Raw genomic sequence first — 144,179 nt, 5'->3', positions numbered from 1 at the left:
ATGTGCTGTGTTACATAGCAAAGTTAAACATTTATGATCATACGACAGGGCTCCAGACTAACCTTTTTTACTAGGAGCACTGGCACCCCTAACTCAGAATTTTTAGGGGAGCAAGCAGAACATTTAGGGGCAAACATTAAATAGACCTGCAACGCATCTATTAAAATGTTTCCCAATTTTAACTATATTAGGCCTATTGATATTGTATTGCCAGCATGTTTTGGACCACACTGACAACAGATGATACAGTTCACTGTGTTTTTGATTTTGCATCACCATGTGAAATTCTTCAGACATTCCTTTGGGGAAAGGAATTTTTTTTGCCCATTTTCACCACAACCACTTCTACATGCGAGCCCTCTGATTTTCCTACTCTATCTCTGCTGACTCCTGTAAGGAAAATAGCCTAGTTATTGGCCCAAAAGTAACTAGTAGGAGCTAGATGACAATATCAACTAATTTGCATTATAGCCTATGCTATTCTGAAAGAGGCAAAATTAATAGAAAATGCTGACCAGGTAGTTTACAAATTAACTAGGCCTATTTACATATTTACAAACTCACTTTACACACTTTTTTTGTTGCCATATAACTACAAGGTTAGCTTTTTTATAGATATGCAGTGGCCTATTGAATGTGGACATATAAAACAATTTTCGTGTTCACAAACGTCCCCTGACACACGGTGCTGTCTGCTGGAGGTGGCGGGGGCTGCTATCAGACTGCCCGTGTGACTGAGTGCTGTCAGCGGTGAGGAGAAGACAGCTCTGTTCCTACTCTGCTCTTGTGCGCGCGGTTTAAAAAAATAGCCAGATGTGTCTCTGGACTCTAACAGCCTTATCGCTATGGCGGAAAGTCGTCAAATATAGCGGAAAAAGTCGCCAGTTGGCAGCATGTTACAGTTTTTCCTCAGTTGCTTTCCTCAGATCAGAATGAAAATTCTCATAACTATTAGTTCAACCTCCGCAACATTTAGTCATCATAGTAGCAATTTCTCCTTCCTCTGAACAAATTGCAAATGCTTTTGGACATGTATCAGTTGCTTTCATACAATTCTCTGCTGTTTTATAACATTGTCATTTGCTTATGTCATGTCAGTCAAAATGAAATATACTTATGGATGCTGAATAGTCGTTCCCAATAAAACTAATAGTCTTCATTTCATTGCTTGAGTCATTACATACAAAATTGTTGAACTAATTATCAAATTCTGTCAAGCAAATTTTATACCTTTCTTTATAATTTTTTCCTGGAAATGTCTCCTAAATTGAACAATTGCTCTCAGGTGGACTTCAGTTTTCACTCACGAGGAGGTGTGTGAAGTATTAGTTGTAACCAATGACTTTCCTCGCTGCATTGCAAGGGATAATATCCGTTGTGATGTAGATGAAAATATGTGGCCAGACAGACAGGAACGTCTGGATGTGCCAGAATGATTTACCTATATATGTTCAGTTACAATATGTCCTGTTATATTGTTCACATTTGTGCACAGCTCTACCAAAAGGGTGTTTTTTATGTTTTCTTTGGCACAATGCTGTAGAATTGCAAAGAGCATATACAGTAAAAATGTGAAACATACGTATTCAGTGTCTTGTACTCACTGTACTCACTCACTCCCCTGAGGTGGTAGGATGGCCTAGAGGTAAGGTGGCCGACCAGTAACCATGAGGTCGCTGGTTCGATCCCCGGCACCGGAGGGTGTGATTCGTAAAACTAGCAGAGGCTGGTATTGTGTCTACGGTGCCCACCATCTCTACCATTGTGTCCTTGAGCAAGACACTTAACCCCAAAACTGCTCCAGGGGCGCTGTACTGCGGCTGACCCTGCGCCCTGACCCCCTCCGAAGTGTGGTAACTTGAGAGGGGATATGCGAAAAGACAAATTTCAATGTGCCTCGTGTACAACTGACAAATAAAGATAACTTAACTTAACTACAGCAATGTGTAACTTTACTGTAGTTTTCAAATGGCTGTACAGGTAGTGTATAGTGCTGTCTTGAGCAGTAAGTGAGTGGTAAAGGGGAGGAGCTTAACATTGTAAAGGGGAGGAGCCTACTATGGTAAAGGGGAGGAGCTTAACAGTGTAAATGGGAGGAGTCTAATGTGGTAAAGGGGAGGAGCTTAACATGGTAAAGGGGAGGAGCCTAATATGGTAAAGGGGAGGAGTCTAATGTGCTAAAGGGGAGGGGTCTAATATGGTAAAGAGGAGGAGCCCAATGGTGTAAAGGGGAGGAGCCTAACACTGTAAAGGGGAGGAGCCTAACACTGTAAAGGGGAGGAGCTTAACGCGGTAAGGGGAGGAGCTTAACATTGTAAAGGGGAGGAGCCTAATATGGTAAGGGGGAGGGGCTTAACGTTGTAAAGGGGAGGAGCCTAATGGTGTGAAGGGGAGGAGCCTAACACTGTAAAGGGGAGGAGCTTATTGTGGTAAGGGGAGGAGCTTTACATTGTAAAGGGGAGGAGCCTAATATGGTAAAGGGGAGGGGCTTAACGTTGTAAAGGGGAGGAGCCTAATATGATAAAGGGGAGGGGCTTAACGTTGTAAAGGGGAGGAGCTTATTGCGGTAAGGGGAGGAGCTTAATATGGTAAAGGGGAGGGGCTTAACGTTGTAAAGGGGAGGGGCTTAACGTTGTAAAGGGGAGGAGCCTAATATGGTGAAGGGGAGGAGTCTTATATTGTAAAGGGGAGGAGCCTAATGGTGTGAAGGGGAGGAGCCTAACATGGTAAATGGGAGGGGTCTAATGTGGTAAAGGGGAGGAGTCTAACATGGTAAAGGGGAGGGGTCTAATATGGTAAAGGGGAGGAGCTTAACGGTGTAAAGGGGGGGAGCCTAACATGGTAAAGGGGAGGAGCTTAATATGGTAAAGGGGAGAGGCTTAACGCGTTAAAGGGGAGGAGTCTAATGTGGTAACGGGGAGGAGTCTAATGTAGTAAAGGGGAGGGGCTTAATGTGGTAAAGGGGAGGAGCCTAATATGGTAAAGGGGAGGAGTCTAATATGGTAAAGGGGAGGATCCTAATATGGTAAGGGGAGGGGCCTAACACGGTAAAGGGGAGGAGCTTAACATTGTAAAGGGGAGGCGCCTAATGTGGTAAAGGGGAGGAGCTTAATGCAGTAAAGAGGATATATTGTAGTAGTTATGACAACAAGGCTAATTCCTCAACACTTGAAACACCGATCGATGAGACCACCTCCTCCATTTCTCGACAAACTACAATGTCTCATTCACCGGTAAGAACACACCTAATATTATAATGCTAACTGTTTAAAACAAACATGATAAGGCCTACTGTTGGTAGTGTTTCTCACAGCAGTCAGGCTAGCACATAAGATGGACTGGTAACAGAAATGTAAAGAAAAAGTTCGGCAGTATTGCCAATACAGCATGTTATTTATATCACAGTTTACCCACGTTCATGCATATTTTGTGTAGTACATTACACCTTTTTTTTTATCATTCATTGTTTTGCTTGTCAGAGCTCACAAAATGAGTTTTTTTTCTTTTGCAAAACTCTAAGGATTGCATATGAGCAGACTGTAGGCCCATATAAGACATAAACCTTACCAGCAACTTTGTGTACTGAGATGCCATGTACCATGAACACACAATAGCCTACCTATTAGAGGACAATACAAAACTTTATTCAATAAATAATAATCATGTATTACTTTACAGGCAAGAATTCAGCTCTGCTTGACATGCGACCCCAGCCTCATGTTGGACCTGCTAACATTGGCATCAGCAGATCCTCCTCCATCGGGCCCTCAGAAGACAGATACACCCACCTGGTGCGTCTGCCAGAGCTGCAGAGAAGTGCCAACAGATGTGGAGCGCAAGTGCTGTGGGCAACAACCTCACTCCTGTATCGCAATGATGCCCCACATCGAGGCATACATTTTGCAAGAGGGGCACCTAAACACGATGTGTTTTGGATGACCATCCAGACCCAGTGGAGATTAAAAAATGATTTCGCTATGCAGCATACTGCCAATTTGTTGTGTGGCAATAACCACCATGCTTCACCGTCTACAAAGTGTACTGTGGCTTGAATAGTTAGTCAGACGACCCCCAAACACTGAATTCAAGCCACGGTACACTTTGAAGACAGTCTGAAGACAGACTTTGGCACAGACATCATGTTATGGGGATGTTTCTCATACTATGGTGTCGGGTCTATTTATCGCATACCATGGATCATGGATCAGTTTGGTTACATTTAAATACTTGAAGAGGTCATGTTGCCTTATGCTGAAGAGGAAATGCCCTTGAAATGGGTGTTCCAACAAGTCAACGACCCCAAACACACCAGTAAGCGAACAAGATCTTGGTTCCAGACCAACAAGATTAACGTTATGGAGTGGCCAGCCCAATCCCTGGACCTTAATCCAATAGAAAACCTATGTGGTGACATCAAAAATGCTGTTTTTGAGGCAAAACCAAGAAATGCAGAGGAATTGTGGAATGTAGTCCAATCGTCCTGGGCTGAAACACCTATTCACAGGTGCCATAAGTTGGTCGGTTCCCTGCAACACAGATGCTCAGAAACAGAGGTTATACAACTAAATATTAGTTCAGTGATTCATAGGAAAGCTAAAGCTTCATGCATTTTTCAGTTGATACAGTAAATGTTTGAGTTGTAAAGAAAAATGCAGACACTGCTATTTTTTTGAACAGTCTAATATTCCTTTTTCTTCACTTTCTGTAAAGATGAAGAAACATTTGACTAAAGTTTCTTCATATTTGGATTTGGAATAGAATGTGCAATGTCCCCAATGCATTTGCGTGTTTGGAAATAAAAGCTATGATAAGGTACATAGATTTATATTTCTATGTATTCCCAGGAGGAACTGAAGATACTAAGTCATTTTGTTTTTATATTATGTTCGAATAAAACATGTCAAATGACTTTTAATTTGTTATTATTACGGATATCAAGACATAACATTTATCATCTCAGTAAATGTTGCACAAAATAATTACAACCAATGTTGTGTGACAATATTTTTTTAATTCAATATAAACATGGTCATAAACTTTGTCCAGGGGTCCAGTTTTCGCAGACAAGTCTGGTCTGGCTCTGCATGCGGCTGCATCAGCTGTGGCAACTTGTATTTGTGGCAGTGACTGTCCTTAGGAGAGAATATCAGAAGACAAACACAATGAACAACGGTATTAGTGGTTTAACACAGAGTTGCAGAGAAAATCCTTCATGACGTGGTTTATCCTTACACTTTGATTGCATAGAGAAGCGCTATAAAAATCCAATCCATTATTATTATTGTTGTTCTTCAGATAATAGGTTGACCAGCACTTCTGGATCTGTAATATTATACCTCATGATGGTTGGTGGAACCCGGACACAAATCTTTACACTTTGGCATTCCTTAGACCTGTCACACCGCGGTGAGGTTGTCTCGTCTTGGGTTCTTGGTCTCGTTACTTCCTGTTTTATTTTGAAGATCTAACTCTCCTCTCGTTTCAGGTCACTTGCCCTTCCTCATGTGTCACCAGTCTGATTGTCTCACCTGATCCCTAATCGTTTCCACCTGTTCCCCATTTCCCTCATGTGTATTTAGTCAGCGTCTTCCCTTTGTCCTGTGCTGAAGTGTTTCGTTTGTTCGTTCTCCTAAGCCCCTGTTGTGTGATTCTGACCTCAATAAAGTGGGTTTGATATCATTCTTCCCTTGCATCTGAGTCCTCTTTTGGTCCTGGCCTGACATTACACTTCAGCCAGTATGGACTCAGCAGGGATAGATCAACTCACTGCTGCCCTGCAAACCCAAGAAGCCCGAATCTCTCGTCAGGAGGAGTTCCAGACCGCCATGGCCTCCCAGATGGGGCTCCTGTCCTCTCAACTCCAGGGCCTGCACGATCATCTAGTGCAGACGAATACAGCACCCGAGCCTCCGGCAGTGGCCGCCACTCCACCAGTAAATCCCGTTCCTGCTATGACCATCATGGGAGCTACATGTAAGTTAGCTTCACCTACACGATTCTCTGGTGAACTGGGCTTATGTAAAGCTTTCCTCATAGACTGCTCCATACACTATGAGCTAAATCCCCACGCTTTTCCCACTGACCGATCAAAGATTGCCTTCATGATTTCCCACCTTGCCGGCAGAGCCAAAGCCTGGGCCTCAGCAGAGTGGGCCCAAGATTCTCCTGTTTGCAGATCACTCACCGGATTTGAGACGGCGCTGCGAAAGATCTTCGACCCAGTAACTACCAACCGGGAAAAGGCTCGGGAGCTGAGCGGACTGAAACAGGGTAACAACTCTGTGTGTGACTACGCCATCCAATTTCGCACATTGTCGGCCGAGATTGGCTGGAATGCAACGGCTCTATACGACGTGTTCTTAAAGGGATTGGCGGCTCCTATTCAGGATCTTCTGGTTCCTTTGGACCTTCCCCCGGACCTTGACTCGCTCATCGCCCTCGCGATCCGGACGGATAACCGAGCTCGTCAACTCAGACAGCAGCGCACCTTGAGACCATCGCGCATGCAGACACCTGGCTGGTCGACCACCCGGCAACCTCCACCAGAACAGTCTCCTTATCCTCGCCTAGAAGGAGAGGAAGGAGAGGAAGAGCCTATGCAGCTGGGGAGAGCCAGGCTATCACCGGAGGAGAGACAGAGGCGACTACAGGAGGGTCGCTGTTTTTACTGCGGTGAACCCGGGCATCTCGTCTCCACCTGCCCGGCTAAAAGGACCACGATGGTGAGTGAATTCAAGACTACAGACACCCCCTCACGTATTCTCACCACAGTGCAGGTAACACACCACGCCACCACTGAACTCAAGGCACTTATAGACTCAGGGGCTGATGAAAGCTTGATGGACTGGGAATTAGCTAGAAGACTGGATCTTAACATAGAACTTTTAGCTAGACCCATCAGGGCTAAAGCTCTTAATGGACATGAGTTGTTTACTATCACCCACATCACAACCCCCCTCAAGATGCGCATTAACGATCACCAAGAGAACATTCGTTTTTATGTATTCACTTCCCCATCTCAGACCCTCATATTAGGACAGCCATGGCTCTCACGTCACAATCCCCACATAGATTGGAGAACGGGAAAGATTGTGGGATGGGGAGGGGACTGTGCGCGTGACTGTATGAACATTTCAGTTCGGGGAGGGGGAATCGCAGACATTAATATGGTCTCTGTTAACCCCACCACAGATCCCAACTACCCGGATCTAAGCTCTGTGCCATCCTGCTACCACCACCTCAAAGAGGTTTTTAACAAAGCCAAAGCGCTATCACTTCCTCCTCACCGTTCCTATGACTGTGCCATAGAGTTAATTCCGGGCTCCACCATCCCCAAAGGGCGCTTGTACGCGGTCTCAGGACCCGAGAGGGAAGCTATGCGGGAGTACATCGAGACCTCCCTGAAAGCCGGGCTAATCCGCCACTCATCATCCCCAGCCGGAGCCGGGTTTTTCTTTGTCGGGAAAAAGGATGGTTCACTACGACCCTGCATTGACTACAGCCCACTCAACGACATAACAATTAAGAACCGTTACCCGCTTCCTCTCATGTCATCTGTCTTTGACCAGCTTCAACAGGCCAAAGTATTCACCAAGTTGGATCTTCGCAACGCCTATCACTTGGTGCGGATCAGAGAAGGAGATGAGTGGAAGACCGGTTTCAACACCCCCAGTGGCCACTATGAGTACCGAGTCATGCCATTTGGTCTCACAAACGCTCCTGCAGTATTCCAGGCCATGATAAATGACGTATTGAGAGACTTTCTTGACCACTTCGTGTATGTTTACTTAGACGACATACTTATCTACTCCCCGAACCTGACCAAACACCAAGACCACGTAACCCAGGTGCTAAAAAGACTATTAGACAATCAACTCTATGTCAAGGCTGAAAAGAGTGAATTCCATGCCGATACTGTCTCCTTCCTGGGCTTCATTGTAGCCCCTGGAAGAGTACAGATGGACCCGGCTAAAATTAGCGCTGTGCTCGATTGGCCCACACCTGATAGCCGCAAAAAGGTTCAGCAATTTCTGGGTTTTGCTAACTTTTACAGGCGGTTTATCAGAGGCTTCAGCGCAGTAGCTGCTCCTCTCCATGCTCTTACCTCCACGCAGGTGCGGTTCCACTGGTCTCCAGACGCGGATGCGGCGTTCCGGACCCTCAAGCAACGCTTTACCTCGGCTCCCATTCTCACCATGCCAGATCCTCAACGGCAGTTCGTGGTCGAGGCGGACGCCTCCAACGAAGGGGTCGGGGCAATTCTCTCACAGCGATCAGAGCAGGACGGTAAGATGCATCCTTGTGCTTTTCTGTCACGGCGGCTATCCAAGGCGGAGCGAAACTATGATGTTGGCAACAGGGAGCTGCTGGCGGTCAAACTCGCCTTGGAGGAGTGGAGACACTGGCTCGAGGGGGCTGACCATCCATTCATCGTATGGACTGATCATAAAAATTTGGAGTACATCAAGAAAGCCAAGAGACTCAACTCTCGCCAGGCCAGGTGGGCGCTATTTTTTAACAGATTCTCTTTTTCTCTTTCATACAGGCCGGGGTCCCGAAACGTCAAACCAGATGCACTGTCCCGTCTCTTCGACCCCGAGCCTGCGGACAAGGACCCAGAACCGATCCTCCCACGATCCTGTGTGGTTGGAGCGCTGACCTGGCAGATAGAAAATGAGGTTAAGCAGGCTAATGGTGAGGCTCCGTCACCTAGTGGGTGTCCAGAGAATCGTTTGTTTGTCCCGGTTGAATTGCGCCCACAGGTGATCCACTGGGCCCACACCTCGCTGCTTTCCTGTCATCCGGGTGTTCGTAGAACTATGTTCGCTATCGCCCGGAGGTTCTGGTGGCCCTCCATGGAGCCGGAGGTCCGGGAGTACGTAGGGGCATGTTCGGTCTGCGCTCGCAACAAGACATCCTCCGGGTCACGAATGGGCCTCCTGCAGCCTCTTCCCATTCCCTCCAGACCGTGGTCCGACATCTCGGTGGACTTCGTCACGGGGCTCCCGGTCTCACAAGGTAACACCACTGTCCTCACGGTGGTGGACAGATTTTCCAAAATGACTAGATTCATTGCTTTACCTAAACTGCCCTCTGCCAAAGAAACGGCGGAGATAATGATGAACAATGTTTTCAAGATTCACGGATTTCCCAAGGACATTGTTTCAGACCGGGGCCCCCAGTTCATCTCCCGGTTCTGGAGGGAGTTCTGTCGGCTCATCGGAGCGAAGACCAGCCTGACTTCGGGTTATCACCCGGAGGCCAACGGCCAGACCGAACGCCTAAACCAGCAACTGGAGACCGGCCTCCGGTGTCTGGTCTCTCAGAATCCCTCAACATGGAGCAAACACCTGGTCTGGGTCGAGTATGCCCATAATACACTGCCCACCTCGGCCACAGGTATTTCACCATTCAAGTGTGTGTTTGGTTATCAGCCCCCTGTGTTCGCAGACAACGAGCTGGAGGTGTCTGTACCCTCCGCCCATGCCATGGTTCGCCGCTGCCACCGCATCTGGGCAGCCGCCAAGCAAGTGTTAATTCGCCAAGGGGACCGGGTCAAGAAGACGGCGGACCGCAAGAGACGGCCCGCTCCTGCCTACCAGCCAGGACAGAGAGTGTGGCTCTCCGCCAAGGATCTGCACCTAAAAGTTCCATCCAGAAAGCTGGCGCCGCGGTTCGTGGGTCCGTTTCCTATTACCAAGCTCATCGGTCCTGCAGCAGTTCGCCTTCGCCTGCCCCGATCCCTCCGTGTCCACCCGACCTTCCATGTGAGCCGAGTCAAGCCCGCTAAGGAGAGCCCGATGGTTCCTGCCGCTGCCCCGCCGCCACCCCCAGAAGTAATAGACGGCGGTCCGGTGTACAAGGTTAAGCAGTTACTGGCAGTTCGCAACCGGGGCCGTGGTAAACAGTATCTGGTGGACTGGGTAGGATATGGTCCCGAGGAGAGACAGTGGGTCCCGTCTAGACACATCCTGGACGAGATCCTCATCACAGATTTTCACAGGGACCACCCTGACCAGCCTGGGCCGTCAGGAGTCGGCCCTAGAGGGAGGGGTACTGTCACACCGCGGTGAGGTTGTCTCGTCTTGGGTTCTTGGTCTCGTTACTTCCTGTTTTATTTTGAAGATCTAACTCTCCTCTCGTTTCAGGTCACTTGCCCTTCCTCATGTGTCACCAGTCTGATTGTCTCACCTGATCCCTAATCGTTTCCACCTGTTCCCCATTTCCCTCATGTGTATTTAGTCAGCGTCTTCCCTTTGTCCTGTGCTGAAGTGTTTCGTTTGTTCGTTCTCCTAAGCCCCTGTTGTGTGATTCTGACCTCAATAAAGTGGGTTTGATATCATTCTTCCCTTGCATCTGAGTCCTCTTTTGGTCCTGGCCTGACAAGACCAGAGCTAAATGGATTTTCATGTGCTGTGTTACATAGCAAAGTTAAACATTTATGATCATACGACAGGGCTCCAGACTAACCTTTTTTACTAGGAGCACTGGCACCCCTAACTCAGAATTTTTAGGGGAGCAAGCAGAACATTTAGGGGCAAACATTAAATAGACCTGCAACGCATCTATTAAAATGTTTCCCAATTTTAACTATATTAGGCCTATTGATATTGTATTGCCAGCATGTTTTGGACCACACTGACAACAGATGATACAGTTCACTGTGTTTTTGATTTTGCATCACCATGTGAAATTCTTCAGACATTCCTTTGGGGAAAGGAATTTTTTTTGCCCATTTTCACCACAACCACTTCTACATGCGAGCCCTCTGATTTTCCTACTCTATCTCTGCTGACTCCTGTAAGGAAAATAGCCTAGTTATTGGCCCAAAAGTAACTAGTAGGAGCTAGATGACAATATCAACTAATTTGCATTATAGCCTATGCTATTCTGAAAGAGGCAAAATTAATAGAAAATGCTGACCAGGTAGTTTACAAATTAACTAGGCCTATTTACATATTTACAAACTCACTTTACACACTTTTTTTGTTGCCATATAACTACAAGGTTAGCTTTTTTATAGATATGCAGTGGCCTATTGAATGTGGACATATAAAACAATTTTCGTGTTCACAAACGTCCCCTGACACACGGTGCTGTCTGCTGGAGGTGGCGGGGGCTGCTATCAGACTGCCCGTGTGACTGAGTGCTGTCAGCGGTGAGGAGAAGACAGCTCTGTTCCTACTCTGCTCTTGTGCGCGCGGTTTAAAAAAATAGCCAGATGTGTCTCTGGACTCTAACAGCCTTATCGCTATGGCGGAAAGTCGTCAAATATAGCGGAAAAAGTCGCCAGTTGGCAGCATGTTACAGTTTTTCCTCAGTTGCTTTCCTCAGATCAGAATGAAAATTCTCATAACTATTAGTTCAACCTCCGCAACATTTAGTCATCATAGTAGCAATTTCTCCTTCCTCTGAACAAATTGCAAATGCTTTTGGACATGTATCAGTTGCTTTCATACAATTCTCTGCTGTTTTATAACATTGTCATTTGCTTATGTCATGTCAGTCAAAATGAAATATATTATGGATGCTGAATAGTCGTTCCCAATAAAACTAATAGTCTTCATTTCATTGCTTGAGTCATTACATACAAAATTGTTGAACTAATTATCAAATTCTGTCAAGCAAATTTTATACCTTTCTTTATAATTTTTTCCTGGAAATGTCTCCTAAATTGAACAATTGCTCTCAGGTGGACTTCAGTTTTCACTCACGAGGAGGTGTGTGAAGTATTAGTTGTAACCAATGACTTTCCTCGCTGCATTGCAAGGGATAATATCCGTTGTGATGTAGATGAAAATATGTGGCCAGACAGACAGGAACGTCTGGATGTGCCAGAATGATTTACCTATATATGTTCAGTTACAATATGTCCTGTTATATTGTTCACATTTGTGCACAGCTCTACCAAAAGGGTGTTTTTTATGTTTTCTTTGGCACAATGCTGTAGAATTGCAAAGAGCATATACAGTAAAAATGTGAAACATACGTATTCAGTGTCTTGTACTCACTGTACTCACTCACTCCCCTGAGGTGGTAGGATGGCCTAGAGGTAAGGTGGCCGACCAGTAACCATGAGGTCGCTGGTTCGATCCCCGGCACCGGAGGGTGTGATTCGTAAAACTAGCAGAGGCTGGTATTGTGTCTACGGTGCCCACCATCTCTACCATTGTGTCCTTGAGCAAGACACTTAACCCCAAAACTGCTCCAGGGGCGCTGTACTGCGGCTGACCCTGCGCCCTGACCCCCTCCGAAGTGTGGTAACTTGAGAGGGGATATGCGAAAAGACAAATTTCAATGTGCCTCGTGTACAACTGACAAATAAAGATAACTTAACTTAACTACAGCAATGTGTAACTTTACTGTAGTTTTCAAATGGCTGTACAGGTAGTGTATAGTGCTGTCTTGAGCAGTAAGTGAGTGGTAAAGGGGAGGAGCTTAACATTGTAAAGGGGAGGAGCCTACTATGGTAAAGGGGAGGAGCTTAACAGTGTAAATGGGAGGAGTCTAATGTGGTAAAGGGGAGGAGCTTAACATGGTAAAGGGGAGGAGCCTAATATGGTAAAGGGGAGGAGTCTAATGTGGTAAAGGGGAGGAGCCTAACATGCTAAAGGGGAGGGGTCTAATATGGTAAAGAGGAGGAGCCCAATGGTGTAAAGGGGAGGAGCCTAACACTGTAAAGGGGAGGAGCTTAACGCGGTAAGGGGAGGAGCTTAACATTGTAAAGGGGAGGAGCCTAATATGGTAAGGGGGAGGGGCTTAACGTTGTAAAGGGGAGGAGCCTAATGGTGTGAAGGGGAGGAGCCTAACACTGTAAAGGGGAGGAGCTTATTGTGGTAAGGGGAGGAGCTTTACATTGTAAAGGGGAGGAGCCTAATATGGTAAAGGGGAGGGGCTTAACGTTGTAAAGGGGAGGAGCCTAATATGATAAAGGGGAGGGGCTTAACGTTGTAAAGGGGAGGAGCTTATTGCGGTAAGGGGAGGAGCTTAATATGGTAAAGGGGAGGGGCTTAACGTTGTAAAGGGGAGGGGCTTAACGTTGTAAAGGGGAGGAGCCTAATATGGTGAAGGGGAGGAGTCTTATATTGTAAAGGGGAGGAGCCTAATGGTGTGAAGGGGAGGAGCCTAACATGGTAAATGGGAGGAGTCTAATGTGGTAAAGGGGAGGAGTCTAACATGGTAAAGGGGAGGGGTCTAATATGGTAAAGGGGAGGAGCTTAACGGTGTAAAGGGGGGGAGCCTAACATGGTAAAGGGGAGGAGCTTAATATGGTAAAGGGGAGAGGCTTAACGCGTTAAAGGGGAGGAGTCTAATGTGGTAACGGGGAGGAGTCTAATGTAGTAAAGGGGAGGGGCTTAATGTGGTAAAGGGGAGGAGCCTAATATGGTAAAGGGGAGGAGTCTAATATGGTAAAGGGGAGGATCCTAATATGGTAAGGGGAGGGGCCTAACACGGTAAAGGGGAGGAGCTTAACATTGTAAAGGGGAGGCGCCTAATGTGGTAAAGGGGAGGAGCTTAATGCAGTAAAGAGGATATATTGTAGTAGTTATGACAACAAGGCTAATTCCTCAACACTTGAAACACCGATCGATGAGACCACCTCCTCCATTTCTCGACAAACTACAATGTCTCATTCACCGGTAAGAACACACCTAATATTATAATGCTAACTGTTTAAAACAAACATGATAAGGCCTACTGTTGGTAGTGTTTCTCACAGCAGTCAGGCTAGCACATAAGATGGACTGGTAACAGAAATGTAAAGAAAAAGTTCGGCAGTATTGCCAATACAGCATGTTATTTATATCACAGTTTACCCACGTTCATGCATATTTTGTGTAGTACATTACACCTTTTTTTTTATCATTCATTGTTTTGCTTGTCAGAGCTCACAAAATGAGTTTTTTTTCTTTTGCAAAACTCTAAGGATTGCATATGAGCAGACTGTAGGCCCATATAAGACATAAACCTTACCAGCAACTTTGTGTACTGAGATGCCATGTACCATGAACACACAATAGCCTACCTATTAGAGGACAATACAAAACTTTATTCAATAAATAATAATCATGTATTACTTTACAGGCAAGAATTCAGCTCTGCTTGACATGCGACCCCAGCCTCATGTTGGACCTGCTAACATTGGCATCAGCAGATCCTCCTCCATCGGGCCCTCAGAAGACAGATACACCCACCTGGTGCGTCTGCCAGAGCTGCAGAGAAGTGCCAACAGATGTGGAGCGCAAGTGCTGTGGGCAACAACCTCACTCCTGTATCGCAATGATGCCCCACATCGAGGCATACATTTTGCAAGAGGGGCACCTAAACACGATGTGTTTTGGATGACCATCCAGACCCAGTGGAGATTAAAAAATGATTTCGCTATGCAGCATACTGCCAATTTGTTGTGTGGCAATAACCACCATGCTTCACCGTCTACAAAGTGTACTGTGGCTTGAATAGTTAGTCAGACGACCCCCAAACACTGAATTCAAGCCACGGTACACTTTGAAGACAGTCTGAAGACAGACTTTGGCACAGACATCATGTTATGGGGATGTTTCTCATACTATGGTGTCGGGTCTATTTATCGCATACCATGGATCATGGATCAGTTTGGTTACATTTAAATACTTGAAGAGGTCATGTTGCCTTATGCTGAAGAGGAAATGCCCTTGAAATGGGTGTTCCAACAAGTCAACGACCCCAAACACACCAGTAAGCGAACAAGATCTTGGTTCCAGACCAACAAGATTAACGTTATGGAGTGGCCAGCCCAATCCCTGGACCTTAATCCAATAGAAAACCTATGTGGTGACATCAAAAATGCTGTTTTTGAGGCAAAACCAAGAAATGCAGAGGAATTGTGGAATGTAGTCCAATCGTCCTGGGCTGAAACACCTATTCACAGGTGCCATAAGTTGGTCGGTTCCCTGCAACACAGATGCTCAGAAACAGAGGTTATACAACTAAATATTAGTTCAGTGATTCATAGGAAAGCTAAAGCTTCATGCATTTTTCAGTTGATACAGTAAATGTTTGAGTTGTAAAGAAAAATGCAGACACTGCTATTTTTTTGAACAGTCTAATATTCCTTTTTCTTCACTTTCTGTAAAGATGAAGAAACATTTGACTAAAGTTTCTTCATATTTGGATTTGGAATAGAATGTGCAATGTCCCCAATGCATTTGCGTGTTTGGAAATAAAAGCTATGATAAGGTACATAGATTTATATTTCTATGTATTCCCAGGAGGAACTGAAGATACTAAGTCATTTTGTTTTTATATTATGTTCGAATAAAACATGTCAAATGACTTTTAATTTGTTATTATTACGGATATCAAGACATAACATTTATCATCTCAGTAAATGTTGCACAAAATAATTACAACCAATGTTGTGTGACAATATTTTTTTAATTCAATATAAACATGGTCATAAACTTTGTCCAGGGGTCCAGTTTTCGCAGACAAGTCTGGTCTGGCTCTGCATGCGGCTGCATCAGCTGTGGCAACTTGTATTTGTGGCAGTGACTGTCCTTAGGAGAGAATATCAGAAGACAAACACAATGAACAACGGTATTAGTGGTTTAACACAGAGTTGCAGAGAAAATCCTTCATGACGTGGTTTATCCTTACACTTTGATTGCATAGAGAAGCGCTATAAAAATCCAATCCATTATTATTATTGTTGTTCTTCAGATAATAGGTTGACCAGCACTTCTGGATCTGTAATATTATACCTCATGATGGTTGGTGGAACCCGGACACAAATCTTTACACTTTGGCATTCCTTAGACCAGAGCTAAATGGATTTTCATGTGCTGTGTTACATAGCAAAGTTAAACATTTATGATCATACGACAGGGCTCCAGACTAACCTTTTTTACTAGGAGCACTGGCACCCCTAACTCAGAATTTTTAGGGGAGCAAGCAGAACATTTAGGGGCAAACATTAAATAGACCTGCAACGCATCTATTAAAATGTTTCCCAATTTTAACTATATTAGGCCTATTGATATTGTATTGCCAGCATGTTTTGGACCACACTGACAACAGATGATACAGTTCACTGTGTTTTTGATTTTGCATCACCATGTGAAATTCTTCAGACATTCCTTTGGGGAAAGGAATTTTTTTTGCCCATTTTCACCACAACCACTTCTACATGCGAGCCCTCTGATTTTCCTACTCTATCTCTGCTGACTCCTGTAAGGAAAATAGCCTAGTTATTGGCCCAAAAGTAACTAGTAGGAGCTAGATGACAATATCAACTAATTTGCATTATAGCCTATGCTATTCTGAAAGAGGCAAAATTAATAGAAAATGCTGACCAGGTAGTTTACAAATTAACTAGGCCTATTTACATATTTACAAACTCACTTTACACACTTTTTTTGTTGCCATATAACTACAGGGTTAGCTTTTTTATAGATATGCAGTGGCCTATTGAATGTGGACATATAAAACAATTTTCGTGTTCACAAACGTCCCCTGACACACGGTGCTGTCTGCTGGAGGTGGCGGGGGCTGCTATCAGACTGCCCGTGTGACTGAGTGCTGTCAGCGGTGAGGAGAAGACAGCTCTGTTCCTACTCTGCTCTTGTGCGCGCGGTTTAAAAAAATAGCCAGATGTGTCTCTGGACTCTAACAGCCTTATCGCTATGGCGGAAAGTCGTCAAATATAGCGGAAAAAGTCGCCAGTTGGCAGCATGTTACAGTTTTTCCTCAGTTGCTTTCCTCAGATCAGAATGAAAATTCTCATAACTATTAGTTCAACCTCCGCAACATTTAGTCATCATAGTAGCAATTTCTCCTTCCTCTGAACAAATTGCAAATGCTTTTGGACATGTATCAGTTGCTTTCATACAATTCTCTGCTGTTTTATAACATTGTCATTTGCTTATGTCATGTCAGTCAAAATGAAATATACTTATGGATGCTGAATAGTCGTTCCCAATAAAACTAATAGTCTTCATTTCATTGCTTGAGTCATTACATACAAAATTGTTGAACTAATTATCAAATTCTGTCAAGCAAATTTTATACCTTTCTTTATAATTTTTTCCTGGAAATGTCTCCTAAATTGAACAATTGCTCTCAGGTGGACTTCAGTTTTCACTCACGAGGAGGTGTGTGAAGTATTAGTTGTAACCAATGACTTTCCTCGCTGCATTGCAAGGGATAATATCCGTTGTGATGTAGATGAAAATATGTGGCCAGACAGACAGGAACGTCTGGATGTGCCAGAATGATTTACCTATATATGTTCAGTTACAATATGTCCTGTTATATTGTTCACATTTGTGCACAGCTCTACCAAAAGGGTGTTTTTTATGTTTTCTTTGGCACAATGCTGTAGAATTGCAAAGAGCATATACAGTAAAAATGTGAAACATACGTATTCAGTGTCTTGTACTCACTGTACTCACTCACTCCCCTGAGGTGGTAGGATGGCCTAGAGGTAAGGTGGCCGACCAGTAACCATGAGGTCGCTGGTTCGATCCCCGGCACCGGAGGGTGTGATTCGTAAAACTAGCAGAGGCTGGTATTGTGTCTACGGTGCCCACCATCTCTACCATTGTGTCCTTGAGCAAGACACTTAACCCCAAAACTGCTCCAGGGGCGCTGTACTGCGGCTGACCCTGCGCCCTGACCCCCTCCGAAGTGTGGTAACTTGAGAGGGGATATGCGAAAAGACAAATTTCAATGTGCCTCGTGTACAACTGACAAATAAAGATAACTTAACTTAACTACAGCAATGTGTAACTTTACTGTAGTTTTCAAATGGCTGTACAGGTAGTGTATAGTGCTGTCTTGAGCAGTAAGTGAGTGGTAAAGGGGAGGAGCTTAACATTGTAAAGGGGAGGAGCCTACTATGGTAAAGGGGAGGAGCTTAACAGTGTAAATGGGAGGAGTCTAATGTGGTAAAGGGGAGGAGCTTAACATGGTAAAGGGGAGGAGCCTAATATGGTAAAGGGGAGGAGTCTAATGTGGTAAAGGGGAGGAGCCTAACATGCTAAAGGGGAGGGGTCTAATATGGTAAAGAGGAGGAGCCCAATGGTGTAAAGGGGAGGAGCCTAACACTGTAAAGGGGAGGAGCTTAACGCGGTAAGGGGAGGAGCTTAACATTGTAAAGGGGAGGAGCCTAATATGGTAAGGGGGAGGGGCTTAACGTTGTAAAGGGGGGGAGCCTAATGGTGTGAAGGGGAGGAGCCTAACACTGTAAAGGGGAGGAGCTTATTGTGGTAAGGGGAGGAGCTTTACATTGTAAAGGGGAGGAGCCTAATATGGTAAAGGGGAGGGGCTTAACGTTGTAAAGGGGAGGAGCCTAATATGATAAAGGGGAGGGGCTTAACGTTGTAAAGGGGAGGAGCTTATTGTGGTAAGGGGAGGAGCTTAATATGGTAAAGGGGAGGGGCTTAACGTTGTAAAGGGGAGGAGCCTAATATGGTGAAGGGGAGGAGTCTTATATTGTAAAGGGGAGGAGCCTAATGGTGTGAAGGGGAGGAGCCTAACATGGTAAATGGGAGGAGTCTAATGTGGTAAAGGGGAGGAGTCTAACATGGTAAAGGGGAGGGGTCTAATATGGTAAAGGGGAGGAGCTTAACGGTGTAAAGGGGGGGAGCCTAACATGGTAAAGGGGAGGAGCTTAATATGGTAAAGGGGAGAGGCTTAACACGTTAAAGGGGAGGAGTCTAATGTGGTAACGGGGAGGAGTCTAATGTAGTAAAGGGGAGGGGCTTAATGTGGTAAAGGGGAGGAGCCTAATATGGTAAAGGGGAGGAGTCTAATATGGTAAAGGGGAGGAGCCTAATATGGTAAGGGGAGGGGCCTAACACGGTAAAGGGGAGGAGCTTAACATTGTAAAGGGGAGGCGCCTAATGTGGTAAAGGGGAGGAGCTTAATGCAGTAAAGAGGATATATTGTAGTAGTTATGACAACAAGGCTAATTCCTCAACACTTGAAACACCGATCGATGAGACCACCTCCTCCATTTCTCGACAAACTACAATGTCTCATTCACCGGTAAGAACACACCTAATATTATAATGCTAACTGTTTAAAACAAACATGATAAGGCCTACTGTTGGTAGTGTTTCTCACAGCAGTCAGGCTAGCACATAAGATGGACTGGTAACAGAAATGTAAAGAAAAAGTTCGGCAGTATTGCCAATACAGCATGTTATTTATATCACAGTTTACCCACGTTCATGCATATTTTGTGTAGTACATTACACCTTTTTTTTTATCATTCATTGTTTTGCTTGTCAGAGCTCACAAAATGAGTTTTTTTTCTTTTGCAAAACTCTAAGGATTGCATATGAGCAGACTGTAGGCCCATATAAGACATAAACCTTACCAGCAACTTTGTGTACTGAGATGCCATGTACCATGAACACACAATAGCCTACCTATTAGAGGACAATACAAAACTTTATTCAATAAATAATAATCATGTATTACTTTACAGGCAAGAATTCAGCTCTGCTTGACATGCGACCCCAGCCTCATGTTGGACCTGCTAACATTGGCATCAGCAGATCCTCCTCCATCGGGCCCTCAGAAGACAGATACACCCACCTGGTGCGTCTGCCAGAGCTGCAGAGAAGTGCCAACAGATGTGGAGCGCAAGTGCTGTGGGCAACAACCTCACTCCTGTATCGCAATGATGCCCCACATCGAGGCATACATTTTGCAAGAGGGGCACCTAAACACGATGTGTTTTGGATGACCATCCAGACCCAGTGGAGATTAAAAAATGATTTCGCTATGCAGCATACTGCCAATTTGTTGTGTGGCAATAACCACCATGCTTCACCGTCTACAAAGTGTACTGTGGCTTGAATAGTTAGTCAGACGACCCCCAAACACTGAATTCAAGCCACGGTACACTTTGAAGACAGTCTGAAGACAGACTTTGGCACAGACATCATGTTATGGGGATGTTTCTCATACTATGGTGTCGGGTCTATTTATCGCATACCATGGATCATGGATCAGTTTGGTTACATTTAAATACTTGAAGAGGTCATGTTGCCTTATGCTGAAGAGGAAATGCCCTTGAAATGGGTGTTCCAACAAGTCAACGACCCCAAACACACCAGTAAGCGAACAAGATCTTGGTTCCAGACCAACAAGATTAACGTTATGGAGTGGCCAGCCCAATCCCTGGACCTTAATCCAATAGAAAACCTATGTGGTGACATCAAAAATGCTGTTTTTGAGGCAAAACCAAGAAATGCAGAGGAATTGTGGAATGTAGTCCAATCGTCCTGGGCTGAAACACCTATTCACAGGTGCCATAAGTTGGTCGGTTCCCTGCAACACAGATGCTCAGAAACAGAGGTTATACAACTAAATATTAGTTCAGTGATTCATAGGAAAGCTAAAGCTTCATGCATTTTTCAGTTGATACAGTAAATGTTTGAGTTGTAAAGAAAAATGCAGACACTGCTATTTTTTTGAACAGTCTAATATTCCTTTTTCTTCACTTTCTGTAAAGATGAAGAAACATTTGACTAAAGTTTCTTCATATTTGGATTTGGAATAGAATGTGCAATGTCCCCAATGCATTTGCGTGTTTGGAAATAAAAGCTATGATAAGGTACATAGATTTATATTTCTATGTATTCCCAGGAGGAACTGAAGATACTAAGTCATTTTGTTTTTATATTATGTTCGAATAAAACATGTCAAATGACTTTTAATTTGTTATTATTACGGATATCAAGACATAACATTTATCATCTCAGTAAATGTTGCACAAAATAATTACAACCAATGTTGTGTGACAATATTTTTTTAATTCAATATAAACATGGTCATAAACTTTGTCCAGGGGTCCAGTTTTCGCAGACAAGTCTGGTCTGGCTCTGCATGCGGCTGCATCAGCTGTGGCAACTTGTATTTGTGGCAGTGACTGTCCTTAGGAGAGAATATCAGAAGACAAACACAATGAACAACGGTATTAGTGGTTTAACACAGAGTTGCAGAGAAAATCCTTCATGACGTGGTTTATCCTTACACTTTGATTGCATAGAGAAGCGCTATAAAAATCCAATCCATTATTATTATTGTTGTTCTTCAGATAATAGGTTGACCAGCACTTCTGGATCTGTAATATTATACCTCATGATGGTTGGTGGAACCCGGACACAAATCTTTACACTTTGGCATTCCTTAGACCAGAGCTAAATGGATTTTCATGTGCTGTGTTACATAGCAAAGTTAAACATTTATGATCATACGACAGGGCTCCAGACTAACCTTTTTTACTAGGAGCACTGGCACCCCTAACTCAGAATTTTTAGGGGAGCAAGCAGAACATTTAGGGGCAAACATTAAATAGACCTGCAACGCATCTATTAAAATGTTTCCCAATTTTAACTATATTAGGCCTATTGATATTGTATTGCCAGCATGTTTTGGACCACACTGACAACAGATGATACAGTTCACTGTGTTTTTGATTTTGCATCACCATGTGAAATTCTTCAGACATTCCTTTGGGGAAAGGAATTTTTTTTGCCCATTTTCACCACAACCACTTCTACATGCGAGCCCTCTGATTTTCCTACTCTATCTCTGCTGACTCCTGTAAGGAAAATAGCCTAGTTATTGGCCCAAAAGTAACTAGTAGGAGCTAGATGACAATATCAACTAATTTGCATTATAGCCTATGCTATTCTGAAAGAGGCAAAATTAATAGAAAATGCTGACCAGGTAGTTTACAAATTAACTAGGCCTATTTACATATTTACAAACTCACTTTACACACTTTTTTTGTTGCCATATAACTACAGGGTTAGCTTTTTTATAGATATGCAGTGGCCTATTGAATGTGGACATATAAAACAATTTTCGTGTTCACAAACGTCCCCTGACACACGGTGCTGTCTGCTGGAGGTGGCGGGGGCTGCTATCAGACTGCCCGTGTGACTGAGTGCTGTCAGCGGTGAGGAGAAGACAGCTCTGTTCCTACTCTGCTCTTGTGCGCGCGGTTTAAAAAAATAGCCAGATGTGTCTCTGGACTCTAACAGCCTTATCGCTATGGCGGAAAGTCGTCAAATATAGCGGAAAAAGTCGCCAGTTGGCAGCATGTTACAGTTTTTCCTCAGTTGCTTTCCTCAGATCAGAATGAAAATTCTCATAACTATTAGTTCAACCTCCGCAACATTTAGTCATCATAGTAGCAATTTCTCCTTCCTCTGAACAAATTGCAAATGCTTTTGGACATGTATCAGTTGCTTTCATACAATTCTCTGCTGTTTTATAACATTGTCATTTGCTTATGTCATGTCAGTCAAAATGAAATATACTTATGGATGCTGAATAGTCGTTCCCAATAAAACTAATAGTCTTCATTTCATTGCTTGAGTCATTACATACAAAATTGTTGAACTAATTATCAAATTCTGTCAAGCAAATTTTATACCTTTCTTTATAATTTTTTCCTGGAAATGTCTCCTAAATTGAACAATTGCTCTCAGGTGGACTTCAGTTTTCACTCACGAGGAGGTGTGTGAAGTATTAGTTGTAACCAATGACTTTCCTCGCTGCATTGCAAGGGATAATATCCGTTGTGATGTAGATGAAAATATGTGGCCAGACAGACAGGAACGTCTGGATGTGCCAGAATGATTTACCTATATATGTTCAGTTACAATATGTCCTGTTATATTGTTCACATTTGTGCACAGCTCTACCAAAAGGGTGTTTTTTATGTTTTCTTTGGCACAATGCTGTAGAATTGCAAAGAGCATATACAGTAAAAATGTGAAACATACGTATTCAGTGTCTTGTACTCACTGTACTCACTCACTCCCCTGAGGTGGTAGGATGGCCTAGAGGTAAGGTGGCCGACCAGTAACCATGAGGTCGCTGGTTCGATCCCCGGCACCGGAGGGTGTGATTCGTAAAACTAGCAGAGGCTGGTATTGTGTCTACGGTGCCCACCATCTCTACCATTGTGTCCTTGAGCAAGACACTTAACCCCAAAACTGCTCCAGGGGCGCTGTACTGCGGCTGACCCTGCGCCCTGACCCCCTCCGAAGTGTGGTAACTTGAGAGGGGATATGCGAAAAGACAAATTTCAATGTGCCTCGTGTACAACTGACAAATAAAGATAACTTAACTTAACTACAGCAATGTGTAACTTTACTGTAGTTTTCAAATGGCTGTACAGGTAGTGTATAGTGCTGTCTTGAGCAGTAAGTGAGTGGTAAAGGGGAGGAGCTTAACATTGTAAAGGGGAGGAGCCTACTATGGTAAAGGGGAGGAGCTTAACAGTGTAAATGGGAGGAGTCTAATGTGGTAAAGGGGAGGAGCTTAACATGGTAAAGGGGAGGAGCCTAATATGGTAAAGGGGAGGAGTCTAATGTGGTAAAGGGGAGGAGCCTAACATGCTAAAGGGGAGGGGTCTAATATGGTAAAGAGGAGGAGCCCAATGGTGTAAAGGGGAGGAGCCTAACACTGTAAAGGGGAGGAGCTTAACGCGGTAAGGGGAGGAGCTTAACATTGTAAAGGGGAGGAGCCTAATATGGTAAGGGGGAGGGGCTTAACGTTGTAAAGGGGGGGAGCCTAATGGTGTGAAGGGGAGGAGCCTAACACTGTAAAGGGGAGGAGCTTATTGTGGTAAGGGGAGGAGCTTTACATTGTAAAGGGGAGGAGCCTAATATGGTAAAGGGGAGGGGCTTAACGTTGTAAAGGGGAGGAGCCTAATATGATAAAGGGGAGGGGCTTAACGTTGTAAAGGGGAGGAGCTTATTGTGGTAAGGGGAGGAGCTTAATATGGTAAAGGGGAGGGGCTTAACGTTGTAAAGGGGAGGGGCTTAACGTTGTAAAGGGGAGGAGCCTAATATGGTGAAGGGGAGGAGTCTTATATTGTAAAGGGGAGGAGCCTAATGGTGTGAAGGGGAGGAGCCTAACATGGTAAATGGGAGGAGTCTAATGTGGTAAAGGGGAGGAGTCTAACATGGTAAAGGGGAGGGGTCTAATATGGTAAAGGGGAGGAGCTTAACGGTGTAAAGGGGGGGAGCCTAACATGGTAAAGGGGAGGAGCTTAATATGGTAAAGGGGAGAGGCTTAACACGTTAAAGGGGAGGAGTCTAATGTGGTAACGGGGAGGAGTCTAATGTAGTAAAGGGGAGGGGCTTAATGTGGTAAAGGGGAGGAGCCTAATATGGTAAAGGGGAGGAGTCTACTATGGTAAAGGGGAGGAGCCTAATATGGTAAGGGGAGGGGCCTAACACGGTAAAGGGGAGGAGCTTAACATTGTAAAGGGGAGGCGCCTAATGTGGTAAAGGGGAGGAGCTTAATGCAGTAAAGAGGATATATTGTAGTAGTTATGACAACAAGGCTAATTCCTCAACACTTGAAACACCGATCGATGAGACCACCTCCTCCATTTCTCGACAAACTACAATGTCTCATTCACCGGTAAGAACACACCTAATATTATAATGCTAACTGTTTAAAACAAACATGATAAGGCCTACTGTTGGTAGTGTTTCTCACAGCAGTCAGGCTAGCACATAAGATGGACTGGTAACAGAAATGTAAAGAAAAAGTTCGGCAGTATTGCCAATACAGCATGTTATTTATATCACAGTTTACCCACGTTCATGCATATTTTGTGTAGTACATTACACCTTTTTTTTTATCATTCATTGTTTTGCTTGTCAGAGCTCACAAAATGAGTTTTTTTTCTTTTGCAAAACTCTAAGGATTGCATATGAGCAGACTGTAGGCCCATATAAGACATAAACCTTACCAGCAACTTTGTGTACTGAGATGCCATGTACCATGAACACACAATAGCCTACCTATTAGAGGACAATACAAAACTTTATTCAATAAATAATAATCATGTATTACTTTACAGGCAAGAATTCAGCTCTGCTTGACATGCGACCCCAGCCTCATGTTGGACCTGCTAACATTGGCATCAGCAGATCCTCCTCCATCGGGCCCTCAGAAGACAGATACACCCACCTGGTGCGTCTGCCAGAGCTGCAGAGAAGTGCCAACAGATGTGGAGCGCAAGTGCTGTGGGCAACAACCTCACTCCTGTATCGCAATGATGCCCCACATCGAGGCATACATTTTGCAAGAGGGGCACCTAAACACGATGTGTTTTGGATGACCATCCAGACCCAGTGGAGATTAAAAAATGATTTCGCTATGCAGCATACTGCCAATTTGTTGTGTGGCAATAACCACCATGCTTCACCGTCTACAAAGTGTACTGTGGCTTGAATAGTTAGTCAGACGACCCCCAAACACTGAATTCAAGCCACGGTACACTTTGAAGACAGTCTGAAGACAGACTTTGGCACAGACATCATGTTATGGGGATGTTTCTCATACTATGGTGTCGGGTCTATTTATCGCATACCATGGATCATGGATCAGTTTGGTTACATTTAAATACTTGAAGAGGTCATGTTGCCTTATGCTGAAGAGGAAATGCCCTTGAAATGGGTGTTCCAACAAGTCAACGACCCCAAACACACCAGTAAGCGAACAAGATCTTGGTTCCAGACCAACAAGATTAACGTTATGGAGTGGCCAGCCCAATCCCTGGACCTTAATCCAATAGAAAACCTATGTGGTGACATCAAAAATGCTGTTTTTGAGGCAAAACCAAGAAATGCAGAGGAATTGTGGAATGTAGTCCAATCGTCCTGGGCTGAAACACCTATTCACAGGTGCCATAAGTTGGTCGGTTCCCTGCAACACAGATGCTCAGAAACAGAGGTTATACAACTAAATATTAGTTCAGTGATTCATAGGAAAGCTAAAGCTTCATGCATTTTTCAGTTGATACAGTAAATGTTTGAGTTGTAAAGAAAAATGCAGACACTGCTATTTTTTTGAACAGTCTAATATTCCTTTTTCTTCACTTTCTGTAAAGATGAAGAAACATTTGACTAAAGTTTCTTCATATTTGGATTTGGAATAGAATGTGCAATGTCCCCAATGCATTTGCGTGTTTGGAAATAAAAGCTATGATAAGGTACATAGATTTATATTTCTATGTATTCCCAGGAGGAACTGAAGATACTAAGTCATTTTGTTTTTATATTATGTTCGAATAAAACATGTCAAATGACTTTTAATTTGTTATTATTACGGATATCAAGACATAACATTTATCATCTCAGTAAATGTTGCACAAAATAATTACAACCAATGTTGTGTGACAATATTTTTTTAATTCAATATAAACATGGTCATAAACTTTGTCCAGGGGTCCAGTTTTCGCAGACAAGTCTGGTCTGGCTCTGCATGCGGCTGCATCAGCTGTGGCAACTTGTATTTGTGGCAGTGACTGTCCTTAGGAGAGAATATCAGAAGACAAACACAATGAACAACGGTATTAGTGGTTTAACACAGAGTTGCAGAGAAAATCCTTCATGACGTGGTTTATCCTTACACTTTGATTGCATAGAGAAGCGCTATAAAAATCCAATCCATTATTATTATTGTTGTTCTTCAGATAATAGGTTGACCAGCACTTCTGGATCTGTAATATTATACCTCATGATGGTTGGTGGAACCCGGACACAAATCTTTACACTTTGGCATTCCTTAGACCAGAGCTAAATGGATTTTCATGTGCTGTGTTACATAGCAAAGTTAAACATTTATGATCATACGACAGGGCTCCAGACTAACCTTTTTTACTAGGAGCACTGGCACCCCTAACTCAGAATTTTTAGGGGAGCAAGCAGAACATTTAGGGGCAAACATTAAATAGACCTGCAACGCATCTATTAAAATGTTTCCCAATTTTAACTATATTAGGCCTATTGATATTGTATTGCCAGCATGTTTTGGACCACACTGACAACAGATGATACAGTTCACTGTGTTTTTGATTTTGCATCACCATGTGAAATTCTTCAGACATTCCTTTGGGGAAAGGAATTTTTTTTGCCCATTTTCACCACAACCACTTCTACATGCGAGCCCTCTGATTTTCCTACTCTATCTCTGCTGACTCCTGTAAGGAAAATAGCCTAGTTATTGGCCCAAAAGTAACTAGTAGGAGCTAGATGACAATATCAACTAATTTGCATTATAGCCTATGCTATTCTGAAAGAGGCAAAATTAATAGAAAATGCTGACCAGGTAGTTTACAAATTAACTAGGCCTATTTACATATTTACAAACTCACTTTACACACTTTTTTTGTTGCCATATAACTACAGGGTTAGCTTTTTTATAGATATGCAGTGGCCTATTGAATGTGGACATATAAAACAATTTTCGTGTTCACAAACGTCCCCTGACACACGGTGCTGTCTGCTGGAGGTGGCGGGGGCTGCTATCAGACTGCCCGTGTGACTGAGTGCTGTCAGCGGTGAGGAGAAGACAGCTCTGTTCCTACTCTGCTCTTGTGCGCGCGGTTTAAAAAAATAGCCAGATGTGTCTCTGGACTCTAACAGCCTTATCGCTATGGCGGAAAGTCGTCAAATATAGCGGAAAAAGTCGCCAGTTGGCAGCATGTTACAGTTTTTCCTCAGTTGCTTTCCTCAGATCAGAATGAAAATTCTCATAACTATTAGTTCAACCTCCGCAACATTTAGTCATCATAGTAGCAATTTCTCCTTCCTCTGAACAAATTGCAAATGCTTTTGGACATGTATCAGTTGCTTTCATACAATTCTCTGCTGTTTTATAACATTGTCATTTGCTTATGTCATGTCAGTCAAAATGAAATATACTTATGGATGCTGAATAGTCGTTCCCAATAAAACTAATAGTCTTCATTTCATTGCTTGAGTCATTACATACAAAATTGTTGAACTAATTATCAAATTCTGTCAAGCAAATTTTATACCTTTCTTTATAATTTTTTCCTGGAAATGTCTCCTAAATTGAACAATTGCTCTCAGGTGGACTTCAGTTTTCACTCACGAGGAGGTGTGTGAAGTATTAGTTGTAACCAATGACTTTCCTCGCTGCATTGCAAGGGATAATATCCGTTGTGATGTAGATGAAAATATGTGGCCAGACAGACAGGAACGTCTGGATGTGCCAGAATGATTTACCTATATATGTTCAGTTACAATATGTCCTGTTATATTGTTCACATTTGTGCACAGCTCTACCAAAAGGGTGTTTTTTATGTTTTCTTTGGCACAATGCTGTAGAATTGCAAAGAGCATATACAGTAAAAATGTGAAACATACGTATTCAGTGTCTTGTACTCACTGTACTCACTCACTCCCCTGAGGTGGTAGGATGGCCTAGAGGTAAGGTGGCCGACCAGTAACCATGAGGTCGCTGGTTCGATCCCCGGCACCGGAGGGTGTGATTCGTAAAACTAGCAGAGGCTGGTATTGTGTCTACGGTGCCCACCATCTCTACCATTGTGTCCTTGAGCAAGACACTTAACCCCAAAACTGCTCCAGGGGCGCTGTACTGCGGCTGACCCTGCGCCCTGACCCCCTCCGAAGTGTGGTAACTTGAGAGGGGATATGCGAAAAGACAAATTTCAATGTGCCTCGTGTACAACTGACAAATAAAGATAACTTAACTTAACTACAGCAATGTGTAACTTTACTGTAGTTTTCAAATGGCTGTACAGGTAGTGTATAGTGCTGTCTTGAGCAGTAAGTGAGTGGTAAAGGGGAGGAGCTTAACATTGTAAAGGGGAGGAGCCTACTATGGTAAAGGGGAGGAGCTTAACAGTGTAAATGGGAGGAGTCTAATGTGGTAAAGGGGAGGAGCTTAACATGGTAAAGGGGAGGAGCCTAATATGGTAAAGGGGAGGAGTCTAATGTGGTAAAGGGGAGGAGCCTAACATGCTAAAGGGGAGGGGTCTAATATGGTAAAGAGGAGGAGCCCAATGGTGTAAAGGGGAGGAGCCTAACACTGTAAAGGGGAGGAGCTTAACGCGGTAAGGGGAGGAGCTTAACATTGTAAAGGGGAGGAGCCTAATATGGTAAGGGGGAGGGGCTTAACGTTGTAAAGGGGGGGAGCCTAATGGTGTGAAGGGGAGGAGCCTAACACTGTAAAGGGGAGGAGCTTATTGTGGTAAGGGGAGGAGCTTTACATTGTAAAGGGGAGGAGCCTAATATGGTAAAGGGGAGGGGCTTAACGTTGTAAAGGGGAGGAGCCTAATATGATAAAGGGGAGGGGCTTAACGTTGTAAAGGGGAGGAGCTTATTGTGGTAAGGGGAGGAGCTTAATATGGTAAAGGGGAGGGGCTTAACGTTGTAAAGGGGAGGGGCTTAACGTTGTAAAGGGGAGGAGCCTAATATGGTGAAGGGGAGGAGTCTTATATTGTAAAGGGGAGGAGCCTAATGGTGTGAAGGGGAGGAGCCTAACATGGTAAATGGGAGGAGTCTAATGTGGTAAAGGGGAGGAGTCTAACATGGTAAAGGGGAGGGGTCTAATATGGTAAAGGGGAGGAGCTTAACGGTGTAAAGGGGGGGAGCCTAACATGGTAAAGGGGAGGAGCTTAATATGGTAAAGGGGAGAGGCTTAACACGTTAAAGGGGAGGAGTCTAATGTGGTAACGGGGAGGAGTCTAATGTAGTAAAGGGGAGGGGCTTAATGTGGTAAAGGGGAGGAGCCTAATATGGTAAAGGGGAGGAGTCTAATATGGTAAAGGGGAGGAGCCTAATATGGTAAGGGGAGGGGCCTAACACGGTAAAGGGGAGGAGCTTAACATTGTAAAGGGGAGGCGCCTAATGTGGTAAAGGGGAGGAGCTTAATGCAGTAAAGAGGATATATTGTAGTAGTTATGACAACAAGGCTAATTCCTCAACACTTGAAACACCGATCGATGAGACCACCTCCTCCATTTCTCGACAAACTACAATGTCTCATTCACCGGTAAGAACACACCTAATATTATAATGCTAACTGTTTAAAACAAACATGATAAGGCCTACTGTTGGTAGTGTTTCTCACAGCAGTCAGGCTAGCACATAAGATGGACTGGTAACAGAAATGTAAAGAAAAAGTTCGGCAGTATTGCCAATACAGCATGTTATTTATATCACAGTTTACCCACGTTCATGCATATTTTGTGTAGTACATTACACCTTTTTTTTTATCATTCATTGTTTTGCTTGTCAGAGCTCACAAAATGAGTTTTTTTTCTTTTGCAAAACTCTAAGGATTGCATATGAGCAGACTGTAGGCCCATATAAGACATAAACCTTACCAGCAACTTTGTGTACTGAGATGCCATGTACCATGAACACACAATAGCCTACCTATTAGAGGACAATACAAAACTTTATTCAATAAATAATAATCATGTATTACTTTACAGGCAAGAATTCAGCTCTGCTTGACATGCGACCCCAGCCTCATGTTGGACCTGCTAACATTGGCATCAGCAGATCCTCCTCCATCGGGCCCTCAGAAGACAGATACACCCACCTGGTGCGTCTGCCAGAGCTGCAGAGAAGTGCCAACAGATGTGGAGCGCAAGTGCTGTGGGCAACAACCTCACTCCTGTATCGCAATGATGCCCCACATCGAGGCATACATTTTGCAAGAGGGGCACCTAAACACGATGTGTTTTGGATGACCATCCAGACCCAGTGGAGATTAAAAAATGATTTCGCTATGCAGCATACTGCCAATTTGTTGTGTGGCAATAACCACCATGCTTCACCGTCTACAAAGTGTACTGTGGCTTGAATAGTTAGTCAGACGACCCCCAAACACTGAATTCAAGCCACGGTACACTTTGAAGACAGTCTGAAGACAGACTTTGGCACAGACATCATGTTATGGGGATGTTTCTCATACTATGGTGTCGGGTCTATTTATCGCATACCATGGATCATGGATCAGTTTGGTTACATTTAAATACTTGAAGAGGTCATGTTGCCTTATGCTGAAGAGGAAATGCCCTTGAAATGGGTGTTCCAACAAGTCAACGACCCCAAACACACCAGTAAGCGAACAAGATCTTGGTTCCAGACCAACAAGATTAACGTTATGGAGTGGCCAGCCCAATCCCTGGACCTTAATCCAATAGAAAACCTATGTGGTGACATCAAAAATGCTGTTTTTGAGGCAAAACCAAGAAATGCAGAGGAATTGTGGAATGTAGTCCAATCGTCCTGGGCTGAAACACCTATTCACAGGTGCCATAAGTTGGTCGGTTCCCTGCAACACAGATGCTCAGAAACAGAGGTTATACAACTAAATATTAGTTCAGTGATTCATAGGAAAGCTAAAGCTTCATGCATTTTTCAGTTGATACAGTAAATGTTTGAGTTGTAAAGAAAAATGCAGACACTGCTATTTTTTTGAACAGTCTAATATTCCTTTTTCTTCACTTTCTGTAAAGATGAAGAAACATTTGACTAAAGTTTCTTCATATTTGGATTTGGAATAGAATGTGCAATGTCCCCAATGCATTTGCGTGTTTGGAAATAAAAGCTATGATAAGGTACATAGATTTATATTTCTATGTATTCCCAGGAGGAACTGAAGATACTAAGTCATTTTGTTTTTATATTATGTTCGAATAAAACATGTCAAATGACTTTTAATTTGTTATTATTACGGATATCAAGACATAACATTTATCATCTCAGTAAATGTTGCACAAAATAATTACAACCAATGTTGTGTGACAATATTTTTTTAATTCAATATAAACATGGTCATAAACTTTGTCCAGGGGTCCAGTTTTCGCAGACAAGTCTGGTCTGGCTCTGCATGCGGCTGCATCAGCTGTGGCAACTTGTATTTGTGGCAGTGACTGTCCTTAGGAGAGAATATCAGAAGACAAACACAATGAACAACGGTATTAGTGGTTTAACACAGAGTTGCAGAGAAAATCCTTCATGACGTGGTTTATCCTTACACTTTGATTGCATAGAGAAGCGCTATAAAAATCCAATCCATTATTATTATTGTTGTTCTTCAGATAATAGGTTGACCAGCACTTCTGGATCTGTAATATTATACCTCATGATGGTTGGTGGAACCCGGACACAAATCTTTACACTTTGGCATTCCTTAGACCAGAGCTAAATGGATTTTCATGTGCTGTGTTACATAGCAAAGTTAAACATTTATGATCATACGACAGGGCTCCAGACTAACCTTTTTTACTAGGAGCACTGGCACCCCTAACTCAGAATTTTTAGGGGAGCAAGCAGAACATTTAGGGGCAAACATTAAATAGACCTGCAACGCATCTATTAAAATGTTTCCCAATTTTAACTATATTAGGCCTATTGATATTGTATTGCCAGCATGTTTTGGACCACACTGACAACAGATGATACAGTTCACTGTGTTTTTGATTTTGCATCACCATGTGAAATTCTTCAGACATTCCTTTGGGGAAAGGAATTTTTTTTGCCCATTTTCACCACAACCACTTCTACATGCGAGCCCTCTGATTTTCCTACTCTATCTCTGCTGACTCCTGTAAGGAAAATAGCCTAGTTATTGGCCCAAAAGTAACTAGTAGGAGCTAGATGACAATATCAACTAATTTGCATTATAGCCTATGCTATTCTGAAAGAGGCAAAATTAATAGAAAATGCTGACCAGGTAGTTTACAAATTAACTAGGCCTATTTACATATTTACAAACTCACTTTACACACTTTTTTTGTTGCCATATAACTACAGGGTTAGCTTTTTTATAGATATGCAGTGGCCTATTGAATGTGGACATATAAAACAATTTTCGTGTTCACAAACGTCCCCTGACACACGGTGCTGTCTGCTGGAGGTGGCGGGGGCTGCTATCAGACTGCCCGTGTGACTGAGTGCTGTCAGCGGTGAGGAGAAGACAGCTCTGTTCCTACTCTGCTCTTGTGCGCGCGGTTTAAAAAAATAGCCAGATGTGTCTCTGGACTCTAACAGCCTTATCGCTATGGCGGAAAGTCGTCAAATATAGCGGAAAAAGTCGCCAGTTGGCAGCATGTTACAGTTTTTCCTCAGTTGCTTTCCTCAGATCAGAATGAAAATTCTCATAACTATTAGTTCAACCTCCGCAACATTTAGTCATCATAGTAGCAATTTCTCCTTCCTCTGAACAAATTGCAAATGCTTTTGGACATGTATCAGTTGCTTTCATACAATTCTCTGCTGTTTTATAACATTGTCATTTGCTTATGTCATGTCAGTCAAAATGAAATATACTTATGGATGCTGAATAGTCGTTCCCAATAAAACTAATAGTCTTCATTTCATTGCTTGAGTCATTACATACAAAATTGTTGAACTAATTATCAAATTCTGTCAAGCAAATTTTATACCTTTCTTTATAATTTTTTCCTGGAAATGTCTCCTAAATTGAACAATTGCTCTCAGGTGGACTTCAGTTTTCACTCACGAGGAGGTGTGTGAAGTATTAGTTGTAACCAATGACTTTCCTCGCTGCATTGCAAGGGATAATATCCGTTGTGATGTAGATGAAAATATGTGGCCAGACAGACAGGAACGTCTGGATGTGCCAGAATGATTTACCTATATATGTTCAGTTACAATATGTCCTGTTATATTGTTCACATTTGTGCACAGCTCTACCAAAAGGGTGTTTTTTATGTTTTCTTTGGCACAATGCTGTAGAATTGCAAAGAGCATATACAGTAAAAATGTGAAACATACGTATTCAGTGTCTTGTACTCACTGTACTCACTCACTCCCCTGAGGTGGTAGGATGGCCTAGAGGTAAGGTGGCCGACCAGTAACCATGAGGTCGCTGGTTCGATCCCCGGCACCGGAGGGTGTGATTCGTAAAACTAGCAGAGGCTGGTATTGTGTCTACGGTGCCCACCATCTCTACCATTGTGTCCTTGAGCAAGACACTTAACCCCAAAACTGCTCCAGGGGCGCTGTACTGCGGCTGACCCTGCGCCCTGACCCCCTCCGAAGTGTGGTAACTTGAGAGGGGATATGCGAAAAGACAAATTTCAATGTGCCTCGTGTACAACTGACAAATAAAGATAACTTAACTTAACTTAACTACAGCAATGTGTAACTTTACTGTAGTTTTCAAATGGCTGTACAGGTAGTGTATAGTGCTGTCTTGAGCAGTAAGTGAGTGGTAAAGGGGAGGAGCTTAACATTGTAAAGGGGAGGAGCCTACTATGGTAAAGGGGAGGAGCTTAACAGTGTAAAGGGGAGGAGCCTAACGTGGTAAATGGGAGGAGTCTAATGTGGTAAAGGGGAGGAGCTTAACATTGTAAAGGGGAGGAGCCTAATATGGTAAAGGGGAGGAGTCTAATGTGGTAAAGGGGAGGAGCCTAACATGCTAAAGGGGAGGGGTCTAATATGGTAAAGAGGAGGAGCCCAATGGTGTAAAGGGGAGGAGCATAACACTGTAAAGGGGAGGAGCTTAACGCGGTAAGGGGAGGAGCTTAACATTGTAAAGGGGAGGAGCCTAATATGGTAAAGGGGAGGGGCTTAACGTTGTAAAGGGGAGGAGCCTAATGGTGTGAAGGGGAGGAGCCTAACACTGTAAAGGGGAGGAGCTTATTGTGGTAAGGGGAGGAGCTTTACATTGTAAAGGGGAGGAGCCTAATATGGTAAAGGGGAGGGGCTTAACGTTGTAAAGGGGAGGAGCCTAATATGATAAAGGGGAGGGGCTTAACGTTGTAAAGGGGAGGAGCTTATTGCGGTAAGGGGAGGAGCTTAATATGGTAAAGGGGAGGGGCTTAACGTTGTAAAGGGGAGGGGCTTAACGTTGTAAAGGGGAGGAGCCTAATATGGTGAAGGGGAGGAGTCTTATATTGTAAAGGGGAGGAGCCTAATGGTGTGAAGGGGAGGAGCCTAACATGGTAAATGGGAGGAGTCTAATGTGGTAAAGGGGAGGAGTCTAACATGGTAAAGGGGAGGGGTCTAATATGGTAAAGGGGAGGAGCTTAACGGTGTAAAGGGGGGGAGCCTAACATGGTAAAGGGGAGGAGCTTAATATGGTAAAGGGGAGAGGCTTAACACGTTAAAGGGGAGGAGTCTAATGTGGTAACGGGGAGGAGTCTAATGTAGTAAAGGGGAGGGGCTTAATGTGGTAAAGGGGAGGAGCCTAATATGGTAAAGGGGAGGAGTCTACTATGGTAAAGGGGAGGAGCCTAATATGGTAAGGGGAGGGGCCTAACACGGTAAAGGGGAGGAGCTTAACATTGTAAAGGGGAGGCGCCTAATGTGGTAAAGGGGAGGAGCTTAATGCAGTAAAGAGGATATATTGTAGTAGTTATGACAACAAGGCTAATTCCTCAACACTTGAAACACCGATCGATGAGACCACCTCCTCCATTTCTCGACAAACTACAATGTCTCATTCACCGGTAAGAACACACCTAATATTATAATGCTAACTGTTTAAAACAAACATGATAAGGCCTACTGTTGGTAGTGTTTCTCACAGCAGTCAGGCTAGCACATAAGATGGACTGGTAACAGAAATGTAAAGAAAAAGTTCGGCAGTATTGCCAATACAGCATGTTATTTATATCACAGTTTACCCACGTTCATGCATATTTTGTGTAGTACATTACACCTTTTTTTTTATCATTCATTGTTTTGCTTGTCAGAGCTCACAAAATGAGTTTTTTTTCTTTTGCAAAACTCTAAGGATTGCATATGAGCAGACTGTAGGCCCATATAAGACATAAACCTTACCAGCAACTTTGTGTACTGAGATGCCATGTACCATGAACACACAATAGCCTACCTATTAGAGGACAATACAAAACTTTATTCAATAAATAATAATCATGTATTACTTTACAGGCAAGAATTCAGCTCTGCTTGACATGCGACCCCAGCCTCATGTTGGACCTGCTAACATTGGCATCAGCAGATCCTCCTCCATCGGGCCCTCAGAAGACAGATACACCCACCTGGTGCGTCTGCCAGAGCTGCAGAGAAGTGCCAACAGATGTGGAGCGCAAGTGCTGTGGGCAACAACCTCACTCCTGTATCGCAATGATGCCCCACATCGAGGCATACATTTTGCAAGAGGGGCACCTAAACACGATGTGTTTTGGATGACCATCCAGACCCAGTGGAGATTAAAAAATGATTTCGCTATGCAGCATACTGCCAATTTGTTGTGTGGCAATAACCACCATGCTTCACCGTCTACAAAGTGTACTGTGGCTTGAATAGTTAGTCAGACGACCCCCAAACACTGAATTCAAGCCACGGTACACTTTGAAGACAGTCTGAAGACAGACTTTGGCACAGACATCATGTTATGGGGATGTTTCTCATACTATGGTGTCGGGTCTATTTATCGCATACCATGGATCATGGATCAGTTTGGTTACATTTAAATACTTGAAGAGGTCATGTTGCCTTATGCTGAAGAGGAAATGCCCTTGAAATGGGTGTTCCAACAAGTCAACGACCCCAAACACACCAGTAAGCGAACAAGATCTTGGTTCCAGACCAACAAGATTAACGTTATGGAGTGGCCAGCCCAATCCCTGGACCTTAATCCAATAGAAAACCTATGTGGTGACATCAAAAATGCTGTTTTTGAGGCAAAACCAAGAAATGCAGAGGAATTGTGGAATGTAGTCCAATCGTCCTGGGCTGAAACACCTATTCACAGGTGCCATAAGTTGGTCGGTTCCCTGCAACACAGATGCTCAGAAACAGAGGTTATACAACTAAATATTAGTTCAGTGATTCATAGGAAAGCTAAAGCTTCATGCATTTTTCAGTTGATACAGTAAATGTTTGAGTTGTAAAGAAAAATGCAGACACTGCTATTTTTTTGAACAGTCTAATATTCCTTTTTCTTCACTTTCTGTAAAGATGAAGAAACATTTGACTAAAGTTTCTTCATATTTGGATTTGGAATAGAATGTGCAATGTCCCCAATGCATTTGCGTGTTTGGAAATAAAAGCTATGATAAGGTACATAGATTTATATTTCTATGTATTCCCAGGAGGAACTGAAGATACTAAGTCATTTTGTTTTTATATTATGTTCGAATAAAACATGTCAAATGACTTTTAATTTGTTATTATTACGGATATCAAGACATAACATTTATCATCTCAGTAAATGTTGCACAAAATAATTACAACCAATGTTGTGTGACAATATTTTTTTAATTCAATATAAACATGGTCATAAACTTTGTCCAGGGGTCCAGTTTTCGCAGACAAGTCTGGTCTGGCTCTGCATGCGGCTGCATCAGCTGTGGCAACTTGTATTTGTGGCAGTGACTGTCCTTAGGAGAGAATATCAGAAGACAAACACAATGAACAACGGTATTAGTGGTTTAACACAGAGTTGCAGAGAAAATCCTTCATGACGTGGTTTATCCTTACACTTTGATTGCATAGAGAAGCGCTATAAAAATCCAATCCATTATTATTATTGTTGTTCTTCAGATAATAGGTTGACCAGCACTTCTGGATCTGTAATATTATACCTCATGATGGTTGGTGGAACCCGGACACAAATCTTTACACTTTGGCATTCCTTAGACCAGAGCTAAATGGATTTTCATGTGCTGTGTTACATAGCAAAGTTAAACATTTATGATCATACGACAGGGCTCCAGACTAACCTTTTTTACTAGGAGCACTGGCACCCCTAACTCAGAATTTTTAGGGGAGCAAGCAGAACATTTAGGGGCAAACATTAAATAGACCTGCAACGCATCTATTAAAATGTTTCCCAATTTTAACTATATTAGGCCTATTGATATTGTATTGCCAGCATGTTTTGGACCACACTGACAACAGATGATACAGTTCACTGTGTTTTTGATTTTGCATCACCATGTGAAATTCTTCAGACATTCCTTTGGGGAAAGGAATTTTTTTTGCCCATTTTCACCACAACCACTTCTACATGCGAGCCCTCTGATTTTCCTACTCTATCTCTGCTGACTCCTGTAAGGAAAATAGCCTAGTTATTGGCCCAAAAGTAACTAGTAGGAGCTAGATGACAATATCAACTAATTTGCATTATAGCCTATGCTATTCTGAAAGAGGCAAAATTAATAGAAAATGCTGACCAGGTAGTTTACAAATTAACTAGGCCTATTTACATATTTACAAACTCACTTTACACACTTTTTTTGTTGCCATATAACTACAAGGTTAGCTTTTTTATAGATATGCAGTGGCCTATTGAATGTGGACATATAAAACAATTTTCGTGTTCACAAACGTCCCCTGACACACGGTGCTGTCTGCTGGAGGTGGCGGGGGCTGCTATCAGACTGCCCGTGTGACTGAGTGCTGTCAGCGGTGAGGAGAAGACAGCTCTGTTCCTACTCTGCTCTTGTGCGCGCGGTTTAAAAAAATAGCCAGATGTGTCTCTGGACTCTAACAGCCTTATCGCTATGGCGGAAAGTCGTCAAATATAGCGGAAAAAGTCGCCAGTTGGCAGCATGTTACAGTTTTTCCTCAGTTGCTTTCCTCAGATCAGAATGAAAATTCTCATAACTATTAGTTCAACCTCCGCAACATTTAGTCATCATAGTAGCAATTTCTCCTTCCTCTGAACAAATTGCAAATGCTTTTGGACATGTATCAGTTGCTTTCATACAATTCTCTGCTGTTTTATAACATTGTCATTTGCTTATGTCATGTCAGTCAAAATGAAATATACTTATGGATGCTGAATAGTCGTTCCCAATAAAACTAATAGTCTTCATTTCATTGCTTGAGTCATTACATACAAAATTGTTGAACTAATTATCAAATTCTGTCAAGCAAATTTTATACCTTTCTTTATAATTTTTTCCTGGAAATGTCTCCTAAATTGAACAATTGCTCTCAGGTGGACTTCAGTTTTCACTCACGAGGAGGTGTGTGAAGTATTAGTTGTAACCAATGACTTTCCTCGCTGCATTGCAAGGGATAATATCCGTTGTGATGTAGATGAAAATATGTGGCCAGACAGACAGGAACGTCTGGATGTGCCAGAATGATTTACCTATATATGTTCAGTTACAATATGTCCTGTTATATTGTTCACATTTGTGCACAGCTCTACCAAAAGGGTGTTTTTTATGTTTTCTTTGGCACAATGCTGTAGAATTGCAAAGAGCATATACAGTAAAAATGTGAAACATACGTATTCAGTGTCTTGTACTCACTGTACTCACTCACTCCCCTGAGGTGGTAGGATGGCCTAGAGGTAAGGTGGCCGACCAGTAACCATGAGGTCGCTGGTTCGATCCCCGGCACCGGAGGGTGTGATTCGTAAAACTAGCAGAGGCTGGTATTGTGTCTACGGTGCCCACCATCTCTACCATTGTGTCCTTGAGCAAGACACTTAACCCCAAAACTGCTCCAGGGGCGCTGTACTGCGGCTGACCCTGCGCCCTGACCCCCTCCGAAGTGTGGTAACTTGAGAGGGGATATGCGAAAAGACAAATTTCAATGTGCCTCGTGTACAACTGACAAATAAAGATAACTTAACTTAACTTAACTACAGCAATGTGTAACTTTACTGTAGTTTTCAAATGGCTGTACAGGTAGTGTATAGTGCTGTCTTGAGCAGTAAGTGAGTGGTAAAGGGGAGGAGCTTAACATTGTAAAGGGGAGGAGCCTACTATGGTAAAGGGGAGGAGCTTAACAGTGTAAAGGGGGGGAGCCTAACGTGGTAAATGGGAGGAGTCTAATGTGGTAAAGGGGAGGAGCTTAACATTGTAAAGGGGAGGAGCCTAATATGGTAAAGGGGAGGAGTCTAATGTGGTAAAGGGGAGGAGCCTAACATGCTAAAGGGGAGGGGTCTAATATGGTAAAGAGGAGGAGCCCAATGGTGTAAAGAGGAGGAGCCTAACACTGTAAAGGGGAGGAGCTTAACGCGGTAAGGGGAGGAGCTTAACATTGTAAAGGGGAGGAGCCTAATATGGTAAAGGGGAGGGGCTTAACGTTGTAAAGGGGAGGAGCCTAATGGTGTGAAGGGGAGGAGCCTAACACTGTAAAGGGGAGGAGCTTATTGTGGTAAGGGGAGGAGCTTTACATTGTAAAGGGGAGGAGCCTAATATGGTAAAGGGGAGGGGCTTAACGTTGTAAAGGGGAGGAGCCTAATATGATAAAGGGGAGGGGCTTAACGTTGTAAAGGGGAGGAGCTTATTGTGGTAAGGGGAGGAGCTTAATATGGTAAAGGGGAGGGGCTTAACGTTGTAAAGGGGAGGGGCTTAACGTTGTAAAGGGGAGGAGCCTAATATGGTGAAGGGGAGGGGTCTTATATTGTAAAGGGGAGGAGCCTAATGGTGTGAAGGGGAGGAGCCTAACATGGTAAATGGGAGGAGTCTAATGTGGTAAAGGGGAGGAGTCTAACATGGTAAAGGGGAGGGGTCTAATATGGTAAAGGGGAGGAGCTTAACGGTGTAAAGGGGGGGAGCCTAACATGGTAAAGGGGAGGAGCTTAATATGGTAAAGGGGAGAGGCTTAACGCGTTAAAGGGGAGGAGTCTAATGTGGTAACGGGGAGGAGTCTAATGTAGTAAAGGGGAGGGGCTTAATGTGGTAAAGGGGAGGAGCCTAATATGGTAAAGGGGAGGAGTCTAATATGGTAAAGGGGAGGAGCCTAATATGGTAAGGGGAGGGGCCTAACACGGTAAAGGGGAGGAGCTTAACATTGTAAAGGGGAGGCGCCTAATGTGGTAAAGGTGAGGAGCTTAATGCAGTAAAGAGGATATATTGTAGTAGTTATGACAACAAGGCTAATTCCTCAACACTTGAAACACCGATCGATGAGACCACCTCCTCCATTTCTCGACAAACTACAATGTCTCATTCACCGGTAAGAACACACCTAATATTATAATGCTAACTGTTTAAAACAAACATGATAAGGCCTACTGTTGGTAGTGTTTCTCACAGCAGTCAGGCTAGCACATAAGATGGACTGGTAACAGAAATGTAAAGAAAAAGTTCGGCAGTATTGCCAATACAGCATGTTATTTATATCACAGTTTACCCACGTTCATGCATATTTTGTGTAGTACATTACACCTTTTTTTTTTATCATTCATTGTTTTGCTTGTCAGAGCTCACAAAATGAGTTTTTTTTCTTTTGCAAAACTCTAAGGATTGCATATGAGCAGACTGTAGGCCCATATAAGACATAAACCTTACCAGCAACTTTGTGTACTGAGATGCCATGTACCATGAACACACAATAGCCTACCTATTAGAGGACAATACAAAACTTTATTCAATAAATAATAATCATGTATTACTTTACAGGCAAGAATTCAGCTCTGCTTGACATGCGACCCCAGCCTCATGTTGGACCTGCTAACATTGGCATCAGCAGATCCTCCTCCATCGGGCCCTCAGAAGACAGATACACCCACCTGGTGCGTCTGCCAGAGCTGCAGAGAAGTGCCAACAGATGTGGAGCGCAAGTGCTGTGGGCAACAACCTCACTCCTGTATCGCAATGATGCCCCACATCGAGGCATACATTTTGCAAGAGGGGCACCTAAACACGATGTGTTTTGGATGACCATCCAGACCCAGTGGAGATTAAAAAATGATTTCGCTATGCAGCATACTGCCAATTTGTTGTGTGGCAATAACCACCATGCTTCACCGTCTACAAAGTGTACTGTGGCTTGAATAGTTAGTCAGACGACCCCCAAACACTGAATTCAAGCCACGGTACACTTTGAAGACAGTCTGAAGACAGACTTTGGCACAGACATCATGTTATGGGGATGTTTCTCATACTATGGTGTCGGGTCTATTTATCGCATACCATGGATCATGGATCAGTTTGGTTACATTTAAATACTTGAAGAGGTCATGTTGCCTTATGCTGAAGAGGAAATGCCCTTGAAATGGGTGTTCCAACAAGTCAACGACCCCAAACACACCAGTAAGCGAACAAGATCTTGGTTCCAGACCAACAAGATTAACGTTATGGAGTGGCCAGCCCAATCCCTGGACCTTAATCCAATAGAAAACCTATGTGGTGACATCAAAAATGCTGTTTTTGAGGCAAAACCAAGAAATGCAGAGGAATTGTGGAATGTAGTCCAATCGTCCTGGGCTGAAACACCTATTCACAGGTGCCATAAGTTGGTCGGTTCCCTGCAACACAGATGCTCAGAAACAGAGGTTATACAACTAAATATTAGTTCAGTGATTCATAGGAAAGCTAAAGCTTCATGCATTTTTCAGTTGATACAGTAAATGTTTGAGTTGTAAAGAAAAATGCAGACACTGCTATTTTTTTGAACAGTCTAATATTCCTTTTTCTTCACTTTCTGTAAAGATGAAGAAACATTTGACTAAAGTTTCTTCATATTTGGATTTGGAATAGAATGTGCAATGTCCCCAATGCATTTGCGTGTTTGGAAATAAAAGCTATGATAAGGTACATAGATTTATATTTCTATGTATTCCCAGGAGGAACTGAAGATACTAAGTCATTTTGTTTTTATATTATGTTCGAATAAAACATGTCAAATGACTTTTAATTTGTTATTATTACGGATATCAAGACATAACATTTATCATCTCAGTAAATGTTGCACAAAATAATTACAACCAATGTTGTGTGACAATATTTTTTTAATTCAATATAAACATGGTCATAAACTTTGTCCAGGGGTCCAGTTTTCGCAGACAAGTCTGGTCTGGCTCTGCATGCGGCTGCATCAGCTGTGGCAACTTGTATTTGTGGCAGTGACTGTCCTTAGGAGAGAATATCAGAAGACAAACACAATGAACAACGGTATTAGTGGTTTAACACAGAGTTGCAGAGAAAATCCTTCATGACGTGGTTTATCCTTACACTTTGATTGCATAGAGAAGCGCTATAAAAATCCAATCCATTATTATTATTGTTGTTCTTCAGATAATAGGTTGACCAGCACTTCTGGATCTGTAATATTATACCTCATGATGGTTGGTGGAACCCGGACACAAATCTTTACACTTTGGCATTCCTTAGACCAGAGCTAAATGGATTTTCATGTGCTGTGTTACATAGCAAAGTTAAACATTTATGATCATACGACAGGGCTCCAGACTAACCTTTTTTACTAGGAGCACTGGCACCCCTAACTCAGAATTTTTAGGGGAGCAAGCAGAACATTTAGGGGCAAACATTAAATAGACCTGCAACGCATCTATTAAAATGTTTCCCAATTTTAACTATATTAGGCCTATTGATATTGTATTGCCAGCATGTTTTGGACCACACTGACAACAGATGATACAGTTCACTGTGTTTTTGATTTTGCATCACCATGTGAAATTCTTCAGACATTCCTTTGGGGAAAGGAATTTTTTTTGCCCATTTTCACCACAACCACTTCTACATGCGAGCCCTCTGATTTTCCTACTCTATCTCTGCTGACTCCTGTAAGGAAAATAGCCTAGTTATTGGCCCAAAAGTAACTAGTAGGAGCTAGATGACAATATCAACTAATTTGCATTATAGCCTATGCTATTCTGAAAGAGGCAAAATTAATAGAAAATGCTGACCAGGTAGTTTACAAATTAACTAGGCCTATTTACATATTTACAAACTCACTTTACACACTTTTTTTGTTGCCATATAACTACAAGGTTAGCTTTTTTATAGATATGCAGTGGCCTATTGAATGTGGACATATAAAACAATTTTCGTGTTCACAAACGTCCCCTGACACACGGTGCTGTCTGCTGGAGGTGGCGGGGGCTGCTATCAGACTGCCCGTGTGACTGAGTGCTGTCAGCGGTGAGGAGAAGACAGCTCTGTTCCTACTCTGCTCTTGTGCGCGCGGTTTAAAAAAATAGCCAGATGTGTCTCTGGACTCTAACAGCCTTATCGCTATGGCGGAAAGTCGTCAAATATAGCGGAAAAAGTCGCCAGTTGGCAGCATGTTACAGTTTTTCCTCAGTTGCTTTCCTCAGATCAGAATGAAAATTCTCATAACTATTAGTTCAACCTCCGCAACATTTAGTCATCATAGTAGCAATTTCTCCTTCCTCTGAACAAATTGCAAATGCTTTTGGACATGTATCAGTTGCTTTCATACAATTCTCTGCTGTTTTATAACATTGTCATTTGCTTATGTCATGTCAGTCAAAATGAAATATACTTATGGATGCTGAATAGTCGTTCCCAATAAAACTAATAGTCTTCATTTCATTGCTTGAGTCATTACATACAAAATTGTTGAACTAATTATCAAATTCTGTCAAGCAAATTTTATACCTTTCTTTATAATTTTTTCCTGGAAATGTCTCCTAAATTGAACAATTGCTCTCAGGTGGACTTCAGTTTTCACTCACGAGGAGGTGTGTGAAGTATTAGTTGTAACCAATGACTTTCCTCGCTGCATTGCAAGGGATAATATCCGTTGTGATGTAGATGAAAATATGTGGCCAGACAGACAGGAACGTCTGGATGTGCCAGAATGATTTACCTATATATGTTCAGTTACAATATGTCCTGTTATATTGTTCACATTTGTGCACAGCTCTACCAAAAGGGTGTTTTTTATGTTTTCTTTGGCACAATGCTGTAGAATTGCAAAGAGCATATACAGTAAAAATGTGAAACATACGTATTCAGTGTCTTGTACTCACTGTACTCACTCACTCCCCTGAGGTGGTAGGATGGCCTAGAGGTAAGGTGGCCGACCAGTAACCATGAGGTCGCTGGTTCGATCCCCGGCACCGGAGGGTGTGATTCGTAAAACTAGCAGAGGCTGGTATTGTGTCTACGGTGCCCACCATCTCTACCATTGTGTCCTTGAGCAAGACACTTAACCCCAAAACTGCTCCAGGGGCGCTGTACTGCGGCTGACCCTGCGCCCTGACCCCCTCCGAAGTGTGGTAACTTGAGAGGGGATATGCGAAAAGACAAATTTCAATGTGCCTCGTGTACAACTGACAAATAAAGATAACTTAACTTAACTTAACTACAGCAATGTGTAACTTTACTGTAGTTTTCAAATGGCTGTACAGGTAGTGTATAGTGCTGTCTTGAGCAGTAAGTGAGTGGTAAAGGGGAGGAGCTTAACATTGTAAAGGGGAGGAGCCTACTATGGTAAAGGGGAGGAGCTTAACAGTGTAAAGGGGAGGAGCCTAACGTGGTAAATGGGAGGAGTCTAATGTGGTAAATGGGAGGAGCTTAACATTGTAAAGGGGAGGAGCCTAATATGGTAGAGGGGAGGAGTCTAATGTGGTAAAGGGGAGGAGCCTAACATGGTAAAGGGGAGGGGTCTAATATGGTAAAGAGGAGGAGCCCAATGGTGTAAAGGGGAGGAGCCTAACACTGTAAAGGGGAGGAGCTTAACGTGGTAAGGGGAGGAGCTTAACATTGTAAATGGGAGGAGCCTAATATGGTAAAGAGGAGGGGCTTAACGTTGTAAAGGGGAGGAGCCTAATATGGTAAATGGGAGGGGCTTAACATGGTAAGGGGAGGAGCTTAATATGGTAAAGGGGAGGGGCTTAACATGGTAAAGGGGGGTCTAATGTGGTAAAGGGGAGGAGTCTAATATTGTAAAGGGGAGGAGCCTAATGATGTGAAGGGGAGGAGCCTAACACTGTAAAGGGGAGGAGCTTATTGTGGTAAGGGGAGGAGCTTAATATGGTAAAGGGGAGGGGCTTAACACGGTAAAGGGGAGGGGCCTAACATGGTAAATGGGAGGAGTCTAATGTGGTAAAGGGGAGGAGTCTAACATGGTAAAGGGGAGGGGTCTAATATGGTAAAGGGGAGGAGCTTCACACTATAAAGGGGAGGAGCTTAACGGTGTAAAGGGGATGAGCCTAACATGGTAAAGGGGAGGAGTCTAATGTGGTAAAGGGGAGGAGCTTAATATGGTAAAGGGGAGGGGCTTAACACGGTAAAGGGGAGGAGTCTAATGTGGTAACGGGGAGGAGTCTAATGTAGTAAAGGGGAGGGGCTTAATGTGGTAAAGGGGAGGAGCCTAATATGGTAAAGGGGGGAGCCTAACATGGTAAAGGGGAGGAGATTAACATTGTAAAGGGGAGGCGCCTAATGTGGTAAAGGGGAGGAGCTTAATGCAGTAAAGAGGATATATTGTAGAGCACCATGAGCTGTACAAGTGTAAGAGGTGGCATTTGTGGCGCCCCCTATGGTTTAATCTCGATAAGCTTCCAGGGACATGCTACCACATACCCAGCAAGTTTGATGATGATAGGACCTATGGTTAAGGAGTTATGGCCAATTTGTTGATAGGCACCGCCCCTGCATAAACTTTTTGGTCAATGGCGGCCATGTTCTTCAAGTTGTCCTACTAATCTTTTACGGTATGTTTATTGTAGTCCCCCGGGGCTTCAAGAGAAATCTGTTGTTGATACAGTAAAATTTCAGAAAGTTGTGGATAACACCCTGTTTTTCAGTTTATGCTAATTAGTGGGAAATATTCCCTGAAGAATTTGTATGGTCCCAGAGGCTTTATTGTAGAGCACTCTAACATACACCTGTGTGAGAAATTTCAAGTCAATCGGAGTTACGGTGTGCGGGGCGTGGCCTCTCAAAGTTTTTTCAGTCGGGGCTTCATAACAGCGCCCCCTAGCGGAAATTAAAAAAACTGTATAATAGCACACCCCGTGGGGTGGGGACGCACGTTCTGTGAAATTTGTGCATGTCTGCGTGTAACGGTGTGGGAGGAGTAGCAGCTAGAAATTTGAGGGAGAAGTAAGAAGAATAAGTATGGTGGAGAGTAATAATTACGAGGGCCCGTACTTAAAAATTCACGTAACCCAAAGGGGAAACGCAACTGAAGCCTAACAGGGAAAGTTCAAATTCAGACATGTGCTCACCAGACAATCAACTCTGTTAGCCTAGCCTCAGCCAACTACCCACTATGAAAGGAACCTGCTCCCAAACCAACTACTAACCTGTCCTATGTGATATTCCTCCAAACTGTTCAACTACTCAATCCAACAATTTATTGACGAGCCCCCATGTCACCGCCCGGCTCAAGGGAATGACAAAAGAGGAGACCACACAAGAGAGATAGTTTAACCAAATTATAGTTTATTTAACCAAGTATAAATTAATCTAATAAATGGTGCGTGAATGTCAGTAGTCAGTAATGGGTGCAGTGTCTGTGTGAGTGAAAAGTGTATGGTGTGTGTAAAGCACTAATAACTAAACCTAACTAATCAGGAGGTGCCAGGAGCTGTCACAGTGTGCGTGCATGACATTATGAGCAAAGGGCTAGTAGTTTTCAAGTGACACTGTTTTCATTCACTCTGTTCCATGTGTAGTTTGTGCTGAAGTTCTAAATCCCTATAAAGAGGTCCATACACACAAGCATACACTGCTTCAAATAAATTAAAACATGGGTCATCTTCAATCACATCAAAGGTGCAGCCGTCAGAGACACATAACAAGTCGTTGAGTTGTTTACACAGCTTTGATTGGAGCCAAAGTTTATACAAAAGCATCCTGTAGAACTAGTTTTTTTTCCCTGGAAATATGGATGGAGCCTTTACACAAGAAGTGCATGAAGCTTTGGAAACAGTGATGGAGTCTGATTCTGCTAGTAGAGAGCAGTGGCGTCGTTAGCCCTGGGCAGAGCCGGCCCGAGGCATAAGTGAACTAAGCGGCCGCTTAGGGCCCCCGACTGCTTGGGGGGCCCCCTCCAAAAAAAGAAAAAATGTTTTTTTTTTAGTTTGTGTGTTTGATATTAACATCATATTGTGCAAATGTGAGTTATCATACAAAAAAAGGAATAAAATGTTTTGGTCTACATAATTAATAGCCTAAAAATGTAATCAGTTCATCTGGGAGGAAATCCGAAATTATCTGATCATGTCACGTTCACATCCATGCACAGTGTGTATTGAGTTTATTTAAAACAATTGGAAATGGGGCTGCCCTCAGTTGCCCATGCACTGTGTATAGTTTATAGCCTATTTCAGCCTTGTCTGTGGAAAAAAAGATACAGTAGCTGGACAACAGAGTTCTTCTGCTTAGCTCCTCACACTGCATTTAAATGCATTCACTATATTACAGAGAAATATGTCCCGTAAAAGAAAAAGAGCTCCAAGCCCAACCCAGAGGACCCTCCATAATATTTTATTTTATATTAATATATATATATTTTTTTTTAAATATTTTTTTGTGCATTTTTATGCTTTATTGATAGTGCAGAGAGACAGAGGTGAAATGGGGCAGAGAGGGGAGTGACATGCAGAGAACGACCGCGGGTGGGAATCGAACCCAGGTCTGCTGCTGGGCCCGGCCCGGGGACGCCTTACTATATTAATATTTTTATGGAAAATCCATGTGTCCTTCTTCAATAGCTTCTAATTCATCTGACCCAGTGTCTCCAAATTATTTGTTCACACAATTTCTCAGATTTAGCCTCTTAATTTTCCTCTCAAAGTGCACCAGATTCATAGCCTGGAAATCCAGACCCTGATATCTTGAACGATAGAGGGTCTGGCCACGATCAATAGTCATTTCCAACTCAAGGGGCGGCTCCTACTCGTGCATTTCAAATGCCACTGCACGCAGTTGGATAGCACTACAACCAATCAGAGCGATGCGATGCACAAGGTGACGGAAGCCCCGTTCGTTTAGCGAACAGCTGTTAAACTGTTAAATTAAACGTTTGCCGTTGTCGGTCGGCAAAACAGAACATTCCACTTACTTGCTAATGAAAGATATGAGTGCCGTCTTCCAAATCGTTAAGGGTCGAGGCCAAAGCAGTCTCAAACTCACACAACATATCCGCAGTCATCTTTGATGTTTACTATCGCGGCTTCGGCGTCGCATGCACGTCACTGTCGTCATCCGGTTACGTCCTCCCCAGAGTACCATATAAAGGGCTCTGGCGCGCCCATATTAGATAGAACCAATTGAAACCATAGCCAGATTTCTGGTTTTCTTGATAAAGCTTCAACGGAGCGTGTCCAGACCAACACGCGCAGCAAATTTAATTTGCCAGCGCCTAGTGGCAGGTCTGGGAATGCCAGGCTACCAGATTCATGCATTTCACTTTAAAAAGGTTAAAAAAATCTCCCGGGGGGGCATACCCCTGGACCCCCCTAGGAGGGTCTGAATCTCGCCTGTCAAATATTTTCGCACAGCCGCACAGTGGAGGCACTAGCGGAAAACACTGGGTGTGTGAATGATATTTAACAAATATCTATAGTTTCAGCAGCACTAACATTGGAGAGGGGCCCCCTAATCATATTTCGCTTAGGGCCCCCTGAAGGCTTGGGCCGGTGTTCTGACATTTTCTGCTCCCTCGTCAGATTTTGCTACCTATCAGAAAATGCTACCCTACGTCATGGTAGCGTATAGACAATTACCTCATCAAACGATGCATCCACTACAGAATCACGTTATTTTACACCACTACTCACCCTATGTAGGCCTACACATGAATATGGGGAGCATATTTTGATGCTGTTAGTGTTTAATAGCCTAGCCTATATCAAATTATGCTACCCTATCAGAAAATGCTACCTCACGTAATTGGTAGCGTATTTGATCTGTAGACCCATTAACTATCAAATAATGCTCCCACTACAAAATCACGTTACTTACAACACCACTACTCACCCCATGTAGCCTACAATGAAAGCTGTATATTTTTATGCTACTTTATAACGTTATTATAGATTTAGTAGGGTATAATGTGAGATCAATTGTCTCTATCAAATAATGCTCCCACTACAGAATCACGTTATTTTACACCACTACCCATGTACACCCCCCCCCCCCCCCCACCACCACCACCGACGAAAACTTTCTCCACTCCGAGTCTGGTAAAGTTAACACATAGAAAAGCCTATAATTTTATTTCTATATTCAGCAGCAAAGCCAGTGTCTACATGCTCACAGGTCAAAAGGCACAATTTAAACACATGTGTAGCATAATTACGCAGTTAAAAACATGTTTTGAAGAAAATACTCGGTAGCAAAAAAAGGTAGCAGAATCTGACGGCTGCTCACGCAGGATTGTTATTTTCGGAATGCGCATGCGCAGAACCACTAGGGAGCAAAATCTGACGGGTAGCAGAAAATGTCAAGTCACCGGCTCTGGCCCTGGGCAGCCCCGGACGTTTTATGAATAGCCCCGGATCATTTTTTTTTTTTTTTTTTTTTTTTTTTTTAATTATAGCCCCGTGATAACATTCGCCGATTATAAAAGCTAACGTTTGTCCAAAGCAGTCATGTATGTTTTAGATTACTTGGTCCAGTTTCTCCCCTGGCCCTGGCAATAGAACAATATCCACATTGCCTTGGAATAGCAACCATCTCTAAGTGAGGAAAGCTGTGAAAGTTGTATGCTAATTTTCGGTGAAATACCATACTGTCTGATGCTATAACAAGCCAGATAAGCTAGGACTGATGCTCTCTTTTTTAGCAACTGATAAAGACAAAAAAGCAGAGAGACATGACAACCACCGTTATGTTGTTTAGTTGTGAAAAGCTAGTCTACTATGTTACTGCTAGCCTACATTTTATGCAACATAAAAAGGAAAACAAACACAAAACAAAGACAAGCAGGAATTCATTGAGTGAGGGTGAGGAAAGGCTGTGTGTGTGTGTGTGTGTGTGTGTGTGTGTGTGTGTGTGTGTGTGTGTGTGTGTGTGTGTGTGTGTGTTTGTGAACAGGGCTTTTAGGTCCCGCTAGCTTCAATGCTAACTTACAATGCATTCTAAATGTAAAATGCTGCCGCGATTAGCATCGCCGAATTTAAGCTAAAATTAAACATTCAGAAATTAAACAAACATAGGCCTACTTGCTATGCCACAAAAGTAATTTAGATCCTTTAAACATAAATACTCAGGGACTGAGACTCTCAGGACAAGAAATATGAGAATTAACTGACATGCTGTGCTCTCTTGCTGGTTGCATCAAACTAAACTAAGGTAACACAGGAGGGTCAAAAAACACAAATCACACATGCAATGCCGGTTTTAACCACCAGGCGTTACAGCAAAAACTAATTTTGGTGCAGAACAGTAGTTTAAAATAATTTACTTGTGTTAAGAATCAAGGGAGCTGGTTCCTAATGTACCAAGGGCCTATAATTCCTTAAATTGAATTTGACTGTATTGCTTACCTGCTTCACATGTTTCTTGAAGGAGAGCTGTGAGTCCACAGCAGCCGCGGCGCTACTAATGGGCCCGGGTGGGCCCAGGCCCACCCATTTTAGGCTGGGCCCACCCATCCTAGCTGTTCATCCAATAAGCATCCCGAGGAAAGCTTTGAATGAAAGCTTCTCAGCCAATCAGCGGCTTCTACCCCACGTGTGGCGCCTGCCGCCAGGCTGAGTCCCGGACTCCCGCCTCAGAGCCGCCTCTGACCAATCATGAGTTAGCAACGGTAACTAAGAGGGAGACGCCGGACAAGCAGAGCGATTTGGCAAGCTTTACGATGCTTTATGACAAAATCTATGACAATGGCCAAGCAAAGCAGTTTATTTTCTTTCAAATTTACTAAGAAACACTCCGAGGAGCAAGAGGAGGAAACTCCTGCCTCTTCAAATGAGTTACCATCCAGTTCGGCAGCTCACCCCCTCACACCGGCAGCAAGGCAAGTAGCCTAACAGTCTAACTTAACGTTAATGCAATCTGATCTCACAGACATCAGTGGGATTTCTGATATCAGGTTGCATTAACGTTAGTGTCTGGCTGTCTGTATGTACATTTTCTGGAGGGAAAAATAATATTGGCAGTAAGTTAACTTATGATAGCGCTTTATGTGTTATAGGAGACAGGGTTCAGCAGCATAGAACAAACGCCGTTCCCCAGCAACCTCCGCTAGACCTGTCGTCAATAGATGAGCCCGCAAGCCAGCCCAAACTCCGTACCTTCCCAGCCACACACATATCAGGGAAAGCTAGGAGTTTTTCTGACAGGTGGTACTCCAAATTCCCGTGGCTGGAATACAGCATCTCAAGAGATGCTGTGTTTTGTAAGACTTGTCGTCATTTCCCTGAAGCAGCTTATGAAGACAGATTCATAAATGCGGGTTTCAAAGACTGGAAACATATATCTGAGGGTTGTGGCAAACATGAAGCCAGCAGGGCACATGCTGCAGCCCTGGGAAAGATGGATGGTTTTAAGCAAAGTCACCAGCCAGGACGGGGAAATATTATTAACCAGATGAGCAACGATGCCAGCGACAAATCCTTCATTGAAAGACACAGACAGCACATCATGATGGTAATAGATCTCGTCCTGTTCTGTGCAAAACAAGAAATCCCATTGCGTGGGCATCGGGAAAACGCAGACGCATTAAACAAGGGTAACTTTTTGGAATTACTTGAGCTGGTTTCCAAATATGACCCAGAAATAAAAAGGCGACTGGATGAATTACCCAGGAATGGTAAACTACTGCACCACTCAATACAAAATGAAATACTGGAAATCGCAGCATCACTCCTTCTAAAAAAAATAAAGGCAGATTTGCATGATGAGCCGGGCACATATTATGCGATTTTAGCAGATGAGTGCAAAGACTTGTCAAAAAGAGAGCTAGTGGCAGTATGTGTCAGATACCTGCACAACGGCACATTGAAGGAACGGGCTGTGGGATTTGTGGAAACGGACAACATGACTGCAGAGGCAATATCAGCTAAGATTTTGGAAGTGCTGGAGCCGTTGCAGCTGGACCCGGGCCTGTGCGTCGGATTTGGGTTTGATGGCGCATCAGTCATGTCGGGGAACAGAGGAGGGGTACATGTGATACTGAGGAAGACGTTTCCCCACGCTTTATATGTACATTGTAACTCACATCGACTTAACCTTGTCCTGTGCACAGCAGCTAAAGTGTCTCCTGGCATTTCAAAATTTTTTGATATTATAAACAGCTTGCACAACTTCATGACTGGGGCGCACAGACACGCCAAATTTCTGGACATTCAAAAAGAGATGCGACCAGGGCAAAAACCACTGGAGCTGGAGAGATGCTGTGATGTGCGGTGGAGCTCACGGTCAAATGCGGTCAGTAAGGTGTTGACGCTCCTGGGACCTATCTTGGAGACCCTCGCCACATTCTCCGAAAGTTCTGGCCAAACAAAACTTGAAGCTGAATCCCTACTCCACCAAATGCAAACGAAAAAGTTTTTGTTTCTGCTTGTCACATTCAACCAGTTATTTGAAGTCAGCGACTACGCCACTAAGGGCTTGCAATCTCCCACATTATCAGTCACAGATTGTATTGATCTGGTAGAAGGGCTCAAAGACAGCTACACACAATTTAGAAATGAAAATGATACATTTAATAAAGTGCTGGCACTGACAGATGAGCTCATGAATAAACATGATATTGTGCGCTGGGATGTCAGTGGAACTCGCAAGAGAAAGTTGCCGGCCAGGTTAGACAATACGCACGTGGATTCTACTCTGGGCAAATCATCACAGGTACAACAAAAGTCGGACCTACAGAAATTATGGAATGACATTCTGGACAAGCAGATAATGGAGCTGAACACACGTTTCACGCCAGACACATACGGCTTCATGACAGCCGCTGCTGCCTGCTTGCCACAGTCAGACACCTTTGGAGACAAAGCTCTCATCCGGCCCGCCTGTGCGCACTTTTCCATTCCGGTGGAGGACGCAGAGCACACTGTGTTTGTGCAGCAGCTTAAAAGAAAGGCCAACAAGACAAACGAGAAAAAAGAAACACTCATAGAGGTGCTGGACGCATGCCCCCGTGATATCTTCCCCAACATGAATAGTCTCCTGCGGGCCGTCCTCACATTGCCCATGACGACCTGCACTGTGGAAAGACTCTTTTCTGCTGTCAATAGAATAAAAACAGGCACCAGATCAACGATGTTGACAGACAGATTAAATGCGTTATCCCTGCTTTCATTTGAGAGGGAATTAACTGATTCACTGCAACACGAAGAAATTCTTGCTGTGTTCAGCACGAAACCCCGCCGTCTCCTATTGTAACAAGCCCACAAGCAAACTTGAATTGAGTTCATGTGTGATCAGCTATCGGACTGTTATCTTGTTGTTTCTATGGTTAGATGTTATTAATTTGATTACTCTGGAGAAATAAGCTACAGCAAAATTCATTTGGGACCGTTTCCCTGCTGTTTTTGAGTTTTTTCCATGTTATTTCATATGTGTTTCTGATCTGAAAAAGAATAGAATGAATTAAGGATAAATGGAGAGAGAAACAGACCCTCACCCTCCAAAGATATAATTCCGTTACAGTCTTTTTGTGCATTGAACGTTCAAGAGAGATATGAAGTTAGGCTTATTGCCAAGTCTTTGTCCGCTTCAGCACTGAGCTGAGGACAGCGACGGAAGAGCCACATAGGTATTAGTCGCTGTCCTCAGCGCCGCAGAAAAGTGCTGAAACGGAGATGACGATGATGACGCTGTTTTTTTTTTTTTTGTCTTATTTTAACTGGCCCATCCAGTTTTCTGAAGGCCCACCCATAATCAAAATCCTGGCGCCGCTACTGGTCCACAGTTATTCCTAAATATTTAAAATGTGAAGCAGTCTGGATCTTTACTCCATAAACAATAATATCAGGCTGATTTCCATTTGTTCTATTTTAAAAGTACATGCATGCTGTTTTACTGATGTTGAGTGTCAGGCAGGACTTTGAGAGTCAATCAGTTAATTGATTAATTGTTTTTCATAGGCATATACGAGATAACACAAATATGTAGACTGCATTTAATTTTCTATTCCAATGTACCTTTTGTCTCTTGGATGTTTATTAAAGACAAACTGTTCGATAAAGCTGCCAATATATATATATATATTTTTTTAAACACGGTTTATCACAATAAGGGGAGAATAGTTGGCACAGCCTGTACCCTGTATATTTACACACCCACACCCAATGGTCTGCATCCAATCAGCAGGCATTTGAGGACTGACATTTTTATTTTAACTGTTCTACTGCACCAGATTGATGGATTTAACTAACTGACGTGCACAATTTTCTCCGGGAGGGGCAACCCCCCCGGACCTCCCTTAGTCAATATTCGCCCCTGGGCTAAGCCTCCGATGTATCATGATCCTAACAACGCCCCTGGTAGAGAGCAATAGGAATCTGACACGTAGACACAGATACTGCAGAAGAGAAATACCTTCCTGTGTCCTCTGACTTCCAGAAGTGGAGAATTCAGTGGGCCCACCAACACCCATACGCAGCTATTTAGTCCTGCAGCCAATGGAATGGTACAGGGACCCACCTGTTACGCGTTAAAGGGGTAGTTTGGAATTTTGGACGTAGGGCCTGATTCCCAAGTTAGCCTAAGTGTTCTTTATCATTGGAGACAGTTTTCAACACATTTCATTCAGTCCTTCTAGTTGCAGAGTTTGCTCGTGCTAGGCTAGCGCACGGGATTGGGGTCCAATTTAGGGGTGTGCACGTGTACACGTGTACACGTGTAACCGTTTAGTAAATCATAACCGTTTAGGAAAAATCAATAAACGAAAACCGTTTTTTTTTTGTTTTTTTTTCTTCAAATTTCAAAGTTTTTAAATATGTTCTGGAGACACGCGTTTATTGATTTTACATCACTAATAAACTAATTGGGGAGGATAAAAGCTAGTCTGCCGAGAATCTGTCTGTCCCTCGGCGAGTGTGTGTGAGTGAGTGAGTGAGTGTGTGTATCGGCGCACACACACACACGGGGAGTCGCCGTGCTGGGACTCGACTCACAGCCATGGAAGAGTGATGAAAGATAACCTAAAGATTAAAGTTACCCGGTTGACGTGAACTACGCTCGTAAGTAGCCCGAACTTTATAACACCTGTTCAACATGCATTTAACGTGGACATGTAGAAAGCGATAGGCTATATTAATCAGGAAATGAATGAAGCGCGATTATGACGGCGAACGTGTGTGTGTGTGTGTGTGTGTGTGTGTGTACACCATGGACCTATTATAAGAGGTGTGTAAACGAGCGTAGTTCATGTCAATTGTGTGTTTACAGGCGAACGAACGCGTATGTGTGTGTGTGTGCGCGCGCGCGCCTACAAGACGGCGGGGGCACGAGGACAATGACGTTACGGTTAACCGTGTACACGAAAAAAAAATTGTCGTGTACACGGTTAGGCATTTTTGTAAACGTTCACACCCCTAGTCCAATTAGCCTGCTACTAAAACAGTCTTACCCACTCCACAGTACACCAGAGGACAATCAATTATAACGCTAGACTATCGATGTAAATGTCTGTGTTGATAGAATAATGTTAGAAATAAAACCAACCTCGCATCGCATGAATCATCACATTTTGAGGGACTACTTTTTCAGCAGCAGCGGAATTTTACTTTGCTCCGGCTAGTTGTGTAACCGAATCACTACAGCAGAAAGTAAACAGAGCAGCGTGGGACAGAAGCGGAAACGAAGGACTAGGCAACACGGTGGTTCAGTGTGCATTTAGGAATTGTACAAATAAATCCTACAGATGGGCACCACAAAGTTTCCACCAATTTCCAGTGGCTTGTTGCTGCTGGTTTGGACATAAAAACACCGGTGGAAACTGTTTGCAAACGGAGTATTTGTAGCGATAATTTCAGACCGGATGACTTCGAGAAACCCCCGCAATCTAAAGAGCAATAAATCACTGAAAACGAAAGCGGTGCCATCCGTCTTTTCAGATGCACCAACAGCCACTGATGAACAGGTAATAACTTTTGGTAGGCTACACTAGCTAATAAAGCTGGCCCCTTTCATAATGTTATTGTTAGCCTACTGACAGATTGATGACAACGTTAGTGGAGATTAGTGTTGGATACAACAAATTCCTCATAATCATCTTCAAAAGCAGACGCATCGCTAAGTCCTCCAAACGTGGCGCCGCTACCGAAGTCTACTACCAGGAATATAACGCTGCTGCTGAGACACAGCAAGCCCCTCAAAATGCAATATGCAAGGTTGGTTTTATTTCTAACATTATTCTATCAACTCTAGCCCCTTTTACACAGAGATTGCGGCATATTGACGGTACGAAAGAGCGGCAATTTGCCGGCTCTGCTTGGTTAGGTGTTATTTACACAGAACCAAGCAACGCCGGCATATTAGCGCATCAGTAGCCCCTTTTACACAGCGTTCCGGAATGAAAGAGGTGCTTGTAAGCAGCGTCAGGTGTGACGTAAACATTTAGCGTTGCGCCGGTCAGCTGCTTTACAACAACAACACTGGCCGGTGAATTGAGAGTCCAACATCTCATCTCTTAACCAAACTGACAACATCACCTGTGTGTGTGTGTGTGTGTGTGTGTGTGTGTGTGTGTGTGTGTGTGTGTGTGTGTGTGTGTGTGTGTGTGTGTGTGTATGTGGGTGGGTGTCTGTGTGACAATATAGTGTGGATATACGCTCAGACTTAGGATAATAATAGCAGTGGCGATCCGGTCGCAGCCTAGCTTAGCCTAGCCTAGCTTAGCCTAGCCTAGCTTTCCCATTCACTGTACAATGTGGTGGTTTTCAGTAGTCTATAATATCCAGAAGGTTGCTGACTGTGTATGTCTAAAGGTTAAGGTCCCGGGGAAGGAGTAGAGAACCTCCCTAGAAGGACGAGTATCTGTCTATTTGTAGATATGATACACTTGATACCCCCCACACATGAGAATATAAGACACTGTTCTGTAACTAATGAGTAGTGCCATTGCGGCCTCCAGCCCGCTGCTTCGATGCTCCATGAAATCCTCTGTAAATGTCCTGATGAATCTCCTGAAATAAACCTCTCTGAAACACAATGATGATTGTCCAGGCCTCACCCTTTGTCTTGGTCGCCATGGGGGATTCGGCCACCACATTTGGCGTCACGATGACGGATATAACAGGAACATAATGTATCTACCTGTACTTGGACGGAAATCATCTGATGAAAAGAGAAATGCAGAACGAAGTGGGAATCCCAGATGAACGCCCAAGTTGAAAGGTTCATGTCTGTTCCAGTATCTAAAAATAACTGAGAACTGCTACGGGAGATGATGTGTAAACGGCTGATAGTGCTCTGTGCCAAGTTCAAGGTCACGGCGTGAGCGTCCGGTCTGGGGGACTACACAGAGGCTCCGTTATGGCCAGGTATCCACGTAGTTCCACTGTTATAACAAAGAAACCGTGTGCAGTTTTATTGACTAAGACTTTGGGAAAAAGGCTGGACTGGATTCAAGCTTGTTACGTCGCTCTGTGCTTTATGTACGCTAAGAAAAAGTGAAAAAGACTTGTAGAAAAAATGCAACGTTTGGAGACCAACGTCTATGTCATCGAGTATTCTGACTGCTGGGGTTACTGCTCCCCGCGCAGTCACAAGTGCAAGGCTGTGATCAGGCTGATAGAGGAGAAGGCCATGCGCATACCAACCGCATACCAGCTTGGACTTTCCTGGGCCGCTGGCCACCAAAATTCCACGTCTGGCGGAGTCTGCCAATTATGAAATGGAGGACATCCTCTGTGCCAAAGTTGGTTGGACTACATCTCCCATGCAAGCTGATCACGTTTCGAAATATCTGAACTTGAGACTCTGAGGGATTCAGCTGTTATTAATGTGCTGTCGTCAAAAAGAAGACTCTCTTCTTACTGCCTCTATTTATCATCGTTCAGTGTTTGACTATTTGCCTTGTTGGTCCTATTCATTTGTAGTTTGCTGCAGTAATGTGTTACACCTATGCATTGTATTCTACATTACTCATAAAGAGTGTTTCTGTGTTTTGTTGGAGGTTTCTGTTAGGCCATTCAGATATGTTTGGTTACATCTTGTTTTTGGTTGATGAAGTGTCATCAAAATGGAGGAATGTGGTGGTTTTCAGTAGTCTATAATATCCAGAAGGTTGCTGACTGTGTATGTCTAAAGGTTAAGGTCCCGGGGAAGGAGTAGAGAACCTCCCTAGAAGGACGAGTATCTGTCTATTTGTAGATATGATACACTTGATACCCCCCACACATGAGAATATAAGACACTGTTCTGTAACTAATGAGTAGTGCCATTGCGGCCTCCAGCCCGCTGCTTCGATGCTCCATGAAATCCTCTGTAAATGTCCTGATGAATCTCCTGAAATAAACCTCTCTGAAACACAATGATGATTGTCCAGGCCTCACCCTTTGTCTTGGTCGCCATGGGGGATTCGGCCACCACAACAACTCCCCCCAGGCAGAAATAGACTCATACACTCTGCAAAATGAAGCGTGGGGGTTTGTATTGAGCAGCGGACCTTATGACCAGCTAGATTATACGCTGTTCCTTTTATTTGGTGATTTTTACTGGACATCAGGCCGCAGTGGTTAATGTTTAACACACGTCCTTCAACTGCTAACATGGTCGCATGTTTAGAACGTAGGCTATGGAACGTCAAACGCCCCCCTGTTCCGCAACAACAAGCTGGCCGCATTTATACAGAGAGGCGGAACTGATTGTGTTGGCAATCTTACTACCCCCCGAGGTAGTAAAATTCGCGGAACAATCTCTCGCACCTTTCTTCCCTCGTTCCGCAACGGTCGCATTTATACAGCAGGGCGGAGGGCCGAAATTCCGGCATATTCCCGGATTTCACTGGCTGTGTAAAAGGGGCTACAGACATTTACATCTATAGTCTGGTGTTATAATTGATTTGCCTCGGGTGTACTGTGAGTGGGTAAGACTGTTTTAGTAGCAGGCTAATTGGACCCCAATCCCGTGCGCTAGCCTAGCTTGGGAATCAGGCCCTATGTCCAAAATTCCAAACTACCCCTTTAAAGGAGGATTCAGACACAGGAAGGTATTCCTCTCGTGCAGTATCTGTGTCCTCCGTGTCAAATTCCTATCGCTTGCTATTGGAGCAATAGGAGCAATCCTCTCCTCTTATTGGTCCGTTTCCTCCGCGCTCCTCTCCTCTCATCTGTCTGCTCCACTCTTCTCTCCTCTGATTGGTCTGTTTCCTCTCCTGTCCTTTGATTGGTTCATCCCCCTCTCCTTCCTCTGATGGTCCCTTCCCTCTCCTCTACTCATCCTATAGGCTGTGTCTCATTTAAGGGGCCGCAGCCTGCAAGGCTGCATTTGAAGACCGATAGCGTCATAGCATCGCGCAAAGGCTTGTCCCATTTGGAAGGCTCCTTCATATGCGGCCGAGAAATGCAGCCTTCGTTTCACGGTTTTGAAGTGTCCAACAGATGCCGTCTCATTTAACAACGCTCGTTCGGCCTTCGGTTCGGCCTTCACGGGCTATGGCCTTCATAGACCGCGTAGACCGCGTCCTTAGAAGGATGCGGCCCCTCGATTGAGACACAGCTATAGTCAGAGCAACTGCACTGGGTAAGGAACTCATTCAGAAGGACTGAAAGCAGCAGCAGCCTTCCTACCAGACTGCAGGGAAACGTGGTGACTTTGTCCATTTAAGGTACTCTTGCCTTTTGGATCTACTTACATGTTTGAAGTAACCTTCTCAGCCCTGACCAAAACCAAGCAGAGGAACAGACTGAATGTGGAGAGCAGCCTGGTAACGGCTGTTGCCACACTGCCTCCAGAACTGTCAAAGCTTATGAAAGACAAACAAGCTCAAGTGTCTCATTAAAAGCGCCAGTGACTGAATAAAATACATTAAAACTGCTATTGGTAAGACTGAATATAATTATAACTGTAAATGTGTTTGTATAAGAGGGAGTTATGTGGTTTTCATTTAAACCATTTGTTGGACTATCCCTGCGTTCCGAATCGCATAGGCCTACTCTTTCTTTTTTCCATTCTACACATCCGACGATAAAAATAATCTAGTTAAGATGCAGTAGGCATACTATTGGGACATACTTTTACTCTTTTATTTCATCATATCATTGCGCCTTGATCTTGCCTCTTGCAATATGGGGATATCTAGTTATATATAGTTCGAAAAAAAACATCAGCTGGAGAGGACGCTGGCGCTGTCTGTTCGCCGCCTCTCCAAGCAATTTTTGGGCCAATTTTGGCAAATCTTATTTTAAAAAGTGATTTTTTTGTGGGCCTTTGATCTCTTCTTGGTTCCCTACGAACTGCATCAGCAACGAGGAGCAAGCTTGTGGACTGTCTTTGGTTGCTCCGGTTTTGTTGTGGAGGAGCCGTGTAGCTCACTTGCTATTTTGGCGTCCCTAGCAACGGCTAAAAACAAGTAGCCCATGTGACATTTTCCTGGTTACTGCTGGCGTTTTTATCGGTGATCCTGGTGAGGAATATGCCCCGGTCAACCTGCAAAGCTGTCCCTACTGTCTCGTGGATTTTTCTGCACTGCCTCCCGGCTCTTCTCCAGCTGCTTCGGGTCCGTACCTAGCTGCTAACAGGCTAACATCACTCTGGCTGGTTCGATGTTGAAATACTTCGCCTCACAGCTGCTGAAGTACAACAATCGCTCAATCCCACCCTGTATTTCCACCATAAAGCAGCTAGGACTATTGCGTAGACCTCGATATATCCACAGAGGCTCAGGGAGAAACTTTATTTATGGTCAGCCTGCCGGCTTCATTCCATCCGTCTGGTCCGCTGAGACCTTTCTTTATAGGTCCATGGCTGAGACGGCTGAGGGCAAAGGACACAACATCGCGAGATCCCCGCACTCCCGGCTGGATAGATTACATGGAGTGGATTATAACCTGCGCAGAGTGGATTTTAAGGCACTGCGACCTGTACAGAGAATAACCCCACAGTCACTGGTCAAATTTGAACTTTTCAACACTCAATCCATTAATAATAAATCCAGCTTGATTGAAGAACATATAAGGGAAAAAGGACTTGACTTCATGTGCCTAACAGAAACCTGGCACCAGCCAGAGGTTTACTCTGCCCTAAATGAAGCCTGTCCCCCAGGCTACTGCTACTTGGAGGCAGCCCGCAGAACTGGTCGCGGTGGTGGCCTAGCTGTCATCCACAAACAGGACCTGGAGTTGTCCCCCATGCCGCTGCCTACAACTTCCTCCTGTGAGTGTCTTGCATTCACATGTAAGCCCCCCCCCCATCCCATGACTGTTCTCCTCATATATAGGCCCCCAAAACCCAACTCTGCTTTCATCCCGGAAATGTCTGATCTCCTCACAACACTCTGTACTACCTCTGCCAATACCATCATTCTGGGTGATTTAAATATTCATGTTGACACCCCCTCATGCCAGCCCGCTGCTGATTTTCTTCAGCTGCTAGACTCCCTCAACCTACACAGGGCTGTACGCTTATTTTTTTAGGTGGTAGCACTGGTGCTAGCAAGCAAAAAAATTCAGTAGCACAAAAATAAATTTGGTAGCACACAAAGTATGATCGAAAACTTGCATAACCTTAACCCTTGCATTTCGCTCTAATTACCTTTGAGCCTGTCATCTTGGTCTCCTTTGAGATTCTCAATTAATATTATATCCTAGTGTGTGTAGTAATAATTATGGAAAAATTAATAGGGGTGCACTGATTGCAATTTAGAAAAAAGAATCTAACCTGCCAAATTGCAATTTTTTGCTGATTCAGAATTATTATTATAATGTCCTTCTGTTAATTAAAACCAAACTTTAAAACATTAAACATAGCCTATTAAATAAATAAGTATACATATTGGTACAATTTAGGATAAATTAAATAGGTTGTTATGAATGTGTTGGGAGTAGCTTTTCAGTGGCTTATTTTGTAAATAGACTAGGCTACTGTTGACTGCTCGCTGCAGCTGAATGAGTTGCCTTTCAAGCTAGAAAAAAGCGCTAACTTCCTGTTCTTACCGGCTTCAAAATAAAAGTCAACTCACGTTTGGCTAGAAACAGGCTTTTAATGTGAAGGCGCACAGGAAATGTTCTGTTTGTACACGCGCTAACTTAACTGCGGTAATGTGCCGTCTCCTTCCGGTAATTGCCGTTGGTGCACGAGCACAGATCCCGAGGACACATATCTTTCACCAGCCAAAGTGGAGGGTGGACTCAATAACTTACTTGCCCTAAGACTCATTCACCCGCAGTGTTAATGTAGAGCCCTGTAAGCAGTGTTTTGCAGCGCTCCTCTGTGTTTCAAAGACAGCCTCTCCTCATTAGCAACCTGTCGCATGAGTGCGAATGGATTTGTATTCATCATCGCACGTGATCAATTTCAGTAGCAAATGCGATCAAAACTGTCGCACTGTACAGCCCTGCTACAACAACATGTTGATGCCCCCACACACTCCAGAGGACACACACTTGACTTGGTCATCTCTAACTCCGCCCCCATCAGCAACCTACAGGTTTATGATCTCGGCGTCTCGGATCACAGAGTTGTGTCTATGGAGCTCCCTTTTCCTTCCCCCCACACCAAACCAAAGCGGCAGATCCACTTCAGGAATGTGAAAAATATCAACATGGACGCACTGGCCTTGGACCTTCAACATCTCTCCTCTGGCTCAACTGACTCCCTCTCTGTTGCTGACTCAGTGGACTTATACAACCAGTCCCTGAGCAGTCTCCTGGATCTCCACGCCCCCTAAACATCGAGGTCAGTCTCCTTCTCGCGCTCCGCACCCTGGTACACCAGTGAGCTACGTACAATGAAGGCGGCTGGGCGTGTTGTGGTGGATTTCAGTAGTCTATAATATCGAGAGTTCCTGACCGTGTATGTCTAAAGGTTAGGGTCACTGGGGGAGAATGAGAGCACCCCCTAGAAGGACTAGTATATGTCTACTTGCAGATATTAATACACCTGATACACCCCCCACACAGATATAAGACTGTGTGTGAGCATGTACTAACAGCTTTGGGGAGAGCCCCTTTTGCTCACTGCTGCTTCAAGGCTTCACCAAAACCTCTGTAATGTCCTGATGAAAACTCCTGAAATAAACCTCTTTGAAACACAATGATGATTGTCCAGTCTCGCCCTTGTCTTGGTCGCAATGGGGAACAATCGGCTACCACAGTGTCCTTGAGCGGCACCTCAAGGCCTCCGGTCTGACTGTCTACAAACAGGCATACAGGGAACACAGGAGGGCATATGCTGATGCCCTGAAGAATGCACGGCCCAGGTTCTATTCCACAATCATCAACAATAGCCCGGGTAACTCCAAACAACTCTTTTCAACAATCAATCACCTTCTTAAACCCCCTTCACCATCCCAATCTGAGGCCACTGAGGAGAGGTGCAACATGCACATCAACTTTTTTAAACAAAAAGTGAATAACATCCGCTCAAAACTCTCCACCAGTGCTGTCCTGCCCCTTCCAACTGCTGACCCACCGATTGACTCTGTCCAGACCCTTTGCTCCTTCTCCAGCATCACACAGGAAGAGGTGGAGGACGTTATCAGGAAAATGAAGCCATCCACCTGTGCACTAGACCCCTTCCCTACAGCTCTGCTGAAGGCCAACATCTCTGCCGTCTCTCCGCTCATCACCAACATTATAAACCACTCCCTCCTGGCCGGCCATATCCCATCTGCGTTAAAAACTGCTGTTATCAGACCAACATTGAAAAAACGTACCTCACTGACAGAATTCTTCTGCCCCTCTGCCAACATCCACACTGACCACCTGCCTGGAGGAGATAGAGGCGTGGATGAAGCTCAACTTCCTACAACTAAACGGCTCCAAAACAGAAGCCATCCTTTTTTGGCACGCCACATCAGCTCCGCTCCCCCACCATCACCAATATCACTTTCTCTGGCCAAAACATCCCCCTTTCCACATCTGTCACCAACCTTGGTGTTAAAATGGACCCTCAACTAAATTTTGACACCCACATCAAACACCTCTGTAAGACAGCATTCTACCACCTCAGGAACATCGCCAAACTCCGTCAAACACTCACCCTGGCAGATGCAGAGAAGCTCGTCCATGCCTTTGTCTCCTCCAGGTTGGACTACTGCAATGCACTCCTCATCGGGATCCCTGGCAAGAGCATCCAGAGGCTCCAGTACATTCAAAACAGTGCTGCCAGGATCCTGATGAGGGTGCGCAAGCACGACCACATCACCCCCATCCTGAAATCATTGCACTGGCTCCCTGTCTCACTCAGAATTGAGTACAAGGTCTCCCTCCTCACCCACCAGTGCCTTCACGGACATGCCCCCCTTTACCTTCAGGAACTCCTCACCCCCCCGACAACCTCACGTACACTCCGTTCAGGATCCACTCACACCCTCCAAACCCGACATACAAAGCTGTGCACCATGGGTGATCGGGCCTTTTCTGCTGCTGCCCCTAGACTATGGAACGCACTCCCTGACCACCTGAGGGCCCCACAGACTACAGCTCTTTTTAAAAGGAACCTCAAAACACATCTCTTTAAAGAGTGCAGAGAGACAGAGGTGAAATGGGGCAGAGAGGGGAGTGACATGCAGAGAACGACGAATCGAACCCGGGTCTGCTGCTGGGCCGGGCCCGGCCCGGGGGGGGGGTGGGCGCACTACCAACTGAGCTAAGGGCGCCCCCAGACATCCGGGTACTTTTAACCATCCTAAATCTGGCCACAAGAATCGGGACATCCTAAATTACAGATGCAAATTAGCTTAAAGCTATAATCTGGTATAGTGCATCAAATGGCAACATTTATGTTCTAACTGTACATTGTCCCTTTTAAATAAAGATTTAAAAAAAAAAAAAAAAATTTCTACATACTATATGTAAAAGCGTTCCGAAAGTATGCGCTTCGGAACGCAGGGTAGATGTTCCACCAGGGACGACAGGTGGAAAATAGCAGTTTGCTAAAACCTGGTAAAATGCATCTCTCCTTGCTCTGAACAAGGTTAATGTTTCTTTTGTACATTATCCCTGTTTAAATAAAGTTACATAACAGATACCAAGACAAAGGCTTTAAAATAAGGAGAAATTAAGGCGAATAATCACACATGAGCGACGTGGTGCTTTCAACATGGCATCCAGCTAAAAGGGTACAAAACATTTAGGGTACTATTGGCCTAGTGTTCTCCACAGGATGGGAAGCATTTAATCTTTAAAGATTTTAATAAAAAAACTAAGAATAAGTAAAATCGAAAACAACATTTGTTTTGCTGTTGTTGGATCTTACGAGTCAACCTTAAAATAGATTTAATGGAACAGAGTTTTTTACAGTATGATTTCATTTATCTCTAAAACATCTGTAAGAGGTTAAATATTTTTCAAAAAGTAAGATAGTTTTCGAACGTGTATAATGGCCTATGGTAGGCTTTATCGTGGGAAAAGTCTAATGGTTATGTACATTTCGACAATCTTTTTAGCACTTGAATGTAACATCATAGCCACACAACCTCGGCTGGGAAGCTAACAACCATTCCTACTTCGGCTGTCGTTGCCAACGATGCAATACCTCGTTTTATGGATGAGACCTACTCATAGGCACCTTGGTACCATCCTCGTCTTCTCTGATCATTTTGATAGGCTTGAGTAAAAAGCCCCCGAAGGACCCAAAGCATCCGGTAAAGACCGGCGGGGCTTTATGTTTACCAAAGAGAAGCTGGACGGGTGAGCTGAGCGCCGTATTAACTTTAGCTTTCTACAAGCTAACTATGGCTAGTTGTGTGATATTTAAAACATCATTGATGTACCTTATGCCCAGCGCTCTGTGTCACGGCTAAATGGGTTTGTGTAGATCGTCATAGGAGCGGTTGGTGAACTAGCGGGCGACATTCAATCGTAAAGGACGGACGCAGTTCACATTTGTCAGCTAGTAAGCTAACGACGATCAATCAATGAACAACGAGCTAGCCCCTGGTAACGCCAGGCTAATGTTGGTTGTTTTGTTTTACCGCTGGGACCATTTTGCAGCTGACTTTTGAAATGGTCAGTCAAACTCAGCAGGGGTTGTAGATCATCTTCCCGCAATTGTGACTATTGGAAGCCCTACAAATGAACAATAGTTGTAGGAAAGTTTTACTTGGTTCACTGTCGCAGCACGAGGCACCATATCGGCATTATTAAGCTAACGTCAGTGCATCAGCCATCCTGCCAAAAAAACCAACACGCCTCATCTGTGTATTTAGTAAGTAATCGTTGTTTATGCGCTACCGTACTATTATGCTAGATCAATATCCTGAATGGGCCTTCATACTATATGTGTAATATTTCAAAGCGTTTTTCTGCTCAATGCTTCACACTGAGTAAGGGAGAGAACAGGCACAATAGTATTACCTGCCAGACGTTGTTATTTTGACCAATGTATGTCCAATTCAGTTTAATGATACTTTCTCTTTGTAATATAACCAGATTGTATTAAAACTGTAGCCATTTGTGTGTATTGTTTCATTTAGGGAGCTGGAGCCATGGCTTTCTATTAAGCCTGCGATGAATTGAATTAAGCTGGACTCGCATAACCCAGCCGACCTGCCCCTGACTACAGTGGGGGCTCCCATCTCCCCATTGCCCTTTCCAGCGATGGCAGGCTTCAAACGAGGCTATGATGGAAAGATTGCTGGCCTGTATGACCTGGACAAGACACTGGGCCGGGGCCACTTTGCGGTAGTCAAGCTGGCACGGCATGTCTTCACTGGGGAGAAAGTGGCAGTGAAAGTCATCGACAAGACTAAGCTGGACAGCGTGGCCACAGGCCACCTGTTCCAGGAGGTGCGCTGTATGAAGCTGGTCCAGCACCCCAACATTGTGCGCCTTTATGAAGTGATAGATACACAGACAAAGCTTTACCTCATCTTGGAGTTAGGTGATGGAGGGGATATGTTTGACTACATCATGAAACATGAGGAGGGGCTGAATGAAGAGCTGGCTAAGAAATATTTTGCCCAAATTGTCCACGCTATTTCCTACTGCCATCGGCTGCATGTGGTGCACAGGGACCTAAAGCCAGAGAATGTGGTGTTCTTTGAGAAACAAGGGCTAGTCAAGCTCACTGACTTCGGATTCAGTAACAAGTTTCAGCCGGGGAAAAAGCTGACAACTAGTTGTGGATCTCTTGCCTACTCTGCACCGGAAATACTGCTGGGAGATGAGTATGATGCGCCAGCCGTAGGTATGCAAAACATGTATGCTGATGAATGATGCTGATGAATGATGCTAACTTAATGTCAATGAGTCACACTATTAGTTAGAAAACAGCAGTGTTACACTGCAGCACCGCCAGACAGGATGTGATCTAGATTTTGAGTTGGCACATTTATGAAATTATAAAAGTAAGTTTTTTTTCCCCCCACTGTTGCACAGTTATTATATTTAATTTGATCCATTGGTTCTTTTCTATTTGATGGACCAGACTTGTCACCAGTAGCCTACATGAAAAATATGAACTTTTTCTTTCTTTTATTGAAAACCAAACAATAAAACATGGAACATTTATAAAAAAAAAATAAGTATAAATATTTGTGCAATTTAGGGCTGAACTATCTGAGCAAGCCGCAAACGCAGACAGGCGATCTGCATCCAAAGCCTGTTTTGTCTCACATAGATGCAGGCTTTTATACAGTGTAGGGGAACGTTTACAAAAACGTCTAAAGGTGAGAACACACTATACGCATTACCCGCGTAAGCTTTACGCAGGTAACATGTTGCTTGATAATTTTGTGTCAAATGGTTCTACGCGCGTAACGTGCCTAGTCCCCCTCCCGATATTGTATTTCCCCTAATCAACCATGGCTGCAATCAGACCCGACACAACAGCGTGCATGTCCGCACAAAAACAACAACAACGCGGCCAACAACTGTGCCAAAAGACAAACTGAACAGCACAAATAGCCTAGCATTAAAACAGCATTGCATATTCACGGCAGCTACATCTACATAACAAACACAGTTACAGCAGCATCGGTGCACGGCGGCACAACATAAAGGCAAGTAGCCAACATTACCCTACCTGGCTGTGACAGGGGACCGTGGCTGGCGTAGATAAACACCGGTGCTTCGCTGTACTTGTTGTGAAAGTCCCCCGGACATAGCCGTCATGTTTGGGTTCATAATATGAGGTGCTAGCCGCCCGTACACAACTGGGTGAGTTAACTAATGCAATACGGCGCTAACTTGGTTTATCGGCTAAAGCACAGCCGCACATATTCACTGAATTAACCAGGAAGTCCATTCTCCTGGTTTACTCTCCCCACATACTCTATTCCCGAGCTGCTGTCGCCGCCTGCAATACATTTTCCTCCTCTGTGTTTCTCAGCCTCTGTGTACACTGTTCTCCGACCGTGCCAATGTATGTGACGTCGGGTCAAGCCCAACGCTGATTGGCTAACGCGGCTAATCATCACGTGTAGGAGCGTAAAAAGTAAAATTTTTTGAACTCCGCGCATAAAGTGTTGCTTTAGCGCGAGTAACGCATCTACGCGCGTAAACCAATGGTTCCCTATGGAAAAATTGCCGATTTTATACGTGTCTGTACGCGTGTAACGCGTGTAGTGTTCTCGCACCTTAAATGGTAACACTACTGCAAGATATAAATCTTATATCACAGTATAGGTAATTTTATATCATGGTAAAGGTATATCACAGTATAGTATTTTTCCTTTAAATTCAATGGATGAAAATAACCGTAGGCCTACTGTACTTTAATCACATTAGATTATTTTCATCTTTTACTTGGAGCTTAAATTTACATACAAAAGAGAAACTGATGCAAAATACCACACTAGTCTGGCTTCAAGGTTCAAGGTTTTTATTAAATGTCCCACAAGGCAAATTTGTTTACAGCATGAGTAGTGGTTAAAAACACATGACAAAACAAGACAACAATGGGCACAAAACACAACAGTATGTCCACAAGCCTGAGGAGACACAAAGTGCTTAAAAATAAAGTGCAAAGATTTAAAACACAAAACTACAACAACACAAAAATCAAATCAGCATCAGCATTTACCTGCTGCTGGCCGCATTGATTGCCCGAATGGATGCAGGGACAAAGATTCAAGATTTTTATTTAGTGTCCCAAAAGGGCAAATTTGTTCACAGCAGAAGAGGCGAAAACACAAAACAGTACAAACAGTGACGAATACAAACATCACAACCTATGCTTAGGCCTGGGCACGAAAGTGCAAAGTGCAAGAATCAAGGAAAAAGGAAGACCAACATAACAAAGTCGAAGTGCCCATGCAGACACAGGTCTTACTGTCATAACAAAAATAAATTAAAATCATAAAATAAAAACATAAAATCATAAAATAAATAAAACCAAATAAAATGTGTAAAAATATATATATATATATATATATATATATATATATATATAAAAATCGAAAACCCGTTCAATAGTACAGCATTTACCTGCTGTAGGCAGCATTTGTTGCTCAAATCGACGCAGGGGCAAAGGAGAACTTGTATCTATTGTTGGTGGTCATAGGGACACACAGGCGAAGGCCAGATGGCAGCACTCTGTATTCACAGTTAAGAGGGTGGGCACTATCTTTTCGTATAGACCTTGATTTTTTGAGCAACTGTTTGCAATAAAAAGGATCAAGGCCTACAAACTGGGTACCAGTAATTTTCGCTGCAGTTTTTACAATTCTCCCAAGAGAATTTTTGTCCTTGGTAGTGATGTTACCGTACCAGCATATTATGGAGAAGGAGATGACAGAGTGAATATAAGCACTGTAAAACAATTTCAACAGGCTTTTGTCAACATTGAATCGAGCTAGTTTTCTCAGACAATAAAGGCGTTGCTGGCCTTTCTTGCACAACATTTCAGTGTTTGCATTGAATTTCAAGTTATTGTCAATGATAGTGCCCAGATATTTATAACAGGACACAATTTCCACTGGCTGGCCACAGATGATAGTGTTCTCGGTGGGATGGGGGCCACGTCTGAAATCTATACAGAGCTCTTTTGTTTTAGAGATGTTGAGCTCAAGGAATGCATCGTTGCAGCAGGTCAGGAAGTCCTCTGTAACCTGGCCATGCACAGTCTCGTCATTGTTGAGAAGGCTGACTATGACCGAATCATCCGCGTATTTAATGATGAAACGGTTGTCGTGGTTACTGCGACAGTCATCAGTGTATAAAATAAATAAAAGAGCAGAGAGAACACAGCCCTGTGGCGAACCATTGGAGGTGGACAGAAGGCTAGACACTGATGTGTTCACCTTAACACATTGGGATCTATTAGTTAAAAAATCCAGTATCCAACCCACTAGACATGGATCTAGGCTGAAGGTGTTAATTAGCTTGTCAACGAGAACATGGGGCTGGATCGTGTTAAAAGCCGAGGAGAAATCGACAAAAAGTAGCCTGGCGTGCTTCTTACTGCCCTCAAGGTGTTTAAAAAGCAGATTTAAAAGAGTAGCAGTAGCATCCTGGACGCCTCTTCCCTCCCTGTAAGCAAATTGAAAAGGGTCTAGAAGGCAGTTGGTTTTAGCAATGAGCTCTGATTTGACAAGCTTCTCGAACTGCTTCATGACCAGGGAAGTAAGGGCTATGGGTCTGAAATCGCTAAGTGTTTTTGGATTATTACACTTAGCAACGGGTACAATAGTGGACTGTTTCCAGAGGGAAGGTACTATCTGTTGACTGAGAGAACTGTTAAAAATCTGATTAAAAATGGGACCCAGTTGGTCTGCGCAGGTGTTTAATAGGCGGCCACCAATGTGATCGGGGCCTGGGCCTTTACGGGGGTTGCATTTCTTAAAACAATAGATCACATCCTGCTCTTTAAAAAAAGGTTTAGAGGCGGGGGCAGACAGAAATCTGTTTTTGAACACAGAGTGTTCCTTACTAAAATCATGCTTTTCGAATCTGACAAAAAAATCGTTGAGGCTCTGAGCCAGGTGCAGGTCACAGGTGTAATTGACTAAGGAAACCTTTTTCCTTTTCTCTTTCAGCCCAGTGATTGTTTTCATGCCGTCCCAGGCAGAGCCCAGATTGTTAGCTTGAAGTTGACTCTCAATTTTTTCCTTATAGGTCTTTTTGCCAGCCCAGACCTCTCTTTTAATTTCTTTCTGCAGACGTCTCAGTTCTACTGTATTACCCTCTTTAAAGGCTATGTTCTTCTTATGAAGAAGAGGTCTAAGGGACTTAGATATCCACGGTTTAGAATTAGGATACACTTTGACTGTTTTCTCAGGGATAATGATATTCTCACAATACACAGACCAGCTAGTAACAACATCAGTCAGTTCATTGATATCGGCAGAGGACTCGGTGAACATGTCCCAATCTGTGGCTTCAAAAAGGCCACGAAGAGTCTCACATGCATTTTTATCATTCCAGTTCTTAATGCGGATGCTCTGCACTTTGCCCCTTTTAAGTGCAGTGCGGTAAACAGGAAAAAGATGTACACAGTTATGGTCTGAGGACCCCAGGGGTGGGAGGGGTACAGATTTGTATGCGTCTTTGACGTTACCATAGCACATGTGTAAGGTTTTATTATACGTGGTCGGACAAGTGACATATTGATGGAAGTCTCTGAGAGTCTTTTTCAGGGAGACATGGTTCATGTCACCGAGAATGAGGTTTGGTGCGTCAGGGGAGATTAGCTGAAGTTTCTGTACAACCTTTAGAATTTGCTCACAGGCCCTAGCATCATTAGCTTTAGGATGAATGTAAACAGCTGTAATAAATAACTCTGGGAACTCCCTCGGTAGATATGCTGGCCGCAGGGAGACAGAGAGCAGTTCGATATCAGGAGTACATAAACTTTCCCTGACAATGACAGATTTAACATTGCACCAACGCTCATTAACATACAAACATACCCCTCCGCCAGTTGACTTTCCCGTGGCTGAGGCATCCCGATCCAGACGAAAGGGTGTCCCAAAGCCATCGATCTCCAGATCGGTGGCCAAGTCACGTTCTGATAGCCAGGATTCCGTGAAGGCTAGAAGGCAAAAGAATTTAGTCAGTCAGTGCAAAATTAAAATGACAGCATCAACCAAATGTGTAGCATTTTTCAATTGATATTAGTCTATATCAAAATAATGAAAGACTTGAATTTTCCTGCAATATTTGCTCATCTTCGTTTAAAAAAACCTGTCAAATTAAACTAGTGTGCAAATGTCTGGTACTAATTTCACTCCAGCTTCAACACCAATTATATTTTCAAGTTTGACATGTGTTAAAGTTAACATGAAACCAGCCTTGCTGGTTGTCTCCACCAAAAACAGCACAGGGTTTAAGCCCTGAATAGATGCTAGAGATGTCAGTGTTAGCCAGCTAGCTCACGAGAGCTAACCCATGTAGTCAGCTGCTTAAAACAAGCCAACTCTGCGTCACGGCAACAGTGCCCCGTGTGATGCGGCGGTGAAACTGTAGTGTAACAGTAGGGACTCGGAGGGACAGCTGCCTCCCGCAACATGAACTTTTTTTTCTCTGCGGTATAAACGGTATGGCCAAATCTCTCCCGGTAGACACTTTTATTCCGTCCAGGTTATGACACCTTCATGCCGCCCAGCCCTAACTGCACATTTTTCATATGGGGGCGGGGGGAGACTATGTAATTTTTTTATTTCATTGTTTTGATGATGCACATCGCTAGGTGGAATGGGAGATTTGCATCATAGCAGGGTTTTTCCTAGCTCAGAATGGGCCTTTTGGAGGTCAGACTTCTTTGTGGTCGTGGGATTGTGCATTTCAGCCTGTCAATCACCACTGACTCTGTGATGAAATCACAATAAAGAACCTGTAGATATGAAGTCAAAATGTTAAAGACGGGCACCAAACAATTATATATGCAGGAAAAACCTTGCATGGATATGCAGCTGACAAATCTGCAGCAACTGTGTGATGATCATGTCAATACGGACCAACATCTAGCAAGGTGAAATTAATAAAGTGGCCGATGTGTGTGTGTTGATGTATATTTGTTTGTGTAACATACCATGATGTGAAAGGCAGGAGAGCAGTCCCTTACATGTGGTATAGGGGTGGAGCTGAAGGCAGGTCTGTATGTGACAGGCAGAGACCTAGGGCAGACTACAGCTGACTCATAGAGATCTCTTTCCACTCAACCCACCTGCTAATGACAGTACCATTCATTTTGATATAAAGTGGTCTGAAGAGTGTGTGATAGCTGGGGCGGCCCCCTTATAGTCGATCAGAAAGGTCATTGGTCGGACAATATTTCATTGGTCGCATAGTTGCAGGAAACTTTTTTGAAAATATGGCTTCACCATGTGGAAATTTAATTTGAAAGGCCATACACAGGAAGTGGCTGGCCACACTCCGTAACCGTCCAAATTAGTTTAGAGTTGCTACCTGCACTCTCAACGTTCTGTTCCAAAACCCACCCGCTGGTGATGGCACGCTTACTGTAGCCTACTTATGCAAGTCACGCAACCACAAACATCTAACCTGCAGGTCCGCGGGCATCCGCTATAATGCAGACCATAGGGGAAAGAAAAGAGACATAAAGACAGAACAGAGAGACCCTTTTTTATATAGTTTGGGATTTTAACTTTAATAGTGACATTATTAGGCTGACTTTATCTAACAACGCAGCGCACGAGGACAGCTAAACGGGAACAGAAAAATGGAATCTGTCTCACCTTTTCAGGGTTCGACATAACGTATAGCCCGATGGCCCGGGGCCAGTAAAATCATATGCAGGGCAAGTTGATTGGCCAGTCACTGTCCCGCCCGGGCCAGTGACTGGCCAATCACAGTTCAGTATCTTTTTGTAGACTACATCATGGTTCATTGAAATGCGCGTTCAGAGTCGTAATGAAAGCAGTGTTTATTTAAGACTCAATATAATAAACCTAATATAAAATATATTTTTTAATGAAAGGCCAGTGGACAACCGATGCGTGGGCGTTTTGACAGGCGGAGCAACAAGCGGTTGCACTCTCGCTCCGTTGGCAGAGCTGCCTACCGTCCGCCTGCGAGTCGACAAATCAATCGACTTACTCTGCCCCCTTTCTTTCTTCCCACAGCAGAGGTTGAGGTGCAGAAAATGATAACTGCGCTTTTCCTTTATCTGCCGCCATAATGTTACAGTATTTGCATCCAAGCCCCAATGGTAATACAAATGAGAGGCGTTATTTAAACGCTGTGAATGCGTCTCCGGTGATTGTGTCGGTTGTAGACAGAAACGAACGGAGGGACTCCGCTCACTGTACAGTTCCTATAGTCGCGCAGTTTGGCACTGTGTTTTCAGGCTCGAGACATTCAATCAGATCGCGGAAGTCTTTCCCATTGAAATCGCTAACGGGGAGAATATCCCCGGTTATTATTTTAGCCACAAACCACAGTTCATCTGCGCGGCGGCTCACTCGCTGGCGAGATCACACGTGAAACGCTGCTGTGATCAGACGAAGGCATTGTGTGTATCTAAGGTGATTTAACGTCATAGTCTTAGATGAGCGTTTAACATTATGCTGCATATTTTGCACTGCATTGTTTTTTATCAATAGTTTGAAAAAATGGTCCCACACCGGACTCTTATAGCCTATGTGAAGCTGACACTTCATGGAGAAGTGACACTCCTGCAGCGCGCTCACGACCAGACGTGAACTCACATACACGGTGAAATCTCCCATTAAAAAAACGGCATAACCCACTGATTTTCGGATTTCTATTCTATTTTTAAGGTCAACTTGAGCGCAAGTGGAAAACCGGTCATTCGGTCGACACATTCACATCCCTAATGCATATAGAGAAAGTAATAAAAACAGCCTACCACACCACAAAGAATAATCAGACCTTCATCTCTTATTTTTTTTTAATGTTTGAACATGACTTCTGCAGGTGAACTATTCATTAAACTGCCCAAATTCAAGAATAAAAACAACCATCAAACTACTGGACTTTAAAATACTGGCCGACTCTTTCAACATACTTTCAGTTGTAGGCTTCTAATTCAATATGTTTGCCTGGTTTTATATTATGTGTATGAGCAATATCAACATTTCATATAATTAACTAAAACAAAAATAACCAAATCTAAAGGGAATATCTATACTGTTACAGTATAGATATTCCCTTTAGATCTGGTTGTCTTTCTTTATTTTTCTAATACAGGTATTATAATTATTGACACTAAATTATGAAGAAAAAAAAAGTGTGTGCAGGGCCAGTGAAAATATACAAGGGGCCAGTAAAACTCGGATCCACTGGCCCGGCGGGCCAGTAGGAAAAAAAAGTTATGTTGAACCCTGCCTTTTAATATCATGACTTTAAAAGCACCAATTTACTTGGTTTTAACGAATTTCTTTAGTTTATAACATGAAAAAGTATAACATTTAATTTCCATGAAGTGAGGCGCCGTCAGAAATTTTCCTATTGACTAGTTATGGTTACATTTATATTGCAAATAAATTATTTGAATTAGAGATTATAGGTATGTTTGTGATACATTGCTAGGGTGTCACGATTCTCCAAATCCTCCATACGATAAGAATTTCAACTTTTTTGCCCAGATGGCTGTGCCATTTAAAAATCTATAATAGTCTAGGATCATTGGACTTATGCCATGAATACTCATTACATGTTTTTATTCTTACTTGAAAAGCTAGTTCATGGTGTCTTGAGTGATATAATCTCCATTAGGCAATGTTATTTGCATGTAGGTACTCTGAGCCAGGTGCAGGTCACAGGTGTAATTGACTAAGGAAACCTTTTTCCTTTTCTCTTTCAGCCCAGTGATTGTTTTCATGCCGTCCCAGGCAGAGCCCAGATTGTTAGCTTGCAAGGCCTTATCAAATTTAGTTATTTAAAAAATTAATGTAACAATAACCATTCAATTTGAAACAAAGGAAGAGAAATCAGAACTGTGTCTACCGGGAGAAATTTGACCATACTGTTTATACCGCAGAGGAAAAAAAGTTCATGTCGCGGGAGGCTGTCCCTCTGAGTTACTACAGTTACACGGCAGCTACTACAGTTTTATATATATATATATATATATTAGTGCTGTCAGTTTAACACGTAATTAACGGCGTTAACGCAAACCCATTTTAACGGCGATCATTTTTTTATCGCGCGATTAACGCTCGTCATGGCCCAGCAAACGTTGTGGTTTTTTCACAAGCTGTTGCATCAACTAGTAATGTTAGAACAACTGAAACACCACAAACTATAGCCTACATATGGCTCACAGTTAAGTTACTGTTCATTCAAACGGAACATGTCCTACAGCGTAATTTCACATTAACATCATTTAACTGGCAAAACGGCTAAACGTCCAGTCAATTCTGACTTTTATTTTGAAGCAGAAACCGGAACCGAGCACTTCCTAGCTCAGCTGCGCGACCTTTACTAGTAGCTTCTTCCGTGTGGTGTGAGTCTGGGACTTCGCGGAAAAAGAACAGAAAAGAAACCTCGTCATTTGCAGAAGTCTTACTTATAACCCTGCGCGCACACCAAAACCTCCATGAATGTTAGTGGCAGCCGGCAGTCATTCATTTTCACTTTAATTTTCGCTACGAAGGGCGACTCGAGTGGTTAATTTCTTGTTAATACATAACTTATCATTCAATCAAATAGTAGCAACTCAATGCATTTAGACATGTAGACCTAGACAGGACAACTTATCTAAGTTAAAACTGAGCAACAGAATGCGGAAGAAAGGGGTTTTAAGTGACTTTGAACATGGCAATGTTGAGGGTGCCAGACGGGCTAGTCTGAGTATTTCAGAAAACTGCTGATCTACTGGGATTTTCACTCTAAACCATCTCTAGGGTTTAAAGAGAATGGTCCGAAAAAGAAAAAATATCCAGTGAGCGGCATTTGTGTGGACGTAAAATACTTTGTTGATGTCAGAGGAGGATGGGCAGACTGGTTTGAGATGATATAAAGGCAACAGCAACTCAAATAACCACTCGTTACAACCAGGGTACAGTGTTTCCCCTAGAATTTTTTTTAGGCCCGGTGGTAAAAGCTGATAAAGAGTATGCGCGCGGCGTGCGTACCAAATTTCTAGTAGAAATTGACCAAAACTAACCGTATTATGGATGAGCCTCTTTTGACATGCCCTATACATTAGGGCATAGGGTTATGCCTTCACATTCGGTACGTTTGTACATTTTGTGTTTCCCTCAGGATTTTTGGAGACTGCTGGGGGAGAATGTACCTTCTAGTGGGGTCTTGGGGCATGCCCCTGCGGAAGAAAACCTTTACCATTTTAAACTTAAATGCATCAATCTGGTGCACTTTGAGAAGCTAAATCTGATTTGATTTTTTTTGCTCTGTAAACAGCTGTCATATGTCCTGCCTAAAACAATTTTCTGTAATAATTTGGAGACACAAACCATATAAACTATTGAAGAAAAACACATAGATATGAAAATAAAATACAATAAACACTAAGACCTAATATAGACAGGAATGTCCTGTCTAGTATTAATTTCTGGAATAATCTGCATCATGAAACATTTTCTTTAATTTATCAAATATTCATTTAAAATAAATGAATTAACCTAGGCTACACATCATGATTAGCCTATCAATCAAAATGTGTGCAAACTTAGCCAAATTTCATATTCCGACCATTATATTTCATGTAGCCTAGTTCTCAATTTAAAACATAAAAATAAAGTAGCATTGAAAATACCAAAAAATAAAGCTTGTAGGGCTACACTAGCCTGCTGTTTTCAAGATAACTTGCTGCGCTGTCTCAGCTGTTGATACAGATTGGTTGCCACGGCGACGTAGCGACTTTAACTTTCTAAGTTTTGCTCAGCACTTTTTCCTGTTTAACTCCCTGTTACTGAGTCCTAAATATCTCCAGTGTATGCCATGGACCTATAAAGGAATGTTCTTTCTCGTCAGTTTCCCTGTTTGACATGTGCGCTCCGAATGCACACGCGCATCGCGCAGGCCTGTATAATGGTAGGGGAAACACTGAGGGTATGCAGAATACCATCTCTAAACGCAAAACATGACCAACCTTAAAGCAGATGGGCTACAGCAGCAGAAGACCCCACTGGTTGCCCCTCCTGTCAGCTAAGAACAGGAAACTGAGGCTTCAATTCACACAGGATCACCAAAATTGGACAATAGAAGATTGGAAAAGTCGTGCCTGGTCTAATGAGTCTCAATTTCAGTTGTGAAGTTCAGATGGTAGGGTCCGAATTTGAACATGAAAGTATGGATTCATCCTGCCGTGGACCATCAACCATGCCCCGTCAAAGTCACTTTAATCCCCTTCTCTTTCCCATTCTGATGCTTGGTTTGAACTTCAGCATGTTGCCTTGACCATGTCTACATGCCTGAATGCATTGAGTTGCTGCCATGTGTATGGCTAAAATAGCTATTTGTTTTTACAAGCAATTGAACAGGTGTACCTAATGAAGTGGCCGGTGAGTGTGTATATAAATGTATATCAAACATTGTATGTTTTTTTGTGTTATTCCAGTTATGTTTTAATATTTTTTTATCATTTAATATTATCATCTGAAAAATCATTCAGTCTGCACTGTGAATTTGAAGTAATGTTCAGTTTTTGAATAAAGATGCAGCAATAACAAATGTTTATTTTTTTTATCCGATTAACCGATCAATCGAAAAAATAATCAACCGATTATTCGATTATTAAAATAATCGTTGGTTGCAGTCCTACTGTCCACTCATTTTCGAGAAAAGAAAAATCATAATCTACTTCATAGCCGAGTGTGTGATTTCTCCATTCTGATTAGATCGATACTTCATTCATCTCTGAAAGGAAATTGTGTAATATAAACGTTTTCCTATGGTTTGATCATGTGTGCTCTAATTACAGAAAACCACTTGTATTTGTCTGTTAGGACACATGGGTTATGATTGCTTTTCTGTTTGGTTCCCTCTACCTCAGATATCTGGAGTCTCGGTGTAATCCTGTTCATGTTAGTATGTGGCCAGCCACCCTTCCAGGAGGCAAATGACAGTGAGACCCTCACTATGATCATGGACTGTAAATACAGTGTACCAGCCCACGTATCCAGCGCCTGCAAAGAGTGAGTCATACATGCATTACTTTCACACAGCAATTGACATTCTAAAGACATAACATACTACAATATGGAACTTGGTGTTTTACTTTTTTTGAATATTCTACTAATTTCCTGTTGTCCGAAATTATTTTTTTTGTTAATACACAATGTCATATCAGCACAGTTTAACCAGAGACCTTATGTGAGGATTTCACCCAAAATACAAGGTGACGTGTGCACCCTGTGGTCTGGTGTTGTGCTGTATTCAGCATCGGTCTCCACCTGCAGACGCCATTGCCTGCTTGCCTAAATAACGGACGTTAGCGGAGGTAACATGGAGATGCATTCATGATCTTGTAGTGAGAAAATGAGATCATAAGGCTGTAATAATCAAGCAAAGAGTATTTAATCAAACAACAGAGGCTTCATGTTCTTGGATCCAGTAAGAACATGGAGGTCCATCCGATTCCAGGAAGCCCCACGGTGGCTTTCTGAGAAGAATGGCCCAGATCAGATGGCAAGTCACATCTTTTATCCAAGTCAGTTCAGCATCAACAAGAATGTTGTGTGTTTCAATTGGCAGTCAGGTGAGGGGGAGGGGGTTGGGCAGGGCTCTGCGACAGACTGTTTACTGCTGCAGGGGGGGTATCCAAGGGAGGGGGGGGGGGAGAGCTGGGGAGGCACAGTCTGAGTGCTCTCCAATAAACATTTGAGGAATCTAATCCTAGACATACAGGAGTAATACAAGATAAATACAATGTTTCCTATTGCATTAATAAGCATTCTAACATTTGAGTCCGGAGCTATATCATATGCAATATTTGCCATTACAATCTATTCAGTAAAAACTACTATTCGGCAAAGTTAAATTATTACGTGATGTGTTAAAATATAATCTTGTAAAATGTAGTTTTTGGCATGAAATATTAATACAGTTATTCAAGGGGATGAGATGTTTTTTTATATTAGCATAAAATAGCCTAAATAGAGGGAATTATGACCAGTTGATCTTCCTAACACAGTGCCCTCTGTGGGAAAAAAAGGTTGAAAAACATCAGTTTTGAACAATCCAAGAGTTTAAATATTAGAAGGCAATGCAGAATGTAAGAGCCTTACTGCATTATATTCCATTATCAAGTCAGGTCAACTTTATTTTTAATTTCTGCAGTATGTGCCAGCGCAATGGAAATGACATTTCTCCTCAACCTTCTGTATAGTCATGCTGTTGTGTGCTTCAAACCTGGCAAAGAAGCTGTTAAGGTCATTCAGCATAGAAGTGTCACCAGAAACGGGCTGCACCAGTGTTACTGATTGGGGGGCGCTAGTGGTGTAGTGGTTACAGAGGTTCAAATAAAGACTTTCTAATATTAAGATACAGAAATCTACATTTTATAGAGCAGCGATAACTGCCCCCTACGAACAGCGTATTTCATGGTAATGTCTTCGAGCTTTGAGAGAGGTGGCTGAACAAGTGATTGTTTTTTTCCTTATTTGTTAAAACTTAAGGGGGCACCCTTAGCTCAGTTGGTAGGGCGTCCCCCCCCATGGGCCTCGGCCAGCAGCGGACCCGGGTTCGATTCCAGCCCGCGGTCGTTCTCTGCATGTCACTCCCCTCTCTGCCCCATTTCAACTCTGTCTCTACACTATCAATAAAGCATAAAAAATGCCAAAAAAATATCTTCTAAAAAAATAAACTTAAAGTGCCTTGAAGGAATAGCATATTTTCCTTGTGATCCAGTAAATTACATTAGTCTTCCATCGTTGAAAATATCTATTATCCTAACGGCCTCCACACACATCCTGTGTCTACTTCTGGAGCGCTTTTCTCAGACACACATACAACGTCTCAACTGCTGCTGCTGCTGCAGCGCTGCTTTTAAAAGCCCTATCTTTCTACATAGAGTTTTCATAGATAATTCCCATTAAAAATGAAGTTCTTTAGTGTCATTTATGATGCATATGATTTATATTTAGTCTAATATTGAGTCTGGACAGTAATCCGTGCGCCCAATAGTTTTTTTGTTTTTTTTGTCACATTTTCGCTTGTTGGAAGTTTTATTTTGAAAGGGACACACCAGGAAATGGTGAAACTACAGCGTAAGCTGCCGGTATGATGTCAATATGACTCAGCAGAGTATTTCTCTATCAGTTAAAGCAGAGAGACCCGAGAGAGACGCGCAGCTCTCAGAAAAAAATAGGCGAGCCTCCTGAGGTAAAGGGGAGGGTCGCTGCAGACCCGTCTGCAGTGCGTCTGATGTTGGATGTGTGGCCGCTCTAGGTTGATTACACGGTCAGTGAGAAAAAGTCAGACGCAGACGCGCAGTAGACGTGCAGTAGAGGTAGGATGTGTGTGGAGGCCGTTATCAATCCCTTGTTCGCCCATACTTTAAACCCAGCGTATCCCCTCCCTGTAGGGCTGTCCCGAATACCATTTTACAGGCTTCGAATACTTGTTGGATTTTCCGCGCAAGTATTCGAATACTCGTTCAAAAAAAAAACACCATTAAAAACAACATGCACGTGGGGGATCCTTCTCCTCCGCATTTTCTATTTTTTTTTTTTGGTACGTAGCACCTTTTAGAAAATGGGCCGCGCGTAACGCAAATTGCGCAGCACGCGGCACATAATCACGTAGCCAACATCAAAGAACAGCGAGTGTGGCAGTTGTTGGCAGTATAGCCTACACGGTTGCAAAGTTACATTGATTCTAGCAGCGAGTGAAGCGGAAGAGCGAAGAAAGAAGGAAAGAGAGAGAGAGAGCGAGACAGACAGACAGACAGACAGACAGACAGCGAGAGAGTAAGTTGCTAAAATGTGTCGCTACATGACCACCAGTGTTAAAAACCCTCTGAGCCCTATCGTAATTTTATTTTATTTAATCTAGGCTATAAACCGCAACCTCCGTGCCGTTTTTCCTCTAGTAGACTACAGAGTGTGTGTGTGTGTGTGTGTGTCAGTGTGTGTGTGTGTCAGTGTGTGTGTGTGTATTTTCGGGAACTTTGAAAAATGAATCCATACTGTTAGATCCGATGTTGTTCTTTATTGCCATATAAAATCCGTTTTCATCGCGTATTTTAGTTAGGGATTTATGCTAATGGCCTGTAAGCATGTGGGCATTAGCATAAATGCAGGGAAAGGGAAAAAGCCTATGGACTTTTTAGAGCATGAATAGTTTCTATTATGTATAACTTATATTTATTTTATAATTTTCGCATCACTTATTGACTCCCAAGACAAAGAAGTGTTTTAAGCAATAACAAGCTCAATCAATTTGCCTTTTTATGTCATATCAATAAATAATTGTGAGATATTTTTAGCTTTTTTACTGTCTAATTGACAATTTCCTACATTCAAACGACATCACTGCAGCACACATATTCTGATAGTCCAGGTTGTGACCCAAATAAATGATAGCTTGACAGCTATGCATTATATTAGGGGTGTAACGGTACATGTATTTGTACCGTACCGCGACGGTACAGGCACGTATTTGGTGTTACAGAGGTGGACCGCGGTCCGTTCGTGGCGTACATAGCGTTATATGCAGGGTTCGTACAGATGCTTGAAAGTCTGGAAAATGCTTGATTTTCAATCGATTGTTTTCAAGGTTTGAAATGTGCTTGAAATCTGAACACTGTGCTGGAAAATGCTGGATTTTCTCTTTATTGACCAGTGTCGTAATTCATCAAATTCTTTCATTTTTTTATTCTGTAAATAAAAAAAAAAATCTGTCGCAATGTTTTCTTCGCCGCCGTCTTGTATGCACGAGTGCAGTTGCTCCCCGTGTTTTCTTTCCTGGGACACGCGCCACACCTGGCGATCGCTCCAGGAATTATCCAGAACCACGAGTCGCTGCTCATGGACCTATTGCTCCCGATACTTCCATATCAGATATCCGTTTCCATTTGGTTATGACGAGGCCCTAATAACCGACAGGCATAGGCTACTGTACGGTCTGCTTTAAGTACCTCCAGCTGTACACAATGGGGGAATCGGCACTTAGAGTTCCTGCCAAAGGTAAATCAGTTGAGAATTTTTTTTCGTTAAAACGTATCGGACTATGTCACTCTGGTTGACTGTTCAATCATGTTCTTCTTTGCAAGTTACACCAAATCCCGAGTTTGTATGTGTAATTGACTTGTTGATACAAATAAATAGCATGCTAAATTGATGCTCAACACCGTTAGCAATTAGCTGACCAGCTAGTTTTCAATAATGTATTGCTCCAAATTCATGTTGTTAGCTAGATAACGTAAGCTTGGGGGTTACTTCATTGTAACGTGATGTTACACTCATGCGAGGAAATTGAGACCTCCGCGAACGTTTGGAGACAGTTTAGAGACTCCCTCGCGACTGCAGTCTCCAACTTGTCGCAAACTGTCGCAGCCCAGTGAGATACGGGCTTAACAGACATGAGTGCCGTGACTTCCTCTTTCTGAACGCGCATTAACGTTATACTTTGATGTGCACTGTGCATTCGAAGCGTGAGGCGAGCCCCCTCCCTGCACCTTCTCTATGTGTGTTGATAGCGTGCCAAGTTTCCGCTGATAAGAATTGTGTCCCCGCCGGCCGGTGAGCGCGCAATCGCGCATGCATCAAACATATTAACGCTTCAATTTCACTCAAGTAAATTCAGAAGTTCTTTGGATCGTTTTGTACATTGTTTTTGGTACATTTGTTTGAAAATTAGGTTTGCAAAGTTATTAATGGCTCATCCGCCAATAAAAATGCTTTTATTCTTCTGTGTAATTAACTGTATCCTATGTATTGCACATTTATAGCACTTTTCATAACACAAATTAAGGTAGCATAGAGGAGGGAGCCTACTAAAATAAAATATCTGGGTTGGTCCCCAGATGTTTTTATTTTAGTAGGTTGGTTTGCATTGGTGTTGAACTGTTCCCTACTTGTTTTCTTCTTTGAATAAAGCCTAATGCTGCTAGTAAAATACCACCAGCCACTCAACCCTCAATAGTAGACATGATATAGCCTAGAATAATTACCTTTATTACAGTTTAACCAAATGTTTTAACAATAGGCTACAGGAGATATTTGAAAGCACTACACATGCATTGTAGGCTATTCAATTAAATTTGTGTCAGCGGAACCGTGAATGTTCTCCTTTTTTTCATTAAAATGAATGCGGAAAAGGCACACATTGCTTCATAAAAATTCACCAGAATGCAGGAAATTAAGTGTTTAATGCTCAAAGATTTTTGGGGGGGACCCCCAGACCTCCACTTCTAATGTGTCCACACCCAATGTTTACTTAAAACTTGTCCTACGACTTTGCAATTCATGAATTAGTTTATTTTAATAAGATTTTTGATGTTTTATCACATTTTCCAATTGTCTTTATTTCTGATTTATTATAAACAATATGTAAACTTGCAGGACACTAGCAAAAATAATTGGCTGGGAGAGAGGACACTGCAGCAGCACTGATATAGAGTGACAATATGCTCCATCTCATGTGATATTGCTCAAGTATAGTCATGTTGTTATTAACCTGATAGATGGTCATTTTTGGCATATGAACTAAACTGATAAAGGTCTCCTTAGGGCCATACTGCAATTTGGTGATTGTCCATACACATTATATTATGAACACTCCCATTTTACAGATAAGGCAATGTATGAAATCATAAGCATTTATTTATATACTGTATATATTTAAAGCTTCGGCTTCCTTAAAAAAGTTGACATTGTATCTTGAAAGTGCTGGAAAAGTGCTTGAATTTTACTCTTAAAAAGCTGTACGAACCCTGTATATGGCGAATGTACAGGCTTGTTTTGCTGTGTGGCACTTAAAACTTGTCGTCGGAGTTCCCCCCGGACCATTTAGCCTCCGGCTCGGCTCGCACGTGCGCAGTAGCAGCCAGCGATTGAGAGTCTCTTATCTCCATGGTGAGCATGAGGGTCAGGCAGTGTTGCTAACTTAGCAACTTTGTCACTATATTTAGCGACTTTTCAGACCCCTCTGGCGACTCTTTTTTCAAAATAAGCGACCAATCTAGCCGCTTCTTCTGGTGTTATTGGCGACTTTTGGAGACCCTGGCTGTCGCTAAAGCATGTATCGCTCTTAACTTCTAAACGAGCAGCAGGTGACTCCGCGGCCACTCCCCCCGTCCCAGAGCACTGACAGGCGGCCGAGTTCTCACGCAGCAGTCAGAGCAAGAGATAAACAGCTCTCCACTCTAGTGTTCCGTTTGCATCACTATTAGCAGTTATAGTAACCCTCGTTTACGGTCTATCAGTAGGCCTAGTGCAAATAAAGATGTTATACAGTGCTATCGAACAGAGAGCGAACTGCATGACGAAAGTCAACAGGAAACCGGAGCTTGCAGGCGCCCCCCTGTTATTCAAATCCCGTTTGAGAGATAATTTAAGATTCCAGGTGAATTATGAAAACAGTGATAGACGTTTGGAACAATGTCGGTTGTTTCACTGCGATCGCCTATGCGGCAACACATCGAACATGCATTTTAGAAGGCACCAAAATAAATAAATAATAAAAAAAAAAATACGGGCGATAGTGTATTACAGAACAGTTAGTGGCGTTCGGAGCGCAGAATCTAGGTCTACTATATAGCCTATAGGCTACTGACGAAAATCACACAACACATTGCATCTATTTATTAACAATATTTATGAATTTAGGCTATATTTTGCTGCTCCAACTCAAATTCAGCCCAGCCAGGCGATAGTTAAGTTTCAGTTTCGTTTTCATCTCCGTGGTATACAGCCGTTTGGACCAGCTGATCGGCTCCCGACAGCAGGAGTCAGTCTGCGTTCCAGTTGTACTGGGAAGTCGGATTTATGGTGCCAGTGATAACTGAACTAAATGATAAAATAAAGCGATCTTCTCCTTCCTATATCTGTCTATCTTTATCCCTCCACTGCACACTCAGTCACTACTATCCATGCTAAAAGGAAGCAGGATTATATAACCTCATTTAGCACATTATTTTTAAATATTTTATATTATATATTTATTTATTTTCTCCCCCATCTAATTTTGACGATTTTTAGAAAAATGTGTTGGTCTGTAAGCGCTAAGGGGGCATGTTTAAATAAAACCTGTGAACCTTAACTTTTAAATGTATTTTATTTCATGTTTCTATGTGCTACACATGCTTAGATATTAAGGTTTTGGTAGACTTGACAATTCATACAATTTTTTCAGAAAACCCTCAGGCATTAAGGACATGCATCCTAGATTGCCATAGTCATCAATGGGTTAAGAGAGCTGCATCAATATTTTCTTTTTTTAAAGTCAAAAAGACCCATTAATAGCCTACTGTATATTTTTTCATTGCAATTTTAGTTTATACTGAACCTACACTAGTATTTAATAAGTATTTTATTTATTGGAGAATTGCAGCAGTATTTTTATATTTGTAATGCATTTTATTTGTATGTTACATACTGTCAGCTAGTTACTGACAGCTAAAGCTGTTCATTCTCCCTTAACTATGAACCGTACCGTACTGTACCGTACCGTGACTTCAAAACCGAGGTACGTACCGAACCGTGACTTTAGTGTACCGTTACACCCCTACTATGCATTATAGGGGTGATGAATGCAATCTTAATAAGAGAATAAATCCAGGTAAACCTAAACATCTCAAAAATGTCTTAGGGCTCAAAGGTTAAAAGGCTGGTACAAGCTCTTAAGGGATGCACTGTGCACAATGTATATATACATAGTTAAATAATATATTACATTTGCAGATGAGTCTAAAAAGCTGGGTGAAAAAGAAAGGCAGACGGGGACAATGGAGGAGCTGAGGTTAGTAAAGCAAATTAGGGAAGCAAACTTTCAAGCTAATGAGAATTTTCTTTTGGATTTGAATGCATAATGCTAGGTGATATTATTTGAACATTACAAATACATGTATATAGGGTAATTTGAAGGAAACAAATAAGATTTCTAGCATTTCTTACTTGTTGTTTAAGTGCTCAAGTTTATTACAGAAAATACAGGTAGAACAAGTAAGAGAGGAAAGAGAAGTGACAGAGAAGCAAGGAGAACAAGAGAGAGAGGGTGCAGTGGTAGATCCTGAGAGGTGTTTTGTCCAAGATTGCAGGAGATTTAATTTTTGAACAATGTGTCTTATGTAAAAAACAGTGTGTAGTGTTTTGAAAGAAGTGTGTTGGAGAATTTCAAACACAGTGCAAAGCTGTGTGTTTGTAGGGTTGGTGCTTTTGTTTAGGGCATGGTTACAAAAGTCAGAGGTTGTAATGCTTCGGGCATAGCAACCACTTTTAGTGTTTAAGCAGTAGGCAAAAATCTGTAAATAAATTGTGCAAATCATTTTTGCCTTGTGGCATTTTTTGTTTAAATATTAATTTCTATACAAAAATGTCAAAATCTGTAAATGAAGACACAAAAGGCAAAGTTACAACACCAATAATCCTATCTACAGTAATACACAGGACTGTGTGAATAGGATTTAAGTGCATATTCTCCTCTCAAAGTGCACCAGATTCATGGATTCCAATGTACAGGGTACAAAAAAAATTCGGCCGGGGGGGCATGCCCCCGGACCCCCCTACAGGGTTTGGGGACCACAGCACCGCTGCTGAAAAAAATCCTGCGGGAAACACTGAAAAAAATATTGAGATATTGATTTTAGCCCATATCGCCCAGCCCTAACTGAGAAGATAGCATTATTTGAAAAAGAACACCACATTTTTAGGTGAGCAAAAGTATTGGAACAGATACACTTAAAATAAATTTAAGTAAATAAGACTTAACATTTTGTTGGAAATCCTTCGCTTGCAATAACTGCATCAAGCCTGTGACCCATTGACATCACAAAACTTTTGCATTCTTCTTTTGTGATGCTTTTCCAGGCTTATTAACAAATTGGCCATAACTCATTGACCATAAATCCTATCGTCATAAAACTTGCTGGTTATGTGCAGAATACATGTGGTAGCATGTCCCTCGAAGCTTGTCGAGATTAACCCATAGGGGGCGCCACAAATGCGAAAAGCATTATTCAAAAATGCAATGTTTGACAGGCCACGCCCCTTTCCCACTCACTCTGATTGACTTGGCATTTCTTACACATGTACAGCTCATAGTGCTCTACAATAAAGCCTCTTGGACCATAGGGGTCAGCCATGATTATTTTTCTTCCCAAATTTACATGACCTGAAATTCAGTCAAGTGACATTTACTTTGTGGATTTCCAACCTATCATCACCAAATTGTGTACACAGCATCAGGGGACCAACATACACATGTAAATAAAGTTTTAGCTAGATAGCTGAAAAAAAAATGGCGGCCCTTAACGAAAACGTCTTCGTGAGAGCGGCCATGATTGCGGCAAAGATTGCAACCTTCAATTGGCCACAACTTGGGGCTCGTATTTGGAAAGCACGCGGCGGCGATTAGTAGAAGCGTTCGAGCCCGGCCGACGGGTGGGGCGCCTGCGGGGCGGGCGGTCGGCACCGGATGGCCCGTACATTCAAAATCTCTGCGGGATTTTCTAGTATTGACATGTAAGTCAAAAAGTCAGATATATTTCTCTCTCTCTCTCTCTCTCTCTCTCTCTCTCTCTCTCTCTCTCTCTCTCTCTCATTGCCCCTCATTTACTAATAAGTGAGTGGAAATGTTCTTACTTGCCACAAAAAAACTTAAATAACGGAGTTGTTAAACGTTAAACGTTGTGTCGCATAAGATACAGTGGAACGATCATATTCTTTAAGCCTTGGTCTGAGGAAGTTCTAAATTTGTTCTCAGAATACAAAGAAATTCAGAGAACGAAAATATTGATAAATAACAGCCCAAATCTGTGCATAGGCCACTCACTATTTATAGGGGAAGGTGGGGTGATTTGTGCAACTTTTTACTCAAAGTGATTTTAAAGTGAGGCCTTGACAGTTATGTCTCCAACTCAAATATGTACATATATTTCAGGATGTTGTGCATCCCTGGCAATAAAAACTTTGGATCTGGAATAAACTGTTTAAGAAATATAGCTTTCGGAAAAAAAGTTGTCTTGTCGCACAAATCACCCCACGTAGTGGGGTGATTTGTGCGTCATTGTGTCACAATGACAAAGTCACCATCATCATCTTTCTGGCCATCTGAACTCTCATAAGTGGTGTCGTTAAGTGGAATTGAGATGTCACTCTCTTCTGAGCTACTGTAGACAATCACTTTCTTTTGGTGACCAGCGTATACAGCCATGCCACTGGCACAACTCTCAGAAATGTGCTTTGCACTAGTTGCTCCGTGCTTGTGGAACCAACTGCCACCTGACAAATGTGATTCCCCCTACATTTCTGCCTTTAAATCAAGGCTCAAAACCCATATGTACACCCTGGTGTTTCCTCCCCATTAACCTCTGCACTACTTACTTACCTCTGCACTACTATCTGTGTTTATGTGGATGTATGGGCTTTACGTCTTTTATTTTGGTTATTGTTATTTTACCTTCATTGTTTACCTACTGAATGCACTATGTACAGCACTTTGGACAGTGCAAACTGTCATAAATGTGCTTTTATAAATACATTTTACTTACTTACTTACTTATAACTCACCCAGGCCCTTGCGCACAAATCACCCCATCCCCAGAATTTTGGATAATAGGCATGATGCAGCAATTTAGGGTTGACATTGTGCTAACTATATAGACTCAAAGTGTAGCATACCAAAGCACTAAAACATGTGTCAAATGTTTTCAAACGTGTCTATAATTGTTCAGACACAATAATCAAAAAACCTTGATCATGGAAATTTTACTTTGAAAGGCAAAACACAGTTTTTTTTAGCTTAAATGTGCTTATATCTTATTCCTTGTGTCTCCCTTCTTTACAGGATGAGTCAAATGGATGGCTCTTCTTAAATATGTGGTCACATTTCCAATTTCTTCCACGGTTTTCTAGAAACAAGGGGTTTTGCAACTTCCAAAATGCACAAATCACCCCACCTTCCCCTATATGTAAATGAGGGCCAGTGTTTTACTTTTAACCGAACTAAGATCCCCCTTTAGGCTTAACTGGGGGAAATTGAACAATCTGAAACTGGAAAAAACATGTAGGCTACAGCTGTATTTCATGATTTTTTTTTTTATCTCTATCTCTCCCTCTTTTTTTACATTTGTTTTACTAAACTAAGATTTAGGAACAATCTGTATCAACGTATGTGCCAATCTCATAAACCCTAAATAATATCTTAGCCTTTCCACAAAGCCATATGTGATTTTAATGTTTCAAGTTTGCAGTTTCCGATTTTATTGTATGGGTCCTGAAGTAGGCCTAGGTGTCTACGCATTGATTGACAGCTGAAAAAGTACATGTCCTGATCAGTTTGATGGAAACGTTGTGATGTTTGAAAGAGTTTAAGCAGTAGGCCGCCTAGTGAATGTAAATACATCGGGGAAGGGCTGACGGTGACTCGGGTCGTAGCATATTCCATCGGTTCGTCTCTTCTCCGGTAGAACCCTCTATTCAAGGGATAGGGCGAACGCGCTGCGTTTATCAGTGGATAAAAAGAGAGAGGCCGCGGGTCACGGGACGCGCCCGGTCCTTCTCGTGTCCACCACAGAACATCTGTTAGTGTCATCCTGCCTGTTGTGTCATTGAGGCGGAACGCGCCGCGTCAATTAAGCGCATAATATTAAAAAAAAAAAATCCCCGAATAATAACGGGACTATTCGGAAATTAGCCGTATCCGTATCTAACTCATTATCCGTGCTTATCAGAATACATATTCGGATTCGGGCTCATCCCTATTAGACACATCACACACAAACATATACAGACACTCACACACACACACACACACACACACACACACGCACACACGCACACACGCATACAACGGACAAAGAGGAATTGTTAATTCAACTATTTCTTTGAAAAATACTCCTGCAAACAGTAAACAGCAACAGTAAACTACAATGACCCGGTGAGATTGACAGAGAAAAGAGGAAATGTTACACTTGTCTCACTGATGTTCTGTCTAACCCAAGCTCATTCGAGTGATACAGACTAATCCGTCAATCCGCTTCTGTTTCAAAAGCAACATACAAAATTACTAGCCAGAGCAGACACGCTTTCTACACCTGAGCGGGATGTTGTTTTGAATAGAGCATTTATGACCTGCCTAAAATCCATATAACTCCGTGGTAAACTTGTAATCCTTAACCCATTGATGACTGGCAATCTAGGATACATGTCCTTATCTCCTGAGGGTTTTCTGAAAAAATACTACAAATTGTCAACGTCTACCAAAACCTTAAAGGTCACATATTATGCTAAATGCACTTCTTAAATGTGTTTTAACATATCCATGGGTCCACGGTGTGCCTAGAGACTGCCAAAATATTTAAAAAAAACAATCTCTCCTTTTCTCACTCTCCCCCTTTCTGAAACCCCCACCCCTCCCCCCCAATATACTCCAGTCAGAATTCTCGCCGACTATAACGTCACAGTCGGCACAGCCACATCCCCATATTTTCTTTATATGTCCATGCTTCCCCCCCACATTAGTAACCAGAAACTTCCACCGTGCAGTAGTCTATAGCCCCTTTTACACAGAGATTGCGGCATATTGACGGAACAACATCACTCCAATATGCCGGTTTTGCTTGCTTCTGTGTTATTTACACAGAACCAAGCAACGCCGGCCTGCTGGCGCATCAGTAGCCCCTTTTACACAGCGTCCGGAATGAAAGAGGTGCTTGTAAACAGCGTCAGGTGTGACGTAAACATTTAGCGCCGCGCCGGTCAGCTACTTTACAACAACAACACTGGCCGGTGAATTGAGAGCAGAAGTGCTGGAGCTTGCAGTAAGAGGGCCGTATTTTACTGTCCCCACGATGTGCCGGTTGATCTCGCGACGCGCTGAGTCCAACATCTCTGGGACTGTTAACCAAACTGACAAAAATCACTCCGCTGCTCACTGCTTCACCTCTGTGTCTGTCTGTCTGTCTGTGTGTGTGTGTGTGTGTTTGTGTGACAGGTTTGCTGTGAGCGAGTCTCTTTGTAAGGGCAGCGATCTGCCAATCAGACACACATACACACAGTGTGTGAAGTCACGTTACTGTAGACAGAAATAAAGTGTGGATATACGCTCAGACTTAGGATAATAATAGCGGTGGCGATCCGGTCGCAGCCTAGCTTAGCCTAGCCTAGCTTAGCCTAGCTTTCCCATTGTACAACTTCCCCTGGGCAGAAATAGACTCATACACTCTGCAAAATGAAGCGTGGGGGTTTGGATTGAGCAGCGGACCTTATGATCAGCTAGATTATACGCCGTTCCTTTTATTTGGTGATTTTTACTGGACATCAGGCCGCCGTGGTTAATGTTAAACACACGTCCTTCAACTGCTAACATGGTCGCATGTTTAGAACGTAGGCTATGGAACGTCAAACGCCCCCCTGTTCCGCAACAACAAGCTGGAGCATTTAAACAGAGAGGCGGGACTGATTGTGTCGGGAATCTTACTACCCCCCGAGGTAGTAAAATTCCCAGAACAATCTCTCGCACCTTTCTTCCCTCCTTCCGCAACGGTCGCATTTATACAGCAGGGCGGAGGGCCGAAATTCCAGCATATTCCCGGCTTTCACTGGCTGTGTAAAAGGGGCTTATGATACCCCCCCCCCATTTCTTATTGGTCCACGGCACCAAGATCCTCTGGAAAAATTTCAGAGCGACAGCCATGTTGTTTTCCCCGCTAAGCGACAAGATGCCCGTAGTGCAGCAAACCATGCAGAGTGTTGCATAAACCAACACAGAAGCATTCTGCTCATAATACACAAATTTATCTTAATCACAGCAGTCTTAATAATGTCGCGTTCATAACGAGACAAATCTTAGGGAACTACTTGTGTAGTAATTCCATCGGTGAAACTAAAAGGAATTTCCTCAATGGTTGTTTGCCTGTTATTTACCTAGTGTAGCATGTAGCTTCGGGAGTAGCACCCAACGTTTGCTTCCATTACACTAACTTAGCTTTCCCATTGCAGTTTAATAATGCCTCGTTTTTAACACCACAAAGGGTGGGAAGTTATTCCTGTAGAAATCAAACTTTGAAGCTACTGTTTTCACTTGTTTTAAATCGTCTGAGTGTTATTTTTAGCCGTTAGCGCACATGTTGCTTTGGATGTAGCACCCAACGTTTGCTTCTATTACTCTAACTTAGCTTTCCCATTGGAGTTTAATAATGCCTCGTTTTTAACACCACAAAGGGTGGGAAGTTATTCTTGTAGAAATCAAACTTTGAAGCTACTGTTTTCACTGGTTTTAATCATGTCAGGTCATGTCAAACTGTTCAAAGTATGGCTTCACTTCGGGTAAACACTGTGTTCGCAGTCACGCAGTGTCTCTCTAGTATCACAAGAGCACAGCAGAGACGGTGGGAGGGCCCGGCAGAGAGGTGGGAGGGGCCAGCCAGATGGCAGGCTGCAGACACCAATATAGGTCATCTGGAGACCAGAGGAACATCAGGGTATAGAGCAGGGGTCCCCAAACTACGGCCCGCGGGCCAAATGCGGCCCCCTTTTTATTGGCCCGCGGCCGATTTTAAAAAGATAATGTAATATGGCCCTTTGAATTTTTTTATTTTTTTTTAAAAAAAAATCTGCATTTCTTAGTTAACCCACTAGTGCAGGGGTGTCAAACACTGATTGATTGGCCCGTGGCACATTTAAAAAAAATATAATGTAATATGGCGCTTTTAATTTTTAAATAATTTAAATGCACTCGTTATATTACAGAGAAATATGTCCCATAAAAGAAAATGAGCAACAAGCCCATCCCAGAGGACCCTGCATAATATTTTATTTTAAATTAATATTATTATGGAAAATCTATGCGTCCTTCTCCAATAGCTTCTAATTCATCTGACACAGTGTCTCCATTTTTTTTTCATACAAAATTCTTCAGATTTAGCCTCTTAATTTCCCTCTCAAAGTGCACCAGATTCATGCATTTCGCTTTAAAAACTTTAAAAAATCTCCCGGGGGGGCATACCCCCGGAACCCCCTAGGAGGGTCGGGACCTCGGCTGGATACTATTTTCACCCTGCTGGACATTGGACGCAAAGGCAGAAAACACTGGGTGTATCATTGGCATATAAACAAGAGGGGAAATGTGTCTGTTTAATGTGCAAGGAAAGTGTTGCCGTGAAGAAGGATTACAATTTACGAAGACACTATGAAACTAAACATCAGGGGCCGTATTCACAAAACATTTTAAGGCTAAGAGTAGGTCCTAACGTGCTGATTTAGGAGTAACTCTCAAAAATAAGGGGCGTTTCACTCCTAATTTTAGGACTCCTAACTTTTTAAGATAAGTGTAATTCACAAAGCATTTTAGCGCTAAAACTAGCTCCTAAATCTATGAAAAGCTAGGAGTCCTCGAGAGGACTCCTAAGTCACTAAGAGTAAATCACAGACACTCATTTGATGGCATTTTGGAGAGATTTAATGCTAGTGAGCTTTACAAAAGGTACCTTAATAGCTGTAAGGGTTTAATGATCTTAGTAAAGCTATGTTTAGAAAGTATAGACACATTTATATCTATTATATTTATATAAAAAATTATGTATTAAGTTCCTTTTCCTGCAGTTGCTTTGGGTTTACGATGCACTGAAAGTTACTGTTGGTGTCACGTTTGGGTTTAATTTGTTACTAGAGTAGGCCCATATGTGGCGCTTCCAACTCCTCCATTCCACAGGTCCGCTACTGTATAGTTGCGTGTCTCGCCTTTTTCCTTCCGCATGCACTTTACGATTTCGCCAGTTGTTGTTTCTAAATTGCGAATTTCCTGGTTTGTCGCTGTCTGACTATTGCGGCATAGTCCGCCGTTGAGGGAAATACAGTGAGAGTGCATGGCGTGCAGCTGTTCAATGAGGATATTTTTTCCGATTCAAATCATTGTAACATTTTAAATTAATAGACCTATGTGGCGCTATTGTAGGTTAATTGTGAACGAATGTGTGGGAAACCCTGCAGTATCTTGGTTTCATGTTAAATCAGTGTCACTTGTCATTAATTGTATATAAAAACTCTTCACTTTAATACAGCGACACAATATGGATATCTCCACAGTGTTTCTATCATAAACTCACTCTTAGCTCTCATTCCCTCTCAGCCAATCACTGTGGGCATAGAAGGTATGAACATGACATCATCCATAGCAACAGGGTCAACACCGCCCTCTATTCTCAGCTTAGGAGTTCCTCCCATTCCTTAGTAAAAGTTGATCTTATCAGCTTTGTGAATAGGTTTTAAGAAATTACTCCTTACTAAGAACTTTTAGTGCTCCTTAGGAGTACTCTTAGCGCTAAGATAAAATGTTTTGTGAATACGGCCCCAGAGCAGCTACATGTCCTGATAAATGTGTTATTTTTGCAAAGTGGCCCGGCCCTTCGTAGATTTTTCTGTATGTGGCCCTCAGTGAAAAAAGTTTGGGGACCCCTGGTATAGAGGCTTGCTACAATAAATGATCTGAATGGGTTTTTCAGCAAACATTTAAAAAAATAAGTATTAGGGACTACTTAGACCATATAAAATTGACAGCAAAGTGCATAATATGTGAGCTTTAATATCTAAGCCTGTGTAGCACATAGAAAGATGATATAAAATACATTTAAAAGGTAAGGTTCACAGGTTTTATTAAAACATGCTCCCATAGCACTTACATACCAACACATTTTTCTAGAAATCGTCAATTAGATTGGGGGGGAAAAAATAATAATTATATAAAATACTTAAAAATAATGTGCTAAATGAGGTTATAATCCTGCTTCCTTTAAGCATGGATAGTGGAGTGGAGAGAGAAGGATAGACCGATAGAGGGAGGAAGAGATGGAACGCAGACTGACTCCCTCTGTCAGGAGCCGATCAGCTGGTCCAAACGGCTGTATAACACTTATAGGCCTTTCACACCAAAATGAACCAAGAGTCAGTTCCAGGCTGGTGTTGGGGTCAGTTCAAAACTGGTTACAGCCTTATCCCAGTTATGAACCGGTTGGTTTCACATCGACCGGAGACAGCCATGGAGCCGGCAAGAGAGCAACGTCATGACGTCACTGTAAACGTGTGTGTACGTCACCCGACGCCGCTGCTCTTGTGGCTAACGCTAAAGCTACCGCTAGCTTTAAGCACAACAACAGCGGCGAATACGTCTTATTTTTACACTTGTTGGCTCTCGCTTTGCTTTCTTAAGCAAACAGGACCCATACAGCGTATTCTCGCCGGTCAATTTGATCGCTACGTTCGGTAATTATGTTATGTTTACGTCTCGTAGTAGCGGTGTTTTTAAATATGGCGGGCATGAGGTTTGAGTTGCTCTGGTTGGTCAGGATAATCCCTCCCCCAACCGTTCGCGCAAGCAGTTCTTATCAAACCCTGCTCAATCCTGGGGTATGAGTTCCCCCTGTTTTTACGGCCCGGAGCAGGCTCTCTGGCGGTGTGAAACCAAAACACTGGCTCTAACTCCGAACAAGCCCAGAACTAGCGCCGATTTTGCGGCGGTGTGAAAGGCCTATTAGATGAAAACGAAACTGAAACTGGCTGGGCTGAATTTGAGTTGGAGCAGCAAAATATAGCCTACAAGTAAAGTGTTGTGTGAATTTCGTCAGTAGCCTACAATAGAACTTGATTATGCGCTCAGAACGCCACTAACTGTAATACACTATCGCCGATCGGCTTCTTTTTTTATTCATTTATTTATTGATTGACGTGATTTTCGGCAAACCACACAACATTCTGGTGGTCCCGTGGTTTTTAAAAATCAAACAAACCCACTTCATGTGTATTTGAACAAATGACGGTGCATTCTATGTTGCATGCGCCATGAAAATTAGATAAAACAACAATGCTACGCTACGCAGCAGCCGGCAGGAGCTACAATGTTGCGTTGCGCAGCAGCAGGCATCAATGGGTTAAGAAAAAAACAAATAGTTCTGGAAAAACATTTAGTTTTCTTAATAAAGATTTACTCGCTCAGAGCAGACACGCTTCTTTCTACATCTGATGGGAATTATCTGGGTTTCAAAATGAGGAATGACCGTGTCGAAGCAGATAAGCATATAACATTAATCCCTATCCCCCAATGTTAGGCCAATTATTAAAATTAAACAATCTCAGTTTCCCTCACCCGTTCTTTTAAAAAGCCGCAATTTCCACAGGCCGGCCAAAAGCTCCTCCACTCCACCCTGCTTTCAGTAGAGGTTTTTTAGGCTGGAATATGTTTGAAACCAGGGCAACCACATCAGCGTCCAGGTCCGGGCTGAAGGAGGTTGTCGAGCTAGTCCTGCTATGCAGCGCCATTTCTGTTGTGAGAAAATGAGACGTAATATACTGTTTTAAAGCAAAGTGTATTTAATCAAACAAACAGAAGCTTCATGTTCTGTGGATCCCAGAACATGGAGGTTCATAACTGATCCAGGCTACATGGTTGCTGGATGGGTGAGAATGACAACGTTCTGACCGCAAGTCACAAAGCCCCTTCACTATCAGCATGTCTTCTGTTTTCACGAGTTCAACGCGGTTAAATAAGAGGACAGAAAGCTTGTAATTTACAATACTTGGAACCCCAAGCTTACACCAACCGTTTCATGAACGTTAGTGGCATTAATTTTTTGTTACAGACTACAGTAAGGTTGTATGCATCAAATTGTACCGGAAGAGCTATCTACTTGGCTAAATGTCACTGTTGACTATTGGCTTGGCATGCTTACAACAACGATTTCGGCGCGTTTTCTTGGAAAACATGTGCACGAGTGAAGTTCTCAAATCAATTGCGTCTGAACGTGTTAACTTTTTAAACCAAAAACAGGATAAAATGTCACGTTTTCACCGTGTAAAGGGCCCCTGAAAGGTTTGTTGATTACATTTGTCCTGTGGGGAGGGGGATTTGGGTGTGAGAAATACAATGTTTCTCATTACACTAATAAGCATTTGAGAAATCTAACATTTCAGTCAGGAGACATTCCATATGCAATATTTCTTATTACAGCACACAGCTAAGATATCGAAGAAGTTGCTTCATGACAACTCGGTGAATGTCCTAGAGTGGCTCAGCCAGAGCCCAGACTTGAATCCCATTTAACATCTCTGGAGGGGCACTCCCCATCCTGCCTGATGGAGCTTGAGCGGTTCTGTTTTAAAGAGGAATGGCCGAAACTGGCTTAAAATAGGTGTGCCAAGCTTCTGGCGTCATATTCCAAAAGACTTGAGGCTGTAATTGCTGCCAAAGGTGCCATAACAAAGTATTGCACAAGGCTGTGAATACTTATGTACATATTATATATATATTTATTTTTTTCTAATAAATTTGCAAACATAAAAAAAAAAAAAAATTCATGATGTCATTACGGGGTTTTGTGTGTAGAATTTTGAGAAAATTAGAAAATTACAGGCTGTAACATAACGAAATGTCGAAAAAGTGAAGCTCTGTGAATACTTTCCGTATGCACTGTACAGTAAACATATTTTTTCTTTTAGTTTCCCTTTTAACAGTAGGCAAAACTTTCAATAAAGCACAGATTTTATCATTCTTTAGCTTGGATTAACATTGTATTTTACAGTATGCCACTGACAGCAAAGCAGTCACTTGTTCAAATCTTCATGGTGGTTTAATCTTATCATATGATTTCACGGATCAGTTTCATCTCTATCCTTTCCCTGAATTTTGTTGGTCAGAAAGTCGGTTTTCAAGGTCTTCCATTTTTGCTGTCAAACTCTCAACTTGTTCTCTCAGTTGTTTGGTTGTTTTATTCAGCACTGAGGCGTTGTCTTCCACCACTCCGATGCGCTCTTCCTCCTCCGTTAATCATCCTGGTTTTTGCTTTAGCTCACTTTCAATAGATTTAATTGACTGAATCGCTGTGTCAAATTTTGATGCTAAGTCCTCTTCCAGCTCTTATTTTAAACTGAATTGCAGCCAAAATTTCAACAGAGGGTTGGACCGGCTGCGATGGGTTTTTGCCCTCCTCTTGTTCCATGGCGAAATGTAGTTGCGAGGGAGGTGGCGATTCTTCTTAAGAACTCTTCATATGCTTTTTAGTACACCTAGGCTTTAGTCACTCAATTATGACTGATTCAATTATTTCTCTTTTCTCTCTTCTCCTGCTTTTTAAAGGGTTATAACAATATTAGAGCAAAGCGACAACTGAGTCACGTCTGATCAACACCGCGCCATCACCAAAAGTCACGTCATTCCCCTTTCTACCCCATTTCATCTTTTGTCTCTCCACACTGTCAATAAGGCATTGAAAATGTCCAAAAATAAGCGACAAACCAAACGGTGAGGAATCAGACATGGTGATTAAAGTTGACACTGCTTACATAGGAAACTGCAGTTCGCTGAATTCAAATCAATGATCATTGTCATGAAATATTTTTTGTTTATCCAAAGGTTGATTTGATAAGAGAAATTCAAAATGTGTGTCCTATCTCTTTAATCATTTCTCTCTTCCTATCTCTGTCCTCTCCTCTCGTCATGGCCTTAGTCTGATAGACCGGATGCTTCAGAGAGATCCCAAGCGACGAGCTTCCCTGGAAGAGATTGAGAGCCATGCCTGGCTGCAGGGGGTTGACCCATCCCCAGCCACCAAGTACAACACTCCATTAGTCTCCCACAAGAGTCTGTCAGAGGAAGAACACAACAGCATCATCCAGCGCATGGTGCTAGGAGACATCGCCGACCGAGAGGCCATAGTCGAGTAAGTGTACATACTGGAGAATAGAGCTCAAAGGCAAAACAAAGAATACAAAATAAGTGAAATAAATATACAGTGTTTTCAAAGTATAAAATAAATGCAAGTAAACTGTGCCTTATAGAAAGAATAGTGATATTGACAACTCATATAGTGACAATTCTTATTGCACATTAAAGTACTAGTATTGCACATGACAGTGACCATTATACGTATCTCCTTCATAGTATTTTAAACTAGTGCTGTCAGTTTAACGCATTATTAATGGCGTTAACGCAAACCCATTTTAACGGCGTCAATTTTTTTATCGCGCGATTAACGCTTGTCATGGCCTAGGAAACGTTGTGGTTTTTTCACAAGCTGTTGAATCAACTAGTAATGTTAGAACAACTGAAACACCACAAACTATACATATGGCTCGCATTTAAGTTACTGTCAATTCAAACGGAACATGTCCTACAGCGTAATTTCACATTAAAATCATTTAACTGGCAAAACGGCGAAGTCAATTCTGACTTTTATTTTGAAGCAGAAACCGGATCCTAGCACTTCCTAGCTCAGCTGCGCAACCTTCACTAGTCTTCCGTGTGTGACTCTGAGACCCATGCTCTGAGTCTACGCGGAAAAGAACAGAAAAGAAAGCTTGTCATTTGCAGAAGTCTTACTTATAACCCTGCGCGCACACCAAAACTTCCATGAATGTTAGTGGCAGCCGCCAGTCATTCATTTTCACTTTAATTTTCGCTACGAAGGGAGACTGAAGCCTCGGCTGCAGCAGCGCCATGGCAACCACCTGTGTGTCCACTACACACACAGTCTGAAATAAGCCGTGGATGAAAGACTCCCAAAACATTTAGGCCTACAACAACCAGTTTAATGTAGCCTTAATACTAATTTGTTTTATATACCCTATGTTGTTTTATGGTTTGGTTTTTAAATCAAAAAAGAAGTTCCAATATGTTGTGAATGCTGTTCAAGGGTTGGGTTGCAGGGGGTGGGGGGTCTATATTGTTATTTGCACTGAATTGCAAATTATGATATTTTAGAAGAAATACACTGAATTACAATGGTGTAGACATCATTGTAATTCAGTGTATTTCTTCTTAAATATCATAATTAGAATGGGTGTGATAAGAGCATTAAAATGAGAAAAAATAATGGGACAAAAAGAAGTCAAGGGACATTCAGGCTAGAATAAATAAAAATGCGATTAATCGCAAGTTAACTATGACATTAATGCGATTAATCGCGATTAAATATTTTAATCGTTTGACAGCACTATTTTAAACATGATATTGCAGTTGAAATTAACTTTATTGTAAACGGTAAATGGACTACACTTACAGGGCTGTACAGTGCGACAGTTTTGATCGCATTTGCTACTGAAATTGATCACGTGCGATGATGAATACGAATCCATTCGCACCTGTGCGACAGGTTGAAAATGAGGAGAGGCTGTCTTTGAAACACAGAGGAGAGATGCACAACACTGCTTAGAGGGCTCTACATTAACACTGCGGGTAAATGAGTCTTAGGCGAGTAAGTTATTGAGTCCACCCTCCACTTTGGCTGGTGAAAGATGTGTGCTCGGGATCTGTGCTCGTGCAGCGATTCTAGGAATAAAAACTTCACGGCTTCAACGGCAATTACCGGAAGGAGACGGCACATTACCGCAGTTAAGTTAGCGCGTGTACAAACAGAACATTTCCTGTGCGCCTTCACATTAAAAGCCTGTTTCTAGCCAAACGTGAGTTGACTTTTATTTTGAAGCCGGTAAGAACAGGAAGTTAGCGCTTTTTTCTAGCTTGAAAGGCAACTCCTTTAGCTGCAGAGAGCAGTCAACAGTAGCCTAGTGTATTTAAACAAAGTTTTAAATAAGCCACTGAAAAGCTACTCCCAACACATTCACAACAACCTATTTAATTTATCCTAAATTGTACCAATATGTATACTTATTTATTTAATAGGCTATGTTTAATGTTTTAAAGTTTGGTTTTAATTAACAGAAGGACATTATAATAATAATTCTGAATCAGCAAAAAATTGCAATTGGCAGGTTAATTCTTTTTTCTAAATTGCAATCAGTGCACCCCTATTCATGTTTCTACAATTATTACTGCACACACTAGGATATCATATTAATTGTGAATCTCAAATGAGACCAGGATGACATGCTCAAAGGTAATTAGAGCAAAATGCAAGGGTTAAGGTTATGCAAGTTTTCAATCATAGCCTACTTTGTGTGCTACCAAATTTATTTTTGTGCTACTGAATTTTTTTGCTTGCTAGCACCAGTGCTACCACCTAAAAAAATAAGCGTACAGCCCTGACTTATAGAGTGCTTCGTCCTGATAAAAATCACCAAAGAAAAGTAACAGCGGTTTATCTGTCTGATTATAAGGTCCGCTGCTCAATCCAAATCCCCACGCTTCATTTTTCAGAGTTTGTGAGTGTATTTCTGCCCGGGGGAATTTATTCAATGAAGTGGCAAAGCTAGGCTAAGCTAAGCTAGGCTGTGTCCGGATCGGCGCCGCTATTATTATCCAGCAGCCTGAGTTTATCTCCACACATTATTTCAGTCTGCAGTAACGTGACTTCACACACTGTGTGTGTGTGTGTGTGAGGACACGATCAACCGGCACATCACGGGGTCAGTAAAAGACTGCAAGCACCAGCGCTTCTGTTCTCAACACACCGGCCAGTGTTGTTTACATGCAGCTGACCGGTGCGGCGCTAAATATACACGTCACACCTGACGCTGCTTTCAGGCACCCCTCTTTCATTCCGGAATGTGTAACGCTGTATAAATTGGCACACTGATGCGCCAGAATGCCGGCTTTGCTTTGGTTCTGTGTAAATAACACAGAACCAAACAGAGCCGGCATATTGGCGCACTGTCGTTCCGTCAATATGCCGCAATCTCTGTGTAAAAGGGGCTTATAAGCGGCAACAAGCGCAGTAGGCAGAGAGAGATGGAGGAAGAATAGATTATTTGTTCCCCTTAACTTTATAACAACTTTAGCGCGATCTTGGAAGGAAAAGCATTGCTTGGCTAAATGCTAATGTTAGCTTAGCTGTTTGTGTACGTTCGCTATGAGGCGCGGCTATTGACTATCAACGGTGACTGGCTTGCATCATGGGAATACACAGTCAATAATGGATTTAATATGGACACGAAAGACTATAAATATTGGATCTTTGTATGGATTTATAAGTCCCCGAAAAGATGCACATTCAGGGATGAATTGAAAAGCTCCTGTAAACTTAACTATGGCACAGAGGACAGCTGATTTGGAACGGAACAAAAGCTGTTCGCTTCCACAGGGAAAAGAAAGGAATTCCGACGTACTTACCGCTCAAAAGTTTTAAATCATCAACAAACTACGCAGATTAATGCCTCGTGCCACAAGGTCAGTTTCAGGGAGTACATTGGGATTATTAATGTTGGTTTTGGTGGTGTGGTTTTTTTAGAACGAGTATTCGAATACTCGCTCAGAAAAGACGATTATTCGAAGCCTGTATGTAAAATGGTATTCCGACAGCCCTAGTCCCGAACTCTGAAGTCGTTCCATCAGTAGCCCGCGGACCTCTCTTGTCAGGCATGGCTTCTGGTTAGCCCGGGTGGTGATGGTTCTGGTGGTGCAATGCATTTGCTAATGTAGGAGGTGACAGTGTCAGAGTACTCCTCAATGTCTGTGTGGTTGTGGTAGGTGGCTGCCTGCTTGAACATCTACCAGTCAGTGGTGTCAAAACATTCTTGAAGTGCTCAAAGGCCCCCCTCTGGCTAGGCACGTACCTCCTTCAGAACCGGTTTGGTGACTTTCACCTTTGATCTATATGCTGCCGATGTCGGGGAGTAGAGGGGGGAAGCCTTGCATGCACCCTTTGATTGATGTGTTAACCATGTCCAGAGTGTTACTTTCTCTTGTGGAAAAGTTCACTTGTTGGTGGAATTGGAGGAGAACAGTCTTGAGATCTGCATGATTAAAATCCCAAGCGGTGATGAAAAATCCATCTGGGTTGGCTGTCTGTTGCTCACTGATGCCGTTATAAAGTTCCCAAAGTGCCTTTATTCTGTCAGCGATGTTGGTAGTTGGTGTGATATACAGTGCTGTGAAAAAGTATTTCCCCCCTTCCCGATTTCTCATATTTTTTCATATTTTTCACACTTAAGGCTGGGGTGACAATTCTGCAAAGAAGAGTGGGACAAAATTTCACCAGAGCGATGTAAAAGACAGTTATCGCAAACGTTTGGTTGCAGTTGTTGCGGCCAAAGGTGGCACAACCTGTTATTAGGTTTAGGGGGCAAATACTTTTTCACATGGGTGAAATAGGTTCTGAATAACTCTTTACATTCAATAAAAAGAATGAAAATTCAAAATCTGTATTCTGATTTCCATTGAGTTGTCTTTGTCTTAAATTATAAATTATTTGATGATCTGAGAAAAATAAGTGTGACAAACAAGCAAAAACTGAATAATTCAGGAAGGGGGCAAATACTTTTTCACAGCACTGTATCAGGCGACAGGCAAAGTTGCTTATATCTCTCGGTTGAAAGAACGGACAGCACTTTATGATCGTAAACTCTGCCAGCGGTGAACAGTGTTTACATACAATTGCACATTCTATTCCAACTCCAAATATGAAGAAACATTTGTTAAATGTTTCTTCATCTTTACAGAAAGTGAAGAAAAAGTCAACGACCCCAAACACACCAGTAAGCGAACAAGATCTTGGTTCCGGACCAACAAGATTAACGTTATGGAGTGGCCAGCCCAATCCCTGGACCTTAATCCAATAGATAACGTATGTGGTGACATCAAAAATGCTGTTTTTGAGGCAAAACCAAGACATGCAGAGGAATTGTGGAATGTAGTCCAATCGTCCTGGGCTGAAACACCTGTTCACAGGTGCCATAAGTTGGTCGACTCCCTGTAACACAGATGTGAAGCAGTTCTCAGAAACAGAGGTTATACAACTAAATATTAGTTCAGTGATTCATAGGAAAGCTAAATCTTCATGCATTTTTCACTTGATACAGTAAATGTTTGAGTTGTAAAGAAAAACAGTCTGATATTCCTTTTTCTTCACTTTTTGTAAAGATGAAGAAACATTTAACAAATGTTTCTTCATCTTTGGATTTGGAATAGAATGTGCAATGTCCCCAATGCATTTGCGTGTTTGGAAATAAAAGCTATTATTAGGATTTTGATCTTTACTCACTTTTTTAAACACACTGCTATTATTTTGAACACAACTGTACCACAACAGTGTCCCGACACCAAGCATCACTGATATACGCACAGACTCCACCACCTTTCTTCTTTCCTCCTTTCACAAGGATTCTGTCCGAACCGTGGCACGTGAACCGCTCAACCTGAACGGCTGAGTCCGGGATGCGGTCGGTCAACCATGTCTCGGTAAAAATATAGGCACAGCCCTCCATTACGTCGCTGTGAGCAGACCTCAGCAGCTGTATTGTCCAGAGCCCTTACATTCGCCAAGAGAAGAGTTGAAAGAGCTAGCCTGTATGGCATCTTAGCCAGCCTTGCTCTAATGCCTCCGCGTTTGCCTCATTTCTGTTTCCTCTCGCACCTCTTTTGGCATCTCCTCTCCGGGGGGAAGCTGGCCGGGGAAGTAATCCTAACTCCTGCCGCCCGCGTCTGGTAATAATTCCTCTTTCTGTCAATGTCCAATAAAAACTGACGGCTGTTGTTGTTTCTATCCGTAGAACGTCCGTACACGCTGCCATATGTTTAATGTTCAATCAAGAAAATAATCTGCAAATGAATTGATAATGAAAATAGTCCTTGGTTGCAGTTGCAATAATCTTGTGATGAAGTGTTTAAGATGATAATTGTGAGATTTTACAAATGGGTTTAACTGATGACACAGAGTATTGTTTGAGTATTTTTGCATTGTCTCTGATGTTCAGCACATGTGTTGCCATAGTTTAGGCCTTATTGTCCTTTCCTCTATCGGTCCCACAGCATGATTTTCATTGGTATATGTCTCTAATGTGACTGTTGTTTCAGAGCCCTGGAGACCAACAAATACAACCACATCACAGCCACATACTACCTGCTAGCAGAGCGCATCCTGAGGGAGAAGCAGAAAGAGGTCCAGACCCGCTCCTCCAGCCCCAGTAACATCAAGGCACACTTCAGGTAAAGAACAGTACAATCCTGCAATAACAAGGTTTGGCATGAAAACATTGACATAACAGCTTATATCCCAACTAAAAGTGAGACCTCTTCCATGTTGCCTGTGCAGGATGTATTTTTTTGTGAACTAAAGAAGAGCTTGTGTAAGAAATATTACTGCTCATTATCATAATGGCTTCTTCCTCTTCATTGAATGTGGTATTTGGTGTTTTGTGCCCCCAACAGTGGGATGGCTCCATTTGGGGCACAAAACACCATCGAGCAATGAATGTATTGTCGGGCTACACTGTGTCCCGCTGCTATGATTCTTACGTAGCTGCCGTGGTGAAAGCATAGACTGTTTATAAGGGCCAGTGCCGTTCAATGGTTCTTGGCGCTGCCATCGTCGTCCGGCCTAAACCCTGTCTACCAAGTTAGGGTTCTGTCGGCAGTGGAAACGCAAGATATATTGCTGTTCCTTACCAAACCAAATTGTGCTGCTCAATGGAAAAGAGGCAATAGTATGAGTTGAGAAAAGGCTAATTGACCTATCTCCCAAGGTTACATTAGGATTCTTGGTTCACTGGGCCTCCAACTGCTGGGGAACAGAGGGAAACAGAGCAGTGGGAAATTATTTGAACCACCAACAGGTTATTCACAGTATTTAAAATCATATTAAGTAATTAAAATGTTCCATAATTATTCCCCAATCTCTTGTGAGGTAAGTGAAAGGGAATGTTTGACTCCAGCCTCTTATCATAATGAAAAAGTGTACCTCTTATCATAGGCAGGGCTGTACAGTGCGACAGTTTTGATCGCATTTGCTACTGAAATTGATCACGTGCGATGATGAATACGAATCCATTCGCACTCTTGCGACAGGTTGATAATGAGGAGAGGCTGTCTTTGAAACACAGAGGAGAGATGCACAACACTGCTTAGAGGGCTCTACATTAACACTGTGGGTAAATGAGTCTTAGGCAAGTAGCCTAAGTTATTGAGTCCACCCTCCACTTTGGCTGGTGAAAGATGTGTGCTCGGGATCTGTGCTCGTGCAGCGATTCTAGGTATAAAAACTTTACCAACGGCAATTACCGGAAGGAGACGGCACATTACCGCAGTTAAGTTAGCGCGTGTACAAACAGAACATTTCCTGTGCGCCTTCACATTAAAAGCCTGTTAATAGCCAAACGTGAGTTGACTTTTATTTTGAAGCCGGTAAGAACAGGAAGTTAGCGCTTTTTTCTAGCTTGAAAGGCAACTCCTTCAGCTGCAGAGAGCAGTCAACAGTTAGCCTAGTCTATTTAAACAAAGTTTTAAATAAGCCACTGAAAAGCTACTCCCAACAACCTATTTAATTTATCCTAAATTGTACCAATATGTATACTTATGTATTTAATAGGCTATGTTTAATGTTTTAAAGTTTGGTTTTAATTAACAGAAGGACATTATAATAATAATTCTGAATCAGCAAAAAATTGCAATTGGCAGGTTAGATTCTTTTTTCTAAATTGCAATCAGTGCACCCCTATTCATTTTTCTACAATTATTAGGTCCTACTGCACACACTAGGATATCATATTAATTGTGAATCTCAAATGAGACCAGGATGACATGCTCAAAGGTAATTAGAGCAAAATGCAAGGGTTAAGGTTATGCAAGTTTTCAATCATAGCCTACTTTGTGTGCTACCAAATTTATTTTTGTGCTACTGAATTTTTTTGCTTGCTAGCACCAGTGCTACCACCTAAAAAAATAAGCGTACAGCCCTGATCATAGGTAACCTTTTTTTTTAGGTTACAATTTTTCAGCTCTCCTTAATCAAAAAATACATAGACAAAAGCTGGGCTAGCTTTTTGGCATAAAGTTAAAATGGTTTAAGCCCATGGTTGAGAGCACACAGTGGCAGCAGCAGAGCACACAAGTGGCAGCAGCAGCAGAGCACACAGTGGCAGCTCAACTAAAAGGAAATATATGTATATAATTATCATTGACCAGAAGATTCACCAAGTGTTTGAAGAAGGATTAACCCATTGATGACTATGGCAATCTAGGATGCATGTCCTTAATGCCTGAGGGTTTTCTGAAAAAATAGTATGAATTGTAAAGTCTACCAAAACCTTAATATCTAAGCCTGTGTAGCACATACAAATACATTTAAAAGTTAAGGTTCACAGGTTTTATTTAAACATGCTCCCTTAGCGCTTACAAACCAACACATTTTTCAAAAAATCGTAAAAATTAGATGGGGGAGAAAAAAAAGAATAAATAATATAAAATAATTAAAAATAATGTGCTAAACAAGGTTATAATCCTGCTTCTTTTTAGCATGGATAGTAGTGACTGAGTGTGCAGTGGAGGGATAAAGATAGACAGATATAGGAAGGAGAAGATAGCTTTATTCTATTATCTAGTTCAGTTATCACTGGCACAATAAATCCGATTTCCCAGTACAACTGGAACGCAGACTGACTCCTGCTGTCGGGAGCCGATCAGCTGGTCCAAACGGCTGTATACCACGGAGATGAAAACGAAACTGAAACTTAACTATCGCCTGGCTGGGCTGAATTTGAGTTGGAGCAGCAAAATATAGCCTAAATTCATAAATATTGTTAATAAATAGATGTGTTGTGTGATTTTCGTCAGTAGCCTATAGTAGACCTTGATTCTGCGCTCCGAACCCCACTAACTGTTCTGTAATACACTATCGCCGACACAGCTGGCGTATTTTCTATTATTATTATTTATTTATTAATTTTTTGATTGGCGTGATTTTCGGCAAACCACACATTTTTTGGGTGGTCACGTGGTCTTAAAAAATCAACAAAACCCACCTCATGTGTATTTGAACCAATGACGGTGCATTCTATGTTGCGCACGCCATGAAAATTAGATAAAGTAAAAATGCTGCGCGACGCAGCATCAGACAGGAGATACAATGTGGCATCGCGCAGCAGCCGTCATCAATGGGTTAAAGCAGCAATCCACCTTCACCAGCCCAGGCTAGCTCCACTAGCCTAGGCTAGCTCCAGCAGGCCAGGCTCACCACCTCCACCAACCCAGGCTAGCTCCAGCAGGCCAGGCTAGGCCCACCACCTCCACCAGCCCAGGCTAGCCCCAACAGGCCCGGCTAGGACCACCATCTCCACAAGGCCAGGGTAGCTCCACCAGGCTAGGCTAGGCCCAGGCTTTCAGTAGCAGCCCACTTTTCCTGCATCATGCCACCAAAGGGGAGAAATGATGAGGACATCATCACCTCTGCACAGGTACGTGATCTCCTGGAACAACAGAAGTTATTTTATAAGGAATTACTTCAACAACAAGAGAGTTCATTCAAAGGCTTTGTGCAAATGCTCATGGACTCCTTCAATAAAAGACAATGTCTCAAATGAGGTGTGTGACCTCAAATCCAGTCTAAGTTACACCCAGAAGGATGTGGATGAGTTAAAATCACTTTCCACCAACTTATCTAAAAATTGTAAGGAGCTACACAATGACATTAACACAGTCAACTTAAACCAGAACAACATGAATGGAAAAGCTGATTATCTAGAGAATCATTCTCGCTGCAACAACTTGGTCTTTGAAGGTATTGCTGAATCTGAGCATGAGAAATGGGCAACCTCTGAGGAAAAAATCAGAAACATCGGTTGCGTTCCGAATCGCATACTCTTTCTTTTTTCTATTCTACATACTACATCTGACGATAAAAAGAATCTATTTGGGATGCAGTAATCACACAATTGGGACATACTATGACGGCATAACAATGCGACATGAACTTTGACCTTCTTGCTTATATCCGTCGCAGTTCATCCGCCAAATTTGAAAACTTCAAAATTATTTCTAAATGATGGTTGCCTTAGTGATCCATGACGCCAATCGCCAAGCACGAGAGAGACGTGCTTACAGTCGGAGATCAATCCGGAGAGCTCGGATGTTGTTGCTCTGTAATGTATGTTTTAATTAACTTGAAAACTCTGTATTATCTGTAAAGCTACAAAAAGCATTTCACTGTCATTGTAAATGTAATAATTAGTTAATTTCGATGTTGTTATTCAGTGCAGTCCCCATTGTTGATTAAAATATAGGCTACAAATAAAGTGTATCATTCTAATTCAAATCATATTTATTTGTTTGCTCATACTGTTTGTGGTGAAGCAGAAGAACATTTTCCACTTTGTGGACAATACCTAACTTGGTTATCTTCGAAATGACTTTGTCCAATTCATTTATACATATTAGGTTACTATCTCTACTCAACTAGTCACCATAGGCATGCTACTCTATTCCACACGTAGCAAATGAGATATATGTGTGTGTGTGTGTGTGTGTGTGTGTTTGAAATATTATGACTACCTTTGACTACCTTTCTTGTATGAACACATGTGGCCAAATCAGCGGATTCTGGTATGCATCATTGTATGTATAATCTGGCCATTTCAGTCTTAATATGTAGTATTTGTGTATCTCTTACTGTAAATAAACAATGAAAGTAGCTTTTCTAGCACCAGCCTAACAGTGTTTGCAGGATTTAGAATAGTTATATAACCTATGTAAAACAGTTGGCCCGATATAAAACAGTGAACAGGCAGGATTGAACAGGAATTCAAATAAGTCTTGCATACATCAACATTTGATCTTTTATTTTATAGAACATCCAACCTACAACAACAAACTGCCAGTTAAACCCAACTGTGCCTATCCTCCAGTTATTTTTTGATGGGGTTTCCAACCTCCGCCCTGACCTTCGCCTGACAAGAACCTCCATTCTTGCTCTCACGGCTACTCTTCCGCATGAGTGTGATCATGGATGGGGCAAGGAGCTGGAGGTCCTGGTCTTCCTTTACTGGCTGGCCCATGCAGCCTCATACAGGGTGGTGTCAAGGGCATTTAACATCCCCAAAACCACGGTACACAGGATTGTGCACAAGATCAGCTGGGGGGTGGTAGGTCTGATGAACAGGATCGTCAGGTTTCCTCAACCGGACCAAATGGAGGAAGTCGGTGCTGGATTTGCCCGGGCGGCTGGCTCACCAGCATTTTGCGTGGCAGTTGGTGCTATCGACGGCTGCCATATCCGAATAAAACCCCCTGCAGAGGATGCAGCCTGCTATTTTAATAGGAAGCTGTTTCCATCTATTCAGCTGCAGGCCATATGTGACCATCGAGGGAAGTTCCTTGACGTGTTTTGTGGGTTCCCTGGGTCTGTCCATGATGCACGTGTGTTGAGGAACAGCCCGGTCTACATCCAGCAGCTGTATCCGCCAGAGGGGAGCTGCATCCTGGGAGACAGTGGGTACCCCTGCCTAACTGGCCCCATCCGCCTCATGACACCATATCGGGCCCGTGCTCTGAATCCGGTGCAAGCCCGATTCAATGTGAAGCTGTCCAGAGCCAGGTCCATTATTGAACGTTATACCACTTCCAAGAGGCTGCTGTTGCCTCCCCATCCTCTGTGCTGACCCCTGTTTTAGGACACTTCAGATCCTGCAAATTAGATTTAAAAAAAATTCATTAGTTTAGTGTGGTAAATGTTGTATCAAAGGCAGACAGAGAGCTCCTCACTCACCTTGTATTTTTGTTTCAGATTTTCCCACTTCTTTTTTACCCATGTGGGCAAGACCTTTCCCTGGAGGCCGTTTTCCTCAACAAACATTCTAAAGTGATAGGGAATCCAAAAATTGTCTAATATGTCCAATGATAAATGATCCTTTTATCAAATTTTCAGATAAACTCACTCGAAGCCCTTGATGGCAGCGTTTCGCCGCCCGGTGAAAAGCTCCTGCTTCTCCACCCTCCATTCTATAAGCCGTTCTGTGTTTTCATCAGACCCTAACAATAAAAAATTATGTTCATAACATTAATAATAATCACTGAACATGATGTTAAATAAAGGAAAATGAAGGAAATTAATGAAATGTATCGTTTTTCATCACATACATTGTTTTTTATTATTATGCTTTTCATCTATAAAGTGACTTTCTGTACTCAGACATTTGATACTGCAATTGGACAAACCTTACTGTATACGGTCAGCCTGCGGAGCACACACACATTTGTTTGCGCAAACGTTTGCATATTACTTATCCACCAGTGTCGCATCATTTCACAGGTTGGCTAACAAAGTTAATTACACACTATTAAGTTGTGGATTACACTAAATGCTATGTAGTACATATTATTGTGGAACAGTACTAACTGACAGTTTTTTGTTTTGATTAGTTTTTCTAACTGTATAACTACAAAACTCCTAATTAGGTTACAGTAGGCTATCAGCTTACAGTCACAGTAGTTCGACAGTGTAAACTGTCAAAAGTCTCCATAGGTAAACTACAAACCCATAATATACTAATGTATTACTGTTACTGATCTGCAACACATTTGTAGAACCTTACACTTGAATGGGTTGTCACTCCCTTCTTTAGTTATCGGTCCGTCCGTTTCGGTTTCTCCCATGATTTCTCCGTGGTCAGCGTCCATCTTTTTCTTTTCTTTTTGTTGTCAGCATGGTCGGCTGCTCCCGCTATTTAACGTCACTTCCGCTGCAGTGGATTGTGGGTCAGAATTGCCCAAATAGGATGCATTTTTCAACACTAACAATCTTGGCCGCATGAAGTAGACCATTCGGGTACTTCTAACCATCCTAAATCTGGCCACAAGAATCGGGACATCCTAAATCTTTTTTCTACATACTATATAGTAGAAAGTATGCGATTCGGAACGCAACCATCATCTCTGAAAAGTTGAAACTGGACCACAAACGAATGGAAATTGAGCGTGCTCACCGATCTGGGAAGCCACATGGCCAAGGAGACAAACCAAGGTCCATAGTTGACAAGTTTCTTAGAAACAAGGACAAGTTGGCTGTACTAGAGAAGGCTAAGCTCCTCAAAGGTACTAATAATAACAATAATAATAATGGATTGGATTTATATAGCGCTTTTCAAGGCACTCAAAGCGCTTTACAGGGTTCCAGGTTCCATTCGTTCACACACAGTCATACCGGTGGTGGTAAACTACGATAGTAGCCACTAGGGCTGGGCGATATGGACCAAATCTTATATCACGATATAGGTAATTTTATATCACGATATGGATTTATATCACGGTATAGTATTTTTCCTTTCAATTCAATGGATTACAATAACCGTACTGAACTTTAATCACATTAGATTATTTTCATCTTTTGCTTGGAATTTAAATTTCCATACAAAATAAAAACTGGTGCAAAATACCACACCAGTCTGGCTTTAGTCAGTCAGTGCAAAATAAAAATGACAGCATCAACCAAATAGCCTACATTTTCCAATTGATAGTAGCCTATATCAAAATAATGAAAGACTTGAATTTTCCTGCAGTATTTGCTCATCTTCATTTAAAAAAGCTGTCAAAATTAACTAATGAGCAAATGTCTGGTAATACTTTAACTCCAGTTTAATACTTTCAAGTTTGACATGTTTTAAAGTTACATAAAACCAGCCTTGCCCGTCCAACAATAACAGCACGGGGGTGAAGCCCCGAGTAGGCTAAAGATGTCACGAGAGCTAACCCATGTAGTTTGCGGCTTAAAACAAGCCAATTCTGCGTCACGGCAACAGCACGCTGAAGCAGCAAGCAAGTTTCCTTTACCCGATGGCATTTTTGACCGTTAATACCAGCTGCGCTGCCACCGTGACACGGAGTTGGTTTGTTAACTGTAGTGATGGCGCACCGGAGCTAGACAGCTAGAGCAACAGATGAGGCTTCTTCTGTTGAGGGTAGAGAAGCTGTATTGCAGCCCAGAACTCTGCTGCCTCTGTGTGGCACGGCGGTGTAACTGCAGTGTAACTGTAGGGACTCGGAGGGACAGCTGCCTCCCGCTCTATCTATGCTCCCGCCACATGAACTTTTATTCTCTGCTGTATAAACGGTATGGCCAAATCTCTCCCGGTAGACACTTTCATATCGTCCACGATATGATATCGTCATATCGCCCAGCCCTAGTAGCCACAGCTGCCCTGGGGCAGCGAGGCCATTCCCTCCTACCACCACCTCAAACACACAGCAATCATACACATTCACTCAACACAAACATCAAACATCTTTATTAATGAAGACTATTATGAAGCTGTCCGGCTGAAAGAACTGATTCCAGCATTGAAAGAGGCCAGACAAAGAGGGGACATCGCGTATCTGCGATATGATAAGCTGATCACTCATCGTCGTTTCAACACAAACACTGAAAATGGTAATTAACTCAAGCAAATGCATTTTAATTAGGGCTGTCAAATTAACGCGTTAATTTCGATTAGAAAAATTAACGCGATTAAAAAAATTAACGCAGATTAATCGCACTTCTATAATGCCTTTTGACCCGGTGCAAAAGTGGTGCGGAGCTGCACCTGTAGCTCGCCGGGCCGGGCGCGTGGGTTAAAGGGAGAAAGGTAAAGAGAGAAGCAAGGGAAAGGGGCCGACTCGAGGGCTCTATGGACGGTTTATGGGATGCATGAAGGTAGAAAGACATCTTACTTAATTCTCCGCAGTGTCCGTGCATTATTTATTTAGTGGGTGCAACAATGTAGGCTAGGTTCACAGAGTAGGCCATATCTCTCAATCTTCCTCCAATTTTGTTTGCTAGCTGTCTAGCACCCGCCCCGTGTGTGTGTGTGTGTCAATATTTTTGCCTATGAGTAGGCTACGAAATGGTGGCAGTGCAGCGCTGTCTGTTGTGGGAGATGGAAAGTCGTAATTTTGTCTGCTTGTTTTTTTGAGAAAATTCGGCGCTAGTTCATGTATAAAGCTGGCTGAGGGGAGGAGACAGAAGTTACGAGAGACGGAGAGCGAGCGCGCGCAAGAGAGAGAGAGACAGAGAAACAAACTGTAGTAGGCTATACAGCTGTTTATAAACAGGTGTAAAAGTGTCATAAAAGTATGCGATTAATTTAGATTAATTAATCACAGAGCCTGTAATTAATTAGATACATTTTTTTAATCGCTTGACAGCCCTAATTTTAATGTAACAGAAAAACAAAGAATAATTGTGGTACTTGTGTCTGACAGTCCTAACAGTAACCACAGTTCAACAGTTAATTATAGTATGCTATTTAATCCATTTGAACTAAACAAACATGAAAAAAATCATCATTATTTAGATTTTGACCCTGATAGGAATTTTCAATCTGATAACTTGCCATATTCATCTGAATATTACAATGAAATCCGTTTTAATCATCTAATTGAAGCATTTCCGGTAGAATGTAAGCTATTTTCAGTATTACACTTAAATATGCGCAGTCTTCCTAAAAATTATGATCAATTGGTACATTATTTATCATTGTTAAATCATGAGTTTTCTGTAATTGTCCTAACTGAGACATGGCTTACAAAAGAATCTAAAGAAACGGGCATGTATGAGCTGCGAACATATAACTCTACTCTACTCATTTTGTCAGACAAGTCAGGTCTGGGGGAGGAGTGTCCGTCTTTGTCCATCAAAAATTTTAATTTGTTAATCGACTTGACCTTTGTTTAAAGTGTGATGAAGTGGATGTTGAATCTGTTTTTATTGAAATCTTGTCTTAACCCTCTGAGCCCTGAGGGCATTTTCTCGATTTTACATGCTTTTATAAATTACCATTTTAGAGGGCAAGTAGATAACATAATACCCAGCTGATTCATATTAAAATGTTCAGAACACTCTCAGCTCTCAGTTAGGAAGGTTAAAGTTTGCCCTAGTCCAATGTTAAAAAAAATATATTTTGACATAAATGTTGAAATTTGAAGTCCGATTTTTGAAAAATTTCGAAATTTGTGTGAAATAATACCTTTATTCATCTGATTGAATTATTTTGGCTCTTGAAATTGCTTCTCCAAAACATTAGCTTCTAAAATGTACTAGAATGTTTCCTTAAAAAGGTTGGGAAGAGCAAAAAACATGACTAAAATGATCTTTTTGTCCAAACGTTTTTTGGTTTTTTGGTTCTCGATTTTACATGCTTTTATAAATTACCATTTTAGAGGGCAAGTAGATAACATAATACCCAGGTGATTCATATCAAAATGTTCAGAACACTCTCAGCTCTCAGTGAGGAAGGTTCAATTTTGCCCTAGTCCAATGTAAAAAAAAAATATTTTGACATAAATGTTGAAATTTGAAGTCCGGTTTTTGAAAAATTTCGAAATTTGTGTGAAATAATACCTTTATTCATCCGATTAAATTATTTTGGCTCTTGAAATTGCTTCTCCAGAACATTAGCTTCTAAAATGTACTGGAATGTTTCCATAAAAAGGTTGGGAAGAGCAAAAAACATGACTAAAATGATCTTTTTGTCCAAACGTTTTTTGGTTGAGATCTAAGGGCATTTTCTCGATTTTACATGCTTTTATAAATTACCATTTTAGAGGGCAAGTAGATAACATAATACCCAGCTAATTCATATTAAAATGTTCAGAACACTCTCAGCTCTCAGTTAGGAAGGTTCAATTTTGCCCTAGTCCAATGTAAAAAAAAAATATTTTGACATAAATGTTGAAATTTGAAGTCCGATTTTTGATAAATTTAGAAATTTGTGTGAAATAATACCTTTATTCATCTGATTGAATTATTTTGGCTCTTGAAATTGCTTCTCCAAAACATTAGCTTCTAAAATGTACTAGAATTTTTCCATAAAAAGGTTGGGAAGAGCAAAAAACATGACTAAAATGATCTTTTTGTCCAAACGTTTTTTGGGTTGAGATCTAAGGGCATTTTCTCGATTTTACATGCTTTTTATAAATTACCATTTTAGAGGGCAAGTAGATAACATAATACCCAGGTGATTCATATCAAAATGTTCAGAACACTCTCAGCTCTACATTAGGGAGTTTCACTTTTGTCCTAGACCAATGTGAACAAAAATATTTTGACACAAATGCTGCAATTTGAAGTCAGATTTTTGAAAAATGTGGAAACTTATGTGAAATAATACCTTTATTCACCAGGACAAATTGTTTTGGCTCTTGAAATTGCCTCTCCAAAACATTAGCTTAGCGAAGGAATACAATAATTGACTAATGTTAACATGCTAATACTAAAATGAAATATGAATAGTGTGGATGCAGGAGAACTTCAGATGCTGCCAGAGGAAGGACCTGATCCACACCGTCTCGTCTCCACCAGGGAAAACTGGAAGAGTACACACAGACAACAAATGAGCCAAGAAAAGTGAACAGGCATGAAAACAAAAAGACTATCCTGCTGAGAGAAAGCATTATCCCCATTTACAAAGCATTAGCTTCTATAATGCACTGTCATTTTCCAAAAAAAAGTTGGGAAGTGCAAAAAACATGACTAAAATCAAATTTGCCAAAATACAAATAGTCTCTTACTCTACTTTGACCACATATGAGGAATTAAGCAAAATGAGACTGAATAATGACTTGATACTAGTGTTGTTTTTGTCAACGAAATGTATGACAAAATATCGTCGTCAACGAACATTTATCACGTGACAGAAACGAGACGAGATGCAACGTAAATGGTGGTCATGTGACGAAGACTATAATCAAATATATAATGCTTTATTGTTGACTAATAAAAACGGGACTAAATGTGGTTTACAAAAACAAAAACTGACATTACAGCATCGTAAGAGAGGCCGTGTCCGGAGGGGATGTCACTTTTCCCTGTGTAAATGTTAAAATCTATGGTGTAGCCATTGCTTGAGTCCGCCAAAACGAACAATTTGAAACCCCACTTAGTAGGTTTGGCCTTCATGTATTGAGTCATTCCGGTTTTAGCCTGAGGCAACCATCCTTTCATCCACGGCTAGGTTTTTGTATGGATGAAAATAGGTCTTTGCTGCGGTTTTGATCAAATTGAGGAGAGGTTTGACCCTGAAGAGTTTGTCGAATTGTGGCGTTCCCTTCTTCCTATCATTGTTTACATCTTCATCTGGATCACTTATGTGTAAGTTCCAGGAGATGACACCAAATCTGTCCCTACTCATGACTGTTGCGGCAAATGGACAGGTTAAACTGTGGTTCTGCCTCCAGTAATCAGCAATGTGGTGTAGTCTAACCAGGGCCATGTAAAAGAGGAGTCCAATGTACTTGTAAAACTCCTCAACTGTCAAATCAGTCAATTTAAACTTTTTACCCATGGCAATTTTTTTGGCAGCCTGTTTGTTTGTGTTACAGAGTGTGTGTACAGTGTGTGCAGTGAAAAACAATTTGAAGAGCTCAATTGGTGTGTAGAAGTGCGTGCCTAGCTGTGGGCCAGGGGTGCGTGCAGGTTGAAACCTGGAGACAGGAGGAGCGGTGTCCTGGTCTTTCTCAGTCTTTCAAGCCCGCTGCTGCGTAGGGGGTGCTGGTGGAGTTGGGACACGGGACGTCTTTGCGGGTGGTTCTCCTCTTCTCCTGGACCTGGTGCTGCCACAGATTCACAGAAATCAGTCTCATTATCTCATAACAAAAATATTCAAACTTCACAACTTGTATTTGCAAACAACAGTGTAATAAAAGTCGATGCAAAAACATTTCCATTCTGTACTATTTGTAAATTGTAAAGGGAAATACTTTTACACAGAATACACACCTATTACTATTATTTTCAAACAAAAGTAAACAAAAGTAGTGCTATCAATAGAGAAATCAGTCCCTGTAATGTCAAGAAATGCAAAATTCAAGCTATCTTACATTTACACACAGAGCTTCATTTGCAATTTCTAAAATAAATTATTATACCCGTTTATAAACAGCTGTATAGCCTACTACAGTTTGTTTGTTTCTCTCTCTCTCTCGTAACTTCTGTCTCCTCCCCTCAGCCAGACTAAATGACGGCTTTCCATCTCCCACAACAGACACCGCTGTGTGTGTGTGTCAAAATATTGACACACACACACACCCCGGGTGTCCATTTATGCGAGACAGCTAGCAAACAAAATTGAGACACACGGGGGAGATTGTACTGTTTTGAACCTAGCCTACATTGTTGCACCCACTAAATCAATAATGCACAGACCTCTACCTTTTGAAAACTATTACTTGTTTTCAAACAACAGAAGGCTGGCGACAAGAGTATACAGCTCTGTCACGTCAGTTCCAAAAAAAAAATCGGTCATGTCACTGACGCAACATTCAAGCTAGTTTACATGTTCACACTTAGCTTCCATTACAAAAACAGACGTTTTGTCAAATACATGCTCTTACCCGTCTTCAAATGGATCCATGTCATCTTCATATTCCTCTTCGTCAAAGCCCTCTTCCTCTGAATCTCGTCGCGGGCCTCAGCTGTCGAACATCCGCGCCATGGTGAAATCGAAATTAGGAGCATGATAGGAGTCCTTTGTTCAGTGATTGTGTATGTTTGACAAGTAATGGGGAGGTCCTTAGTGATTACACTAAGTTGATTGGATGGTTTTTCACAAAATATGACAGCAAGCAGCTCTACCAATCACGCAAGGGAAAGGGCCGATGACGTTTTCGCAAAATGTTGATTGACAAGCGGCTCAGCCAGTAGCGCAAGGGAAAGGGTTGATACATTTTCGCGCCTCTCAGCAACATATCTCTGGCTGTGAGTCACGTAGAATAACGCGAGAATATGTCCCGGAAAGGGGAGAATCTCAGCTTTCCGGTGATATTTAAACCACATTGCTGCGATTTAATAATGTTAAATAATTTATTAAAACATAACGAAATCACCGACAGAACGCCATAGAACGCAGTACTGCGGGCTCCGGGTTCAGAGGTTTAAAATAATAACAAAAATGTGGTCATAGGTGGGGTTTACCGACCACCTGACACTGATATTAATTGTTTCAATAATAGCCTCACAAACAGCCTGGAGCTCATCAACAAGGAAAAGAAAATGTGTCATATTGGTGATTTCAATATTAACCTTTTTTAAAAGTGAAACGCACTCTCCAACAGAAGATTTTTTTGAACCAATTGTATTCAAGTTACTTTTATCCCACTATTATTAAACCTACCAGAATAACGGACAAATCTGCTACACTAATTGATAATATACTATTAAATTCCAGTGGTGTTTTCTCCCGGAGGCCAAGGGAAGCCAGGCTTCCCTGTTTTTTAGGCTGTAGTTGTCATCCAATAAAAACATGCGTGCGTGCGTGCGTGCGTGCGCGTGTCTCTCAATATTTTTGCCTATGAGTACGACGATGGTGAATGAATCGGCATAAGCATCTGTGGCAGTGCAGCGGTCTGTTGTGGAGACAGAAGTTACGAGAGACGGAGAGAGAGAGAGAGAGTGAGAGAGAGAGTGAGTGAGAGAGAGCGAGAGAGAAACAAACTGTAGTAGGCTATACAGCTGTTTATAAACAGGTATAAAAGTGTCATAAAAGTATGCGATTAATTTAGATTAATTAATCACAGAGCCTGTAATTAATTAGATTCATTTTTTTAATCGCTTGACAGCCCTAATTTATATTAACAGTTTCGGTAATCTTTGGTGCTGTGTTGCTGTCATTTCTTCCCCATTTCTCTCCTCACGTTGAGCATTTCACAATGCGCGAAACAGCGCCCCTTTACATTTAGATTCTGAAGACGCGGCGAAACACGACACTGCACACTGTATGTCTGCGAGGAAGCCAAGGGAAGCCAGGCCGAGCTGGCTTCCCTTGGTAAAAAAAAAGAAAAAGAATTGACCAATCAGGTGAGGACACTGCCCTCCTGTGATTGGTCAGGAGGGTGTCAGGAGGGTGCCAAGGGAAGCCATTCGGCCTTTGGCTTCACACCAATCAAATCAAAGCATCATTATCAACGTCACTGAAATTTAACAACAATAACAATAGCGGGAGATTAGCATGTTTGCATTGTTATCATATTAGCAAGAACAGTTATGGAGGGTGGAGATTTTGAGTATTTAGTAACAAATTATTTTACCAAACTGCCAATTGAAAAGCCATTAAAAATCAAATCTGACGGCAGGTCAATGCGTGTGGAGAGAAAGAAAGTTTATCGCACTTTCCGTGAGGAGAACTATGTCTGCACCGAGTGGCTAGCTGGTAGCGGCAAACTTCAGCTAATGGCCTTCCTCTACAAATAGTGAGTAAAATACACACCTTCTCCCGGCGCGGGTTAACTGTTCCCTTAACTGTCTGTGTAGCTATGTGTGTTGTGTTTTGTGTTATTTTATTGCTAATTGTGCCTTGATTGCCTGGATTAAGTTGCATTGGTAGGCCTACTGTATATCCACTGAAGTTGTTCTGGGTTGTCTTAAGTAGGCTATAGTGTTGTAATGAATATTTGGCTTAAACGAAAAGGATGTCTCGAAAGTGTGTATGTCAAGCACCTACAACTGATTGTGTGAGTCGTGTCTCACGTGAACGTGAAACTTAAAATAGCCTAAAACGTCCCCTAATTATATTGTGAATGAATTTGAATCTGCATTGGGCATTAAGCGGCTAGTTGTGCATTCCGGTCGGGGTGGGGGGGTGCATTTATAATAAAATGTATAATTTATTAAGACGATAAGGAGTTGTGTGAGTGAGAGAGAGAGTGAGTGAGAGAGAGAGAGAGAGAGCGAACGAGCGGTGTCGGACAGATTACAGGCGTGTAAATCCTGGTAAAGTGACCAGGCGCTATAATAGCTCTTGTAGTTACATTAAATACAAGCTGCGACGTAGCCTACCCTTTTCTGTCCCCCACCTTCCAATAAACATGTAGATTAAAGGTGTTGTCTCACTTGGCTTCCTCAAAAAAAATCCCCACGCCACGCCACTGTTAAATTCTCTCAATTATGGAACAAAAACGGGAATTTTATTTACTGAAATATCTGATAATTTTCCAGTATTTCAAATTGTTGTTTAAGACGGTCTGAAGGTAAAGGACAAGTCTTCGACAATTTACAGAAATTTCAATTAAAAAAATAAATCCAAATTTAAAACAATGATGAAGAAGGTTTCCTTTGAAAGGGTTTATATGGAGAGTAATGCAAACTCCGCTTATCAAACATTTAATTAATTATTTAACTCAGCTTTTAGTAAATGTTTTCCCTTAGTTACTCGGTCTGTTGACACTAGGAAAGAATTGAATAATCCCTGGTTTTCTTCTGGTCTGAAAAAGTCCTCCATTATCAAGAACAAACTCCATAGAAAATATATTTCATACTCCCTTTAAATTTGGCAACTTATAAATCATACAAAAACAAATACAATCATCTCCTTAGAGCTGTCGAGAAAAGGTACTCTAGTGATCAGTTTGCTAAATCTGAAAGTAATACAGGTCCTTCTCATATAATTAGCATATTGTGATAAAGTTCAATATTTTCTGTAATGTACTGATAAACATTAGACTTTCAAATATTTTAGATTCATTACACACAACTGAAGTAGTTCAAGCCTTTTATTGTTTTAATATTGATGATTTTGGCAAAGAAATTAAGAAAAACCAAAAATCCCTATCTCAAAAAATTAGCATATTTCATCCGACCAATAAAAGAAAAGTGTTTTAATACAAAAAAGTCAACCTTCAAATAATTATGTTCAGTTATGCACTCAATACTTGGTCGGGAATCCTTTTTGCAGAAATGACTGCTTCAATGCGGCGTGGCATGGAGGCAATCAGCCTGTGGTACTGCTGAGGTGTTATGGAGGCCCAGGATGCTTCGATAGCGGCCTTAAGCTCATCCACAGTGTTGGGTCTGGTGTCTCTCAACTTCCTCTTCACAATATCCCACAGATTCTCTATGGGGTTCAGGTCAGGAGAGTTGGCAGGCCAATTGAGCACAGTAATACCATGGTCAGTAAACCATTTACCAGTGGTTTTGGCACTGTGAGCAGGTGCCAGGTCTTGTTGAAAAATGAAATCTTCATCTCCATAAAGCTTTTCAGCAGATGGAAGCATGAAGTGCTCCAAAATCTCCTGATAGCTAGCTGCATTGACCCTGCCTTTGATAAAACACAGTGGACCAACACCAGCAGCTGACATGGCACCCCAGACCATCACTGACTGTGGGTACTTGACACTGGACTTCGGGCATTTTGGCATTTCCTTCTCCCCAGTCTTCCTCCAGACTCTGGCACCTTCATTTCCGAATGACATGCAAAATTTGCTTTCATCCGAAAAAAGTACTTTGGACCACTGAGCAACAGTCCAGTGCTGCTTCTCTGTAGCCCAGGTCAGGCGCTTCTGCCGCTGTTTCTGGTTCAAAAGTGGCTTGACCTGGGGAATGCGGCACCTGTAGCCCATTTCCTGCACACGCCTGTGCACGGTGGCTCTGGATGTTTCTATTCCAGACTCAGTCCACTGCTTCCGCAGGTCCCCCAAGGTCTGGAATCGGCCCTTCTCCACAATCCTTCTCAGGGTCCAGTCACCTCTTCTGGTTGTGCAGCGTTTTCTGCCACACTTTTTCCTTTCCACAGACTTCCCACTGAGGTGCCTTGATACAGCACTCTGGGAACAGCCTATTCGCTCAGAAATTTCTTTCTGTGTCTTACCCTCTTGCTTGAGGGTGTCAATGATGGCCTTCTGGACAGCAGTCAGGTCAGCAGTCTTACCCATGATTGCGGTTTTGAGCAATGAACCAGGCTGGGAGTTTTTAAAAGCCTCAGGAATCTTTTGCAGGTGTTTAGAGTTAATTAGTTGATTCAGATGATTAGGTTAAGAGCTAAGAGCTTTTTTGAGATAGGAATTTGGGGTTTTCATGAGCTGTATGCCAAAATCATCAGTATTAAAACAACAAAAGACCTGAAATATTTCAGTTGGTGTGCAATGAATCTAAAATATATGAAATTCAATTATTATCATTACATTATGGAAAATAATCAACTTTATCACAATATGCTAATTATATGAGAAGGACCTGTATTAAAGATACATGGAAGATTATTAAGCAACTCCTTCAAAAGAAAAAGGCCTCCTTAAATTATCTTTCATCTTTTAAAGATGGAAATTCTTCTTTAACTGATCCATTTGATATAGCTTGCAAGTTTTTCTCAAGCATTGGTACATCTCTTTCCAAAACAATAGTTGATACAAAGGCTGATCCATTAGATTATATTAAGGGCTCTTTTCCAGAGTTTAATCATTTTAATCTTCCTGATGTTAAGGAGGTAACTGATATTATATCCAAACTCAAAGATTCAGCTCCAGGTCATGATTGTATTCGTTCATCCCTAATAAAGGAAGTCAGTTAATTTATTGTTTATCCTTTAACATTCGTTTTTTGCACAATCAATGAAAACTGGCATTATACCTTCTGACTTGAAAATCGCCAAGGTTATACCTTTATTCAAAGCAGGGGATCCAGGATCCCTTACAAATTACCATCCAATTTCACTCTTGCCATATTTTTCGAAAATTTTGGAGAAACTGGTATATAAAAGGATCCTTGAGCACTTTAATAAACACAATGTTCTCTATAAACATCAATACGGATTCCGAAAGAATCATGCAACTTATATGGCCCATTTAGAATTAATTTATAGGATACAGCTTTAGATAGAAATGAGTTTGCAATAGGTATATTTTTAGATCTTTCTAAAGCTTTTGATAAGGTTAATCACGATATTTTGCTTTCAAAATTATTTAAATATGGTCTTCTGGCACTGTCCATAAGTGGCTTTATAACTATGTTAAAAACAGAAAACAGTGTGTTCATATTAACGGTCATGATTCCACAAGAAACTGCATACAACATGGGGTACCTCAAGGATCCATATTGGGACCTTTATTATTTCTCATTTATATAAATGATATTGCGCAGGTTTCGGAATCCATATTCCCTTTGCTTTTTGCAGATGACACCAGCCTTGTTTTCTCTCATAGAGACCTAAAAAGTCTAATAGAGGAGCTAAATCATAATCTTATCCAGTTCTCAAGCTGGTTCCAAACAAACAAGTTATCTTTAAATGTCAAAAAGTCCAATTTCATGTTATTTGCTGAAAAAGATTCATGACAATGACCAAATTAAACTTTATATAAATGATGAAGAAATAATTAAAGTCTCATCAACATGTTTTTTGGGTGTTATTATTGAAGATAAACTCTCCTGGAGAGAACAGGTTGGTCTTGTCTGCAACAAGGTAACTAAATCACTTGGGATCCTTAGAAAAATAAGAGTTTTTGTTCACAAGTCATGTTTATTAACATTATACTACATTCTGATCTATCCATATTTAACATACTGTAATATTGTTTGGGCGAGTACATTTTCATCTTACCTAAATAAAATTGTGCTACTGCAGAAAAGGTATGGGCATAATTAATCGATTAATCGATCATTGCTCGTTAAGAATATTGTCGATCACGTGAAATTGTTATCGATCATATAGCCGTTGTGTTGCGCAGTGTGAGTCCGGCAGCACAGCAATTAGTTTCACTATGTGGCAGCACCAAAGACTGTATGGGCAGCAATTTAACATCCTACCAGCAGGGGGAGATACTTAACTAGTAGTAGGAGACAACAGAACAGGCTCAGGCAGCAGCCTGCGAGCTGCCGTAGATCTCAAAACATAAACAGGAAGAAGTTAAGGAGAAGTTTGGCATCGGACCGGACAGCTTTAGAACCGAAAATAACTAAGTTCATTAAGCATTGTGAAACCTAAGTACAACACTTAAACAAACCGAATTATGTACCACTTGTACATTGAAGCCTACATCCGACCCTGTTAAACGTGTCACGTTAGCGCTGTTAGCATTAGCAGCTAACTTTAGCGTCTATGCTTTCCTACTTCGCCTTCATCAGGGAAATAATTTGCACATTTTGTCTATTAGATGAAGTAAGGTTAGGTCCTTTACCACTCAGAGAAACGTGCCGTGCCCTTATGCAGTCTTTGGCAGCATCTTAGGAGGCGCATATGTGTTTAAACTTTAAAGGTATCGTAGCATTGGCTCCTTTTTAGCTCATAGCCTCGGGCTTTCACCAGCGCCGCATTTTATTATTATTTTATTTTAAAAAGTTGCCTTGTCTTAATAGATTGTTGTTTGCCTAGAAGATCTTGGAATAAAGATGTAATTGAGTAAAAACCTCTTGTATAGGGGAGAATGGGGTAAGTAGGCACACTTTTTACTCTAGTGAGAATTGCTCATCACCAAAACATCTGTCAATAGCCATTCCTACATTAAATTGAAGCTTAAGGTGTTGGCTAGAAATGTGTGTCTCTCTTTTTTTCCAACTTATTGTAATGAAGAAGTAATTTACCATCAAAGACACTCTGACACATTGTGACAACCAACCCCATCAAGGGGTCGGTTGTCACACACTATGGGGTTGTTTGTCACAATGTTATCTTAATGGGAAAAATCTTAAAAAGAAGGCAAGGAGGCAGAACCAAATTTGAATGTTTAATTGCATTGTCAAGTTGACAAATAGGCCTACATAACGTTCTGTAGCCTTGGCAGCTGGTCTAGTTTGGGATGCACTGGGTTGTTTTGATTTTGTTGCCCTTTTTTCTTTTGCTTGCTAGCTGCCTTTTCCTGCTCTATTCTTTCCTTCTCTGGGGTGTCAGTGAGGATACAGCTTGACAATTTATTTCGTTATTGGGTTCCTTTTCTGGCAGCAGCCTTGAGATAACATGTGACAACCACCCCCCAAAAAATTTGACGGCCAACCCCAACTTGAATTTCTTGCTAGCATCAAGGCCAACAACCATCTGACAACTAATTAGCTTGCTAACCACAATCTAAACTATAGTTTATCCTTCACACTTTCTGAGGGTAACAAGTGTTTTGTTATAAACCCATTGTGTAAAAGCCTAGAAGAAAAATACTGAGAAGCAAAATATTTTGAATTTGACATGAAAAACACAAAACATCCTCTCACCTGAAATGCAGCTGTCTTCCTCCAAGGAAGTCTATGTATGTGACCTCTGATCCCAATTCTGGACCTTTTTTATATCAACATTTCAGAGCTAGCGCGCTCTGGTGGCGAGATATAACGAATGTGACATCCAACCCATGTGACAAATTACCCCGTTCTCCCCTACAGTCTATGGTAAAAACGCTATGTTCTGTTGGCATTTTTTAATATGTAAAAAAAAGATAACGATTGCTCGATAATTGCTCGTTAATTTTCCCGATGATCGATCAATTGAATTTCTTAAAATGCCCATCCCTATTAGCGACCTTCTCAAAACCTCTGGTACCAAGTGCACCACTTTTTTATAAATTGAAGTTATTGTCTATTTTTGATATAAATATTCTCCAAATTTGCACTTTTGTTTTTAAGGTGAGATACAAATTGACAGATTTACCTTATATTATTTTTTTTTTCAAACTCAAAATTTCATAATAATTGTACTAGACAAGCTGAAAATCTCCATCTGCCACTGTATAAATCTTCCCGCAGTCAATCTTGCATTAAATACCGTGGCGTCATACTATGGAATGAAAATATACATTTACTTGATTCTTCTATAACATTGACCATATACAAAAAGAGACTGCAAAATTCCATGCTATCAAAAGCAATTAGTTTAAAACAAGAATTTGATTTATATATTTAACATGATTGTCTGCTTGTTTGGTTTAAACCCATTAGTATGCATCACTACACTTTGATTTGTTCTAACTGATTTAAACTGATTATCTATCTTTTTTTTTTCTTTTTTATTACTGTCTTGGGTTTTGTTCTGAATTTCTGTGATTGTTTTGTATTGTTTATTTTTTCATTTATACATATGTTTTTGTGTGTGTGTGTGTGCGCGCTTGTGTGCTGATCTGCTCGTATGCTGATCTGCTCGTATGCTAGTGTGTAAGCATATGAGCAGTAATATTAATATGTCAATTTATTTTGGGTGTGGTTCTACATAAGCCTGTACAGGTTTCTGCCACACCCACACATGTATTTTAAATGTTTCTACTTTTTTTAAATCGATTTGTATGTGGAACAAATAAACTAAAACTAAACACGACCGGACTGGTGAAACCGGAAACTGACCCAAGCCTACGCAACACATAGGGCCGGTTTCACAGACAAGGCTTAAACCTAGTCCGAGACTAAAATGCCTGTTTGAGCTGGATTATTTCAAAGCCACTTGCACAGACTCAGTTTAAAATAGTCCTAGATTAAAGCTATTCTGGATTAAACAAAGTCACTTGCAAGACTGTCGACTAGAGCTACTCTAGGTCTAAATTTGATCTTAAATTAATCCTCCAAGCGGGCAGGTTTAACTTCAGTTTAGTGGTGTTTGTGAGAGAGCATGGACTATTTGGAATATCTAAATGAAGACCAACTCCCACTGCAGAGGCCAGACAGAAGAGTACTTGTGGATAGGTCTTATCCAAAACGTTTATTTGGTGAACTTACATTTCGAGACTGCTTTCAATATGGAAAATGCACTGGAAATAACAACTTTGCTTGACCTTATTAGATGGATGCATTTAAATTGAAGATGTATTCAGCACAATACAATGAGTGTGTAACGGTGAATGGTGCAGGTTATGGATATGGTCCGATAGCAATAGCTCCAGTTAGCAGAAAGACACGGTAGGCAACTTGTGGGATTCTCCACATGGTACTTTAATTACACATTGACCATATCAAGCCAGGTCTCTACGGCACTATATCTATTAAGCATACATGCGTTCAGGAACATAGTCCGAGATTCCTGCCTACACCAACTCCTTACAAAATAAAGAATACAAAACGGAGACTTCACTCGTAGACTGTATAGTTACTCGAAAAAGCAAGAAGCACATGCTCTTCTTCTTCATGTTCAACATTAGATTCCACAACAAACAAAGGGAGGCGCCACCTAGTGGCGCTACATGTATAAAACCGACTGTTACAAGTGTCTAAAACAATTCTGTTTTCAAATGTGGTTGTTGTGATTTAAAATATGAATATGAAACAAAATGACAAAACACAACTTGAACACCTTTTTATTTTCTACTTATATCTTCACTGTGATTAGTAATCACAATTGTCTCAGTCATCTTGTTTGAATCATAGCTCTCTCTTCCAACTTCATGTCATACAGTTTACGCTCTCTGGACTTTCTTTCCACCTCTGTCCCCAGAACCCGTACTGAGTTTGGGAAGAGGGCTTTCATGTACTCTGCTCCCACCGCCTGGAACACTATTAAAAAAACACTCAAATTGCAGGAACTCATCACTAAGAATGATTTTTAAAACTTTTCTCATTGCTTCAAAATTGTTCTTCTTCACCTTCTGGTATGTATTTGTCTCTGTTTTCTCATGTCTGTGTTTTCTTCTTATGTTTGTCTTATATTTCATTCATTCTAACTGCTGCCCTTTTCTGCCAGGCTTTGCTCGGAAAAGAGGTCATTTGACCTCAAGCAATTTTGCCTGGTAAAATAAAGGTTAAATAATGTCCAATTCCACCTGTAGAATTTTCATTTTCATGTAATTTTCATTAAATATAATGTCAAAATTATAAATGAGAAAGATGTGAAATACCGATAATAATGAAGATAACCTGAAGTTGATGTATTGTTCTCTTAGTAACATTTTCATTAATTGAATTTGTTGCAAATTGCGGCCCAACTATTTATTTGCTCAGTCCCAGCAGTATGGCTTTTAGATTCAATAACCGGATGGTTTCAAACAAATTTTTTAAGCGATTTTTTTTCAAATTCATTAAAGTTTATTGACATGATTTTTTTTAGCCTCTGCCATTGTTTTTTCTCACAAGCAATGGTGTTTCTGCTCCACTCCGGGTTTTTATGATCACCGTTGGACCAGCAGCATGTGCTCATGGGCAGGTGTTTACAATCAGGCTTACTTACCTTACTCCAGGACTTCATAGTCTCAGACAAACTAAGCCAAATTTAAGCCATATCCATGACAGTGATTTAAACGTCCCAGTTTAACTAGTCCACATTAAGGCCTACTCCTGGCTTAATCTAGGCCCTGTCTGTGAAACCGGCCCATAGTGTAATTGACCCACTCCAATTGGCTTATCAGGGAGGAAAAGGGGGTAGCAATGCCAAAGCAACTTTGCTGTATTCCTGAAGGGCGAAAAGACACATCTGCGTTTACGCTTTATTGATTCCTCCTCAGCTTTCAACTGCATGCAGCCCCATATTTAAGCTGCTCCAATCAACGTTGAGCTCCTCCCGACGTCGCTCACTTCGGGATGACAGACAGAGGAAATTAAGATGGATGAAAACATAATAGTCACAGTTTGCTCCCATACATTCTGTGAATAGCCTATGTGTCTGTTGCCTGCTGTGTACAGTTATCAGTTTTGCTTTATGAACCAAGTTAGCACCGGTTAGCTTGGGTAAAGCACAGCAGACTGGTGCTCTCAGCACCAGTTAACACCAGCGCCAGCATATCCCCAGAGTAGGAGAAGGCTACTCTGGTCGGGCGGTGGACACAATATGACCCAATATGATCATGCGGCGCGGAACCTGCAGAGTGCAGTGTGTTCGTACCTTTATATATCTAGCGTTGACTTTGGAACTGTATGTTGGCTGGTTGACTTCTTGACAATGAGGTCACAGAGAACTAAGCCACTTATTGTCTCAGCCTGATCCTAATTTAAGGTTCTAACCCTGTAGTGCCATACGTATCATATTTGATACATGATTTGAGACCTTTTCATCATCAGTTTGGTAAAAAAAAAATCCCTGAAAAACCTGATGTATACAATCAAATACATGTAATGCACGGATAATCCACCAGAGACATTCATTCATGCCCCAGAGAGCCTTCAATTCAGACATCCAAGATCACTGACTTCATGCAGTGATCCAAAAGTGTTTTTTCATGGATATTTTTGCCAATTTTTGAAAGGTTAATGTAAGAAAAACATCACAATTGTAACTTACACTTTAATATGAATGTTTCCTGGATAGATGCAATAGCAAAACTAATTAATATTGCATAACTTATTTTGTAGTAAAACTGTGTGGAAAATGTTGTAGTAAAAGTGTGGAAAATGTGCGTATCAAAATAGATACAGCAGGTATACAACACAAATAATCTCCAACTTTGTCAATCGTCATTTTTTTTCATTTCATACATTATTCATCACATAAAGCAGCAAATTATTATTAGCAGTATTTTTACATATGCATAATTAATAGCAAACTAAAGTGGTTGTGATAAAAAAAAAAGTTGCCAAACTAACTGAAATCCTCTTCCAACATAATGGTTCCATTTGTGGGTTTTTTATTGCTGCGTGATAGCTTCATAATAGCAGATACATATCCTGTATTCTGTATGTATAATGTTGTCATACTCCATTAAAACTGGTATTTTCCATGTATTAAATACTCAAAAAGGTTTTTATAGGGAACTCATAGTTAAATGCGTTAACAAATTACAGTGCCCTCAAAGTATTGGAACAGTAGGGCCAATTCCTTTATGTTTGCTGTAGACTGGAAACATTTGGGTTTGACACCAAAAGATGAATATGAGACAATAGATCAACATTTCAGCTTTCATTTCCAGGTATTTACATCTGGGCACAACAGAGAAGATAGCATTATTTGAAAAGGAACACCACAGTTTTAGGTGAGCATAAATATTGGGACAGATATTCTTAAATTATCTATTAATACAGATATTAAAGAGCACTTAATGATGGCAACACAAATGCTTTTCCCCTTTGATGAAAGACAAAACATAAGAAGAAGCACGAGTCATTACATTTTCGCAGGAAAGTATGTACATAGCAACAGTGACCTGCACATACACTGTAAGTGTCTACAGGCCTCTATGGTGGGTACCAGCACTTCCTGCTGTCTAAAACATTGAGGGGTGTGCTTATGACCCCCTCCGATATACTCTGTCACGATGGTTAGCCTTGAAACTCCTCTCATCCGGTCCTTTAATGGTGCAGCGTTACAACTGCAGCCTGCTGTCACTAAACTCTAGTGAAATGAATATCTGATCCCTGTCCAGATTACAGATACCCCTTTCACACCAACAGGAACCAAGGGCCAGCTCCGGGCTGGTGCTGGGGCCAGTTCAAAACTGGTTACAGCCTAATACCATTTATGAACCGGTTGGTTTCACACCGACCAGAACCACCAGGAGAGCAACGTCATGACGTCATTGTAAATGTCTGTGTACATCGCCCGACGTTGCTGCTAACGTGGCTAAAGCTAGCGTTAGCTTTAATCACAACAACCGCTGCGGATACGTCTTATTGTTACACGTGTTGCCTCTCGCTTCGCTTTGTTAACAAAACAGGACTCGTACAGCGTTTTTAAATATTTCTGGCATGAGGTTTGAGTTGGTCTGGTTGGTCAGGATACTTCTTTGAGTAAACAGGTACAAGGGGGGTATTTCTTTAACATTTCCATATTTTTGGCGGTTGGTTTGGTTAATAGTACAACAACTGCTCGTAATTTTCTGCTTTGCTACTTGGCTCCGGCTTTTTTGCCCCCTTGTATGACGAGCCTGAGAACATCTAGAGTCAACCGAATTATAACACGTGTAATTGGTGCATCATTCCGCAGAACATTGTAGTGATATTCTGTAAAGAAGTTGATATAATTCTACATGTCATATGTCAGTGACCTACTTGTACAACATCTGTGAAATCATCTCCCTCCTCTTTCCTACCTGGCAAATGATCTATTTGTCCGTATAATCTATCATGAACTACTTTGTAAGTCGCATGATACGAGTACACATGAATTATAATGTAAATCTTTTGTTTAAAGTGATAAATGATCATGCCAAAGCTATAGCGGCCTTTTAATGATCAAAACCACAAGAAAACTCAAAACGAGATGAACTTTTAAACTCACAGTTGAGTCTTTATCTCCACAGGCAGTCCTGGCCCACCAGAATAGACATGCACCAGGACATAGAGGACAGCTTGGCCCAGTCGTCCATCTCCCATGCTGGAGGGCCCCAGTCCCCGGCCCGCAGTGCAGAGAGCCTGCTCAACGGACATCGCTCCAAAGGCCTGATGGAGCTCAGCACAGTCACTGACTTTGCAGGGCCGGCAGCACAGGTACACTCTTCTTTATCACACTAAGGGTGCACTCAAACTAGGCAAAGTTGCACACTAAAGCACGTTTGCCCCCCTCCCCACTCTCCCGCTGGCCTGTACTCACACTACTCCTAAAGATCTGGGCCTGGGCACGATTGCTTTTTGCCCTACGTCACCACGTCTATATGAAGAAAAAAAAGGCTGACAAAGGAGAGTAAACACAGCAGGCCTTTAGGAAGCCGTCAAGAAGACCTTTTTGCTTTGCTTTCTGCTGCTCTCGCCTTTTTATCTCTCTCTCTCCCTTTTATTAGCCCACACCTGCAGCCTACTGTACACGTTCATTGTCACACATTTTATGTTCAAGTCCGAGTGATCGGCATAAATTACTAACAGACTAAGGAAGCCGACGTTTAAATGTTTCACCGACTGTGCATCCATCACTAATAAATTGATGTCATGATCTCCATCTATGCGCGTGCTTGTGCGTGTCAGCTGATAAGCATCTGTAATTTGGCCTGAGAACCCCTCTACCAAGGGCACACTCACACTAGGCCATCTGTTCCGTGCCCAAGCACGTTTGCCCCCTAAAGTCTAAATCGTTTGCCTTGTGTGAGCACGCCATCCGTACTCCAGCACGAACCACTTCCTTGGCCACGGCACACCTGGGAGAGATGTGCTCAGGCACAGTACAGATGCTAATAGATGACACGCACACAAGCAGGCGCACAGACGGCGTTCCTGACGTGAATTTTTTAGGGATCCTTATCCTTTAAACGTCTGCTGCCTTACTAGTCGGCACCAGAATTGCCCATCACTTGGACTTGAACATAAAATGTGTGAGAATTAATATGTGTAGTAGGGCTGTAACGATACAAAAACTCACGATTCGATTTGTATCACTATTTTTGACCCACGATTTGATACATACAATGATTTTTGAAATTTTAAAAGCATTTTATTTAAATAACATAACATTTAACTTATTGGAACATTTGGTAACAAATAACCTGAACAGATTTGAACACAAAGAACAAAATAAGCAACATGAATAAATAACCAAAGATATAACATTTCTAATGTTAAAATAATACTGTTGAAAAATAAAAAATATTAAACTGTGCTGTAAACCAAAAATCAAGTTAGAAAACAAATCCACGCTTAAGCAGCTTCCTTCACCAAACCTTTTATCCAAAACTTAAGCCAAAAATAAATAAAAAATAATAAAAAAATAAAAATTATTTGGCCTTCTCACACCGCAATGCGGGATCGTGGCACTGTGTATTGCGATTCTCGGTTCGATTCACATATCGTTACAGCCCTAGTGTGTAGGCCTAGGTGTGGGCTAATAAAAGAGGGAGAGAGATAAAAAGGTGAGAGCAATATAAAGCAAAGCAAAAAGGTTTTCTTGACCGCTGCCTTAAGGCCCGTCGTATCGTACTTGAGCACGGAACAGGGCAACTGTGCCTACTGTGAGTGCGCCCCAAGTGTGCTGTGGCCGAGAAAGTGTACCGAGCTTGAGTACAGATGGCACACTTACACTGATCAAACGTTCTAGACTTTAGGGGGCAAATGTACTTGGGCAGGTTTCAGATGGCCTAGTGTGAGTGCGCCCTAAGGCTTTCAATTACCAACATTTAAAAAAGGAACTCCTCTTCCAGGAACAATACATTTAATATAAATTTAATAATATATATAAATACAAGCATTTCATAAGTATCAAAAGCTTTTATTGACAATTACACTGAGTTCATGCAACAAGTCAATATGTGCAGTGTTGACCCTTCTTTTTCAAGACCTCTGCAATTCTCCCTGGCATGCTGTCAATCAACTTCTGGACCAAATCTTGATTGATGGCAGTCCATTCTTGCATAATCAATGCTTTGAGTTTGTCAGAATTTGTGGGTTTTTGTTTGTCCACCCGGCTCTTGAGAATTGACCACAAGTTCTCAATGGGATTAAGATCTGGGGAGTTTCCTGGCCATGGACTCAAAATCTTTGTTTTGTCCCCGAGCCATTTAGTTATTACTTTTGCTTTATGGCAAGGTGCTCCATCATGCTGGAAAAGGCATTGTTCATCACCAAACTGCTCTTGGATGTTTGGGAGAAGTTGCTCTCGGAGGACGTTCTGGTACCATTCTTTATTCATGGCTTTATTCATTGCTGTGTTTTTAGTAGGGATGCACCGAGATGAAAATTATTGTCCGAAACCGAATAAAATCAAACAGTTGGCCGAAAGGCCGAAACCGAATACCGAAAGAGGCTTTTGCAGTTTATTATTTCGTCAATTATTTCAACATTGCATACATGAACTCCCAAATGTTCTCCTCAAACATAGCAACAAAAGCAACCCTAAATAAACAAAGAAACAGTAAAACCTTCAAAAATTAACATTTTACTAGCAATTCATTTGTGAAATTCATTTGTGAACCACTCAATGATTTTTACCTTGACTTATATGAGGATGAATCTACAAAAAGATCGACTTATTGCCTTTTTAAATTTAAATTTTTTTTGCAGTGCAGTGCAGGTTGAGTTGCTCTAAAAAAACTGCACCACAGCTCCCACCGTAATGTTCAGACGTCAGAATTTGCATCAAAGCCCTGATCATAACAATGAGAGGCTTTAAACCAGGGGTTCTCAAACTTTTGATAGCTGAGGGCCAATTTAGGAACCCAACATTGGACCGAGGGCCGCCGAAGGAAAAAAAATTATAAAACTGAAATAATGTCAATGGCCAGCGTCTTTGCGTCTTTACAGTTTACATGTATTGGTCAGCATCCAATACTGTGTAATTAACACATTTAAAGTAATAAATGAGGGGCTAGGTCTCATTTCAACATTGGGGAACACACATTAAAAGCGGGGGTCTGGGGGTTGTCCCCCAGAAAAAATTGAGGTTCGAACACTTCATTTTGTGCATTTTGGTTAATTTTTATGCAGTAATTTGTGACTTCTGTATTTATTTATGGTGGAAATGTTAAGGAAAAGACAACTCGCTCCCATTGACACACATCTAATGGAATATAAATCAAGGCACTGAGGCATTCTGTTTTGCATTCAAATATTTATTCTACTTTATTGTTCAAAACTTTCTACACATTGAAAACGTATCACCTTTTTGGAGTGTTTTTTTGTAGGACTCACTACTCATGATGCAGCAGCAGTGTTAACTATTATGACACTATACATTGGAAATAAACAGGGTGGGCTATCAGCAGTCAACTAGGCAGATAGTTCCATGGCTATCAGCAGCTAGCTAACGTTAGTTTGTTAGCTTAACTTTAGGCAAAAGAGTTAGAAAGCAGATAATGTTAGCATCCATCCTTAGACACTTGACCTAATCTAATTCACCTTGAATGTGAGAAAGTGCATCGTATTGGGCTTGACAAGCTCACTATCTAACAACTTAAATTGGGACCACTACACTGCCTGCTGCACTGCGGGAGGCTGACCAGCCGTCTGCAACGAGAGGCAGAGGCCAGCCGAACTTCGCAAGTTTAATAAGTGGGGAATGAATACAAACAATTACGAGGGATATTTAAGTGTTTCGACCCCTGTACTGTTTTTACTGTTACGGGGGACGCATCCCCTCCGTGCGTTTCAATAAAAATAAATTTAAAAAAAATATGATAATTTTTTTTTTTTTTTTTTTTTTTTTAATTATTCATAATTCAATGCGGGCCGCGGGCCGCCAGATATGCTTCCGCGGGCCGCCATTGGCCCGCGGGCCGCACTTTGAGAACCACTGCTTTAAACGATGTCCATGCTTAGGAGGTGATTGTAACTTTTTCGTCTGTAGACTGAAACTAACGGGGGGAGGCGGCTCTCTGGACATATATTTAGTCGCGCTGTCAGTTTGCCGACATGGCTCTGTGTATTCAGGCTCGAGAAATGCAATCAAACCGTAGGAGCCTTTTCCCCCAACAGCGCTAACGGACAGGATTATCATTTTAGCTGTCAAAATAAAGGGTTTTTTTGCGCGGCGGCCCTCATCGGCAAGGTTTCACTGTGAATGACACTGTTACCAACCGTCACACTGTCAGAGTTTCACCGGGTGAATCGCTGCTTCGCTCGCGTAAGGCTTTTGTGTTTCAAAGGTGATTAAACATCAGTCTTGGACAAGCGTTTTAACTTTATGCTGCTTAAAGCATTGCACTGCGCCATGTTTCATCCAGTTTGAAAAAATGCTCCCACACTGGACTCTGACATTTTCACCTTCCAAACTGCTCCTGCTGCACGCTCACAAACAGACGTGGACTCGCATAGGCCTACACGGAACGTCTCTCTTTACTGCCATTTCCTGGTTTACAAGCGCGCAGCTCTTTTAAAAGCATATTTCCTTAGTGTAATTTAGTTAGTCAATTTTCGGTAATTTTGTTCGGCCTTTTAACTGTTTCGGGCCGAAACTGAAAATTACTTATTTTGCCATTTTCGGTGGCCGAATGTTCGGTGCATCCCTAGTTTTTAGGCAAGATTGTGAGAGAGCCCACTCCCTTGACTGAGAAGCAACCGCATACATGAATGGTCTCAGGATGCTTCACTGTTGGCACGAGACAAGTCTGATGGTAGCGCTCACCTCGTCTTCTCCGAACAACCTTTTTTCCAGATGCCCCAAACAATCGGAAAGGGGATTCATCAGAGAAAATGACTTAACCCCAGTCCTCAGCAGTCCAATCCCTGTACCTTTTGCAGAATATCAGTCTGTCCCGATGTTTTTTTCTGAGGGAGAAGTGGCTTCTTTGCTGCCCTTCTTGACACCAGGCCTTCCTCCAAAAGTCTTCGCCTCACTGTGCGTGCAGATGCATTCACACCTGCCTGCTGCCATTCCTGAGCAAGCTCTGCACTGGTGGTGGCCCGATCCCGCAGCTGAATCAACTTTAGGAGACGGTCCTGGCACTTGCTGGACTTTCTTGGGCGCCCTGGAGCCTGTTTGGCAACAATTGAACCTTTCTCCTTGAAGTTCTTGATAAAGTTCATTTTCAAGGCAAAGAGGGACTTTGCAATTAATTGCAGTTGAGCTGATCACTCCTCATTACATTCTGGAGTATATGCAAATTGCCATTATAAAAACTGAAGCAGCAGACTTTGTGAAAATTAATATTTGTGACATTCTCAAAACTTTTGGCCATGACTGTAGGTTCCTGAACCTACCAAGTGTAGGTAGTACCCCCCAGCAGAGTCTTTTTATTGGGTAAATGAATCACCCAGGAACAAGATTTAAACCCTGGTTCCTCCAAAGGTTCCTAGTTCCTGGGAAAGGTTTTTGCGATAGAAAAGAAGCTTTTGTGATCTCATGCATACTTCTAAATTGCTGCTGTTGCACTGGATACTTAAAGCTATAATCTGCCATTTTGAGTGGCCGTAAATGTTCTGATCCAACACTGTGACCCAGAAGTTGTATCGCTGCAGCAGCTGGCACTCGGCAGCGACAACACTCGGCATGCATGCTGCGTTCGGTTGCACATGAAATTGGAAACTTCAGACACGGCAGCACACAGTGCAAAAAGACATTTTCATAATTTTTTCAAATGTGGGATCTAGGACCATGTCTTATACGAACCATAGACTGTTTATAAAAGATGAAAACTAAATAAAAAACTAACAGATAACAGATGTAATGGAATGCACTAGGGCCCAACCGATATGGATTTGAGTGCAGATGCAGATTATTTTCAGAGAAAAATAACGATAACGATTAAATCGGCCGATTATTTATTTTTTTTAATTCCCAAAATATAGGGGAGAATGGGGGAATGTGAGCCATCAGATAATGTGAGACACTCCCTGTATCTAGGCAATGGAACACATTTTTGGTCATGTGAGATATATGTTTTCAAGCCCCTCTCATTTCCCCTTGGCCATGAAAGAGAGGACCTCATGGTGATGTTGTAAGCATGTTTTTTTCACAAAAATTTATTTTTTGCATGTAAAAGTAAATGTTCTTGCTGTCAACTTAATCGATTGTTGTGCCAAAGCAAATGCTTCAGGTAGAAACACTTCTATCATACATGTTGATGAACTACCAACATATGAAACCATGTGATGATGATAACTGAAGATTAGCCTGATTTGCTGAGAGTTAGTTTTTTCTCAAATTGTGGCATTGGGGTAAAGTGAGACAAATGCTGTGGGGTAAAGTGAGACAGTGTTTGTGCCCTCTTTTTATGAATCCATTATATTTGAGGTAGCAAGTAATATGTCTTTATTTAATGAATGATCCCAATAAAACAAATGCAGAAAAATATTAATCAAAGACTCAAAAGATGGAAAATGACAGCTGGGTCTAGTCCTGTGTTCTGAGTCCCTGGCTGTTCTAGCTGGTTCTGATTGTTCTTTGCTCTGATCCCCAGACACTAGCTGGTTCAAAGGGTCCTGTGTTTTAATCTAACTGGTTCTATCTGTCATTTGAATGTTCATTTTTGAATATGAATTATATTTGATCAGAGTTACTTTCAAATGTTTAGAAAATGTTTTTCTTAATTGACCAAACCCCATGATTCTGTTACTAGTCCGACATTAGTTTTGGAATATTTGGTTTTCAATCTAGCTGTCAGGATTCTAGCTGTTACAACATGTGTTGTTATGGTAGTTTCAGAGTGGAAAAAGTAAGTGGATCAGTTTACCCCCTTGATCTCTCTGGTCTGTCTCAGTTTACCCCACAGCTGGGGTAAACTCTGAGACACAAGACAACTTTTTTTTAAACAATCATATTTTCACTGCCCTTTGTCATGAATAAATTCTGCTAATGCCCTTTTCTAGTAAACATCCTGAATTAATGGGAAATGTGTAAATTTGACTGATAAATAATTTTAGCTCCCTTAGAGGGGAGCAAATGTAAAAAGTGCCTCACATTACCCCGTTCTCGCCTATATTGAGGTGTACAGGAACTTTTTATTTATTGAAATATGCATTATCTAAAAAAAATAAAGTGTTACAAATATGTCTAAAGTGACATGACAAATTTTTAAACTCAGACCTTAAGCATTTTACAGTCATATGAAAAAGTTTGGGAACCCCTCTCAGCCAGCATTATAATTGACTCTGCTTTCACAAAAAAAAAGATAAAAGTGGTATGTCTTTAATTTACCAGGAACAGCTAAGTACTGGGATGTTTTCCAAACAGATTTTTTGAAAAGCAGTATTTGGTTGTATGAAATAAAATAAAATTTGAAAAACTGGCTGTGCAAAAATATAGGAACCCTTGTGGTTTTGTTGATTTTAATGCCTGTAACAGCATGTACAACTGATGACTTTAAACACAAAATTGGTTGGATTATGTTGTTAAGCATTGAACCTCATAGAAATGTCTGTTTAATCATGATAAAAGATATTTTAGGTGCCTAAATGCAAGTTGCACTTCTCTTTGACTCTCTGCTGAAGTGAGACAGAATGGGATCATCAAAGCAGCTCCCAAAAGATCTGAAAAACAAAGATTATTCATTGTCATGGTTTAGGGGAAGGCTACAAGAAGCTTTCCCAAAGGTTTCAATTGTCAATTTCGACTGTAGGGAACGTTGTCAGGAAATGGAAGGACACAGGCACAGTGGCAGTTAAACCCAGGCATGGCAGACCAAGAAAAAAACAGGAGCGGCATAGGTGGAGTATTGTGAGAATGGTTGCACACAACCCACAGATCACCTCCAAAGACCTGCAAGAACATCTGGCTGCAGATTGTCTATCTGTACATTGTTCAACAATTCAGCGCAATTTGCACCAAAACATCTGTATGGCCGGGTGATGAGGAGGAAGCCCTTTCTGCGCCCACGCCACAGATACAGTTGCATGGAGTATGCAAAAACTCATTTAGACAAGCCAGATTCATATTGGAAGAAAATGCTTTGGACTGATGAGACAAAAATTAAGTTATTTGGTCTTTATAAAAAGCGCTTTGCATGGCGAAAGAAGAAAACTGCATTCCAAGAAAAACACCTGCTACGTACTTTCAAATTTGGTGGAGGTTCCATCATGCTGTGGCCACTTCAGGGACTGGGGCCCTGGTTAAAGTCGATAGTCGGATGAATTCAACCCAGTTTCAACAAATTATTCATTATTCATTATCCAATGTATTACAACACACCTGCTGCTGCTGTTAAAAGGCTATAACTTTAATGCTATGCATGTAGGCTACCTCCGGGGCAGCAATGCATCTCACTCAACATGATTGCTTGAATTACATTATTTTTTTTTTTTAATCTGCAAAAAATCGGCCATTTTGCAGATTTTTCGGAGATGTGCTATAATCGGCCGATTAAATCGGCCGGTCGATATATCGGTTGGGCCCAAAAATGCTCACAGGTTTGAACTCCGTACTACTGAGTCTGAAGCTCCCATCTCCTGAGTAAATGAACGCAACGCTGCACAGCGGGAATACGAGGTAGCCCCTTATAGTACAACAGGGCAAAACAGCAACTGGCGCTTTCATCAGTGGGTCATATACTCAATTACCATTGTTTTGACTCACTATTTGATAAATAGGAACTTAACAGACAGTTAACTATATACAATTATTATGTAGTATATAACTTGTAAATTCTCCTAATGCATGTTGCTTGTTTTTCGTTCCTATTTTTCCCTATATCGTTCCAGGGAGCCTGTGCTGCCGTCTTGAGCCATGTTCCTGGGTCAGGGCCCCCCACACCATCCACCTCAGCAGCATCCAAGCAGCGAACCTGCCTATTCAGGTCTGACTTATTTTGATTCATGTTGTTGTTTTTATATTTTATTTTTATTTTCTATCTTCATAACCATTGTCACTTAAATGAAAAAGATGAAATGACACAAGGAGCAAAGATGAGTTACATATTCATTCAACTGAAGCTTTGCCACTTGAAAGTTGTATATCATTATAAACTAAATACTTGGTTTTTCAGACAGCACCATGTGTTCTCAAATTTATAAAAGGTACTTTTTGTTCAGACCTAAGGCCCACACACACACACACACACACTGACTCATAAACCAATGGCAGCAGCTGCAAAACAGGACACTGGCTAACCGTCAGGAGCTATTTGAGATCATAATAGGAAGACCAATTGATAAAAGTATTTGTAGCCTTGAAATCAAACTAGTCTAGCATGGTTTAGCTTTGGGATCCTGTGGTTAATAAGTCAAATGCTTGTTGTGCTGTTCAGGGTGGAGGAGGATGAGGAGGAGGAGGAAGAGCCCTCTCCTCTCCAGCAGGTCATCCTGCGCCGCAAGCCTCCGTCCATCACCAACCGCCTGACCTCCAGGAAGAGCGCTCCGGTGCTCAACCACATCTATGAAGAGGAGGGCGAGTCAGATGATAACATGGACCAGGGTCTGCCTCCTAAACTCAGCCGGCTCAAGATGGACATGGCCCTGAGCTCCTCCTCCTCCCCGGGCTCCACACACAAACGCTACCACCGGCGCAAGAGCCAGGGCCGAGGCTCCTCCTGCTCCAGCTCCGAGACCAGCGACGACGACTCAGAGAGCCACCGCAGACGTCTGGACAAAGACTCTGGCTTCAGCTACACATGGAACAGAAGGGACAGCAGTGAGGGCCCGCCAGGCAGCTCCGGGGGCAACGGGGCCGGAGGCTCCAGCTCAGGGCCCACACAGGGAGGGGGGAGCTCTGCTCCAGACAGGGGGGGCAATCCCTCTGCAGGGGACGGGGGAGGAGGGGACGGAGGGGGCACTGGGGGGGGAGGGGGGGACAAAGGACAAGACACACCCTCCACCTGCTGTAACAACAGCAGTACAGACAGCCCCTCCAGCAGGTCTACTAACCCGTCCCTCAGCAGTGAGCTGCTTGAGAGCCTTAAGCTGATGAGTCTGTGTCTGAGCCGTGGGGGAGCTGGGGGCAGGGGGGAGCCGGGGGGGAGGCTGATCTACGAGCCTCTGAACATCCAGGAGAAATCAGCCTGGAGGATGTGCATCGGCTCTACTGGAAGCCTGGACTGCACTGCCACGCTGCAGCGCCCCCACCACAAGACACATGTCCCCCCCGCTCTGACAGTACCAGGAGCTATGGACACTCACAGTGCTTTGAAAAGCGGTGTGCTTCAACTACCTCTGTGTGAGAAGAGCATCTCTGTCAACATCCAGCGTGGGGGGGGCTCAGCTCCAGCTAGCTGCTGCCAGGTCATCTGAATCCTTCTACTCTCCACCTCTTCTTTCTCTCTTCTACCTATGGAACCTTCATGGTGTCTCCATTGATTGGAACACACTACTCTCTTGTCTTTTGTTTTGCTGCAGCCGATGGCTGACATAACATCAACACACCTGCCTTCTCTATCAGCACTGTCTTATCTATTCTGTGCTCTGCTTACTGTTCATGAGGTGCATGTTGTTAAGGATTATTTTTAACATCTATTAGTGTATTTACATGTTAATTTTTTATTTCATCCATGCCTTCAACGCCCTTCAGATTTAATAATGTAAAAATTAAATATTTTGAGAAAAATGTTTTAATGTTATGAGAATAAAGTCCAAACAAAGTCGATGTTCTAAAGTTTTTATTTTATGAGACAAAATACTGAATATTTTAAAAATTTATAATTAATTTAATTTATAAAATACTTTGTAAATATATTGAAAATGTAACAGATATTTTATTATAAATCCTTTTGCAAGAAATTTATCAGTTATTAGTTTTAATTTAAAGTCAAATTAAAATAATAAAATAAAATTGAGAGGGATGTCATTATTCCAGAATAATAAAGTCTTAATAACACAGGATTGCAGACAATACATAAGATTGTGTTTCCTTGAAAATGACAATTGACTCAATCAATACCTTCCTTTTTCTTTTCAAATGTACTTGTAATTGTATGACTTTTTATAGTGATATCATAACTTTTTTGTAAACTTGACTTATTTTCGTAATATGTAAAATGATTTATTACTTTATTCTCCAAACCTTAAGACTCTTTTCTCAAATGATTCCATTTGTATTGTTGAAATATCAGATATCTTTGGCCTA

General features: G+C 42.1%; 1 protein-coding gene across 1 annotated transcript; it reads left to right on the top strand.

Annotated features, from left to right (window-relative positions):
* The first annotated feature begins 66,065 nt into the window (after nt 1-66,065).
* snrka (SNF related kinase a) lies at nt 66,066-143,699 on the top strand. Its single transcript, XM_080038877.1, has 8 exons — nt 66,066-66,255; nt 67,041-67,753; nt 79,448-79,589; nt 100,052-100,264; nt 106,294-106,425; nt 133,072-133,258; nt 141,824-141,918; nt 142,369-143,699. Exons 2-8 carry the CDS (start codon nt 67,165-67,167, stop codon nt 143,345-143,347), a joined length of 2,337 nt encoding a protein of 778 aa, XP_079895003.1. The 5' UTR covers nt 66,066-66,255; nt 67,041-67,164; the 3' UTR covers nt 143,348-143,699.
* Nucleotides 143,700-144,179: the final 480 nt, after the last annotated feature.

Source organism: Ammodytes marinus, assembly GCF_949987685.1.
Source record: "Ammodytes marinus genome assembly, chromosome: 13".
NCBI lineage: Eukaryota > Metazoa > Chordata > Actinopteri > Uranoscopiformes > Ammodytidae > Ammodytes > Ammodytes marinus.
Note: the sequence above shows the minus strand (reverse complement) of the source record. Positions and strands in the feature narration are given on the sequence as shown.

Excerpts from the sequence above, each read along its gene's own strand:
- snrka (XM_080038877.1), top strand. The coding sequence starts at position 67,165 with ATGGCAGGCTTCAAACGAGGCTATGATGGAAAGATTGCTGGCCTGTAT. Across the intron at positions 67,754-79,447 it reads GTATGATGCGCCAGCCGTAG|ATATCTGGAGTCTCGGTGTA; the intron begins GTATGCAAAACA and ends CCTCTACCTCAG. Across the intron at positions 100,265-106,293 it reads GACCGAGAGGCCATAGTCGA|AGCCCTGGAGACCAACAAAT; the intron begins GTAAGTGTACAT and ends CTGTTGTTTCAG.